At 41.6% G+C, this 121,896-nt stretch overlaps 2 protein-coding genes across 3 annotated transcripts; both read left to right on the top strand.

Moving 5' to 3' along the window:
* The first annotated feature begins 2,909 nt into the window (after positions 1–2,909).
* LOC106605273 (cysteine-rich venom protein ophanin) lies at positions 2,910–10,006 on the top strand. 2 transcript variants are annotated; one of them, XM_045718421.1, is made up of 8 exons: positions 2,910–3,022; positions 3,347–3,446; positions 4,951–5,051; positions 5,239–5,329; positions 5,658–5,800; positions 8,750–8,838; positions 8,962–9,044; positions 9,228–10,006. In XM_045718421.1, exons 2-8 carry the CDS (start codon positions 3,383–3,385, stop codon positions 9,353–9,355), a joined length of 699 nt encoding a protein of 232 aa, XP_045574377.1. In that variant the 5' UTR covers positions 2,910–3,022; positions 3,347–3,382; the 3' UTR covers positions 9,356–10,006. The 2 variants fall into 2 exon arrangements, with proteins under 2 accessions (XP_045574377.1, XP_014056205.1); XM_014200730.2 differs by having other exon boundaries at positions 3,347–3,606.
* Positions 10,007–19,676: 9,670 nt separating this feature from the next.
* plcl2 (phospholipase C like 2) lies at positions 19,677–80,878 on the top strand. The gene is made up of 7 exons (XM_014200729.2): positions 19,677–20,042; positions 20,666–21,116; positions 56,565–59,048; positions 62,834–63,037; positions 71,443–71,518; positions 76,320–76,429; positions 79,258–80,878. Exons 2-7 carry the CDS (start codon positions 20,868–20,870, stop codon positions 79,462–79,464), a joined length of 3,330 nt encoding a protein of 1,109 aa, XP_014056204.1. The 5' UTR covers positions 19,677–20,042; positions 20,666–20,867; the 3' UTR covers positions 79,465–80,878.
* The last annotated feature ends 41,018 nt before the right edge of the window (positions 80,879–121,896 follow it).

Below are 121,896 nucleotides of genomic sequence, written 5' to 3'. Positions count from 1 at the left end.
CGGCAGCAATTTCATGTTGCTATTAAAGCTTTTACTGCAGCAATTCTGTCACTTACTATTTTTTCTACTCTACGTTCTATAAAGTAAAGATGACTCATTCACTTTTAGATAGTATGTTGCCAAAAATGCACACATTGTCAAGACTTCCGCCGAAGTTGGCTCCTCTCCTTGTTCGGGCGGCGTTCGGCGGTCGACATCACCGGCCTTCTAGCCATCGCTGCTCCATTTGTCATTGTTCCATTTGTTTTGTCTTGTTCCCCGCACACCTGGTTTACATTCCCTAATCAACTGCATATTTAAATTCCTCTGTTCCCCCCATGTCTTTGTGTGGGATTGTTTTGTTACGTGTTTTGTATTGACGCGGCTAGCTGGTTTTTCCCCGGGTACTATGTGTCAACCCGGAGTATGTTTAATTATTAAACATTTTTGCTTATTTGCGACTTTGTCACGCTTTGCACTTTTGCCTGTGGCTTGAGGTTTGTTGGACACTGTTGCGTCCATCTGTTGTTTGCTTCTGCAGATTAAAGTGTGCGCCTGATCACAACTCTCTGCTCTCCTGCACCTGACTTCAACACCAGTAGCGCATACGCTGACACACATTCAACACTCAACCAAAAAATGTAGTGGTTTACAGTAAAAAGAAATTGAAATATAAAAAAATATGGATTGTCTATTGTATGCAGGTAGAACTAAAACATGAAAAGTACTGCAGTTTTTGTAATGCCATCAACTGTTAGTATTTTGAAAGTCGCTGTGCTGTGATTGCCTATATGTTCCTCTTGGATAGAAAACATGTGTAAGTGTTTTGACAATGATTAGATATTGAGTCGGGATTGCCGTGTTTTGATAGAGTTAGTGTATGTAGAGAAAGTTTTTTGTATTTTGAAATGTAGAGTTGGTGTTTAAGGAACAAAATGTGGTTTTGAGCATAACATTTACTATTTGGCTAATTGTGTGATGTTGCTGTGTTAAGACTTTAGAAAAAGTATCTTAAGTATAGGTAAACGCTTCTTAGCAATTGTAAAAAACTGTAAATATTATTTAAAAGTGGCAATCAGGGATTGGTACATCCATTTTAGGACATTTCAATTAATATACTGTATAGCCATTTAGTCTTGAAGAATATAACTTACAAAATGGATTGTGATTTTATTTCAACTGTCTTACCACATCAGGACCAAAAATATTACAATTTCCAGAAGCTGAAAATGACCCAGTTCTTCCATGGCCTGCATACTCATGGCCTGCATGTCACCCATTGAGCATGTTTGGGATGCTCTGAATCGACGCGTACGACAGCATGTTCCAGTTCCCGCCAATATCCAGCAACTTCGCACAACATTTGAAGAGGAGTGGGACAACAATCGACAGGCCACAATCAACAGCCTGGTCAACTCAAGGTGAAGGAGATGTCGTGCTGCACGAGGCAAATGGTTGTCACAACAGATACTGACTGGTTCTGATCCACGCCCTTACATTCTTTCAAAGGAATCTATTACCAACAGATGCATATCTGTATTCCCAGTCATGTGAAATCCATAGATTAGGGTCTAATGAATTTATTTCAATTGACTGATTTCCTGATATGAACTGTAACTCAGTAAAATCTCTGAAGTTCTTGCATTTATACTTTTATTCAGTATTTTCAGTTCAGACAGCATACATTGTATTTGCTGCATCCCAAAAATGTATAGTATGTAGAGAGGAACACCCAGTTAAATATACAAACATAACAAGTGACAGAGATGAATGAATGTTAAGGTGATATGACATTGAAAGACATGACGTGGGTGCTTGGTTTCAGCATATTCTCTCATTGCATTTTAGGTGTGTTGCAGATCAAAAAAATATTATTCTCATAAATCTACCTACCCCCTTTCTATGTGCCCTCTAGACATACTGTATTTCAGCCTTTTTAGGGATAGAGGGAATCCGTTTGAAAAATACTAATTACACCTTGATTATGACAGACATTTGTTTATTAGCAATGATACACAGTCCATTCAGTGATTTATTGGTTTATTAATAAAAGTTAATGAGATCTTGATTTAAAGTCAAGTCATAAGCATAATCAAATATTCTTATTGAGTGTGGCAGGTAGCCTAGTGGTTAGAGCATTGGGCCAGTAACTGAAAGGTTGCTGGATTGAGTCCCCGAGTTGACAAGGTAAAAATCTGTCGTCCTGAGCAAGGCAGTTAAACCACTGTTCCCTGGGTGCCGTGGGTGTTGATTAAGGCAGCCCCCCACACCTCTCTGCTGCAGAGGGGTTGATTTAAATGCGGAAGGCATTCAGTTGTACAACTGACTAGGTATCCACTTTATTTGTTAGGGGCCTTTCTGAACACGCCAAGTCACCTTGCATCATGATTAGGTGTACAAAATGATATCCAACTGTATTATGTCAGTTGCCAACAACTCATTTTTAAAGAAATGCCTCTGACCTCAGAGCAGTTATTATGCGAAGGATAAATGCTTCTATATTGACTGAATTTATACAACAGGATTTGGTCATACACACTAAACAGTCATTATTGTGGCCCAGACACATTGGCTAGACAGACCCCAAAGGCAAAGTCTTCAAAGGCTAGTTAATCTGACTGACAAAAGTGCAAGCTAGAACAAACTCAAGGAAGACTATTTGACATTGTGAGCTCCCTAATTGGTGTACCATTCCAAACAAAGAAATGCATCCACTCATATGCAGTCAACGCCATCCGTAATTGTTATTTTATTTACACTAGTATTTACAGAGCGCTTCTCCTTTCTTTGTGGAGGGCTGCAGAGTGGAGAAACTACACCCCCATTCACTTACAAATTCATATTTACTTCTGTCAGCTTCTCAATGCTGGTTTCTGGATGCATTGTTGTTCTGCATCTATTGTGTAATATTGACAGCCTCCGCATCATTAGTAGTGAAAAAAAAGGTGAGCCTACCACAGTCACGAATATAGCCCGGCGTTGCCTATAAAAGGAAAAAGAACAGCATCAAGCGACACTCAACCTCTTGAAGACCCATGATCAGGTAAGCCTCTTCGCTCTGCAAGAATTACAGATCTTTAGAGCATTAACTATTCGAGAACACGCATGCTAAAATATGAATTCATCAGTCTCCGTGATGTGCAAAGGCTAGTCTCTTGATTCTCAAAGGATTTCCTATTTTTATTGTTTAGTAACATTTTCGCTTATGGCTATCAATGTGAATAGGTTAGTGAGAAAAGACTAAAGTTGATGTTAAAATAAGGTAACAAAAATGCCATAGATGCTATCATACAGTTGTGCAAAGGTTCTGACAACAGGTCAACTAAGGCAAGGTACTCCATACTGATCATGTGGATTCTTATTCTAGATAGGTGCAGTCTCTCTCTCCCGGATTTCAGACACAATGTTTGCGATATTGGTTTGCATCCTGACACTGCATGACGTGTACTCTGCGTGCAATATGGTAAGTACTCCTACTAATTGCTGAAAAGAAAACCACATATGTAATCTGAAACAGTACATTAGATGTGAGGGCAATTACATGTTATAGTATTTATGAAAGATCTTATTCTGAAAGCTTTTCATTCTTTCCCTTGAGCCATCTCCTACTGCTGTGTCCACAGTCAAGTAAGTACAATGCCTTACGAACATTCTAACACAGTGCCCAGTGAAAGTCTACACACCCCTTGCACAGCCTCCGCATTTTGCTGCCTTAACATTTAAAAAGCGATTCATTTTCATATGTTCCCCAACCTACTCCAGATTGTAAAAGTGAAAGACTGTTATAGAACATTTTCCAAATCAATTCTAAATTAAATGAAAATGTCTTGATTGCATATGTCTTGACACCCCAGAGTTCATACTTGGTTGAAGCACCTTTGGCAGCCCTTAAAGCATTGAATCATTTTGAATTATCAATATTCAAACCTTTTTTAAGGAGATTTAGTTCAGGATTGAGACTGGACCATTGAGGGACAAGTAAACACCTCTTGGAAAGCCATTCAGGTATGTCTTTGGCATTAAAATAGTTATAATTTTCCTGAGAAAAAAAAAAACCTCCTGGTTGGTATTATGGTGGCAGCATCATGTTATATGTATTGCTTGTCATCGGCAGGGACTGGGGAGTTTGTCAATTTCAAAATAAATATGAAAGCCGCAAAGCCCAGGTAAATATTGACAAAACCCCCCCCTCCTCAGTCTTCTGAAAACCCTGGGATAGAGTTGTATTTTTCAGTGAGACAATTATACCTAATCTTATGTCAGACACACCCGAATGGATTTCCAAAAGGTGTTGTGTCGTCGAGTGGTCTGGACTCAGTCCTGACATAAATCTGCTTGAAAAGAGGTTTAAATATGCTTTCCATCAATGATACCCAACCAAATTTACTGCGCTTGAGCAATTTTGACAAAAAATAATTGGCATATGCTGCCCTAAGAGTTGTGCAAAGTCGGTAGAATGTTATTCTAAATTATTTACATCTGTAATGGCTGCTCCACCAAGTATTAACTCTGGGGTGTGAAGACATACGCAAAAACAAAACATCTTTGTTGTTGTTGTTGTTGTGTGTTTACATTTTCTATAACTTTATTTTACTTCAGAAAGGTGGAGTAGGTTGAGTAGATCTGTACTGTAGGAGAGAAAAAAAACACCGCATTTAATCCCTTTCAATTTCATGCAGCAAAACGTGAAGACTGCAAACGATGTGTACTTTCACTATCCTCTACCAACATGATTCTAAACTAATTCAACTGGATTTAGTCATTACACACAATGTTTAATTCATCATGTGCTGTTTTTCAAAAGAAAGTGGATTGATTTGGGACTCATAATCAAGATGTTGGAAAAGATATTAGGAGTAAATAGTTGCTTTGTATTATGGTTTAGTGAAGAATTTACCTGTGGGGTAAGTAATGTGCATATAATCCCACAATATAATGTGTGTGTGTGTGTGTGTGTGTGTGTGTGTATAGAAATTTGCCCAAACAACACAGTAGTTCAAGCTGAGATCCTTAACCAGCACAACGCCTTCCGGAGAGCGGTTACGCCAACTGCTAGAAACATGCTCAAGATGGTACGCTTTCATGATTCATATACTTTCCATCAGTAACAACCTCAGAATCAATGTTTCCATCGTAAAGGGTATAATCCCTGATATGTAATTCATAGAGCAGCCCTATGGTATACTCCTTGGACACTAGTATGTGGATGTCAGTCTTGTGGATGGCATTATTCTAGAGCTTTTTGTATCTGATCTTCAGAACTGGAGTGAGGAGGCAGCGGCCAGTGCTCAGGCTTGGGTTGACACCTGCTCCATGGATCATGGCCCACCCAGCAGTCGCATGCTTGGCGGTACGGTTTCCCCTTTGTCTCTCCTTGACATCTCTTGTCTTTCCTCTGATGTAGAGCAAACTAAGACAAATATATTTTATTGATTCATGCAACTCAAGACTTTCGCTGCAATGGTATCAATGTGAGCGCAATCTTAAGCTCAAATATATTTGGAATGTCATGATTTCTTATCACCAGTGACAATGGTAGCTTACCTGTTATCTTATATTTGTTCACATCTTAAATCCTGCATTCAAATACATTTTAGTCAACTGTTCCAGCTTGATTTCACTGTTACACACCTACAGTATGTAGTAAACTTTTCCATGCATGCTTTACTTTTGAACAGATTACGAAATGGGTGAGAACCTGTTCATGTCCTCCGCTTTTAGGAACTGGACTGCAGTAGTTACAGCCTGGAACAGTGAGGTCAAAGATTACTCCTATCCCAATGGATCTATCAATGGTAAACCCATCGGCCACTACACACAGGTAACATTCATCTTATGTGCAGATACATTATGACATGAAGAAAGTATTCAGACCCCTTGACTTTTTCCACATTTTGTTACGTTAGCCTTATTCTAAAATGGATTAAATAAAACAACTTCCTCCACATACAATACCCCATCATGACGAAGCAAAAACAGTTTTTTTTTTTAATTTTGCACATTTATTAAAAACAAAAAACAGAAATACCTTATTTAAATAGGTATTCAGACCCTTTGCTATGAGACTTGAAAACAGGATGCACCTGAGCTCAATTTCCATTGATCATCCTTGAGATGTTTCTACAACTTGATTGGAGTCCACCTGTGGTAAATTCATTGATTGGACATGATTTGGAAAGGCACACACCTGTCTATGTAAGGTCCCACAGTTGACAGTGCATGTCAGAGCAAAAACCAAGCCATGAGGTCGAAGGAATTGTCTGAGAGCTCCGAGACAGGATTGTGTGAAGGCACAGATCTTGGGAAGGGTACCAAAAAAATATCTGCAGGTCCCCAAGAACACAGTGGCCTCCATCATTCTTAAATGGAAGAAGTTTGGAACCAACAAGACTCTTCCTAGATCTGTCTGCCCGGCCAAACTGAGCAATCAGGGGAGAAGGGCCATGGTCAGAGAGGTGACCAAGAACCCGATGGTCACTCTGACAGAGCTCCAGAGTTCCTCTGTGGAGATGGGAGAACCTTCCAGAAGGACAACTATCTCTGCAGCACTCCACCAATTAGGCCTTTATGGTAGAGTGGCCAGACAGATGCCACTCCTCAATAAAAAGACACATGAAAGCCCACTATGAGTTTGCCAAAAGGCACTTAAAGGACTCTCAGACCATGAGAAACAAGATTCTCTGGTCTGATGAAACCAAGATTGAACTATTTGGCCTGAATGCCTAGCGTCACATCTGGAGGAAACCTGGCACAATCCATACAGTGAAGCATGGTGGTGGTGTCAGCATCATGCTGTGAGGATGTTATTCAGCGGCAGGGACTGGGAGACTAGTCAGGGTAGAGGCAAAGATGAACAGAGCAAAGTACAGAGAGAGATCCTTGATGAAAACCTGCTCCAGAGTGATCAGGATCTCAGACTGTGGCAAAGGTTCACCTTCCAACAGGACAACGACGCTAAGCACACAGCCAAGACAACGCAAGAGTGGCTTCGGGACAAGTCTCTGAATGTCCTTGAGTGGCCCAGCCAGAGCCCGGACTTGAACCCGATCAAACATCTCTGGAGAGACCTGAAAATAGCTGTGCAGCAACATTCCCCATCCAACCTGACAGAGCTTGAGAGGATCTTCAGAGAAGAATGGGAGAAACTCCCCAAATACAGGTGTGCCAATCTTGTAGCATCATACCCAAGAAGACTCGAGGCTGTAATCGCTGCCAAAGGTGCTTCAACAAAGTACTGAGTAAAGGGTCTGAATACTTATGTAAATGTGATATCAGTTTTTCTTATTTGATAACAGATATCAGTTTATCTTTTCGGATAACAAAAAACAGTTTTTGCTTTGTCATTATGGGATATTGTGTGTAGATTGATGACTCAAAAAAAACTATTTATCAATTTTAGAATAAGGCTGTAACCTAACAACAAAAAAGTAAAAGGGTCTGAATACTTTCCAAAGGCACTGTGCAACATCTGATCAAATCACAGGTTCTATAGGCCCATTTATAGAGAAACAGTCTGAGGCCGATATCAAAAAGAACAATAAGTTTAATGAATCAGGTATAAGTTTGCTTGTTTAAAAAATGTACAGTAAAACAATCCGAAAACACACCTCCGTTCCTTTCACTGGATGGCTCTATCAATTTCTAAATATCTACAGTGCTTCCACAGAGACAACTGACCACGTTCACAACGGACCAAAAACAGTGACAAACAACTTCTGCATGAAAGAAAACAGCAGTTAGCCACTGCATCTACACAAACACTAACTATTTTAGAAATACAAAATGGATTTACTTAAACAGTCAATATACTGCTTGGACCCCCATGAACATCTCTCCAAACACATCAAAGACAACTGCACCATAACTTTCAAAGTAATACATGTGCTGTCAAATTTGAATAAACAAACACAGATAGAGAAATAAACATACCTTGTGAACCGATTTGACCACACCCAAAACAGAGTGCACAGCAACAACACTATACAGTCATAACACTGGACCTTTAGGTACAAAAGGACCCGCAATGGACTATGGGGTATTTTTTATACATTTGACATGTCCACCACTAATTAGGGTCAGATAGGAAACACACACCAAAACTACAGTTTATATTCTGTCACGTATATTTTCAGGGATATTTAATCGCATATATCTGTTGACACCAAAGGAGTATACTTACAAAATAGATTACTAACTTATTGACATTTCTTTTGGTAGCAATTTCAGTCATTGTATTGTACATACACTGAGTATACCAAACATTAGGAACACCTTCCTAATATTGAGTTGCACCACCACAAACCGGTGCGCCTGGCACCTACTACCATACCCCGTTCAAAGACACTTAAATCGTTTGTCTTGCCCATTCACCCTCTGAATGGCACACATACACAATCCATGTCTAAATTGTCTCGAGGCTTAAAAATCTTTCTTTAATCCGTCTCCTCCCCTTCATCTACACTGATTGAAGTGGATTTAACAAGTGACATCAATAAGGGATCATAGCTTTCAGCTGGATTCACCTGGTCAGTCTGTCATGGAAAGAGCAGGTGTTCTTCGTTCTTAACATTTTGTATACTGTATATTGTTATGGACCATTGTGCTACACCTGCAATAACACCTGCTAAATATGTTTATGCGACCAAGAAAATGTGATTTGATTTGCTATGCTGTATGGTAGTCAGAGAGGTGTGTAGTTACCGACAAGTGTCATCATGGTTATTTGCCAATGAAACTCTGATAACACTAAACTGCATTTCCTTTCATATAGGTGGTTTGGAACAGTTCATACAAGGTTGGCTGTGGTGTGGCCCTGTGTCCTGGTTCAGTCTACTTCTATGGATGCCAATACTACAGAGCGTATGTTGCGCCAATCACACCCAAAATGCACCTAACACCTGTGTACAATTTCACCCTATTTGCTATAACTGGTAGTGGAAGGTAGGCATCATCCAGCAATCATTTCAATACTTTGGTTAACAGGGGAAACTACAAAGGAGTGGCTCCATACAAGGAAGGAGCTACATGTGCTGACTGCCCCAACTCCTGCGAAAATAAGCTTTGCAGTAAGTATCAGACGGGATGAAAACACATGCATGCCGTCTAAAATCTTACCAATATGACTCAGCAATGTTAGTGATGCCTTTTAAAAACATGTTCACACGGTTCAATGTACAATAATCACCAAATATAAACTGTCAACATACAATGAATTGACTGCCAATGTTTATTCTCATGTGTCATTTCAGCCAATCCCTGTCCTTACATAAACAAGTATTCCAACTGTGACGCCATGAAAAAACAGGCCGGGTGCACCAATCCTTTGGTGTACGCCTGGTGTCCTGCCCTCTGCCTGTGCACCTCCCAAATCTCATGAAACCACCAGACCTCTTCAAAATGGTCCACTGAAAGATAACTTTGAATGATTCCTCTGTTGTTTCCTTGTCTATGAGAAGATACACCTGGCTGATCTTTCTACTGTACTTCTGGTGAAGTCAGTTAATTTGAAAAATACTAACTATCACTAATAATATCTTAATTATCACTGTAGGTCTAAGGTACAGTTAAAACATTAAAACATTATTCTTATTCTGGGGGTAACATAAGGTGTCTAACCTATAGTAACTAATGTTAGTTGGAAGCGTAGCAATTTATTTTGTTCCCTTTTATTGATTTCAATGTCTTCATACCAATTTGACCCCCCAAAAAATCTGCATTTGATTTGCATGCAAGTTGAATAAGAATATCTTCTACATTTTGAGAAGGCAATATTTCCATCAGTTACTGTAACAGTGAACATTTTGATAATTCCATTTCTGCTAATAAACTACACAGTAATATGGTTATACAGAACTGTAATACCTCAACACATTGAACTTTAAGTTGATTCAGGGCATCATTTTATGTTTGATGAAATGCAAGGAATGCTGCTCATAATTTTCTCTATCAACATGAAATGTTTTCACGTGACAGAATTATATAACCCTTATTGTTTTCCTCAATCACATTAAATGATCATGAAGATTAATTCATGGAGTCTGTGTTAATGGTTTTACAACCCCCCAAAGCGCAACCTCTTCTTATGTTTTTAAATGGGCAACTGAGATGATGGAAATAGAACCAAAGGCCTCAGTAGTCACTCTCAGATAGTCAGCGTCACCACCAGATGCCTCTGTTGTACAACAGTACATTCTGTATCAGAATAACATGACTATCTGCAGGCTTGATATACACCGTCCCTTCTCGTGTCCCTTACAACATCCTGGAACTGATCAATAGGTCTTTTTAACAATTGGTTTATGTGAACTAATCCTTAATAAGAAAAAATTGCACATGACTTTAATAAGAACCCTGAGAAGGCAACACAAGGTGGAACTGGCACGCTGATATAGAGGTAAGGTAGTCTGCAGTATATTTAATGTCTGGAAATTGATGCAAAAAGGTTCAATTGAACTGTTTATGGTCATGTCTAATGTGTAGGCTGCATAAACTTCAGCAATGCATACCCTCCTGCACATAAACTCAGACATGGTTAACTTTGACTAAAATATTAGAATGTAAACTGTAAGGATCCTTTTTGAATAGCTAAAGTGAATAAGAGCTGCTACAAGCAAAACAATGAATTATACTGTTATCTGTTTCAATAACTCTATAGGCTATGCTATTGAAGGAACATATAGTCTTCTGTTGATAATTGACATAAATACAGCATATTGATAACGTCTCAGATTGACATTTTTCAGACCGTAAAATGCTATATTTTTACCCAGGAAATCATTTGGATTGACACAATCTGAATTAAATCCAAGATCTTAACATTTGCTGATTAACATACCAAGCGAAAAATGTGTAAGATTTTAATATATTACAAGTATACAAAAAATTAGAATATACATTGAATACGAGATGTATTTTTCTTGTATATCTTAAGTATACTATAACTATAATCTCATTACACTTATCATTACACACTTATTAAAAGTGTACTTTAAATTAATTGTTTTTAAGCTTTTAGTATACTATAAATATACTATCGTCAACCTTCAATACACTTATTAAAAATATAGTTTAAATTAATTGCTTTTCAATCTTTTAGTATACTATATGTTCACTATCTTTAAACTTAAACACACTCATTAAAACTGTACTTCAATTTGAAACGCTTTAATTGTCATTTTAGTATACTAATTCAAAATACACTTGGAGTTGTTTTTAAATTGAAACATTGATTTAAAAATATATATATATTATTTTTTACCCCTTTTTCTCCCCAATTTCGTGATATCCAATTGGTAGTTACTGTCAGAGTCTAGGTGATGTGGGTAGGCGGAGTCAGGCGCAGGACACAGAGATGAGTAATAATAGTAACTTCACTCAAAAATAATCCTCCAACAAGGAGAACGAAAATCCAGAATCACATAAACGAGACAACTGACAACAATAAACACGCACAAAGCCATGATGGCTCCAGAGGGTTAAATAGGGAAATAATTCAAATGAAATGGGAACCAGGTGTGTACAATACAGACAAAACAAATGGAAAAAGAAATGTAGATCGGTGGATAGCCTGTGACGTCGATCGCCGAACGCCACCCGAACAAGGAGAGGCACCAACTTCGGCGGAAGTCGTGACAGTTACAGTCTTGTCCCATCGCTGCAACTCCGGTACGGAGTACCTTGAGACAAGGGTTATGGTCCAAACACTTAAGACACACCCTCGTCCACTCACCCTCGCCATATGTCCTTGGGGGAATCCATCTTGGAGGGTGGTCCAAATGATTAGCCAAGCAAGGGAAGTTTGCAACGTAAGGCCCTCAGCCCTCGTTTTTAGTTGGCTTTGCGAGTGTATAATTATGTTCACTCCAGGGGCCTGAAACTCCCCATAATTCAATTTGCGACGATTGTACATCCGCTAAGAAAAGTCAGCGAAAACTTAAAAACAACATCAATGGAGAAGTCAACATACAAGTGTAAGTAAAAATGAATGCAAATACTGTAAGTTAGAAATTGTGCTACTAATGCACATGACGGCACGTCTTGTAAAAAGTAAATATGTTTTTGTTTGGTTATGTTTTTGAAATTGTAGAAATTAAACATTTTCCTTCTTCAGAATTTCCAGCTAGGCAGGCTAACGTTAGTTAGCTAATTAATTTGCTAATTGGTAGGTGTATATTAATAATTATATATTTAATATAAGTAGACATGCAATCATAATTGAATGTAGAGCATATAAAGCACCCACAAGTTACCGGTGGCTGAAAACACAATCATCGCTGGATGAATGAGTGACGAATTTCTGGCCAAGGGTGGTCCATTTAAAAAAACATTCCTTCCCTCGCCCCTTGCGTATACTCGTCAGACGTCATCAGAAGTGTCCACTTAATTTGAGGGCTGAGGGGATAGGGTGTGTCTTTTAAGTGTTTGGAATGCAGCCAAGGTACAGACTTGGGAGAGGCGAAGGTCGAGAGCCAAGCATCCTCTGAAACACAACCCTGCCAAGCGACACTGCTTCTTGACACACTGCTCGCTTAACCCGGAAGCCAGCCGCACCAATGTGTCGGAGGAAACACTGTACAGCTGGCGACCGAAGTCAGCGTGCATGCGCCCGGCCCAGGACAGGAGTCACTAGAGTGCGACGGGACAAGGACATCCCAGCCGGCCAAACCCTCCCCTAAGCCGGACGACGCTGGGCCAATTGTGTGCCGCCTCATGGGTCTCGAACCTGGATCTGTAGGGATGCCTCTAGCACTACGATGCAGTGCCTTAGACCACTGTGCCACTCGGGAGGCCCCGCATTGATAATAAAAAAACCATTAAACTCTGCTTGTGAGTGATCAAGTACATTATAAGTGCCTTGCAAAAGTATTCATACCCCTTGTATTTCGTCACATTTTATTGTGTTAAAAAGTGGGATTAAAATGTATTTAATTGTCGTGAGTTGTTAAAATACTCTAATGTCAAAATGATATGATGATATATGATTTTTTTTATGACTAACCCTTCCTCTGTCCCCCATACATACGACATCTGTAAGGTCCCTCAGTCATGTATTGAATATCAAGCACAGATTCAACTACAAAGACCAAGGATCTTTTTGAAAGAAGGGCAGTGATTGGTAGATGGGTAACAATCTCAAACCAGACATTGAATATCTCTTTAAGCATGGTCAAGTTATTAATTATGCTGTGGAATATGTATTAAACCACCCAGATACATTAAATATACAGTCGTCCTTCTGAACTGAGCTGCAGGACAGGAATGAAACTCTTCAGGGATGTTACCATGAGGCCATCGGTGATTGTAAAATACTTACTGAGTTTAATGGCTGTGACGGGAGAAAACTGAGGATGGATCAACAACATTGTCGTGACACAGACGGGCTTAAATACCCATCTAATAACTAAATAGAACACAGGTGCAACAAATAAAGGCAAAACCAACAGAAAAGGAAAAAGGGATCGGTGGCAGCTAGTAGGCCGGTGACGACGACCGCCGAGTGCCACCCGAACAGGGAGACACAGTGTCAATACATACTATAAACTCAGGGAGCTGAATACTTATGCAACGACTATATTTTTGTTGTTTAATTTCTATCAATCTTTCCAAAACAATAGATAGAAATCTTCCACTTTAACATTAGAGTACTTTGTGTAGATTGTTGACAATTAAATCCATTTGAATCCCACTTTGTAACAACAAAATGTGAATAAATCCAAGGGGTATGAATACTTTTGCAAGTGCCAATAATTTGTTTTGAAGTACTTTCTGAATTCCTGTTCAACTGCTTTATAAGGGCTCCCGAGTGGCGCAGTGGTCTTAGGCACTGCATCTCAGTGCAAGAGGCGTCACTACAGACCCTGGTTTGATTCCAGGCTGTATCACATCCGGACGTAATTGGGAGTCCCATAGGGCGGCGCACAATTGGCCCAGCGTCGTCTGGGTTTGGCCGTGGTAGGCCGTCATTGTAATAAGAATAAAGGTTCATTTTTTTTTTTAAATAGCTGAAAAGCTGCCATGGTCAATCAAGGTAACCTTTATATAGCTAATATGATTAATGAGCAGAAGTGTATTGAAAAACTATACTTGAAACATAAAAAATGTTTTGTAAAGAAAACACAGGAATTCTAATTCAAATACCCTTTTAGTATATTTCTAATTGTGAGAAATACTGTATACATAATATGTACTTAAGGTGTATTCAAAGTACATTTGTTATGCTCTTTATCTAATATACAAAGAATATACTTAATCACAAAAGTTTCCCCAATTTAGATCATTTTAAATGTAGTTAATAAACTAAACGCTAATAAAATTGACATTACATGCAATAAATATTTAACATTTCTCCAATTTAAATACACTTAAAATATGTTAATGTGGTATGATTTTAGTATATATATTTTTTTAATTCCCGCTTGGGATGTCTAGCATCACCGGTTTTCCTTGAATAATTCAAACATTCCTTTTTGATGTATAACATTCTACAACATATTTGATGATTTATAATTGATAGGAGATTCAGAGAAAACCTAGATCGTAACCTATATTGATTTGTCTAGTTACATTTGTGTCAATGGAGCTGTTACTTAGTGATGTTCCAGTTTCACAATGTGTTTTGATCAAATCAAATGTATTTATAAAGCCCTTCTTACATCAGCTGATGTCACAAAGTGCTGTACAGAAACCCAGCCTAAAACCCCAAACAGCAAGCAATGCAGGTGTAGAAGCACGGTGGATAGGAAAAACTCCCTAGAAAGGCCAGAACCTAGGAAGAAACCTAGAGAGGAACCAGGCTATGAGGCCAGTCCTCTTCTGGCTGTGCCGGGTGGAGATTATAACAGAACATGGCCAAGATGTTCAAATGTTCATAGATGACCAGCAGGGTCAAATAATAATAATCACAGTGGTTGTCGAGGGTGCAACAGGTCAGCACCTCAGGAGTAAATGTCAGTTGGCTTTTCATAGCCGATCATTCAGAGTATCTCTACCGCTCCTGCTATCTCTAGAGAGTTGAAAACAGCAGGTCTGGGACAGGTAGCACGTCCGGTGAACAGGTCAGGGTTCCATAGCCGCAGGCAGAGCAGTTGAAACTGGAGCAGCAGCACGGCCAGGTGGACTGGGGACAGCAAGGAGTCTTCAGGTCAGGTAGTCCTGAGGCATGGTCCTAGGGCTTAGGTCCTCCGAGAGAGAGAAAGAAAGAAAGAATTAGAAAGAGCATACTTAAATTCACACAGGACACCGTATAAGACACGAGAAACACTCCAGATATAACAGACTGACCCTAGCCCCCCGACACATAAACTATTGCAGCATAAATACTGGAGACTGAGACAGGAGGGGTCGGGAGACACTGTGACCCCGTCCGACAATACCCCCGGACAGGGCCAAACAGGCAGGATATAACCCCACCCACTTTGCCAAAGCACAACCCTCACACCACTAGAGGGATATCTCCAACCACCAACCTACCATCCTGAGATAAGGCTGAGTATATACCCAAACATACCCTTGTAAAACTGACCATCCTACCGATCCTCGACTTTGGCGATGTCATTTACAAAATAGCCTCCAATACCCTACTCAATAAATTGGATGCAGTCTATCACAGTGCCATCCGTTTTGTCACCAAAGCACCATATACTACCCACCAATGCGACCTGTACGCTCTCGTTGGCTGGCCCTCGCTTCATACTCGTCGCCAAACCCACTGGCTCCAGGTCATCTACAAGACCCTGCTAGGTAAAGTCCCCCCTTATCTCAGCTCGCTGGTCACCATAGCAGCACCCACCTGTAGCACGCGCTCCAGCAGGTATATCTCTCTGGGCACCCCCAAAGCCAATTCCTCCTTCGGCCGCCTCTCCTTCCAGTTCTCTGCTGCCAATGACTGGAACGAACTACAAAAATCTCTCAAACTGGAAACACTTATCTCCCTCACTAGCTTTAAGCACCAGCTGTCAGAGCAGCTCACAGATTACTACACCTGTACATAGCCCATCTATAATTTAGCCCAAACAACTACCACTTCCCCTACTGTATTTATTTATTTTGCTCCTGTGCACCCCATTATTTCTATTTCTACTTTGCACTTTCTGCAAATCTACCATTCCAGTGTTTTACTTGCTATATTGTATTTACTTCACCACCATGGCCTTTTTTTTGCCTTTACCTCCCTTATCTCACCTCATTTGCTCACATTGTATATAGACTTATTTTTCTACTATATTATTGACTGTGTTTGTTTTACTCCATGTGTAACTCTGTGTTGTTGTATGTGTCTGCTTTGCTTTATCTTGGCCAGGTCGCAATTGTAAATGAGAACTTGTTCTCAATGTGCCTACCTGAGGGGGGGGGTCAACCCAGACAGGAAGATCACGTCAGTGACTCAACCCACTCAAGTGTCGCACCCCTCCTAGGGATGGCATGGAAGGACACCAGTAAGCCAGTGACTCAGCCCCTGTAATAGGGTTAGAGGGAGAGAATCCCAGTGGAGAGAGGGGAACCTGCCAGGTACAGGCTGCAAGGGCGGTTCGTTGCTCCAGTGCCTTTCCGTTCACTTTCACACTCCTGGGCCAGACTACACTCAATCATAGGACCTACTGAAGAGATGAGTCTTCAGTAAAGACTTAAAGATTGAGACCGAGTCTGCATCTCTCACATGGGTAGGCAGACCATTCCATAAAAATGTAGCTGAAAGCCCTGCCTCCAGCTGTTTGCTTAGAAATTCTAGGGACAGTTAGGAGGCCTGCGTCTTGTGACCGTATTGTACGTGTAGGTATGTACGGCAGGACCAAATCGGAAAGATAAGCAGGAGCAAGCCCATGTAATGCTTTGTAGGTTAGCAGGAAAACCTTGAAATCACCCCTTGTCTTAACAGGAAGCCAGTGTAGAGAGGCTAGCACTGGAGTAATATGATCAAATTTTTTGGTTCTAGTCAAGATTCTAGCAGCCGTGTTTAGCACTAACTGAAGTTTATTTAGTGCTTTATCCGGGTAGCCAGAAAGTAGATCATTGCAGTAGTCTAACCTAGAAGTGACAAAAGCATGGATTCATTTTTCTGCATAATTTTTGGACAGAAAGTTTCCGATTTTTGCAATGTTACGTAGATGTAAAAAAAGCTGTCCTTGAAACAGTCTTGATATGTTCGTCAAAAGAAAGATCAGGGTCCAGAGTAACGCCGAGGTCATTCACAGTTTTATTTGAGACGACTGTACAACCATCAAGATTAATTGTCAGATTCAACAGAAGATCTCTTTGTTTCTTGGGACCTAGAACAAGCATCTCTGTTTTGTTCCGAGTTTAAAAGTCGAACATTTGCAGCCATCCACTTCCTTATGTCTGAAACACAGGCTTCCAGGGAGGGCAATTTTGGGGCTTCACCGTGTTTCATCAAAATGTACAGCTGTGTGTCATCTGCATAGCAGCAAAAGTTAACATTATGTTTCCGAATTACATCACCAAGAGGTAAAAATATATAGTGAAAACAATAGTGGTCTTAAAACGGAACCTTGAGGAACACCGAAATTTACAGTTGATTTGTCAGAGGACAAACCATCCACAGAGACAAACTGATATCTTTCCAACAGATAAGATCTAAACCAGGCCAGAACTTGTCCGTGTAGACCAATTTGGGTTTCCAATCTCTCCAAAAGAATGTGATGTTAGTGATGTTTCAGTTTCACGATGTGTTTTGATCAATGACGCACAATGCATTCGGAAAGTATTCAGACTCCTTGACTTTTCCACATGTTGTTACATTACAGCCTTGTTTAAAAATTGATTACACCGTTTTTTCCTTATCAATCTACCCACAATACCCCATAATGACAAACCAAAAATAGGTTGACATTTTTGAAAATGTATTAAAAATAAAAACTCAAGTATTCAGACCCTTTACTCAGTACTTAATAAAGCACCTTTGGCAGCGATTACAGCCTCAAGTCTTCTTGGGTATGACGCTACAAGCTTGGCACACCTGTATTTGGGGAGTTTCTCCTATTCTTCTCTGAAGATCCTCTCAAGCTCTGTCAGGTTGGATGGGGAGCATTACTGAACAGCTATTTTCAGGTCTCTCCAGAGATGTTCGATCGGGTTCAAGTTCAGGCTCTGGCTAGGCCACTCAAGGACATTCAGAGACTTGTCCTGAAGCCATTCCTGCGTTGTCTTTGCTGTGTGCTTAGGGTCATTGTCCTGTTGGAAGGTGAACCTTGAGCGCTCTAGAGCAGGTTTTCATCAAGGATCTCTCTGTACTTTGCAACGTTCATATTTCCCTAGATCCTGACTAGTCTCCCAGTCCCTCCTGCTGAAAAACATCCCCACAGCATGATGCTGCCACCACCATGCTTCACCGTAGGGATGGTGCCAGGTTTCCTCCAGACATGATGCTTGGCATTCCGGCCAAAGAGTTCCATCTTGGTTTCCTCAGACCAGAGAATGTTGTTTCTCATGGTCTGAGAGTCCTTTAGGGGCCTTTTGGCAAACTCCAAGCGGGCTGTCATGTGCCTTTTACTGAGCAGGGGCTTCTGTCTGGCCACTCTATCATAAAGGCCTGATTGGCGGAGTGCTGCAGAGATGGTTGTCCTGGAAGGTTCTCTCATCTCCACAGGAACTCTTGAGCTCTGTCAGAGTGACCATCAGGTTCTTGATCACCTCCCGTACCTAGGCCCTTCTCCCCTGATTGTTCAGTTTGGCCAGGCGGCTCTAGGAAGAGTCTTGCTGGTTCCAAACTTCTTCCATTTAAGAATGATGGAGGCCACTGTGTTCTTGGGGACCTTCAAAGCTGCAGACATGTTTTGGTACCCTTCCCCAGATATATGCCTCGACACAACCCTGTCTCTGAGCTCTACGGCCATTTCCTTTGTCCTCATGGTTTGGTTTTTGCTCTGAAATGCACTGTCAATTGTGGACCTTACATAGACAGTTGTGTGCCTTTCCAAATCATGTCCAATTAATTGAATTTACCACAGGTGGACTCCAATCAAGTTGTAGAAACATCTCAAGGATGATCAATGGAAATAGGATGCATCTGAGCTCAATTTCGAGTCTCATAGCAAAGGGTCTGAATACTTATGTAAATAAGGTATTCTTTGTTTTTTATTTTTAATAAATGTACACAAATTTCTACAAACATGTTTTAATTTGGTCATTATGGGGTGCTGTGTGTAGATTGATGAGGGAAAAAAATAATTTAATCAATATTAGAATAAGGCTGTAACGTAACAAAATATGGAAAAAGGGAAGTGGTCTGAATACTTTCTGAATGCACTGTATATAAACCCTGGATGGAAAATGCTATATATTGGGCAATGAGACTTTTGAAGCCACTGGTCGGCCATATTGGCACTCCACAGAAGGAATCCTCCAAAGGAATGAATGGATTTCTACAGTATTTCAGTTAAATGTATCAAGGACAGAATTACATGCATACGTATTTTGTTGTTGTAGTGGGGAAAGGAACATGAGTACTTTCAAAAATGATACTTTAAGGATATATCTTTTTTAATATATATAACGTATGTTTAACTCACATAATATAATTGTAAAGTATGCATTAAGATGTTTGTAATAGAATACACGTGGGAAAAAAGTGTTTAGACATTAATAAATGCATTTCTATAGCTTCCAAAATGTATTTTTTCTACTGTGGTGGGTGCGTGCCAAGATGTAGGCGCGGTGGCTTCAAAACTGTGCCCGGTGGGAGTCTTCTAGTGTAATTAAAAAGAACTGGATTTGATCGATGAAAGCAGTTCTCATGTATTTCAATAAGACATACCTTTTTCTATTAGCAAGGTTTGATTGACAGAAGGTTGTCGTTGCTGCCTGTTACAAGTAGTTCGTTCACCTTTCGACTTTAGCTTAACGGGTAGCTCGCTAGATAAATATTTAGATAGCAAATGTATTGACAGTTGGGTTTAGTCGGTGACTACTTGCTAACTAACGTTAGCAGCATTGCAAGCTAGCTAATGCAGCAACTGGTGGTGATGCATGGACTGAACAGTAGTCTCGTTGCAGCTGGATAGCACAACAGAATGGAACTTTGTTCTCTTGACAATAGTTTATCAAGCAAGGCAAGTGTGATAACATTAAATTATTTTGGCATGTGTGGCTGTAGAACAGATACACGAGAGGGTTAGTTAAAACAAATATTTAGCTGTAACGTTAGTTTGCCAGGTTAGTTAATGTTAGCTAACTATTGGCAAGTTGATTAAATGTGGGCTATTTTGTCAGTTAGTTAACGTAACATGACTGAGTAAGGACTAAGTTTGCTAACTATAACTAAATTAGCTCTAGTCTAGATATACAACACAGCAGCTAACAAACAAGCCACTATCCCAGACGATCGCAAATATGGCTAACTTGTTGACTAACGTTAACTAATTTACTAACGTTGCATAGTTAGGCAGCTAACTATCGAATGACTTGCCAGACAGAATTTCAAATGAGACGATGTAGCTAGCTAATGCATCCATTATGAAATCTAATTTTGCAACGTTATACCGACAGCTTTGCAAATTGAAAATGCCATTGAATGCAATTGCACTGTTTTAACGTAATTAACTAACGTTAGTCAGCTACTATTCAAAGTCACATTATTAGACATCTTGTGTGCATGCAATTTCAGATAATGTCTAGCATTGAACAGTTTAATCTATTGGTATTCAATGTATCTTGTTGATGTTTTGTTTTACAGAGCACAATCCATGGAGCACGCGACATTAAATACCAGTCAAATATGGACCGAATGATGATACGGAACGATTTTGTGCAGTTGTTATAACGAGGTAGCTAGCTAGCAAGCCAGAACATTGGATAAATACAACAGCGTTGCAAGTGAAACACCTACATAGCAGCTTGACAGCTACGCTTGGTCTGTCTGTGTGCGTGGAGTGCCTATGGCGGAGTTTGGAGAGAACGACGGCTCATCTCCATCGACTACTGGGGATTCGGTGGCTTTGCCCAGTGATAAAACAGACGGGAAGACGCAGTGCGAAGTATCGGTCTTCAATGGGGACTGTGGGATACCGGCAGACATGGTTGGATCAGAAACGTTACCTGACAGCCCAGGGCTTGAAACGGCTAACAACTCCTCTGTCGGGTTGGATTCCAAATCCGGAATACCACGCAGGAGCAGCATTATAAAGGTAAAGCATATTTGTATGCAGATTTACACAGATTTGAGAACACAAAAAGAGGTCCATGGTTGGCTAGATTGTTAGCTTAGTGGATGCATCCTTAGATTTGATCTTCCACTAAGTGTACATGTTATGCACATTGGTTCAGCAACCTCGACCAAATGAGCACTTGCAATCCAAAAACCACTGTTCACACATACATTAACAATGCAAACAGTCAGGTGAAAGTAGAGGTCTTGTCTGAATTTCATTGCAAGTGTCAATTCACCATTCAGAGAAAATTAAGTAACTTCTGTGTTGTCAGCTCATGGTAAATATCTACACTATTTGACTGAATTCTGGTTAGGCTACTACTAGGAGGGGATAAACCTACGTTATCAGATTGAGTGTTTTTCTTATAAAATAGCCTAGGCCAAGTCCTCACTGACTAATGAATGAAATTGAAGATGGGGGACTAATAAACACCTTAATATGAGGACATAGGGAATTAGTATGGGCCAACAATGTCTAGGCTACAGGCATTCTTACAAAGACGTTCTGTTCTGTTCTGTTCTTTTGGAAAGCATTGCTTGAGTGCTTTGCATAAACTGAATTTGGAGACCAAAGTGATCCGTTTGCGGCATCTTTCAAGCAACAATTTTGAGGGCTTGACGTTTACCATATGTTGCCATTCCAAATTTGGGAAAGTCGGGACCAATTCCTGTGGTTAAGAACAGTTTCCAAATTAAATTGGTGCCATTGTTGCTTCTGAACACATTGGTTTGGTAAGCAGTTCATCACATGAGACAAGGCTTTTCCTCATTAAGACCTCTCAGCTTTGAATTCCGTTGTCTTAATTTAGATAGTGTTGTCAGTTGACCTCAATATTAGCCAACAACAGATGGCCTCATGAAGGAAATTATGCATTCACCTATTTCTCATATTGACTGTGTTGCAAGGTTGTTTGACTTGTTTTCCCCGAAAGTGAAGGCTACAAATCCCTAAATAGGCCTACAAATTGCATTCAAGTGTAGCCTAGGTCTTTCAGACTGAGGCTATCACATTGCTAAACTCACAGCTTTTTTGTATTTCTCTTATTGCTGCTCACTAGGCAGGTTTCCATTGCTTTTGTTGAATAAACCTGGGTCAATGTCGCAAAAAAAACATGGCGACTTGTAATGGAAACGGCAGCTATCGAAGAAATGTTCTAAAGATCAACAACATTTTCTATCCATTCAACGGGTGGATTTGTCTTGTCAAACTTTCTTCATTGTAAGAAATGATGATGGAAACAGTTTTTCAGAATAAATGAATAATTGAAGGTACTCTGGGCACGTGAAGTCACACGTAACTATAAAGCTTCACTACACATTTTAATTCTAAATGTCTACTGCTTGCAAAATCATTTTTTCCCCCAACTATAAAATGTTTATTTGCAGAACAAGGATTGTCTTGACTTTCAAGAATGCCTGAATTGTTTTGCCTTGCTTTTCTGGTTGGCTGGATGCAAGTTTTACAATCCAATTATTTCAGCTCTACAGGAGTGCAAGTTTCACAATAGCACAGACCATGGCGATACATTGGCACGTGAGAATTATTAGAATATGGCAAAGATGAGTCAATTCTTGCATTTTATCCATGCTGGCTTTTGCGGGCTACCTGAGACATGAAACATACTGTAGGTGGGAAGGCATACAGACTGTCACATTTATTAATGCGCAAATTCCCTAAATGGATCATGGAAACAGTTCAACAACTTTTTTTTTATTTGGCACTCAAGGTTTTTGCGAACATTGTAATTTTTTGGTGGAGGGGGTTGACGTCATTACGTTTTTTTGTCACAAGACAGTTCAGTAGAAACAAAGGCAGTTGTTGCAATTTCTATGCAAACTTTATAAATGTCAACCAAAAATTGCTGGACAAGTTAATGGAAATGGCTTATGTAGGCCTAGGTCTATCCCATATTGCTATGGATCTTTTGATTTTTAAGCTGGTTATGGCTTACACTCTAGCCCAGGGATGAGCAACTCCAGTCCTGTGTGGCCTGATTGGTGTCACATTTTTGCCCCAGCTAACACACCTGGCTCCAATAATCAACTAATGATCTTTAGTTTAGAATGCAATTAGTTTAATCAGATGTGTTTGCTAGGGTTTGGGGGAAAAGTGTGACAACCTCTTTGGCCCCTGAGGACTGGAGTTGCCCATCCCTGCTCTAGCCTTCTTAGTGATAAATGTATCAGATCTGCAAGTCTACTGTGTAGCCTTATGAATGGATAGTCCACACTGTGACCAAAGTTGCATCAATATTTTTACACCAGCTAATTTCTGGACCAACTGTAGATGAGGCTCTCAATCAACTATGTTATTCATTGTGAGCCTTTTCATTGTGTTATTGTTGATTTGCCAGCAATGAACACGGTTCTTTCCAGTTAAGCTCTTTTCCAAGCCAGGTTTTGTGGGCAGCACTTTCTTGGCACATTGAAAGCGTTGAACTTTGATCCTCTCTCTGCCTGGAGATTGATGGAGGAAATATTGACATTTCTGCCATGTAAAGTTCCAAGTAATCTCTCGACCACACAAGGACCTGTCTCACTTCCCAGCTGTGAAAAACGATTTATTTTATCTGATGTCCACTCCTGTGACTCAATGTTCAATATCCTCTGTTTTAATAGGTCAATTATGTCTATTGAAATGTATTGGAGAGCAGAGAAATCTGTATTTACCCCCTCAAGATTTACTGCACATACTTTCACTCACCTAGCTCTTGGTTGGTCCAGGAAGCCCACATTTAGGAAACCTTTTGTGTCAACAAACCTCTCATTACTATTGAACAAAGCTTAATGCACTTGTCGTGCAAGAACTGACTGGTTCGAAGGTAGTCTACTGCCAAAGGATCCACTCAGCAAATGATCACATTTTAAAATGTATTTTATTTCACCTTTATTTAACCAGGTAGGTCAGTTGAGAACAAGTTCTCATTTACAACTGCGACCTGGCCAAGATAAAGCAAAGCAGTGTGACAAAAACAACAACACAGAGTTACACATGGTATAAACAAATGTACAGTCAACTATAGAAAAATATGTATACAGTGTGTGCAAATGAAGTAAGGAGGTAAGGCAATAAATAGGCCAATAGTGGTGAAGTAATTACAATTTAGCAATTTACGCTGGAGTGATATATGTGCAGATGAGGATGTGCAAGTAGAAATACTGGTGTGCAAAAGAGCAGAAACACAAATATGGGGATGAGGTAGGTAGGTAGTTGGTTGGATGGGCTATTTACAGATGGGCTGTGTACAGCTGCAGCGATCGGTAAGCTGCTCTGACAGCTGACGCTTAAAGTTAGTGAGGGCGATATATAAGTCTCCAACTTCAGTTTTTTATTTTTTATTTTTTTTGCAATTCATTCCAGTCATTGGCAGCAGAGAACTGGAAGGAAAGGCGGCCAAAGGAGGTGTTGGCTTTGGGGATGACCTGTGAAATATACCTGCTGGAGCGTGTGCTACGGTTGGGTGTTGCTATGGTGACCAGTGAGCTGAGATAAGGCGGAGCTTTACCTAGCAAAGACTTATAGATGACCTGGAGCCAGTGGGTTTGGCGACGAATATGTATCGAGGACCAGCCAACGAGAGCATACAGGTCGCAGTGGTGGGTAGTGTATGGGGCTTTGGTGACAAAACGGATGGCACTGTGATAGACTGCATCCAATTTGCTGAGTAGTGTTGGAGGGTAATTTGTAAATGACATCGCTGAAGTCAAGGATCCGTAGGATAGTCAGTTTTTCGAGGGTATGTTTGGTAGCATGAGTGAAGGAGGCTTTGTTGCGAAATAGGAAGCCGATTTCAAACTGTAACTTTGGATTGGAGATGCTTAATGTCAGTCTGGAAGGAGAGTTTACAGTCTAGCCAGACACCTAGAATTTGTGGACAACTATAAATACCTAAGTCAGAACCATCCAGAGTAGTGATGCTAGTCGGGCGGGCCGGTGCGGGCAGCGATCGGTTGAAGAGCATACATTTCGATTTACTAGCAGTTGGAGGCCACGGAAGTAGTGTTGTATGGCGTTGAAGCTCGTTTGGAGGTTTGTTAACACCGTGTCCAAAGAAGGGCCAGATGTATACAGAATGGTGTCGTCAGTGTAGAGGTGGATCAAAGTATCACCCGCAGCAAGCGCGACCTCATTGATATATAGATGGATGGATGGATGGATAGATGGATAAAAGAGTCGGCCCAAGAATTTAACCCTGTGGCACCCCCATAGAGACTGCCAGAGGTCCGGACAACAGGCCTTCCGATTTGACACACTGAACTCTATCTGAGAAGTAGTTAGTGAACCAGGCGAGGCAGTCATTAGAGAAACCAAGGCTTTTGAGTCTGCCGATAAGAATACGGTGATTGACAGAGTCGAAAGCCTTGGCCAGGTCGATGAAGACGGCTGCACATGTGGCTTACCACCAATGTCCCAAATGCAATAAGGGACTGTAAGACTACACAATGACAGCCTTCTCTGCCAGCCTTGACAAGTTGGTATAATACAACACTGGTCCATATGCAAATCAATATTGGGCAAATTTCCAGGCTAATCATGCTGGTCCTGTCAGACCAGAGTTAAAATGGACAACTCCCATTAGTAGCAGTGGGTTCTGCTACAGGTCTTGGACCTGTTCATAACTGTGTAGCCATATTACACGCTCACATCTCTCCATTCCACTTCCACCTTACACTGTAGCCTTGCAAATATGTCAGAGTGAATAGAAAGTGATACCACCATGCTTTTTAGAAATGACACTGAATAAAAATATAAACGCAACATGCAATAATTTCAAAGATTTTACTGAGTTACAGTTCATATAAGGAAATCAGTCAATTTAAATACATTCATTATGCCCTAATCTATGGATTTCACATGACTGGGAATACAGATATGCATCTGTTGGTCACCGATACAGTACCTTTAAAAAATAAAATAAAAAGATAGTGGTGTGGATCAGAAAAACAGTCAGTATCTGGTGTGATCACCATTTGCCTCATGCAGCGTGACACATCTTTCTCATATAGTTGATCAGGCTGTTGATTGTGGCCTGTGGATTGTGGCCACTTTCACTTTCTGTCCTCACACTCATAAAATGACTGCTGATTTTCAACTGTATTATGGAGCGCAAATCCCCATTTGCACAAGGTGAAAGTTTTCCTTCATTTTTTAACCTTTTGAAGTCAACATTGTTTTTACATTTAGATTATTTACTCAACAAATTTTCACTGAGAGAGCAGCTTGCTGTGGAACGGGTAAGATATTTGTTTACATGTTTGATTGGTCAGATAAGTGCAGGCTTGTGGTAATGGCTGGAGTAGAATAAGTGGAATGGTATCAAATACGTCAAACGCATCGTTTCCATGTGTTTGATGCTATTCCATTTGCTTCGTTCCGGCCATTATTATGCCTCCTGTGATGTGGGGAGAGAGCGGGGTGAGGATGGAGGCGGCTTGACATGAAGCACTGAACATCATGATGTGAATTGGAATGTGTTTAGGATATTACATGCATTATTACAGAATGATGCACCAGAAATGTGTAATATTTTTAGAACATGGAACAAGGAAAAACATTATTAACCGGTTCTTAAGATTTGAAAATAATGGTTCTGTCCCGAACACTAGATATCACTTTTGTTTCTGTTCTCAAAATGGTTTTGTTCTTTTTTTCTTTTCTTTTTTTTTTAAAAAAGGTTCCAATCCCTGACTAATATAATAACCTACTTCTCTACTAAAGCAGATTTAGTTTTTCTGCAGTGATGAGAGGATGTGGTCAGCAGTGGTGGAAGAAGTACCCAATTGTCATACTTATGTAAAAGTAAAGATGTCTTAAAAGAAAACTACTCAAGTGAATGTCACTTTAGCCTAATAGTTTAAAATTATCTGTTCAGTTTTGACCAACCTTTGGAAATGACTGATTTTGAATGAGTTGAATGAACCTATGGCTAAATCATTTTTTTCACAGTTAGTTCACTTAAGAAGGTCCCTCCATTGTTTGATGGCTATTAATTCTCTTCTATATCTTGTTGCCAAACCACAGCTCAGAGCATGTCCCTGATTAGTGATCATCCAAGCAAAATGTAGGCCTAGGATTTTTCCAACTGTCCACTGCAAATAAATCAGTCTTCTGATCTGGTCCAGGCAGAACAAAAGTAGCAATACATTCTCTTCCAATTCAGATGCTCCTTATTTCAAGGGGAGCCTTATACTGCTACTTAGTTAGCTTAGGAATACCTTGCAGCAATTAATTTTTCTCCCTTTTCTCAAGATCAGGGTTATTCGTCGATATTGAGTAGTTTACATGACACAATCCTACACCAGTTTATGATGCCTGATATTTCTTGCACCCTAGTGCTAACCAAACCCAGTTGAATGTGAAATGTCACTGGTCTCATAGACTAGACGTAACATGGTAAATGTAAATCCTGGACACTGAAATTGGAATGGTATGTTACATTTGCTTTGGTTACATAAGACGGAAGATTACTTGAGGCAAAAATGAAAGGAGGGTTTGTATGGTCGGGGTGGGTGTATAACGTGAATGTCTAGCAACCCAAAGGTTGTGTGTTCGAATCTCATAATTTATCATTTTAGCTAAATTTGAGATTTTGCTACTACTTACTACTTTTTAGCTACTTTGCAACTACTTAGCATGTTAGCTAACCTTTCTTCTAACCTTAACCCTTTTAGCTAGCCCTAACCTAACTCCTAACCTTGACCCCTAACATCTAGCAACCCAAAGGTTGTGTGCGAATCTCATCAAGGACAATTTTAGTTAATTAACAACATTGCATGTTAGCTAACGCTTTTCCTAACCTTAACCCTTTTAGCTAACCCTAACCTAACTCCTAGCCCTAACCTTGACCCCTAACTCTAGCCCCTAGCCACCTAACTAACGTTAGCCATAACAATTTGGAATTCGTAACATATCCTACATTTGGAAATATGTAAAATATTGTACGAATTGCAATTTGTAACATATACGAAATGGATGATGGACATCCACAAAATAATAAATGCCATACGAAACATTACATATCATACTAAATGCAGTGTCTCAGAATTGTATGCACAGAATAATACAAAATGCTCTGAGACTAGGTTGGAAATGTCTGGTGTGTGGCTGCTATTACGGATGGGCATTAGAAATAATTTCACTACTCAAATATCATGATTCTTTCCCCCCTCAAATATCATGATTCTTTCCCCTACATGTTTTTAATCTGAGCCTTGCGCGAGGGGGAGACGAAGAGGGTTCCACTATGATGATGCTGCTGCTACAGCAGTAGGCAGAGGAGGGTTCGGTTGTGTGAGTGTGAGATGGAGAGAGACAGACTAGAAAGTAGCCACGCTGGCTCATGCTAGTTAGTTAACCAGCAGCTAATTTTATGTTTATCTATCAGCCCATAACAGTGCCTGTCTTGACTCTAGGGCTGGGCGGTATACCGGTATTGATGCACGGACCAGTTTGGGTTTTTACGTTACCTTCTATAACGGTGTTTGAATGTTTGGTTTGTTAAATGTGATATAGTTTACAAAGCTACTTTAGTCATCTTTCTCAGCTCTCTCTCCATGTCGCTATCCACACAGACCTAGCCCCGCCCCCTGTCTCTCAAGGTGCAAATTTGTTGTTCCTCGACCACGAGACACTTGCGTTCAGTCTGCATGGTCAATGCAGAGCATGCAACAATGTTGATGACAATGATGCTGTTTTTGCTTTGCTTTTTAATATAAATCTATAATTACACTATTAGTTTGTGATTCTTACATCTACAAACAGCAAGTTTGGCCTAAATATTGTTAGCCACTAATGCAAATTGCTAGCTAGCTAATAAATATACTGAGTCAGAGAAAACGTAATTAGATATACAGCCTGATAATACCAGCGAACATTAAATGTAGCCAAAGACTATTGAGTCCCCTAGGAAACACTTCTCAACACTTTGGTTCCTACCCTGTCACAATAACTCCTCTCTGGCATTTTAATTTGTTGTCATGTCAAACACTGTATTTAAAGTGCCCACTATATTATATTCGAACTATAGAATTAGAATAATCATATTTCCATGATTCCAACAGTTCACCCAAGTGTTTTGCTCTAAATCGCTAGTGAAAATCGCAATTGCAACATTTGGTTAAAAATAAGGCCTAGATTGTTTGCCCATGTCGTGCAGCCCTACATGGCAGTGTGGACATGATCTCAAATGAGTGCAGGAAATGGATAAATGCGTAAAATCATTTTTGTTTGAAGTTTAATTGAACGGTATAAAACAGAATGGAGAAATACCCATTGCAATCACATAGAATGTATGTGTTGCCGCTATAGGGTCACACACTACTCATAAAGCAAATGTATAACTTGTATTATTCAAAAACATAAAATATTGTCATAACGTCCACTTTAAAAAAATAAATAATTAAATACCGTGTTATAATATTTTGGCCATATCACTCAGTCCTACTTGACTGCATCAAATCGATAGCTAGCTGCGCAAAGTTAGCCAGCTAGCTATCCAGGTAAATAAGGCTACAATATGCTGCGCTCCCTGTCCTTGTAAACAAATAACATCATAATTCAGATTAAACAGCCTACCTTGTTTGTTGTAGCCCACTCATTCTCATTTAGCTGACGTTTAATTACGTAATTTCTTTCCATTTTGCATTGATTAGAGATCTCTTGCTACACATGGAACCTTGGACTGTAGAGCAGTTTTGATTGGCTGACAAAATCAACAAGCTACATGTGTGTAGGTTACCGGCATAGATGGCTACCAGTATGCATGTCTTTTTAAAAAAACATTATGGGGCACACGTCATACACTACATTTTACTTCAAAAAAATAAATAAATTAGGAGTTTCAAATGTCATCCTTGTATGTAACAGTGTCATGTGGATAATTTACTTAAGACAAGGCATTTTCATTCCTAATTAAATTAGGCCTAAAAAAAATACACAAGTATTCAAATACTAACATCCGTTTCAGATATTCAAATATTTGAATAACTGTGCCCATCCCTAGCTACACTCTAAATTAAATCAATTAGCAACAGACTGGCTCATGATTAAAATGTGCAAAGTTATTAGGGCTGTCCTCGACTAAAAAAGATCTTGGTCGATCGAGAGTCGTCTGTTCTTTCGACCAATCAATTGGTAGAAATGTAAAACAGGGTGTGTCCATATATGGAAAAATACATATGTTTGAATACAGTCAACTATATGTAGGCTACTGAGCTTGTCTGATGCTTTAAGCACTGCGATTTAAAAATGAATACACAAATTACTGAAGAGAGAGCCAGAGATCAATATAGCCTAACCTGAAGAAAAAAAACCTGTTCCCGACACTCTTCCTCCCGCTGCTGCTGGCCTTTGCAGATTATGCCAGTTTATGCTCCTGAAGTTGTCGGTAAAGGGCTACACCAGCGGTCAGCAACTTTTTCCATATGGAGTGCAAAGTTATCATACTATTTCTACTGATCTGCATGCCAGTTATGATTTTCAAATTCACATTTTCATGGAACAGTTTTATATATCTCAATCATTTACATTTACATTTAAGTCATTTAGCAGACGCTCTTATCCAGAGCGACTTACAAATTGGTGCATTCACCTTATGATATCCAGTGGAAAAACCACTTTACAATAGTGCATCTAAATCTTTTAAGGGGGGTTAGAAGGATTACTTTAACCTATCCTAGGTATTCCTTAAAGAGGTGGGGTTTCAGGTGTCTCCGGAAGGTGGTGATTGACTCCGCTGTCCTGGCGTCGTGAGGGAGCTTGTTCCACCATTGGGGTGCCAGAGCAGCGAACAGTTTTGACTGGGCTGAGCGGGAACTGTGCTTCCTCAGAGGTAGGGAGGCGAGCAGGCCAGAGGTGGATGAACGCAGTGCCCTTGTTTGGGTGTAGGGCCTGATCAGAGCCTGAAGGTACGGAGGTGCCGTTCCCCTCACAGCTCCGTAGGCAAGCACCATGGTCTTGTAGCGGATGCGAGCTTCAACTGGAAGCCAGTGGAGAGAGCGGAGGAGCGGGGTGACGTGAGAGAACTTGGGAAGGTTGAACACCAGACGGGCTGCGGCGTTCTGGATGAGTTGTAGGGGTTTAATGGCACAGGCAGGGAGCCCAGCCAACAGCGAGTTGCAGTAATCCAGACGGGAGATGACAAGTGCCTGGATTAGGACCTGCGCCGCTTCCTGTGTGAGGCAGGGTCGTACTCTGCGAATGTTGTAGAGCATGAACCTACAGGATCGGGTCACCGCCTTGATGTTAGTGGAGAACGACAGGGTGTTGTCCAGGGTCACGCCAAGGTTCTTAGCACTCTGGGAGGAGGACACAAGGGAGTTGTCAACCGTGATGGCGAGATCATGGAACGGGCAGTCCTTCCCCGGGAGGAAGAGCAGCTCCGTCTTGCCGAGGTTCAGCTTGAGGTGGTGATCCGTCATCCACACTGATATGTCTGCCAGACATGCAGAGATGCGATTTGCCACCTGGTTATCGGAAGGGGGAAAGGAGAAGATTAATTGTGTGTCGTCTGCATAGCAATGATAGGAGAGACCATGTGAGGATATGACAGAGCCAAGTGACTTGGTGTATAGCGAGAATAGGAGAGGGCCTAAAACAGAGCCCTGGGGGACACCAGTGGTGAGAGCACGTGGTGCGGAGACAGATTCCCGCAATCCATTTGCTCCATGTTCCCTTCATAGCTCTTAGGGCTGACTCCATTAAGTCGACTGGTCGATTGTTTGGTCGATAGGCTGTTGGTCGACCAAGATTTTTTTTAGTCGAGCAGTGGCAAATATAATTTTTTTTTATGGCACACGAGGCACCCGTCTGATACACGCCTGTATGAGCGGAATGCATTAACAGAAATTACCTTAACCAAACAAACATTGTAGATTTTAGAAATAATGGGAATTAATTGGTAAATGTACTACTGGTGTGCCATCCCTGCGGCCTCTGCGATGGATTAGTCCGCACATACAGGCGTGAATCAGACGGGTGCCTCGTGTGCCATACATTTTTTTTATATTTGCCACTGCTCGACTAAAAAAAATCTTGGTCGACCAACAGCCTATCGACCAAACAATCGACCAGTCGACTTAATGGAGTCAGCCCTAAGAGCTATGAAGGGAACATGGAGCAAATGGATTGCGGGAGCAATACCTCATTGATCCTGTATTTACTTATCATTGGGTAGGCTATATTATGGTTGCTATTTCAGTAATCGGCCATCGGATGCATGTAGGCATACATAATTGTCACACATGCACTGTGCATCACTGTTCATCATATTTTTTGGAATTCATATTTCACCATGTTATATAAATGGCTGCAAGAATATTAGAAACTAAGCACTGCGTCAATATTCTGCCTCGGTTAAAAGGACAGAGCCTAGGCCTCTTAGCCTAGTATGCTGCGCAACATTTGCTGTCAGTGAAAAGCCGGAAAATATGTGTAGGACATAGAAAGTTCAAAAGCCAACCCATTTTCATGCTAAGCTACTTGGTCACAGGTCAGAGGAGCAGTAGTACGTTTTTAGGGAAGACCGCAGTAGTGGTGCGTGGGTAAAATCACAGGGGAAGCCAGGAAAAAAAGCAATATTACAACCTATGTGTTGTGATAATTGCATTGTTTGCTCTTTAACCTGTTACTTCATACGCCTTGCAACTGTGATATATATAGGCCTAAATGCAGAGACAATAAGAAGACCGTAGCAGAATAAATTCAACCACACCTTTGTTTCATCAAAACAACAGACAGCAACCTCTGTCCAGTGAAGTCCCCAAAGCATATTGCATATAACTGACAGTTACATGACCTACAGCATGGTCAAGCAAAGTAATGTTTCTGACATTTTCGGACCACTAAACAACTATTGATTTAGAACCATGGAGAGTTACCACGAGTCTCAAAGAAAACAGGAGCTGCCTCCACTATTCCAGCACCATTTCAACTTCATCATCATCAAATCACCTACAGTATGCTTAGTCTAATACAGTGACTACCAAAAAAGATTTGGTCCATTCAACGTAAGCTAATATGATGTGGCTGTCCATGGTTCTGATTTCTGTGTGCGTATGCGTTCGTGCAAGTAGAGAGAACATGTTGACTCGCCTTACTTGAAGAGAAAGGCCAATGCCATCCTTCTCATTCATGTTGATGAAACAGTCTATTACTCTGTCATACAGTACACTATTATTTTTTGTGGTCCTAGACTACCTGGATAAAATGCTTGTTCGCTAGCCTAACTTCCTTTCATGGGCAATGTTAGCCAATTAACATTAGCATTCTACATCTAGGTATATATTGAACTACCATCCTCTCAGGCCAGGGGCACAATGTATGAATTGATGGTTGGATCAGAATTGCCGTTATAAGCATTGACCAGTACAGAGAATTAAGTAAAAACACAAGTCCTAATCCCTATCTCCATGGCTAATTTAGGAAGGGGACAATTTTAGCTAGCTTGCCACCAGAGGACAACACAACGAGATGCAACAATTTAAGTTGTTTCTGTCAATGACATTTGCTCTCAATGCGATTTGATAGGAGTGACGCCAAACCCAAACTGGCTTCCATTGACACGTATTTTTTGTAATTTTTTTGGGGTGCGCCAGGACCAATTCACAGTTGAGCTGACGCTGATTAGCTATTATTTTATACTATTTTTATCAAGAGAAGCCAAATACTTGCTGGCTTCCCTTGCATTCAATGGTACGGGCTGCATCATACTCTTTCGGACAAGACCAATGGCCTACACATAGAGACAGAGGGGCGCTGTTTCGCTTGCTCAGATACTTTGTCAGATGAGATGCATTCAGCCTCTTGTGATTTGAAGGAAAATTATGAAAAACAAAGATATACATTTTTTTGGTATGTTTTCTTTCTTGGTAATTTTTGGGGGAAGTCTGGCTACCCTTCGCATCCATGAATACACACCACTGGAAGACTGTCCGTCCCCCATGTACCAGTATCATTTATTCATTCATCCACTCAGGCGTCACTCATTTACAGGGCTGGGGACTTGACGGAGAGCTACCGGCTATAACCTGTTATTTCATCGGGACCACAGATGATTTGGCAGTACTCAAGTGGCTTTACCAGGGTAATGTTTGTAGTAGACCACCATTAATTGAAGGGAAGTGCATAAGAGCGCCATAACGCAGGTATACACATTTCTGACACCTTCAATTATTAACAGATCTTAGCATCTGTTCACTTTAAACCCAAGTCCGTTTTTGAATTGTATAGTGGTAGGGAATAGGCAACTAGATTCAGCTGTGGTCTGATTTTTGTCAGAGCGGATGTTCGGGGGTCCAGAACATAATTATTTGTACACTGCAAAATTGAGTAGTAAGCCCAAAAATATATTGTATTTGAAAACAGTTTTGTACCTGATTTTTATATTGACCCGATCACATCTCTTTTTATTTGTGGGAATACTTGATATACATTTTAACTGAATTCCTGGTGATTTAAGTATGTTTTGCAGAAAAACTGAAATCCTTGGTGATATTAGTCTTGTTTGTTTTTTTTTTTTTACAAAAATCTTTGGGGGGGGGGGGGGGAAATCACTCACAGGCTGGTTTTGGCCCATGGGATGCCTGTCACCGACCCCTGCCATACATCTTCAAGAGTTTGCCCAGGATATGACAACTGTTCGATAGCGTACATTTTGCTCAGTCTGCAGTCACCGGCTGCAATGTAGGCTAGTCAATCTCAAACACGGCCGGCATCTTTTGATCTGTGATTGAATGCTAGAAAGGCAGTCACTGTCACGACGCATTGGCATTGTACTGTAGAACTTTAGTACAATTATTGATCTCACAAGATTTCTCTTCTCACATCCTAATTTGTTCATGATTGGCATATAGATTTCTTTGACCTGACCACATTTCCTCTGTCCCAGCACCATTCTCTTCTCCTGTTTGACCTTTGGTCTCTTCCAGCTATGCAGCCGATAAATCAGCAAAACCGTAATCACAAAGTTTATGCAGGCTTTGGGCATCTTGATACCCTTGGCAAAAACTAAACAGTAGGGCCTCATTTTATTCACAGTGCAGTACTGTGGTGTTAAGAAGCCTTCCAGCAGGATGAGTTAGGCTAGTCTCATTAAAGATGCTGAACTATATTGAAGCTGCTCACTCTCCTTCATGGATATATATTGTGTGACACGACACCTATGATTTATTGCTGCTTGCTTCTTTAAAGTGATATTTTGGTAAGAGTCCGATGAATTGTGGATACCATGTTTATGTCTGTCCAGTATGAAGGAAGTGGAGGCAGTTTTGTGAGCCAATGCTAACTAGTGTTAGCACAATGACGAAGTCTATGGGGGATCTGCTAGCATGGGTTTGGACCTATGCAATACGATGACTGCACATTTTGCCTTACTTCCTGGATCCAGTCCTATACTGTTTTTGAATGAGCTTTAAGATTATATAATCAAATTAATGAAAACACGGTCATTTGAGATGTTTATATGAATTTATATTTGTGGATTAATTTACTTCTACCTAATACATTTTATAAAGATTTTTGATTTCATATCTTATTTTTTTTTCTTTGCTTGAAGACCATTGAATAAACGGAAGTGGTCACACTTTCCCATCGTAAAGCGATGTTATCACTGATATTGCACATAGGTCTACCTTTCATTTACCATATTGGCTATTGTTTCTCAAATAACATTATAGTCTAATACAAATCTGGTTCAGGTCAGATTAAAGAAGGGTTCCTAATTAGGGCAGGGCTCAACATTAACGCTTGTCCTCTTGTCCAGGACAACTTGAATCTGAGCGGAGGCGGTCAGCATTTTAAAACTATTTAATCATAATTGTTTAAAATCTGGATGTTTTATGTCATTTTATGAAGCATGTATTACCTTTTTTCAAAGTAGCGTAGCTACAATTCAGCCTTTTTATAAATGTTGAGGGAATTATTTTATAAACACTTAACATGCTATTGAAACCAGCATTTTTCTCATGTTCTGTTTTTTTTTTAAATCTATTTTGTTTTATTGTCCAGCAGCCAAAGGCATAATCCTAGTCATAGTTTTTGAGAACGGCGTTTTCCCTCTAATTGCATTTTGGAACATTTGCGCGTCGCCTACAGCCATGTGTGCTTTGTTGAGCTTACAATATGAAAATATAAAACTAATCACATTTTTTTTGTAAGCTAAACGATCTGATCTGTCCTCCCAGAACTGTCCCCAGAGCCGGTTTTGAACCAAATACACATTTGTTTTATCACCTCCAATTTCGAGCCCTGGAGGAACTTATTTTATAAGGCATAAAAAGTATTTGATTGTAATGTTGCAATATTTTATAGGCTACCAAGAGTGGCCAACCATCCTTCAGGAGAGCGTTAAAGAGCCATCCTTCAGGAGAGCGTGTTCTATTTTGAGACAGGCTGGAATATGCAAAGAAGCCAATATGCAGACAGTAGCCTACATTTTTGTCTGACTAATGCATTTCATTTTGTAAAGTGGTTTCTTGCATCATACAGGGATGTAAAAATGGTGTTACAGTACTAAATCAGTAATCCAAAGGACAAGTATCTAAAATAGTTCATGTCAAGCCCTTATGTGGGTCTCACCCCCCCACAGGTGGTCGCCAAAGTTCCCTGGTGGGTCACAGGACCTTCTTTGATTTGGGGCGGGGGACATTTTTTCTAATGTGGAAAAATAAACCTGGATTTAAGGACTCAAGCCTCTTGCTAGACTAGCTGTGAAAGTGTCTGTGAAGTTGCTTAGCTTCCTCACACACTAGTGATGTATCCATTGATTGCATCACTCAAATCACACTCTGTGTGAGGAGTGCATCAGGGATTGACTGGAGCTAAATCAATCAATGTGGATTTGGGTAGCTTCAGGGGCTCTATCGACGTCCTGCAGCTGCAGCAGTTCTCTTCTGACTGTCTGTCTCTGTTTTGTCATGCCTGTCTGATTGGTAACCCAGCTTGGCCCTTTGTCATTCTGCTTTCCTAAAGCTCAGTATATGTTCACTCAAGGGGTGTATGTTCGTTATGAAATAAGAACTGATTGGTGTAGTGCAGTGTTTCCCAAACTCTCCACGGGACCCAAAGAGGTGCACATTTTGGTTTTTGCCCTAGCACTACACGGCTGATTCAAATAATCATCAAGCTTTGATTATTTGAATCAACTGTGTAGTGCTAGGGCAAAAAACTAAACGTACACCCCTTGGGGTCCCGAGGACAGAGTTTGGGAAACACTGGTGTAGTGGAAATGGCCCAATTCACTGGGGTTGGTAATTGCTTAGTCTTAGAACACTCTCCAGTCCACATGTGAATTTATGTATCGCTATAGTCAATGTTTTTGAAGTAGCTGTGAACTAATTGAAATGGGCAATCTGAATACTGCAGTAGAAAAGAACCAGGCCCAGATAATTACCACAACAGGTATGCTTTGTCGTGTGTGAGGCACCCAGTGAGGAAGCCACCAGGTGTTTTGGAGATGCTTGTGTGTTTACTGTTTTTGTTAGTTCACTTTTTGGATTGCAATTTCTTTCACCCAGGATGAGCTACTGAATATTAGGGACAAGTTACCAGGTGGTTTTTGTTCTGAGATTCTGTCCTCATCCGACGATATACTGCTGAAAACCCCAGACCACGAGTCAGATTTCTGAGGCTATGCGACTGTGCTTTGGAGAAAGAGGGGGAGATGCGCCAGGGTTGAAGGTGAGGTCTCCGTTTCCTGCTCCTAGGTCATTTCCTCTCCAATGTGCATTCACTCACCTCAAAATCGACATGCTACAACTTCTGATTAGAACAAAAAAGGACTTCTGTCACTTCTGCTTCACTGAATCTTGTCTAAATGACGACACACCTGAAGCTGCTGTGGATATACCAGGCTTCCAGCAATACTGGGCTGATGGTGTCCCAGATCTGTGCAAAAAATCCTAAGGTGGCGCTGTATGCTTTTACGTCAAACAACGTTGGTGCAATGATGTCACTTTACTGGCGAAATCTTTATATCCTGACTTGGAATGTATTTTCATCAACTGCCATCTGTTTTAGTCACCACGTCCCTCGCCCCCTGGTTTTGGGGTTCCGGGGTCCCCTCCAGATAATTATGTATAAGGACTTTTTATCAGGACATTCTATTTCAAAATGAATGAAAAATAAAATGATGCTGACACTTCTAAAATATAATGTCCTCCTCTAGAAATTATTCCAATTACATATTGGGTTTTTGTTACAATTATTTTAACATATTGGACCATACAAATAGCCTATGCATGGTCCATATTATCAGGTATGCTAATAGCAATAAGCATTAATACCTGTAGTTGGGGCTGTTGCGGTGACTGTATTACCGCCACACCGGTGGTCACGAGTCATGAAGGCAGTCAGAGTCTACGTGACCATTTAGTCACGGTAATTAGGCTTCTCCATGCTCTGATGCTGCTGATGGTCATTAGTAGCCTATCAAACTTGCTTAACTGCCTGGTACTCAGCACTCTTGTCCCTCTAATAACTCTGACATCAATGCAAATGTAATCGAAAATCTAATCAAACACTTCATGAGAGCCCATGAGCTCATGTTGTGCAATGTTTCTATAGGCTATGCAATTGCGTGAGAACAGAGTGATGGCCTCTACTAAAAAGAGGAGGATCCTATCAGCTTTCTATAGGCTAGGCCTACTATTTTTCTCAACTATTTTCTCAACTTTCCTAATATTAAGCACATTGCTTATCATTACAACATGAGTATAGCCTACCTGGCTGGCATGAAAATGACCCATGGGAAAAGCATTCTCTATTTGCTATTTAATAGATTGCATGTATTTTTTCCACTGCCCCTGTTTCGAGACAGGTGCATGATTTAATGGTTCATTCTAAATCCAAACAAATTTCACGCATATATTATTTATTATATGTAAAGACAAGATTAAATTAAGAATAGGCTAATATTGTCACCCATCAGACTATCATTTGTGAATTATATATTATCACTGAATGATGCCCAGCATAAGGCAAGAAACAATGCCTTTTATTATTTTGCGCCTTTTCGAATCATCTCGTAGTATAGGCCTATATGTTTTGAAGGTTTGTATCACAACTAAAGTGGGCAAATAACTTCTTAAAATGAAGCACATTAATCTGCTTTACAAAGGGTGTAGAGCCTAACTGGCATACATAACAGCATGTGAGTTTCAAGGTTGGGGAAGATAATTTTCACCATAAAAATGCACCTTTATAATAAAAGCATTACATGTATCATCGCATTTGCGGTGACTTTTGATAATGGGGTTTTCCCGCTAATGGAACATTTTGCACTTATATCATACTGCCATGTACACATCGCTGCGCTTATAATATGAAGAAATAAACTATAAAAATGTTAAGCTAAACGTTCTGATCTGTTGCATCAGCCACATTGTGCTAAACGTTTTTGGGATGCTAGTGGTTGTATTAATTTGGGATCCGAATTGGATAAGGAGGCGCGCAGTTGCATCCCCGATGTGTCTGTCTTCAGTTGTAACCTGTGAGAAAGACCTGATCACGTGATGGAGAGCCATATGAGTGAACGGTGCTTCAGAGCGCGCAACACTCAGGGAGAAGGGCACAACACAGCACTCCGAGCCAAGGGCACAACGGGTGCATTACGGCCACACAAAGGGGATGTCGCCGTGAAATTCGAGGCATTATCAAGTGCTTGTCAAATTGTGAATGAGAGACTGATGAAGTGTGTACAGCCTGTGCAAAAAAAAAGCAGAGCTCATACCTTTCAAGCGACTTTTTTCAAATCATCATACAATGTATTAAAAATCAAAACATATAACCCAATGTTTGTAGAACAACTAAAGTTACATTAACAACACTAAATGAATCACAGAGAAGTACCTATTTCTTTGTTCACCACCCAACACAGAATAGCCGCATGTGCGCACTCCCTCAAATTGTTTGGAGAAAATATCCTTTCAATTTTATTCAGCTTTGTTCAATTGTATTTTTCATACTATGAAATCATATAAAATAATGCCACGGAATTCTAAGCAAATCTTGTCTGCTATATGAACTAGTGTAGCCCACATCCATTTGGCGTAGCCATGTCAGGACCTAACTTGGTCTCACGGCACATGGGGTAACATGCCCCCTGCCTGTACTTCTCACAGAAACCACTTCATGTCACCATTTCCCCAACACTTTCCCTGGTTGCCACTACTCTTACTCAACCAAAAATTGTCTCACAATTTAAGTCACTACCCAAAAATGATTTTGAGGTAGGGTGGCGTTTTAGCCCAAGTTACCCTACAATTGCACCATGTTACATTTAGCCCCACTCCTCCCCTATGCACTCATAGTTAATTGCACAAGGCCATGACGCTGCTAAAATCTCCGGGTTTAAAATGGTGCAGTTTGCGCATATTTAGTACTTAAGAAACAAAGGCAATTAAAACGGCTGTTTCCCCTGCTATTGCAAGAATTGTTGTGCATTGACTGCTTGTCAGAATGCAGGTTTCCCTCCCTATGGCACTCATAACTTGAATGCGCCTTGAGAGGAATATTTATCTTGCATAGAATACACAACAACAAGCCGACTAGGTAAATCGATAGATATAAACTATTCTACTATGGGATTGTCTGGTTTTTCTATTCATTACTTATTTTGTTTGCAGAGGAAAAGTAAATGTGGACTGTTCTAGCATCTTCATATTTTTTTTATGTTTCATATTATTTTAGCGTGGCGGTAATGATTTTGCCACCAAAATGACTGCAGAGGAAACACTGTTGCTCCACCTCATCCCCTCATACAGACAGAAACTGAAACCTGCAAAACCTGTCAAACATACAGTGAGGCAATTGGGGAGTTAAAGGACTGCCTGGGCTCCACAGATTGGGACATTTTTCAAGGAAGACCATATCAACATGACAACACGGACAGGGTAGCATCTTACATCAGTGTCTGTGGAAAACTGCTTTCCAACCAGTACTTTTGTCACATTCAACAATGCCAAACGCTGGGTCAATCCAGAGCTAAGAGGCCTAAGCTCAGCCAAGGAAGAGGCACATAGGAGTGGCAACATGGACCATTACAGAGTGACCCTACCTCCCTACCCCTTGTCAACAGCATCACAAACGTCAGGAAAGCTGCAGGCCCAGACTGGGTTTTCCCTGCCACAGTAAAGCACTGCGCTGACCAGCTCTCCCCTGTATTCACGGACACCTTCAATCCATCACTTCAACTATGCATTGTTCCTGCCTGTCTTGAATCCTACATTGTTCCCGTTCCAAAGAAATAGAAATATCCTGCCTGAATTACTACAGACCTGTTGCACTCACATCAGTCATCATGAAGTCCTTCGAGTGCCTTGTCCTATCCCACCTCAAAACCATCACTGACGCCCTCCTTGACCCCCTGTAGTTCGCCTACAGAGCCAACAGGTCTGTGGATTACGCTGTCAACATTGGCCTCCACTGCATCCTTCAGCACCTCTACAACCCAAAGGACATACGTAAGGATAGTGTTTGTGGACACCATCATCCCAGATCTGCTGCAGGACAAAAGAAACTCACCCAACGGAACATATCCAATGGGGCAGTTTTAGAGGCCATCTTGGCTGCAGAGACAATGTTGCTGTTTTTAAAGCTAATTTCCTACGATTCTAATCAGTTTGCCATGGCAAAGTCAATGGGGGCCCCATGCCATACATTTTTTTTGAATTTTAGATTCTCTATCTAGTTTTTATTTTGGTGATTTAGTTTTCAAAAATGATCTTTATTTAAAAATGTATTGCTCCATTATATTTTCAAAATACTTTAAAACTGATTTTAGTTGTTAAATTTTACAATGAAAACATTTTACACTAAAAACATACCGCAGTAGCGGCCAGGATTTAGCAGCGGTCATGTGCCGTTGCTGAATGCATATAGGGGAAACACTGCTTATTCATCGGCCACCTGCTCCACATTGATCTTCCCACTCAGTCTATGCACCCTGCACTTTCATACTAGACTGCACATTGCTTTCTGCACTGGCTTAGGGCTCTGCTTCAGACTGACTCCCACATACTGTGCCTTCTGAAAGTGTTCGGACCCCTTGACTTTTTCCACAATTTGTTAGGTAACAGCCTTATTCTAAATTGATTATATACTTTTTCCTCATGAATCTACACACACTACCCTGTAATGACAGAGCAAAAACAGGTTTTTAGAAAATGATGCAAATTGAAATATCACATTTTACAGAAGTATTCAGACTCTTTACTCACTACTTCGTTGAAACACCTTTGGCAGCGATTACAGCCTCAAGTCTTCTTGGGTATGATGCTACAAGCTTGGCACATGTATTTGGGGAGTTTCTCCCATTCTTCTATGCAGATCCTCTCAAGCTTTGTCAGGTTGGATGGGGAGCGTCGCTGCACCGCTATTTTCAGGTCTCTCCAGAGATGTTCGATCGGGTTCACGTCCGGGCTCTGGCTGGGCCACTCAAGGACATTCAGAGACTTGTCCCGAAGCCACTTCTGCGTTGTGTTGGCTGTGTGCTTAGGGTCGTTGTCCTGTTGGAAGGTGAACCTTTGCCTCAGTCTGAGGTCCTGAGCGCTCTGAAGCAGGTTTTCGTTAAGGATCTCTCTGTATTTTGCTCCGTTCATTTTTGCCTCGATTCTGACTAGTCTCCCAGTCCCTACCACTGAAAACATCCTCACAGCATGATGCTGCCACCATGCTTCACCATAGGGATGGTGCTAAGTTTCCTCCACCCATTCCTCCAGAGTTCAATCTTGGTTTCATCAGACCAGAGAATATTGTTTCTCACGGTCTGAGAGTCTTTAGTTGCCTTTTGGCAAACTCATAGCAGGCTGTCATGTGCCTTTTTATGGAGGAGTGGCTTCCGTCTGGCCACTCTACCATTAAGGCCTGATTGGTGGAGTGCTGCAGAGATGGGTGTCCTTCTGGAAGGTTCTCTTATCTCCACAGAGGAACTCTGGAGTTCTGTCAGAGTGACCATCGGGTTCTTGGTCACCTCCCTGACCAAGGCCCTTCTCCCCTGATTGATCCGTTTGGCTGGGCGGCCAGCTCTAGGAAGATTCTTGGTGGTTCCAAACGTCTTCCTTTTTAAGAATGGTGGAGGCCACTGTGTTCTTGGGGACCTTCAATGCTGCAGAGATTTTGCTCTGACATCCACTGTCAACTGTGGGACCTAATATAGACAGGTGTGTGCCTTTCCAAATCATGTACAAATCAATTGAATTTATCACAGGTGGACTCCAATGAAGTTGTAGAAACATCAAGGATGATCAATGGAAACAGGATGCACCTGAGCTCAATGTTGAGTCTCATAGCAAAGGGTCTGAATACTTGTGTAAATAAATTATTTGTTTTTTATTTGTAATAAATTCGCAAAGATTTATTAACCTGTTTTCGCTTTGTCATTATGGGGTATTGTGTGTAGATTGCTGAGGATAAAAAAAAAAAAAAACACATTTTGAATAATTCTGTAACGTAGCAAAATGTGGAAAAAGTCAAGGGGTCTGAATACTTTTCGAATGCACAGTATAGAAACTCAAAAGAAACGTCCCTTTTTCAGGACCCTGTCTTTCAAAGATAATTCGTAAAAATCCAAATAACTTCACAGATATTCATTGTAAAGTGTTTAAACACTTTCCCATGCTTGTTCAATGAACCATAAACAATGAACATGCACCTGTGGAACGGTTGTTAAGACACTAACAGCTTACAGACGGTAGGCAATTAAGGTCACAGTTATGAAAACTTAGGACACTAAAGAGGCCTTCCTACTGACTCTGAAAAATACCAAAAGAAAGATGCCCAGGGTCATCTGCGTGAACGTGCCTTAGGCATGTTGCAAGGAGGCATGAGGACTGCACATGTGGTCAGGGCAATAAATTGCAATGTCCGTACTGTGAGACGCCTAAGACAGCGCTACAGCGAGACAGGACGGACAGCTGATTGTCCTCGCAGTGGCAGGCCACGTGTAACAACACCTGCACAGGATTGGTACATCCGAACATCACACCTGCGGGACAGGTACAGGATGGCAACAACAACTGCTCGAGTTACACCAGGAACGCACAATCCCTCCATCAGTGCTCTGACTGGCCGCAATAGGCTGAGAGAGGGGGTGCTGAGACTGTCCGCAATAGGCTGAGAGAGGCAGGTCCTCACCAGACATCACCGGCAACAACGTTGCCTATGGGCACAAATCCACCGTCGCTGGACCAGACAGGACTGGCAAAAAGTGCTCTTCACTGACGAGTCGTGGTTTTGTCTCACCAGGAGTGATGGTCGGATTCGCCTTTATCGTCAAAGAAATGAGCGTTACACCGAGGCCTGTACTCTGGAGCGGGATTGAGGTGGAGGGTCCGTCATGGTCTGGGGCGGTGTGTCACAGCATCATGGGACTGAGCTTGTTGTCATTTGCAGGCAATCTCAACGCTGTGCATTACAGGGAAGACATCCTCCTCCCTCATGTGGTACCCTCCCTGCAAGCTCATCCTGACATGACCCTCCAGCATGACAATGCCACCAGCCACAGCCATACTGCTCGTTCTGTGCGTGATTTCCTGCAAGACAGGAATGTCAGTGTTCCGCCATGGCCAGCGACGAGCCCGGATCTCAATCCCATTGAGCACATCTGGAACCTGTTGGCTCGGAGGGTGAGGGCTAGGGCCATTCCCCCCCAGAAATGTCCGGGAACTTGCAGGTACCTTGGTGGAAGAGTGGGGTAACATCTCACAGCAAGAACTGGCAAATCTGGTGCAATCCATGAGGAGGAGATGCACTGCAGTACTTAATGCAGCTGGTGGCCACACCAGATACTGACTGTTACTTTTGAACCCCCCTTTGTTCAGGGACACATTATTCCATTTCTGTTAGTCACGTCTGTGGAACTTGTTTTAGTTTATGTCTGTTGTTGAATGTTGTTATGTTCATACAAATATGTACACATGTTAAATTTGCTGAAAATAAACGCAGTTGACAGTGAGAGGATGTTTCTTTTTTTGCTGATTTTATTAACTAACTATTTTGCAGTCTTATGGTTTCGGGGTAGAAGCTATTCAGGGTCATGTTGGTTCCAGACTTGGTGCATTGGTACTGATTGCCATGCGGTAGCAGAGAGAACAGTTTATTACTTGGGTGGATGGAGTCTTTGACAATATTTAGGGCCTACTACACCAGCTTCAGAGCTGGTGTAGTAGGATTCGATTTTGGTTCTGTATTGACGCTTTGCCTGTTTGATTGTTCGTTGGAGGGCTTAGCACGATTTCTAATTAGCGTCCGGATTAGTGTCCCACTCCTTGAAAGCGTCCGGATTAGTGTCCCACTCCTTGAAAGCGGCAGCTCGAGCTTTTACCTCAGATGTTACCTGTAATCATGGCTTCTGGTTGGGATGTGTACATACAGTCAATGTGCTCCTACAAAAATTAAGGATTCTAGCTTTATTACCTCAAATGTTTTTGTCTGTCTGTAACTGTGCACAGCACCATTTCAGAGTCAAATTCCCGTACAATCAAATGTACATGGTGAATGAAGCTGATTCTGATTCATTTCACCCACAATTAACTTTGCTTAACACTAAAAGCATGTATTTTGCATGAACGCTTGCAAATGGGGTCTAGTTTCTTACAGGGAGAGCAGCAGAATGAGTTTTAACTAAGCCCTCAATTTTGAGAGAGACACCTGATCCTGGAGCTTAAGCAGACGTTGCAATATTCATTTCTGAAAGACCATGGCTTTAGCTTCAAAACAGGGTTTTTAAGCTAATTAATATCAGTTCAGGCACACACAATTCAGGAAATGTACTCTATAGCTCCCATGCTAGTTATTTAAATAAATAAATAAAGGTCAAATAAAAAATAAAATAAATACATGTATTTTATGGTTGATTTGACTCTTGAGGTCTGATACTGAATTACAGTGTGAACAGCTGGGCATTTGTCAGGTTCCTCAGTGGTATAACAGCTGTGGATTGAAAGTCTTGTATTTTAAGCATTGGCCCATATGTTCCACCTAAAACAGGCTTTTCCTCCATGTTCCTATATCCAACACCCACCATGTTCCTAAATATGAAATATTCTTGAAAGCACTGTTTGCCAATGTGATCAACCCTGGAAATAGCCTACCATGAACATATCTGATATTTGCTGTGACTCCTAGCCTATTAATGCATCTAAATCCCCCTTTTTATATAGTAAAACCTAAGCCAGCATGGCTGACTCCTAATGGCTGTTTTCAGATGTGCTCTTTAACATGTGACGATGGTCTCAATCTGCTCTGTGGATGTGAATGAACCCTGGTGTTTGGAGGTCAGAGTGGTAGATGAGGTTGTAGTCACAAAGTGGGGGCACGAGCCTTCTCCACATAGGGAGGCTTCTTCACGTTATAGTCGGGGGGGGAGTTCAGTCTGGTCCGCAGTCTGGGCTCAGATGTCAAAGCCAATGCTCTTTTCCATTTTGAGCATTTGATGTTATTGAGACGAGAGCCTGATAAGGGACAAAATGATGAGCAATATCCCCTTTATGCTATAATAAGATTTCAGGTTACACATTTAGCTGCCAACCTATCTGCGCTTCTGGAGTTTAGTGCTGATGAATGTCCCTTGGTAACATTATCATTTGAATGATTAAAGCGTTTTATAAAAGTCATATCGGTGTTGATGATTCAATAGTATTTAACCTAGCATAGATGTAGACTAATATCGATGATCACACTATGCAGCAGTTGTGGTTGGTCTCTTGTGTGATGCTCAAGACTGCTAGCTCTATTCAATGCTCTTGGTCTGGACTGTTAATGGGTCCCCGGTGATTACTTCAGATGTACAGACAGTCCTGAACTGCTCATTGAACCAGTAAAGGGGGTTTCAGTCTATTAAGGAATTCAGAATTCTATGGGGGTTTTTGGCAGCCGAACACACTCAAATGTAATGCGGGGAGACAAAAATACTCTCCAAATCTCCCCACGCCACTAAGCCCTGCACAGGTTTAGCTAGGCCTATGTTATTAAATGTATCGAACATCATGTCTCTGTGGTTTTACTTTTCCCAGAAATACCTACGTACAAAATGACTGGAACTCCAGGTGTAGACCTTTGCAGAATCTGACCTGCCTACGTATTAGGCCTATACATTTGCAAAGGAAATCAGGCTTTGCCAACGCAGGCCTATGCGTGATGATAATTGGGCCTGTGTCATTCTTAATTACGACAGCACCTCAGATCAGCAGACTCCTGGGATTGTCTGGATACAGCATCATCTTTCGAATAACAAAACACTGAGATTTTGTGTTACTTAAGAAATTGGGACATTTTATTATCCAGTTAAAATCTATTAATGAAATGGATTGTGTACCAGTATGCTGGTAATAAAGCAAAAAAAGTAAATATCTCTGCTGAGCAAGTAGGCTAAATTAAAACATTGGAGATTGTATGGTTGTGGTTATCGTCCCTAACAATTATGTTCTTGAGGATTCTGTTTCCTTTTAGTATCAAGAAATGTTTCTCTTTCAGGATAATTTTGAGCCTTAATGAAATCATGTGTAAGTAACTAAAAACACCCTCCTGACTTTGGCCATTACATAAGACACAGAATTGTATTTTCAGGAAATAAATAACCACAGTTCGGGGAGGGGGGGGGGGCGTTCTGTGGTATCGTTTTCTTGCTTGGGGAGCCGAAGCCAGTCCTCACTGAGTGCAAGAGGAAATCCTGATTAGTAGTCCTCGCCTGGAAGCCGTTGGCCATTCAACAGGAACACTACTACACTGTTGCAGGCAGCCACACCTAAAGGCCAACACGAATGAAAACTCCCAAAGACAAAGTCTAAATTCTTGTCCAGATCACATGGATTATCTTCAGTCATGCATTTTTGGATTTTTCTAAGCCTCAGGAAAGCTCCTCCAGTAGCGGTTCTGTCTGGAGTGATGTACTTATTTTGAACACTTTACTTTTAGATTAGATCCTTCCTCACAGCACAGAGATGTATGTGAAACTCTGGTTAGGTTCTGCAGGGGGTAGAAATGAAGTGGTGGGTCCCTGAGGTTGATTAGTACCCATTTAAAGTACATCCTGCCCTCCCTTCAATTACACCACAGAGCAAGGGCGACAAAGTGTTCGATCAACATGGCCAGAGTCCTGTCACCAGATGTGACGTGTTGATGCAAGAGATGAATGTGTCTCTGGAATGCCATGGCTTCAAGGAATACAGTTTTCATGGCTTCATGCCGCCAAACCCTGAAGAATGTCATGGTTGAGACTTTCACCTGCATTTGTAGACTAGGCTAAATCTAACTCATAAATTCCACACACTTTGCCAGCTGATAAGCTTGACTTTTAAGATTTTGCAGATGGCCCCAAGGTATCAAAGCTATAATGTTACTAACCGTTTATGGCAAAACCAGGCCAGCCGTGATGTACGAGTATGATCCAAGTTGCCAAGAGCAAAAACGACCACTTTTTTTTTTTTTTTTTACCTTTCCTTAAGATGTCTTGGGGCTACCAAGTGGCGCAGCGGTCTAAGGCACTGCATCTCAGGGCTAGAGGCTTCAGTACAGAACCTGGTTTGATTCCAGGCTGTATCACAACCGGCTATGATTGGGAGTCCCATAGGGCAGCGCACAATTGGCCAAGCGTCATTAGGGTTTGGCCGGGGTAGGCCATCATTGTAAGTAAGAATTTGTTCTTAACTGACTTGCTAGTTAAAGGCATTTCCTGAAAATGCCAAAAGAATTGAAGGCACGAGTAACATTTTAAAGAGTTTGTTCATGTAGAGACAATGTTTCTCCTAGCAAGGGCTGGGAATTTCCAGGGACCACATGATTATATATTATCACGATACTTAGGTGCCGATACGATATGTGTTGCGATTCTATGTATCACAATTCTGTGTTGCAATTCGATACTGTGTTTTTATTGTGATTTGTTGTTCCAAACACATTTTTCACTACATGTTTGCTGCAGAGGAACAAGAGAAAGCCATGAGAGGTAAAAGTACTCAAAACATGTTGGCTCACCATTTAAAACAATGAAAAAGATTGGTATTTATCGTCCTATAGCTAGTTCCCAGAGTTTTGGGGCAGGTACACTGACTAGTGATCGCTGACGTTACAAATCGATACTTGGAGTCACAGTATCAATATAAAATCGGCAAAGAAAATATCACGATAATCTACTGTATTAATGTTTTTTCCTTAACCACAACATACACTTGTGGATGAGTTTGTGTCTATCTAATGCAGTGTTGACCAATATTTTTATAGCGCGCTCCTCAATCTAGAATTTGGCGTTTTGAAACAAATAGTGATGCAACAGTCCTCCTTTTTTTTACGCACAAAGCCAAGCCTAATTTAGAATGACTGGTCAATTTAAAAAAAACTTTCAGCTAATTTCTCACTGACTGGCTTTGTTAAAACAGCTATGATGAGCTCTTATGCAATGTATAACGTGTAAAGATGTGCTAATGTATAGCTTGTAAAGATGTGCTAATTAGAGGTCGACCGATTTAATCGGAATGGCCGATTTTCAAGTTTTCATAACAATCGGAATTCAGTATTTTTGGTCACCGATTTAGCCGATTTAAAAAAAAAAAGAAATATATATATATATATATATATATTTTTGTAATTAATTTAACACCTTTATTTAACTAGGCAAGTCAGTTAAGGACACATTCTTATTTTCAATGGCGGCCTAGGAACGGTGGGTTAACTGCCTTGTTCAGGGGCAGAACGACTGATTTTTACCTTGTCAGCTCGGGGATTCAATCTTGCAACCTTACGGTTAACTAGTCCAACGCTCTAACCACCTGTCTTACATTGCACTTCAAGAGGAGCCTGCCTGTTACGCGAATGCCGTAAGAAGCCAAGGTAAGTTGCTAGCTAGCATTACATTTATCTTATAAAAAAACAATCAATCAATCATAATCACTGGTTAACTACACATGGTTGATGATATTACTAGTTTATCTAGCCTGTCCTGCATTGCATATAATCGATGCGGTGCGCATTCGCGAAAAAGGACTGTCGTTCCTCCAACGTGTACCTAACCATAAACGTCAATGCCTTTCTTAAAATCAATACACAAGTATATATTTTTAAACCTGCATATTTAGTTAATATTGCCTGCTAACATGAATTTCTTTTAACTAGGGAAAATGTGTCACTTCTCTTGCAACAGAGTCGGGGTATATGCAGCAGCAGTTTGGGCCGCCTGGCTCGTTGCGAACTGTGTGAAGACTATTTCCTCCTAACAAAGACAGCTGACTTCGCCGAACGGGGGATGATTTAACAAAAGCGCATTTGCGAAAAAAGCACAATCGTTGCACGACTGTACCTAACCATAAACACCAATGCCTTCCTTAAAATCAATACACCGAAGTATATATTTTTAAACCTGCATATTTAGCTAAAAGAAATCCAGGTTAGCAAGCAATATTAACCAGGTGAAATTGTCACTTCTCTTGCGTTCATTGCATGCAGAGTCAGGTTATATGCAACAGTTTGGGCCGCCTGGCTCATTGCGAACTAATTTGCCAGAATTTTACGTAATTATGACATAACATTGAAGGTTGTGCAATGTAACAGGAATATTTACACTTAGGGATGCCACCCGTTAGATAAAATACAGAACGGTTCCGTATTTCACTGAAAGAATAAACGTTTTGTTTTTGAGATGGTAGTTTCCGGATTTGACCATATTAATGACCTAAGGCTCGTATTTCTGTGTGTTTATTATATTATAATTAAGTCTATGATTTGATATTTGATAGAGTAGTCTGACTGAACAGTGGAGGCACCAGCAGGCTCGTAAGCATTCATTCAAACAGCACTTTCGAGCGTTTGCCAGCAGCTCTTCGCAATGCTTCAAGCATTGAGCTGTTTATGACTTCAAGCCTATCAACTCACAAGATTAGGCTGGTGTAACCGATGTGAAATGGCTAGCTAGTTAGCGGGGTGCGCGCTAATAGCGTTTCAAACGTCACTCGCTCTGAGACTTGGAGTAGTTGTTCCCCTTGCTCTGTATGGGTAACACTGCTTCGAGGGTGGTTGTTGTCGGTGTTCCTGGTTCGAGCCCAGGTAGGAGCGAGGAGAGGGACGGAAGCTATACTGTTACACTGGCAATACTAAAGTGCCTATAAGAACATCCAATAGTCAAAGGTATATGAAATACTAATCGTATAGAGAGAAATATTCCTATAATTCCTATAACTACTACAACCTAAAACTTCTTACCTGGGAATATTGAAGAGTCATGTTAAAAGGAACCACCAGCTTTCATATGTTCTCATGTTCTGAGCAAGGAACTTAAACGTTAGCTTTTTTTACATGGCACATATTGCACTTTTACTTTCTTCTCCAACACTTTGTTTTTGCATTATTTAAACCAAATTGAACATGTTTCATTATTTATTTGAGGCTAAATTGATTTTATTGATGTATTAAGTTAAAATAAGTGTTCATTCAGTATTGTTGTAATTGTCATCATTACAAATAAATAAAAAAAGAATCGTCCGATTAATCGGCACCGGCTTTTCTTGATCCTCCAATAATCGGTATCGGTGTTGAAAAATCATAATCGGTCGACCTCTAGTGCTAATGTGTAGCTTGTAAGGATGTGCTAACTGCTAATGTATAGGTTGTAAATGAAAGATGTGCTGATTTCTTGTTGGACAGTGTTTTGTCTGCAGTCATTTTTCTACAAGACTAGACAAGTGGGGGTTACAGTAAAGTTTAGACCTCTGCCAGTTATGGTGTTAAACAAAATAGCTCACCAGAAGTTCTTCATCACAATTGCCACTTATTCATATGAATACTGAAGCTTTCTCAAAGGTAGAAGATACATATGCTACAATCTGTGGACCATACCACCCAAACATTTTTGCGATGGTTTACGTTTTGGAATCCGGTCATACAATTGAGATGTAGACCTATAGAGTGTATTGGAGGATCTTTCATTTCTCTGTGATGTAGTCCTATATCTCTGAACATGTCGCCCAGCACTGTTTTGAACATGAAATCCTTTGAGTTGTACCTTTTGTTTAACCCTCTCAGTGTACACCTGCAGACTATAGAATGAAAGAAAAGCTCTAGCGCTGCCTGCAGAGGCTTGTCTGTCTTTTTCAAAGTCCAATCATGGCTTACTGTGGCCTTCCCTTTGTCTCATTTGAACCTCAAGCCTGAGAGCGAGGGACAGGAAGTAGCTGACTAGAATAGATAAAATGTCAGGATGCTTGTTGCTATTCTTTCACCAGGGCGGAGAACCACAGCATCAGACGGGTCAACACTTTCCTATACCGTACTAAATAAAATATGTGATCTTGCCTACTATTGTTTGTAGGCTATGAAGTCTGTAGTGTACTCACAGCCTGTGATTGTTATTTAGCTAAATCTTATAGCAAACTTCAAGTGTTACAACAAAATCAACTGAAACACTAGGCTATGCAACCGTTTGACAAAAATTAAATTTGAATTTTCTTCATCAGCAAAGCATGTTAGAATTTCTACTCAAACTATCTTGCCATTCAACAGGGTTGATAGGAATACACTGAAAAAAATATATATAAATGCAACATCCAACAATTTTTAAAGATTTTTATTGAGTTACATTTCATATAAGGAAATCAGTCATTTGAAATAAATTCATTAGACCCTAAACTATGTATTTCACATGACTGGGAATACAAATATGCATCTGTTGGTCGCAGACACCTTAAAGGTAGTCGTGGATCAGAAAACAAGTCGGTATCTGGTGTGGCCACCATTTGCCTCATACAACGTGACAAATCTCCTTCGCATAGAGTTGATCAGACTGTTGATTGTGGCCTGTGGAATCTTGTCCCACTCTTCTTCAATGGCTGTGCGAAGTTGCTGGAAATTGGCGGAAACTGGAACACGCTGTCGTACACGTCTATCCAGAGCATCCCTAACATGCTCAATTGTGACGTGTGGTGAGTATGCAGGCCATGGAAGAACTGGGACATTTCCAGCTTCCAGGAATTGTGTACAGATCCTTCCGACATAGGGCCGTGCATTATCATGCTGAAACATGAGGTGATGGTGGCGGATGAATGGCCAAACAATGGGCCTCAGGATCTCGTCATGGTATCTCTGTGCATTCAAATTGCCATTGATAAAATCCGTAGCTTATGCCTGCCCATACCATAACTCCACCGCCATCATGGGGCACTCTGTTCATAAAGTTGACATCAGCAAATCGCTCGCCACATGACGTCATACACGTGGTCTGCGGTTGTAAGACCGTTGGACGTACTGCCAAATTCTCTAAAACAACTTTGGAGGCAGTTTATGGTAGAGAAATGAACATTAAATTATCTGGCAACAGCTCTGGTGGACATTCCTGCAGTCAGCATTCCAATTCCACACTCCCTCAACTTGAGACGTCTGTGGCATTGTGTGACAAAACTGCACCTGTGTAATGATCATGCTGTTTAATCAGCTTCTTGATATGCCACACCTGGCAGGTGGATGGATTATCTTGGCAACGAGAAATGCTCACTAACAGGGATGTAAACAAATTTGTGCACAAAAGTTTTAGAGAAATAAGCCTGTGTATGGGACATTTCTGGGATCTTATTTTAGCTCATGAAACATATTTTTTGTTCTGTATATATTTGGCGTTGTTCATAGTCAATCATAGACATTAACTGCCGAATATTAAAGTTTGTCATTCAACTCTTCTATCTAAGAACAGGTTTGACAAAACTAGATACTCTACAAAAAGGGAAGTCGGATTCTTCTTGACCCGAAGATAATACATTTTCAATGGACTTTGCCCTGGGGGTGAAGCACAGACTTTCATGAGAGCCATTACTCTTAGTAAGTGCACACAAGCGTGAGCAAGCTCACATGGCAGGCCTTGGGACATTGAATGTCGCAGGCCATTAGATCAGGGATGGCAGTGCTTTGGTTGCAGGACGATGGACGCTAAAGGCTTCCCCACATCTAAAGTGCCATATGCATGCTGTTGATTTCAGTATAAACAACTTACATGAGAACTAGCCGCCCGCATGTCTTTTTCTGTTGAATGCCCATTTTCAACTTCCAGCTGGCCTTAAAAAAAGGCATCAATGTGTATTGGGTGAAAACAAATTGGAACCTCTTAGTAATATCATGAATCTTTTCATCACCAAATGGAATCTGTTCATTCATGTCAGGCACTTTCAGCGTGCATTGAAGACTTCATCTGATGCTAGTCAATTGATGCAGAATATATGTTTTATTTAGTTCAGCTTGAATCTGGATGAAGGTTGAAAATAAAGTGCTGGAACACAACAATGACACGGACTACTTGGGAAATGTCACGCACGTGACTACAGAGACTACTAGATCTGTGTGAGCTATATCCTTTTTAGGGGGGACTCATTGTGGTTCACCTATAATGCACTGTGACAGGCACCTTAAGTCGAGCAACACAATTGTTCAAGGAGTTCCTTCAAGGTAACGCCTCAGTTCTCAAGAAAAATAGAAGGGGTTGGGGGGCGTTAGGAAAGACGTATTCACAAAAGATATGTCAACAACCATTGTTCTTCACATCATGTGACGCACCATATATATGGTATGCTGCTCTCAACTTTACTTTGACCTCTGTGTTAGCATCTCATTAAATCAGTTTATTGGATGCGTACACAGTTTAGCAGATGTTATATTAAGTGCAGTGAAATGCTTATGTTACTAGCGCCTAACAATGCAGTAAAATGTCAAATAATCCCCCCCAAAATGTCGGAACGAACCCGAATAGCACTGTAACAGTAATCCAAATGCAATGTATACATATATACACTTGATGAATTTAAACAAGATATACTAAGAATATGTACAGCAGTAGATACTGTATATTAGAGTGAGACATGATGCATTAATTGACCCACAATAACAATTGTTTATGTTCCCTCTCAGCCGAGTTATTTTAAGCTCTCTACAGCCTATAGTTTCAGTATGAAGCATTTATCCAAGGTCAAATATTTATAGACATTAGAATAGTTCCTTAGAGGATGTAATTCATCTTAAAATGTTGTGCTGCCTGCTCCCCATAAAAAGACAGGTAGCCGACCGGTAGCCTTCAGGTGTCGTGTGTAGCTTGTTGTTTTATGTTGGCCAATCAAAGTGGCAACGAAGGCTCAATATGTAGCAAGTGGAGTGAGTGTCCACTAATTCAATGCAAGATGGAATACAATTATGGAATTAAAAGTTAGCAAAATGAGAAGTAGGCTACAACGAGCAACCAACAGGTAGGCTATTGTTTTATCTGAATGGGGTTGGGGAGAAAGCGCAGCATTTAGCCTAGCTAGCTATAGCTTCTCTAGGCTGCTCCAGTCAAGACAGGTACTGTTGTATGGGATGATGCATAACATTGTGGCTGCTACAAGTTAGCTAGTCTTGGCTATAGCCGAGATCTCTTTCTCTCTACTCTCCTGTCTCTAATATTCCAGTCTCTGACATTGCTCGTTCTGATATTTCTTTATTTTTCTGGATTGTCTTTTATTGCTAGGTATTACTGCACTGCTGGAGCTAGAAACACAAGCGTTTCCCTGCACCTACGATAACATCTGCAAATCTGTGTACACGACCAATAAAATGTTGTTTGAGCCTCTCTCCCTATTCGTATAGTGAAATGTATTTAAAATCCCCATCCCTACTGCCTTAGCCCAACTGATTGTATCCCATATACTGGCCTCTTCCTGTTTGATCTGAGTGTGACTTGCTTCCACAGAGTCAAGAATTTAACTGCACGCATTTCACAGAAATGTTGTAATTATTTTCTTTATTGAACCAAGTTTAGTTCGATAGTTCTCTCCCTCTGGGCTCTGAGAGGTAGGGCTGAAAAGGAAACATTGATGACCTCTAGACCATAAAGGCCTGCCATCACCAGCAGCAACATGGACAAAGAATTAGCAGGCTGCCATACTGCTGCATTATGCCCAATATTTGAACATTATGTTTTATACTTCACATGGCTATTTTAAGAAATTATATCAGTGTTCTTTTGGTCATCTGAAACTGTGCTTAATTAATGAATACATAGTTCCTCAGGGGTTAAGCCTGAGCGGTAAAATACTGTTTTATAGAGATTCATCTAGTAAATAGTTTTCTCTATGAAAAGCAATGCTCACGATAATGCAGTTAGAAGTCAAACACTGACATTAGGCAGCTCCAATCATCAAGGAATGCTAAGGAGTTAAATAGATTTCACCGCAAACGGCAGTGAAATAATCAACCCATTTCAATATCCAGACACATGAGCAAATGCTTAGTCATACAGAGTCGGGAATACCCCCACTCCCACGTTTTCAGTTGGCCTATAGTATATCTCAAATCAAATATTTTGCTTCCTGCTCAGAGAAGTGATTGAAAGAGTATTCAGCTCCTCTTTTTACCTCTAAATCTAAAGTGATATACTTATTTTCTACTGGTTTACAGATCAGGTATTCAGGTTTTTGCTTTTCTCTTCCTTAGGATGGCTCGAGGCAGCGCAAAGAGAGGAAGAAGACGGTTTCGTTCAGCAGCATGCCCACTGAGAAGAAGATCAGCAGTGCGAGCGACTGCATCAACGCCATGGTGGACGGCTCTGAACTGAAGAAGGTCCGCTCCAACTCCCGTGTTTACCACCGCTACTTCCTCCTGGATGCCGACATGCAGTCTCTAAGGTGGGAACCCTCCAAAAAAGAGTCAGAGAAAGCCAAAATTGATGTCAAGTCCATCAAAGAGGTGCGGACAGGGAAAAACACAGAAACTTTTAGGACCAACGGAATATATGATCAGATATCAGAGGACTGTGCCTTCTCAATCATCTATGGGGATAACTATGAGTCTTTGGACTTGATTGCAAACTCTGCCGATATGGCCAACATATGGGTGACCGGGCTTAGATACCTGATATCCTATGGGAAACACACCTTGAATATGATTGAAAGCAACCAGAACAACATGCGCTCCTCCTGGCTCGGTGACCTCTTTGAGGAGGCTGATGCCAACAACAGCAAGCACATCAGTCTATGTGCTGCTGTTCAGCTAATTAAAAACCTAAACCCTGGTCTCAAAAACATCAAGATTGAACTCAAGTTCAAGGAGTTTCACAAATCTAAAGATAAAGTGGGATGTGGTGTGACTAAGGAGGAGTTCATTGAAGTCTTTCATGACCTTTGCACAAGACCAGAAATGTATTTCCTTCTTGTCCAGTTCTCTAGCAACAAGGAATTTCTAGATACCAAGGACTTAACTATGTTTCTGGAGGCTGAGCAGGGTATGGCACAAGTAAGTGAAGACACCAGTCTGGAGGTCATTCAGAGCTATGAACCTTCCAAAGAGGGGCAGCTCAAGGGCTGGCTCTCCCTTGATGGGTTTACCAATTATCTCATGTCGCCAGAGTGCCACATCTTTGACCCTGAACAAAAAACAGTGTGTCAGGACATGAACCAGCCCTTGTCCCACTATTACATCAACGCTTCCCACAACACATACCTGATCGAGGATCAGTTTAGAGGCCCCTCTGACGTTACAGGCTACATCCGTGCCCTCAAGATGGGCTGTCGTAGTGTAGAACTAGATGTCTGGGATGGACCAGATAATGAACCTGTCATTTACACTGGCCACACAATGACCTCGCAGATAGTCTTCCGCAGTGTCTGTGACGTCATCAACAAATATGCCTTTGTTGCATCTGACTTTCCCGTGATATTGTGTCTGGAGAACCACTGCTCCTTAAAGCAGCAGAGGGTCATGTTTCAGCACTTGAAAAAGATTCTTGGTGATAAGATTCACATGGATCCACCCTCATCTGAGGACAGCTACCTGCCCTCACCCTTTGACCTCAAGTATAAAATCCTGCTGAAGGGGAAGAAGCTGGGCACGATCTGCATTAGCTCGGAGGGCGAAGTGACTGATGAGGATGAGGGGGCTGAGATGTCCCAAAGAATGAACATTGAAGCCGACGAACAACAGAGCATCCCACTGAAAAAGTTCCAGCTGTCCAAGGACCTCTCTGACCTGGTAACGTTGTGTAAATCGATTGCGTTCAAAGACTTCCCAACAGCTTTCCAAAGCCAGAGGCACTGGGAACTTTGCTCGTTCAATGAAGTTTTTGCCAGTCGCTGTGCCAGTGAATTCCCAGGTGACTTTGTTAACTACAACAAGAAATTATTGGCGAGAGTCTACCCCAGCCCAATGCGGATTGACTCCAGTAACATGAACCCTCAGGACTTCTGGAAGTGTGGTTGCCAGATCGTGGCAATGAACTACCAGACCCCCGGCCTGATGATGGACCTAAACATTGGCTGGTTCCGTCAGAATGGAAACTGTGGTTATGTGCTGCGACCAGCCATAATGAGGGAGCAGGTGTCATATTTCAGTGCCAACACTAAAGACTCAGTGCCTGGTGTGTCTCCTCAGCTCTTGCACATAAAGATCATAAGTGGACAAAACTTCCCCAAACCCAAAGGCTCAGGTGCCAAAGGAGATGTTGTTGACCCTTACGTCTATGTGGAGATCCATGGCATCCCTGCTGATTGTGCAGAGCAAAGGACTAAAACTGTCAATCAGAATGGGGAGAACCCACTGTTTGACGAAAGCTTTGAGTTTCAGATAAACCTACCTGAGCTGGCCATGGTGCGCTTCGTGGTGCTTGATGATGACTACATTGGCGACGAGTTCATCGGCCAGTACACAATCCCCTTCGAGTGTCTCCAGCCGGGATTCCGGCACACACCATTACAATCGCTAACGGGGGAAGTCCTTCCCCACGCCTGGCTGTTTGTCCATGTGGCCATCACCAACCGAAGGGGCGGGGGCAAGCCTCACAAGAGGGGACTGTCTGTGCGTAAGGGCAAGAGAAGTCGGGAGTACGCCACCATGAGGGTGCTGGTCATCAAGGCTGTGGACGACATCTTCAAGACAGCCATACTGCCACTGAGGGAAGCCACCGACCTCAGAGAAAACATGCAGGTAAGGGAGTGAACATTATTTGTAATAAGGGTTACATGGAGAAAATCGGACCTCTCTGAAATGAAACTGGATGGCCCTCCCTTAAGCAAAATATATTTTACCTAATCCCTCACTGAACATAAAAAAAATAGGAAAAAAAGTGACCATCCCCTATACCCAAAATAATAATTAAAACAACGTGGATAGCAGAGAACATGTCTGCCGTTTACCCTCACGTCTTGGACAGACCAGAGCATTACATGGCAACGCAGGAATTCTTTATAGTGCACAGGGCTGCGGGCCAGAAGGTTATGGGTTGGCAGATCACCATGGACAACAGTAGGGATAGAATGATCTCCTTCATAGTAAAATCATTGCGTGAATATATTATTGTATTTGCAGGTCTGAGGATTTATTTTTTATTTTTATAAAAATGTCATGCAATTCTACATAATCTTTTTTAATACCACACTAATTACCAAAATTACAGGCTAAGGATGGACTGAGCAATAGCTTATGTGTTCATCTTATCATATTTCTCCAATGCCAAATCAGTGTGTCTGGTTTGCAACGAAGCTGTCCGTGTTTGCAAATGATTAGGAATCTGAGCATGGGTTCTTTTAAAAGTTAGGCCTACCTTTCCACCCCAGACAGTAGGCCTACCGACTCATACAAATGTAAGCTTTATCTGCTGGCCACTTTTCTTCTGTGGTTTAACCCAACGAGAGATGGTGAGAAGTGTTTCCCTAAAAGCTGTCTGGGTTGAAACATCTTCTATTGTACACAGTGGACAGCTTAATCAACTGATAGTGACAGAATTAGATTACTTCCCAACCAAAGTCTGTTTTGTCTCATCGGCTATAGAAGGTTGTAGCTCAGCCTCTTAATGTCAAAGAAAGGATGCATCGGAGTCACGTCTTTCCTGGGTATTTTACAGCTTGTTTCTAGCATAAAACATTGCGGACCAAAGCGGCGTTATAGATCACTTTACATAATCGGATCCCATTTTATTTTCTTCAAAATCTTATGCCAACAAGGGGTAGCCCTGTGCTTTTTGCCATATTTAAATAGAAGATAGGCCTATGGCATACCCTCTCAACTTGAGTGTTGATTTTAACTTAACAGCCCTTCACTGACACGGGGTAGGATATTTAAAGGATGCATGATGGGTGGAGGAATTGACTGACAAATCTATGGCTATAGCAGCCTATAGCCTAATGTAGTCTGTCAAACAGGTGGGCCTGGGTAACTATTCTGTAAATTTCGATCCATCCCTAAGGATTGACTTGTAAAACATCACCAATTTATGCCCAGTTTCTATTGGCCAGGCTAGCCTACATGATGTCATATTTTGGGGGGAATGTGCATGCTTTAATAAAGTCGTGGATGAGTCGTTTGAATCAAGTTTATTTACTCACCCGCCTACATGGGAATGTTTTTGTTAGAATATGAACACTGACCCCTAGAGTCAAGCGGGGATCACAGCGAGATTTACTACAAAGGCTGTGTAGCATCTAAAAAAGAAAGCCCCTTTTGGCAAGAGAAAACAAAACCACCAAGCTTGATTTAATCAGATTTAATCTAATCCATGTGTATTGCACAACAGTCGAGGCAGACTCAAGGATACTTCGAAGCTCAGAGGCAGTCTGGTGACATCCCCACTGGAGCACTGAGGACTGGGGCTGATCTTCATATATCCAGGTAGTGGCTTATGAGCATACCTTCTAATATATAAAATGGAAAACGTGTTATGTAATACTGCGCTGTGGCGCTTATGGGCTTGTCAGTAATAATTCTAGAAGGAGATTACTGTATGCAGTCTAAAGGACAGATTACCACAAATTATGTTGAATTGGAGTGGAAACGAGACTAGTGCGTCACCTATTTTAAAAGGGCAAAAAACAGATATGGTGTTTTACTTCAAATTTGCACTCAGTAAGCTGTTAGGAGCAATGATCAATCTTTTATTGGTTGAAACAGGACATAACAGAAAGATATCGACCAAAAGATGAACAGTAGGCTATTGTTACCCAGGACCCACCTGACAATTTGCCTGTTCAGACTATCCATCTGCTTTTGTGCATTCCTGTGTGCTCACTAGCTTCCCACTAGGCCCCCCCATGAGCTAGCTACTTCAAACAGCTGGTCTTTTCTGATCTTCGCCATCTTTTTCCCACTGAAGCAATACCCAGCAATGTGTCAGAAGGAAGTCACATACTCGATTGTTCCCCCCTCTGTGGTTGTTTTTTTGTGGTGCATTGTGTATTAGGGTTTATTTTGGTCGCTCTGTTTACATTGCAGTCATTATGTGATAACAGGCCACTGGCAATGAGACTAACACATCTTGGGCGTTCTCTCTGTGGCTGTTTGTCCTCCCGGTTGTTTACACGCTGTTTAAATTGGGCCTTTCACAGGAAGGTTAGGATTTGTGTGTGTGTGTGTGTGTGTGTGTGTGTGTGTGTGTGTGTGTGTGTGTGTGTGTGTGTGATCGAATGACTAACAAAAACCAACAAAGGTTTTTGAAGGTAACATGTACTCTTAACTACTTCGTATCACAGGGTGTTTCACTGTACTTGTACTTCTAGCCTGTTAATTAGTAACTACATAGGCCACATTAACTTAGGTAACTTAACAGAGCTCAGTTGTTATTTTCTACGTTACATAATTGAAAACATTAGGAATCATCTAATCACTGATCTTCATTCATAATGAATTAAATGAACCAGCTGATTGAGATAATTACTCAAGTGAACTGTCACGGCAGTGAGCTTTATCTTAAATGACTAAAACCAAACTGAAATGAAAACAAACAGGAAGTCTGAACCGTAATAATTCACTTGTCAGTCATGCCCTAGTATCATTGAGGCTAATGCTGTTTTGCAACTTTGTCTGCAATAGGGGTGTGAACGTTTTAACGTTAAAGAAATTGGGATCCCTAACCGAATCCCTAACCAACATTTTTATTTGTATTTTTTTTAATGTAGATCTAGAAAGTAAACGGCGTGACGAACCCATGCATATGTGCAGATACTATGTGATAGTGACGTGTTCCATCTCTCTCATCTCTACAGCCTAGCTTATTCATTGATGATAGGCCCTGCTTTACTGAAGTTGCGAGATAGAAAAAGAACTTGCGAGAGAGCTTTTGATTGCCGATAGATAGCCTAGGCCTTGTGCACGGTTCTGACTGTTGTTCGACCTGCCTATACTGTGCCCCTCCTCTCTCTCTCTCCATCCCTCGCTAGCTCGCTATGAAAGATGCAAGTGTTTGATTAGTTGCCGTACTTCCAAAAACACAGTCTCCGCCGTTCTAAAAATACTAAATCTTAGGAGTCAATTCTTAGCGGAATCTAATCTTGACACTCAGAAATGGGAGTCGAGGAATCAATTATTTTGAAAAATGGCAGAGAAAGGCAAGCGACAGCAGCGAAGTCCTGTATGGCAATACTTTGAGAAGGAAATGCAAACATTGCAAGGTGGAATTGAGGTACATTAATGGCAGTACAGGTGCAATGCTTAACCATCACAGGGACGCACCGTGAGACCCAAACCGTTGCTGGCAGCATCGCATCTGCATTGTGAATTCACATGGAATTTGATGAATTTTTCTTATTGTTTTAACAAAATTGTTTAATTTGTCACATCCCTAGTCTGCAGTACAATATGCTGCATCTTGTCCATTATAGAAACCAACTCAAGCTTTCATCTTCCACTTTGTCCAGTGTTCTTTGTCTTCAATACAACAACATGCTTAGTCTTTAGTTCATCATCAGGACACCAACCCAAGCGTTCATGTTCCTTTGCAGAATGCCATAGTGCCCTTCAAGGAACTATGTGGCCTCTCGGCAGTGGCCAACCTGAAGCAGTGCATCCTGGCCCTGTCCTCCCGGCTGACAGGGGCTGACAACAACCCCCTCCTGGTGTTCAACCTCAAGGACCAGTACCCCACCATGGAGCCCCAGGGCCAGCTACCAGATGTCCTGAAGAAGGTGGTCACCACCTATGACATGGTGAGTACAGGAGGACTTTTGTTTGAACAGTATCATGTTTTTTTAAATGTATTTCCTTTGTTTTGTAAGGTTAGTTGATCGAGGACATTCTTTTTTAGGACCAGGACTTGAAATCGGGGATCTTACTGCATATTTTAATCTTAATAAAAGCCTTTCTCATTAAGACCACCACGAATGTGCTGATTGTAAAAACAACCTCAAAACACCTAGAACATTAGTTTGATTCTAATCAAGTCAAGAGGGGGGTTTAGTGGGATTTGAATGGTAGCATGGGGTTAAGAGGGTTAGGTAATAGGGCAGGGGAGAGTTGTTTTAATCAAGTAATTTAATCAATGTTGACAAAGGACTGAATTTATACCACACCCCCTCGGGCCTTAATTATATATGGCCAATATACCACGGCTAAGGGCTGTTTTTAAGCACGACACATCGCGGAGTGCCTGGATACAGCCATTAGCTGTGGTATATTGGCCATATACCACAAACCCCCGAGGTGCCTTATTGCTATTATAAACTGGTTACCAATGTAATTAGAGCAGTAAAAATACATGTTTTGTCATACCCATGGTATATGGTCTCGTATACCACGGCTGTCAGTCAATCAGCACTCAGGGCTGAACACCCAGTTTATAATGCGTCATTGAGGCTATTTCAATACAGACCTATTACGCCTTACACCTCACCGTAATCAATGTGCCTTAATAATACAAGAGTTTTATAGAATGCCCTTCGTCCCCCATTTTGAATATTTCATTACTACTGTATTTGCTACGATACAGAGCACAAGTTAACAACAACTTGAGAGCTCTACTATATTATCCAACGTGGCCATGGAAAAACACTTAAGGAACATCTGATATTTCATTCTCATCTGTAGCCTATTTGCTCTGAATATGTATTGAATACGCTTTAAAATATTCATTCTTTTGATATTTCTATTTGACACCAGCTGTTTTCGGTGTCAGACATGTTTGCCGTGTACAAAGCATAAATCCTGGAGAAGTATTAGTGAAGCTTATTATCCACTGTAGAAACACAGGTCAAAGGCTACAGACTGCATTAGTACACCATTAGCATAGCATTGCATGTCATTTACCTAATGTCTTTCTCTTGACTTTAGAACCCCCACACAGAGCATGAAGGTAATGTGCTAACTAACCTGACAACAAATGAGTCATGCGTAATTTTACTCAAAAGTGTCTCATTCATTGTGAGTTATGGACAGGCGTCAGTGAAGTTTGGATCATGAGTTAAGCGTTAGACTCGTGTGTCCTCAGCAAATTTGATGAAAATGTGAAGTGAACGAAGATCCAGTCGTGTCGTCGTCCCCTGGATACATTTTATGTAGAAGGACTGAGAAGCTCAGTTTGGGTGACATTTTAAAAGGACATTCTGCTCCAAAAGGAATGAATACAATTATGTTGACACGCCCCTTGCCTGTACTTCTCACAGAAACCACTTCATGTACCCCCCCCAACACTTTCCCTGGTTGCCACTACTCTTGCTCAACTAAATATGTAATCGGGCTCATCACTCCCAAAAATGATGAGGTAGGGAAGTGTTTTACCCCAAGTTACCCTACAATTGACCCGTGTTAAGTTTAGCTCCACTTTAGGTGAATTGCGGAGCGCTAACGTGCTCAACCATGCCGCTGCTAAAAACTCTGGGTTTAAAATAGTGCAGTTCAGTGTATTTAGGAGTTGAGAAATAAGTATGAATGGAAAGCCAGGATCCACCTCTTTATTTTTTTTTAACAAATGCTATTTAAAACTGTTATTTTCCCCCACGATTGAATTAAGAATTGTTGTGCATTGACTGCTTGTCAGAATGCAGGTTTCCCTCCCTATGGCACTCATAACTTGAATGCGCCTTGTGAGGAATATTTATCTTGCATAGAATACACAACAACAAGCCGACTAGGTAAATACCGTTGAAGTCGGAGGTTTACATACACTTAGGTTGGAGTCATTAAAACTTGTTTTTCAACCACTCCACAAATTTCTTGTTAACAAACTATAGTTTTGGCAAGTCGGTTAGGACATCTACTTTGTGCATGACACAAGTCAATTTTCCAACAATTGTTTACAGACAGATTATTTCACTTATAATTCAGTGTATCCCAATTAGAGGTCGACCGATTATGATTTTTCAACGCCGCTACCGATTATTGGAGGACCAAAAAAATCTGATACCGATTAATCACCCAATTTTATTATTTAAACAATAATCGGGTGATTAATCGGTATCAGATTTTTTTATTTTTATTATTATTCTTTTTTTGGTTGTTGTAATAATGACAATTACAACAATACTGAATGAACACTTATTTTCACTTAATATAATACATAAATAAAATCAATTTAGCCTCAAATAAATAATGGAACATGTTCAATTTGGTTTAAATAATGCAAAAACAAAGTGTTGGAGAAGAAAGTAAAAGTGCAATATGTGCCATGTAAAAAAGCTAACGTTTAAGTTCCTTGCTCAGAACATGAGAACATATGAAAGCTGGTGGTTCCTTTTAACATGAGTCTTCAATATTCCCAGGTAAGAAGTTTTAGGTTGTAGTTATTATAGGAATTATAGGACTATTTCTCTCTATACGATTTGTATTCCATATACCTTTGACTATTGGATGTTCTTATAGGCACTTTAGTATTGCCAGTGTAACAGTATAGCTTCCGTCCCTCTCCTCGCTCCTACCTGGGCTCGAACCAGGAGCACATCGACAACAACCACCCTCGTTACCCATGCAGAGCAAGAGAAACAACTACTCCAAGTCTCAGAGCGAGTGACGTTTGAAACAATATTAGCGCTCACCCCGCTAACTAGCTAGCTATTTCACATCGGTTACACCAGCCTAATCTTGGGAGTTGATAGGCTTGAAGTCATAAACAGCGCAATGCTTGAAGCACAGCGAAGAGCTGCTGGCAAAACGCACAAAAGTGCTGTTTGAATGAATGCTTACGAGCCTGCTGCTGCCTACCACCGCTCAGTCAGACTGCTCTATCAAATCATATACTTAATTATAATATAATAAACACACAGAAATACGAGCCTTTGGTCATTAATATGGTCGAATCCGGAAACTATCATCTCGAAAACAAAACGTTTTTCCTTTCAGTGAAATACGGACGCAAGAGAAGTGACACAATTTCACCTGGTTAATATTGCTTGCTAACCTGGATTTCTTTTAGCTAAATATGCAGATTTTACAAATATATACTTCTGTGTATTGATTTTAATAAAGGCATTGATGTTTATGGTTAGGTACAGTCGTGCAATGATTGTGCTTTTTTCGCAAATGCACTTTTGTTAAATCATCCCCCGTTTGGCAAAGTCGGCTGTCTTTGTTAGGAAGAAATAGTCATCACAGTTCGCAACGAGCCAGGCGGCCCAAACTGCTGCATATACCCTGACTCTGTTGCAAGAGAAGTGACACATTTTCTCTAGTTAAAAGAAATTCATGTTAGCAGGCAATATTAACTAAATATGCAGGTTTAAAAATATATACTTCTGTATTGATTTTAAGAAAGGCGTTGATGTTTATGGTTAGGTACACGTTGGAGCAACGTGTACCTAAGCGATTATATGCAACGCAGGACAGGCTAGATAAAGTAGTAATATCATCAACCATGTGTAGTTAACTAGTGATTATGATTGATTGATTGATTGTTTTTTACAAGATAAGTTTAATGCTAGCTAGCAACTTACCTTGGCTTCTTACTGCATTCGCGTAACAGGTAGGCTCCTCGTGGAGTGCAATGTAAAGCAGGTGGTTAGAGCGTTGGACTAGTTAACCGTAAGGTTGCAAGATTGAATCCCCGAGCTGACAAGGTAAAAATCTGTCGTTCTGCCCCTGAACAAGGCAGTTAACCCACCATTCCTAGGCCGTCATTGAAAATAAGAATGTGTTCTTAACTGACTTGCCTAGTTAAATAAAGGTGTAAAAAAAAAAAAATCTGCGTCCAAAAATACCGATTTCCGATTGTTATAAAAACTTGAAATCAGCCCTAATTAGTCGGCCATTCCGATTAATCGGTCTACCTGTAATCCCAATTCCAGTGGGTCAGAAGTTTACATACACTAAGTTGACTGTGCCTTTAAACAGCTTGGAAAATTCCAGAAAATGATGCCCCGGCTTTAGAAGCTTCTGATAGGCTAATTGACATCATTTGAGCCGTACCTGTGGATGCATTTCAAAGCCTACCTTGAAACTCAGTGCCTCTTTGCTTGACATCATGGAAAATCTAAATAAATCAGCCAAGACCTCAGAAAAGAAATTGTAGACCTCCACAAGTCTGGTTCATCCTTGGGAGCAATTTTCAAACACCTGAAGGTACCACGTTCATCTGTACAAACAGTAGTACGCAAGTATACACACCATGGGACCACGCAGCCATCATACCACTCAGGAAGGAGACACATTCTGTCTCCTAGAGATGAACGTACTTTGGTAAGGAAAACTGCAAATCACACCTACGAACAACAGCAAAGGACTTTGTGAATATGCTGTATGAAACAGTTCAAACGTATCAATATCCACAGTAAAACCAGTCCTGTATCGACATAACCTGAAAGTCCGCTCAGCAAGGAAGAAGCCACTGCTCCAAAACCGCCATAAAAAAGCCAGACTACGGTTTGCAACTGCACATGGGGACAAAGATAGTACTCTTTGGAGAAATGTCCTCTGGTCTGATAAAATATAACTGTTTGGCCATAATGACCATCGTTAGGGGGAGCCTTGCAAGCCGAAGAACACCATCCCAACTGTGAAGCACAGGGGTGGCAGCATCATGGTGTGGGGGTGCTTTTCTGCAGGAGGGACTGGTGCACTTCACAAAATAGATGGTATCATGAGTGAAATGATGTGTATATATTGAAGCAACATCTCAAGACTTCAGTCAGGAAGTTAAATCTTGGTCGCAAATGGGTCTTCCTAATGGACAAGGACACCAAGCATACTTGCAAGCAAAGTTGTGGCAAAATGGCTCAAGGACAACAAAGTCAACATATTGGAGTGGCCATCACAAAGCCCTGACCTGAATCCTATAGAAAAATTATGGGCAGAACTGAAAAAGCATGTGCGAGACAGGAGGCCTACAAACCTGACTCAGTTACACCAGCTCTGTTAGGAGGAATGGGCCAAAATTCACCCAACTTATTGTGGGAAGCTTGTGGAAGGCTACCCGAAACGTTTGACCCAAGTTACACAATTTAAAGGCAACGCTACCAAATACTAATTGAGTGTAAACTTCTGACCCACTGGGAATGTGATGAAAGAAATAAAAGCTGAAATAAATCATTCTCTCTCCTATTATTCTGACATTTCACATTCTTAAAATAAGGTGGTGATCCTAACTGACCTAAGACAGGGAATTTTTACTAGGATTAAATGTCAGGAATTGTGAAAACTGAGTTTAAGTGTATTTGGCTAAGGTGTATGTAAACTTCGGACTTCAACTGTAGAGATAAACTACTCTATTATGGGTTTGTCTGGTTTTGTTTGCAGATGAAAAGTATAAGTGGATTCTTCAAGTATCTTCAAAGTGCTCCTCTGCAGAAATTGTCTTAATTGAATGTGCTGTTCTTCGTGTTGTAAATGTATTGTGTAGATTTTTCTAGAATAAAAGGAAGGGAAGTACCAATGTGTTACAAAGTAGTAGATTGTTTATGATAACCATTACAATTTTGTAGCCTTGTAAAACACTCCCAGTAGCACCACAAAATACACAAATCAACATCGCTAGTATTTAGCGAGCAAAGCCAGCGTTCAGTTCAGCTGCTTACCTCTCAATCCACTATAAATACCTCCCTGTGTTGCTGTGTCTGTCACCAAGGCTGTAATTTCTTCACCCATTAGTAAAGTAATCAGTGTGCCTGACAGCCTCCAGCCCTGTTACTGCAGCTGTGGACTGTCACAAACAGCCTCCCCCCTCCTCCCTCAGCTTAGTCACGACGTGTTAATGTTACGCCCCTGAAAAAGGGGAGAAATAATCACGAGTGATACGGTATTATTTCCTCAGTGAGAACTTTTACTGTTATCATTTTACCAAAGTAACACATTTTACAAAAGTAACACATTTTACAAAACAACAGATCTACAGGAAAGAGCTAGTGTTGTAGGGTACAAGGCTTATTCAAGTCACAACAGTATACACTGTAATTCACTGAAACATACACTCATTTCAATATAACTGTCAAGCACAACGTTTTAACTCAGTAAACCATAACTTAATTTATCAACAGTCAATAAAGTGTTTGAAAAACCCTTACACAAATAACACCGCAAAATATCTTATTAGCAACGCACATGTTCATTCACGATCGACATAAAATGGCAGCTACTCTCAGTACGAAGCTAGCTTTAGCTGCAACCGAGCAGGGCTCATATTACTCTGCAAACTTAACTCTAACTTCCTCAAGATGTTACTAAGACACACCTTAAACACTCTTGACATGTTAGCGAATTATTACATTTAAATGACTCTGTTTTCATCAATAACGTACCTGAAAAAGGGGAGAAATAATCACGAGAGTGATACGTATTATTTCCTCAGTGAGAACTTTTACTGTAATGAGGAAAAGACCGCGATTTCCCCGCGAACTTGGGTGGACACCAGAGCAATCGATCTCAGGCTCATAGATTAAAGAGCATTTAGTAGATCACAGATTAACACTTTTCCCCTTCAGTTAGGCACCACAAAATAAAGTAATCAATATAACGTTTACACATTCCTTTTACAATTCTTACCTTTTGTACGCTTGATGGATTTGAACTTTAACACAATTATGAATGTTATCAATCTCTATCAACTAATACAGAATGCATGATCTTTTTAACCTTAGATGTTTTAAGATCCTCACATACTATGAACTTACTAATACTTTTTAATGTATAACAGGCTGAGTATTTCCTTTAACCTGTCACATTACACTCATCAGACTGTAGAAATGCTCTGGGTTGCCCTCGTAAAACTAAGTTTGATGCCCACCTCAATAAATATATAGGCCATATTATTAATTGTCAGTGCTTTCAAATAATTTTGTAAGTCAGTCCTAATTTTCAAATGATGTATCACCAAAGAACATTTTGTAATTGCTTTATTACCTAATATCCCCACTTGGGTGTAGAGGGCTGGAGTCTCTGTTTGAAACCTTCATCTCCATTTTCACTGCCTGAAGTGGAACGCCCAGCCCAGTAGTCCACCATGGACAGGCTGTCACAGACACACAGTCACAGTGCTGCTGATCCCCTTAGCTCCTGTCACATCGCTCCTAAGTAGGTACTCTCCTCTTTCTCACTGGCTGGAAAACTGGCACAGCAAAAGGATCGATCTCAGGGGCGGAGGGGGGCATGTTGGGTCACTGGCCGACCGTCAGAGATTGACTTGGCAACTGGAGCTCTGCTGAAACAGCTGCCCACCCCAAGCCCCCCGCCCGGTCTGCCTTGGCCATGGAACAAGACTGCCTGCTTTTATTATGTGACCTTGCAGTGCTCTTAAGTCACTGAGGGAATGTACAAGTCAATTACGCCAGAGCAGCGAACATAAAGCCCAGCACCCGTGGCACTAATTGAAACGGAAGGCTGCCGTAACTGTGTCATCTCGCCCCAGAATCACATTAAGAAGCCTATTCTAATTTTAGATGATACATCATTTCCTTTAGATGATCGTATTAATTGCACTCCGAGAGACAGTAAGAAGGGAGAAAGATCCAGATGGTCGTACCTGTGTGTACGTCTCCTGGGTCGTGCAGTGGGTATTTACCAGGATCCATGACAGTAAACACATGCATCATTAACCTCCCGAAATACCCCCGATTTACCAGTTAGGTATTTTGGGGTGTTTATTTTTTGGTCAGGCATTAGAAGTGCAAATGGGCCTCTCTGTGATCAGAGCCACAATGACAATTTCAACACAGTCATGGAGGTCAGAAGTGTGTGCACTCAATTAAGGCAGGGAGCTAAATGTAGCAGTCCGCTGCCCAGCTGTAATGCCACAGATAAGGCTGTGTTACGCCTCCGAACAAGGCCTCTCCTATTTACAACAGATTGCTGTAATAAACAATAATAACCTACTCTTGAAATCACATGTTTTCAGACCAACTCTGAAACAGGACTTTTATAACGGTAACACGCAATTACTGTAATACCCTAGTTGTCTTGCAACTTTCAATAACATGCTCTGATACACTCCCCTCCCTCCGTTTTTACCGTGCCTCAGCACAACTCCCGCTGCTTGGCCCTCTATCTCTGTAATAAGGGCTTAGGCTTTTTTCTCCCCCGTACTGGATACATACTCCACAAACAAAAAAATTAAGATTGCTCACCACCGCAGGATGCCAGGCTGCTGTAAAGGGAATAAAAAGGTTCAAATGGACTGTGTTTTCTCCTCTCCTGACAGATGATCCAGACCAGCAAGACTCTGCTGGAGAACTCTGAGGGAGTCTACGACCGAATACTGCTGACCCAGAAAGCAGGTAAGAAAGGGGATACCCAGTCAGTTGTCCAAATTAATGTATTCAACTGAAATGTGTCTTCCGCATTTAACTGAATCAGAGAGGTGCAGGGGGGCTGTCTTAATCGACATCCACGTCTTCGGCACCCTGGGAACAGTGGGTTAACTGCCTTGCTCAGGGGCAGAACGACACATTTTTTCCTTGTCAGCTCGGGGGATTCGATCCAGCAACCTTCCGGTTACTGGTCCAACACTCGCGAGGGATATAGCTGAATAAAGAGCAACGTTTAGCATGAAAAGCCCATTTCTCTGCAAAGATCCACTGTCCCTCAGATCTTCCCTTCTTCCTTTCATATACAATCATCCCCCCTCTCTGAAGTATGACATGGAGAGCGGCAGCTAACAAAAAAGATGGACTGATTATGCCGGCCCTGTTACATAAGAGTTATTAACATTTGATTCATGCTCATTTCTGTGACCCGGATGCTTTGAAACGCTGCTTTGGATGTGCCTGGTTTTTGATGATTCTCACGGCGTCGGCCTCGCTGCTCCTCTAATTAGGAGGGTTGCAGCTGAGGTGGTAAACACCCAGGTTCTGAACAGAACAACATCAAAGACTGGCAGGCGGCTGCGGTCTCTTTATGCCTGGTTTCCACCAGGAACCGCACCACTACAAGACGTGCAGAATGAGATCAATCTCATTTATAACAAATGAACGGGAATCATTTACCAGAATGGATGAAAATATTTTATAAAAAAAAAAAATGCATTTTGGCAATTGATTAGAAAATAATTGATCTCATTGTTGGGAGAATTCTGTGTTTGCACTTTGATATGAATATTGCAGCTTGTGTGCTCTTGCAATTGTATTATATCTGTGCTCTTAGTACTGTTTATCCCGCTCCTCTGGTGAGTCTCTGTGAGAATAGCCTTCTGGCCCTGCATAATGTGTTGACTTGACTTGGGCAGGGGCAGTGCTAATCCAGTCTGCTCTGGGGCGTGGGGGATCGGGAGGATCTTGGAGCCTTGATAGTGTGATTGGCAGCTCATCAATGGAAGACGCTGGCAGAGATCCCACCCCTCGCTCCAAGGTTGGGAGAGTCTTGGCTTGAGAAGCTGTCAGAATGTTCACTCTCTCTTCCTTCCCCCATTATGAGGGGAACACAACAAGGTGGATTTTTCCGGAAAGAGCTCTAGTGGTGCAAACTCTGCAAAACCAAATTGTGTGCTTTAAAAGCAGCATAGAATTGACCTGTAGATTTACTACAGTACAAATAAAATCATATTCAATGAGAGGATAATTTAGACGTCTGTGTCTTTTAATCTAATGCAGCGTATTTCAGCAACGTTTCCAATCTAAGCATTATAGATGTTTAATTTATCATGGAGTAACTTGCTTGGAGCGCCGAGTGAGGAAAAACAGGCCATCGTTCCGGGGGCTGGGATTTATTGGTTTCCAGATGGATGACATATAAAATATTCATAGTCTATTGTCTTGGCTCATCAAGGGGGCGGAGGAGTGTCTTTTTAACTGAGGTGTGCGTCGCAAATCAATGGCTTCTGGCCATCATCTCCTCTCTTAGTATTCATCACAACACTTACAGGACCTGCCTTCAAGCTGCTGCCCGAGACATTAGCCATTGGTAGTCTGAAAGTTAAGATGTGAACTGCCTGAACGAATGGTGCTGAAAGAGACAACAAAAACAACTCCTACTCTCGGCAGCAGGGTGATACGGAATTGTGCTCAGATGGTTCACTTTTTGGTGTTAGCTAGATCTATAGTATTACAGTATATTGTGTCCATAGTCTGAAAGCATTCCTCTTCAAAGTTGCTATGAAACCATCACATTTTTTCAATGTATGGATCTTTGAAATGTCTATAAAAAATGAACCTAAAAGTAACTAGGGATGGGCACACATACACAGTGCTCGATTTAAAGTTTGCATTTGTTTACTAATTACTTGCATACAAGTACTCGAAATTCACAAATGCAACTATTTAGTAGGTTACATTTATAAGCACTGACAATTTCAAACTCAGGTAAGGTGTGTGTGTGTACTCCACAAAGAATGTCAAGTGCAGTGAAAAATGTGTTAAGTTTGGTTTTCAGTTGCGTATCAGAACAACCAGCATAGCGCAAACTTTTTTGCCTTCAGCCCTGTTTCACACTAACATGTGAGTACTTAATTATTTCCATGAGTACTCAAACACAGAAATTCTTTCAAATTCCCATCCCTAAGATGTACCTAACTAGGCCACTCAGTTGAGCCAAAACGATAGGCTACTGAAGCTAGGAAATGCTTCATGTATTTGTGTTATTTCATTAGTTAATATGGGCACACAAGACAACTAAACAAGTTAAACATGGGCTTCCACATTAGCCGCCCAAGGCTTCTTTCTGGTCACTACCAGGCACCATATCAAATCTACTGGGCTGGATGTTGTAATTTCATCGATACGTATTGTCAGCTGTGAGTGGAAAATGGGTCAATACAAACTGTATTCCCTCCAGACAGTGAGCAGAACATTCCAGCAAAAAGCTACTGGAGTTCGGAGTAATCCATCATAACCGCTCAGAGAGAGCAAACCGCCTCAAAAGACCCTCTGGGTAACAATAAACAAAGATCAGTACTTATTTTTTGTATTTAACTAGGCAAGTCAGTTAAGAACAAAAGGACGGCCTAGGAACAGTGGGTTAACTGCCTTGTTCAGAGGCAGAACGACAGGTTTGTACCTTGTCAGCTCGGGGATTCGAACTTGCAACCTTTCGGTTACTAGCCCAACGCTCTAACCACTAGGCTACCCTGCCGCCCCTTTAGACTTACTGTCTAAAGCGCACAGATCAAATGCAATACTTGACACTCACACAGGTACCAAATAACATCTGGGACAATTCAATAGCTGAATCCCAAAGTACACCTAGTCTGGACAGAGTAACGCTAAGGTTAACTTTTACAAACTGCCTAAAAAAAAACAAGCTAAAGAGAAAATGTGGAAGATAAGATGAATGGAAAAACCCCATTACAGTAATGGTGATTATACTACAGGGTCAAATGCATAATCTATTCAGGAGGATTGGGGACACTCAATCAATGTGTTGCTTTTGCGATTCAATCCATTATTAATAAAGCTAGTAAACATTTTAGCCTAGGCTACAATACAGGTTGGGGAAACGGTTTCATTAAATATTTCCTATGACTGGGCACTCTGGTCCAAGTTCATTATGCTGAGTTATTGAGCTCCAGGCAGACGAGGGAGAAGATTACACCATATAAAGAAGCTAATCCCTGTTGTATTGTCATTGGCCACGGCAAGCCCCTTTCCTACCTGCCGCTCGGTTATGGACTGTCAAAGGTGACTGAGAACCTTTTGGTGGCTCTATACAGTCTCTGTCAGCGAGCATAAGCTTGCAGAGAATTGAGTTTGAAAGGGTTTGCTCAGAATGACAGAATTAGTCCCCCCCAACTCTACACTGCGTTGCTAAGCAACCCCTGCTGAGAGTTGGTGTGTGTGTGTCTTTCCAGCACAGTCATGCTTCATGAGTACAACAGTAGTGACTGTAGTTACAGCAGCACAGCACCTGAGGGTGGGGGATAATCATTCCGGAATCATTCAGATGTTTCACAGTGCACAACATAAAAAAGGCTGGGAGGAACAGATTATTAGCACTATGTATGGTAAAAAAAAAAAAAAAAGTATATGCCCTACACATTCTCTGTAAGAGAATACAACACTAGCCTCAACCAGGGCCTAATTTGTGAACATTTCTTTGGCCATTTTCTGTCTCAACTCTTCATCTAGGTCAGGTATGTGCTAACTGCTGGAGTGCCAATATCACAGACCTCCTCAGAATCTCCTCTCCTCAACATCCATCCATCCAACCCACACCCACCCCACTGTATATCTCAAATGTACGGTATTTGGTGTTGCCATGGAAACAACACCAACAGGGCTGGGAACCGACCCAGAGCTGATAGAGCACCGCGATAGATCTGAGCATGCTCAGTCCGACCGTTTCAGCTTGTGTTTGTGTGTGTGTGTGTGTGTGTGTGTGTGTGTGTGTCTGGTGAAGCTATTAGTAGTATACCAAGCTCCCGTTACAGAGCACCTTAACGGCCAGACCCTCAGCTGTTGCTCTGATGTTGTGGACTCCACTGCACCGTGACTCAAATCAAACACACGGCAATGTTCGTCTGTGTATCCTAACGGAGAGCAGCACGCAGTCCGAGAGAGAGGAGGAAAGAGGGGAAGGAGAGGAGGAAGGGAGCTCCTTGGGAGACAAGTCCCTCCTCTGCTCAGCGCCTTGATGCTAATCCACAGTGAGGCGATGTCGTGTCTGTCTGCCCTGCCCATGCTAGTCTTGCTCTCTCTTTCTCTCTCTCACGCTCTCAAGAGAAGATGTATCGCACTCCATCTTGACCTCACCAGCTTTGCTTCCTTCCTCATGTTGTCTGCTGGGCAGCTGTTTTCAGGCTGGTGTAGTTTCTATAGACAATGAAAACAAAAACTGAACCAGGTAGTTCTAGTACTGTATGTACACTGAGAGATGGTTGAATCCGAAATGAATACTTAACGTATGATCATCTAAAGTGTGTTGGTGTTTTATCATTGTCTCACACGTCAAGAATGAAACCAAATGTGTGAAGGCCTTAACTTAAGGCTTTTCCCATAGTGCTGACACTTGCCTAACCCCAATTTGGCATTTCATGAAAACCTAGCATATAAATGCATTGAGCATTGTACGTCAATGCTAGCCTCTGTGACAAATGTGTGTGAATACATAGCGTAAAACTCATGTGTCCCCTGACCCCTCTCTCCCCAGCGATGGAGTTCCATGAGAACCTCCATGACATGGCGGTAAAGGAGGGCCTGAAGGGCAGGAAGCTGGCCAAGGCTGTGGAGAGCTTCACATGGAACATAACTATCCTCAAGGTAAGGATAATGACCACCTAGTTTGAGTAATCATTTTTTTTTTTTGACAGTTTTTAGCTTTTGTTTAATCTATTTTAGCTACCAATAAACGGTTTTAAATCGATCTGTGGACACCATAGATCAAAATGGCTTGCATTGAGTGGTAGCCCTGATTCTCAGACACAGGAGTATGTCTCTTCTGCCTGTATGAAGCAGGATGTGAAATCTGACACCACTTGCAGCAGGGATGTCCCTCCTACCTTTAATTCGCTCTTCCGACTGTCTATCAACTCCTGTCTGAAGCCTAGAGTGCCCTCGGAAAGTATTCAGACCCCTTGACTTTTTTCACATTCAATCTACACACAATACCCCAATAATGACAAAGCGAAAACAGGTTTTTAGAAATGTTTTGAAAATGTGTTAATAACAAAAAACAGATACCTTATTTTTGTAAGTATTCAGACTCTTTGCTATGAGACTCAAAATTGAGCTCAGGTGCATCCTGTTTCCATTCATCATCCTTGAGATGTTTCTACACCTTGATTGGAGTCCACTTGTGGTAAATTCAATTGATTGGACATGATTTGGAAAGACACACCTGTCTATATAAGGTTCCACAGTTGACAGTGCATGTCAGAGCAAAAACCAAGCCATGAGGTCGAAGGAATTGTCCATGGAGCTCTGAGACAGGATTGTGTCGAGGCACAGATCTGGGGAAGGGTATTGAACGATTTCTGCAGCATTGAAGGTCCCCATGAACACAGTGGCCTCTATCATTCTTAAATGGAAGAAGTTTGGAACCACCAACCACCCGGCCAAACTGAGCAGGAACCGCCCAGCTAAACTGAGCAATCAGGGAAGGGCCTTGGTCAGGGAGATGACCAAGAACCTGATGGTCACTCTGACAGAGCTCTAGAGTTCGTCTGTGGAGACGGGAGAACCTTCCAGAAGGACAACCATCTCTGCAGCACTCCACCAATCAGGCCTTTATGGTAGAGTGGCCAGACGGAAGACACTCCTCAATAAAAGGCACATGACAGCCCGTTTGCCAAAAGGCCCTTTGAAGACTCTCAGACCATGAGAAACAAGATTCAATGGTCTGATGAAACCAAGATTGAACTCTTTGGCTTGAATGCCAAGGGTCACGTCCGAAGGAAACCTGGCACCATCCCTGCGGTGAAGTGTGGTGGCAGCATAATGCTGTGGGGATGTTTTTCAGCAACAAGGACTGGGAGACTAGTCAGGATCGAGGCAAAGATGAACGGAGCAAAGTACAGAGAGATCCTTAACGAAAACCTGCTCCAGAGCTCTGACTGGGGCGAAGGTTCACCTTCTAATAGGACAACAACCCTAAGCACACAGCCAAGACAACGCAGGAGTGGCTTCGGGACAGGTCTCTGAATGTCCTTGAGTGGCCCAGCCAGAGCCCTGACTTGAAGCCAATCTAACATCTCTGGAGAAACCTGAAAATTGCTGTGCAGCAACGCTGCCCATCCAACCTGACAGAGCTTGAGAGGATCTGCGGAGAAGAATGGGAGAAACTCCCAAATACAGGTGTGCCAAGCTTGTAGCGTCATACCCAAGAAGACGCCAAAGGTGCTTCAAGAAAGTACTGAGTAAAGGGTCTGAATACTTATGTAATATTTCTAAAATAATTAATAGATTAACAAAAAACACTTTGTTTGTCGTAGATGGAGAATATTAAAATGAGATGAAAGGCGAGTTCCTAACGAGTTCAGGAAGCCAAGCTAGCGCTCTGAGAGGCGTTCAAAGCGATGGGGCCGATGTTTTGATCGAGAGACCTTTAGAAACTTTGCACATTTTCTCTAACACTAAATATACAAATATGTTTTTTACAGTTATAAGGAAGGTGAAATCTTAATGGATTAGAAAAAAATGAAATTTCAAGCCTTATACATAGTTTTGTTGAATAGGAAATAATCAAAATATGATCTGTGTAATTAAGCTTGTGTCCTCAATAGTGACTACACCTCTGCAATTTATAACTATTTTTACTAGAAAAGTGAGAGTTTAACCTTGGAGTATGCCGCATTACTAGTTATTGTTTATCTCATGATAAATAATTACTTTTGGGGATTACGTAGATTACATTTTCGATTACATTTAGTTACATGTAAGAGGTTTAACTTAATGTTTGTTTTGAGGACAGACATAAGCAGTGAATTTATATTCAAGAAACAACTTCAGAGCGAACACTTTAGAGATTATGATTCCACAGTGCAGTTGAGCTTCACTAAATAAGGAAAAAACAATGTTTTTTGAGAGTTTGTTTACAGAAGGGACATAAGGTAGCTAGGTTTAAATTGACATTTGTTTTTCAGCTGCAGCGCGGTGGAATAAGAGCCTATGTCTGAGCTAGGTAGATTGCACACACTGTCTGATGTATTTGTCTTTATGCCGTTCATTTAATCCCTGTGTCAATGCAAGGGGTAATTATCGAGGAATGACCTTCCGCATATTTATTTGTGATATTTGCATGCGTTAATTGCATGCTCACCTCATGAGCGTTTGGGCTCATCATTTATACATGGTCCCCGGGAAATTGAGTTGGTGCCTGGTGAGTGTTTGTCTACGCTGCATAATTCATTATACACAGTAGCAGCGGTTACGCTCCGTGGGGATTGGGGAGATGTAGGACTCCAATGTCTGACCGCATACAACTAAGATTAAACAGTTAGTACCACACTACTCTCTCGCTTCGTGGCCTTTTTGAAGGTACAATTGGTTTCACCCTTTGTCTTTCTGTTTAAACTGGAGATTCAAGTTGTTGATACATGCTCCATTGTCTCTATATTGCCATTCCTGTCATGTCGCTGCCTCCCCTCCAGGGCCAGGCGGATCTGCTGAAGCACGCAAAGAGTGAGGTCCAGGAGAACCTGAAGCAGATCCACTATGCCGCCCTCACCTGTAACCTCAGTAAGGACGGGCCATCAGGGAGCACGGCAGGCTCCGAGTCCAGGACCCGACCACGCAGCCTGGACGCCATCCCCGAGAAAGCCACGGGGGAGGACGAGCTCTCTGAGGAGGACAACTGAAGGCTTACGCCCTAAACCCTTCATACCTCCAAGCCCCTTGCCCTACCCTGGTGGCACTCAACCCCCCCCCCAAGCCCCTTGCCCTACCCTAGTGGCATACATAAACCTCCTTACCGCAGTCCCACACAAACCTAACTACAGTATAACTGTTCTAGTGCCGTTGCCACACAACTTTTCTTATTCCAGTGCCGTATACAACCATTCCATTCCCACCCCAATCTCACTCAAACCTCCCTTTGCTTAACCAGGTACCACACAAAAAGCCCTTAACCCCTCCTGCCCACCTCAACGTCCAACAGCAAGATGTTGCGGGTCAACTAGGAGGGTCAAGTGAACTTGCAGCCACGGGACAGTCTTAAAGCAGTGACCTACTGTGGAGACAGTGCACTTATTTACAGGCAGACCCCAGGGTCTGACCCTAGGAGAGCTGCTCTAAACGGTCCAAGGATTTCTTAAGCACAATTTATGGGTTTCTTACCAACCAGAAATTAGAGCTGTGAATGTAATAGGAAACAGGAACATTGGAGAGAAGGAAAGAAGAAAAGGGAGGCGAGAGCTGTTTACAATAATGAACTTGTTCTTGTCTGCCAAAATAGTATGTGTATATATGGAGTTCTGTTACTTTTTTTGCAACGTGCTTCATTTTATTATTGTATTCTTGAGAAATAAGATTTATTTTGTAAAGGAAATGGCTCGTCCATGAAAAATAACTATTTTATTTGTCTGTACAGATGTGAAATTGTGGTGTCCTTTACACTTTCCCACCGGAGAGTTCCTTTGTCGAGACGAGGGACGGATAGAGACTTTAAACCTCAGTGTGTGGTCCAAGGGTGGCAGTTGAGTCTTAAACACAACCAGCAACTGCTTTGGGAAGGAACCATGGAGAAGAGTAACTCGTTAGGCCTACGTTTTGGTATCGTTTCACCATTCCACGTGAGAGGATAGAGTAAGGTGTACAAAGTAATAATGGCTTCTCAACCCATCCTGGTAACAAACTAGCACCCTATTCATGAATACTGTTTCATATATGACTGTGCCTCATTGCTACAAATCAGTCAACAAAGGGGATGGATGGTGAGGAAAGATACTCTTCCTCGCATCCATCCGTCTTAACCTGCTTTTCCCCACCAGTTGCTTCTAGTTTGTATTTTGTTCAGTCTCTCCACAGTGCTGAAACAGTGTTGCTCCTGGTCAACTTTAGCCACCCACCACCACCTCTGGATCTCACCACCAGTGTTTTAACTGGGCCCACACTGGGAAAAAAGTAATTCATGAACTTCAGTGCTGTGACAGTTGTTGTATTTATAACTGTTGTTAACCATTTTTACTGATGGAGAGAAAAAAAGAGAAAAAATACCGGTTTTGCTTTTTTGTTCATTCTCGAAACCTTCAGAATAAACCACGTCAAATCGTTTATGGTATCTGGTGTCAGATTCAATGACAGACCGTATGAACATTCAATAACATTCTACAGTGTGCTGTTTTCTGTTGTATTAATGCTATTACTGTTCAAGGGCAGACAGACACTGCAGGGTCTGGATATCCCAGCCATCGCATGGAGCTGCTAGAGGAACTGAAGGATCTCTATAGATTCGTTTACAGTGTGCTGATAGGAGTGGAAAGAGCCTAGGGATATCTAGCGAACCACAGACGTGTCTGGCACATGTTCACAGATACATACACACACACACAGACCTGCACGCACAGCTGATAACACATAAAAACAATCTCTTTTTTTTTTTTGTCACTCAGTTTGTTTCCAATTTATTTCCCTGATAGACCACTGCATTGTGGTCACTTGTCGGCACAGAAAAACAAGCACCCCAACACATCACAGGACAAAGGCCCCAGGACATGTTCTTAGAAAAGCAGAAAGAGTGTCCCCTGTAAGTCAAACCAGAGTACAGCACTACAAAATAGCATTTAGAATAGATCAAAGCAAAGTTTATTGGTCGCATACAGATTTGCAGATGTGCAGTAATACCTTGCAATAAAAAAAACACTAGAACAAATAATTAAAAAGACATTCTATAGGATAAGCCATGACTAGAATACTGTGTGTGTGTGTGTGTGTGTGTGTGTGTGTGTGTGTGTGTGTGTGTGTGTGTGTGTGTGTGTGTGTGTGTGTGTGTGTGTGTGTGTGTGTGTGTGTAAAACAGTATAAACATTATTCAAGTGACCAGTGTTTAATGACTACAGTATGTACATAGGGCAGCAATCTCTAAGGTGCAGGGTAGAGTACGGGGTGGTACCCGGTTAGAACCATGACTAAGGTTCAGGGCATGGTAATGGGCGGAGGCCAGCTAGTGGTGACCGTTTAACCGTCTGATGGCCTGGAGATAGAAGCTGTTTCTCAGTCTCTGTCCCAGCTTCGATGCACCTGTACTGTCTCCACCTTCTAGATAGTAGTGGGGTGAACATGCTGTGGCTCAGTGGCTGAGGTCCTTGATGATCTTCTTGGCCTTCCTGTGACACCGGGTGCTGTAGGTGTCCTGGAGGCCAGGTAGTGTGCCCCCGGTGATGTTGAGGATGAACCTTTTGAACAGTATTGTTGTCATACTTTTTATAAATTAAACATATAGTCCTCATAATGAGAGTTGGGATTCATGTCAGTTCAGCTGCACCATCTATAGCAATGATTCAAATCAGGGTATAATGTATTTTTTTTAATGACTACACCTGAAAACAAGGCAACCTGTGTATAAACTAATACAACATTTACTGTTAAACAATCTCAAAGAAGAGAGGGGAATGGATTCCATTCGAATGCCATTCTGGATGCCCGTGACAAACAGTGTCTGGTTAGCATCAGTCGCACCACAGACAAGACAGGGCCTCGCAGATCACGTCAACAACCAGTGAGGACACATTCTCCATAAATAAATCTGAATGTTTGGAATAGATCTGCTTTGTAACATTGTGAAAGGTCTAAATGTAGATATTTAGTGGGTGATGCGTTGGCTAATAAATGAACTATCCAATGTTTGCTTTAGGACAGACAGCCACTCATGCTGTATGTGTTTGTTTTGTTTATGCAGTTGTGCTTGCAAGGCACTGTAGACTAGAGATCGACCGATTATGATTTTTCAACGCCAATACCGATTATTGGAGGACCAAAAAAGCCGATACCGGTTAATCGGCCGATTTGTTTTATTTTATTTATTTATTTGTAATAATGACAATTACAACAATACTGAATGAACACTTATTTTAACTTAATATAATACATCAATAAAATCAATTTAGCCTCAAATAAATAATGAAACATGTTCAATTTGGTTTAAATAATGCAAAAACAAAGTGTTGGAGAAGAAAGTAAAAGTGCAATATGTGCCATGTAAAAAAGCTAACGTTTAATAAGTTCCTTGCTCAGAACATGAGAACATATGAAAGCTGGTGGTTCCTTTTAACATGAGTCTTCAATATTCCCAGGTAAGTTGTTTTAGGTTGTAATTATTATAGGAATTATAGGACTATTTCTCTATATACGATTTGTATTTCATATACCTTTGACTATTGGATGTTCTTATAGGCACTTTAGTATTGGCAGTGTAACAGTATAGCTTCTGTCCCTCTCCTCGCTCCTACCTGGGCTCGAGCCAGGAACACATCGACAACAGCCACCCTCGAAGCATCGTTACCCATGCAGAGCAAGGGGAACAACTACTCCAAGTCTCAGAGCGAGTGACGTTTGAAACTCAAATGCTTACGAGCCTGCTGCTGCCTACCACCGCTCAGTCAGACTGCTCTATCAAATCATAGACTTAATTATAACATAATAACACAGAAATACGAGCCTTTGGTCATTAATATGGTCGAATCCGGAAACTATCGTCTCGAAAACAAAATGTTTTTCCTTTCAGTGAAATACGGAACCGTTCCGTATTTTATCTAACGGGTGACATCCCTAAGTCTAAATATTCCTGTTACATTGCACAACCTTCAATGTTATGTCATAATTACGTAAAATTCAGGCAAATTAGTTCGCAATGAGCCAGGCGGCCCAAACTGTTGCATATACCCTGACTCTGTGTGCAATGAACGCAAGAGAAATGACACAATTTCACCTGGTTAATATTGCTTGCTAACCTGGATTTCTTTTAGCTAAATATGCAGGTTTAAAAATATATACTTCGGTGTATTGATTTTAAGAAAGGCATTGGTGTTTATGGTTAGGTACAGTCGTGCAACGATTGTGCTTTTTTCGCAAATGCGCTTTTGTTAAATCATCCTCCGTTTGGCGAAGTCGGCTGTCTTTGTTAGGAAGAAATAGTCTTCACAGTTCGCAACGAGCCAGGCGACCCAAACTGCTGCATATACCCTGACTCTGTTGCAAGAGAAGTGACACATTTTCCCTATTTAAAATAAATTCATGTTAGCAGGCAATATTAACTAAATATGCAGGTTTAAAAATATATACTTGTGTATTGATTTTAAGAAAGGCATTGATGTTTATGGTTGGAGCAACGTGTACCTAAGCGATTATATGCAACGCAGGACAGGCTAGATAAACTAGTTGTCACGGTTATCCTTGGTAGCAGGAAAGGGGCAGAGTCAAGTGCAGGAGACTGAGGTCCGGTAACACAGATGTTTATTAGACACTGTTTGAATAAGGTAGCCGCAAGGCAGGGTGCGCACAACACCCGACAGGAGAACAGCTCCAAAAACGAAAACGCACGGGGCGCAGCCCGGCAATACAAATGTCTGATCAAAAGTATGCTGTGACTAAAAGGCAGCGCAAAATACCAACAGCCCTCATACATGACATGAAAATAATCCCGCTTGAATCCCCGAACAAAAAGGACAAACTAAATACCCCCCCCCCACTAATGACAAACACGGAACAGGTGCGGACCTAGACAGACAAAACCAAAAGGCACAGAAACATAGATCGGTGGCAGCTAGTAGGCCGGCGACGACGACCGCCGAGCACCGCCCGACCGGGGAGGGGCGCCACCTTCTGTGGATACTGTGACACTAGTAATATCATCAACCATGTGTGGTTAACTAGTGATTATGATTGATAGATTGTTTTTTATAAGATAAGTTTAATGCTAGCTAGCAACTTACCTTGGCTTCTTACTGCATTTGTGTAACAGGCAGGCTCCTCGTGGAGTGCAATGTAAAGCAGGTGGTTAGAGCGTTGGACTAGTTAACCGTAAAGTTGCAAGATTGAATCCCCGAGCTGACAAGGTAAAAATCTGTCGTTCTGCCCCTGAACAAGGCAGTTAACCCACCGTTCCTAAGCCGTCATTGAAAATAAGAATGTGTTCTTAACTGACTTGTCTAGTTAAATAAAGGTCTAAAAAAAATACAAATATTTTTTTTTTTAAATCGGCGTCCAAAAATACCGATTTCCGATTGTTATGAAAATGTGAAATCGGCCCTAATTAATCGGCCATTCCGATTAATCGGTCGACCTCTACTGTAGACTTGTGAGTGAGATGGCCGGAGATGTACATGTACGTGCAATCCTCTGGTCGCTGGTCTGGCCTGAGAAGCGAGTCTCCCTGTGGTCTTCGTGATGAAGCAGTGGAGGCCATTAGTCTAGCTGTGGAACAGGCCTCATTCTCGGGAGCTACATCCGGCCGGCATGCCATGGCGTGATGGCCTGGAGATGCCTTGGACTGAGCTAAGGCTATAGAGCCAAAGTCAGCCAGTACCTTCTCTCAGCTCTGCTCTGCTCCCATCGGTCCACATTCATCGATTTTCAATGCTCACTCAAAACTCCTATTCTGCCACTGTTATGAGCAAGAGAAATTACGTTTCTTAACCCACAGAGAAAAGAGACCTTTGAGCCATAACTGATTTATGGGTCAGGCTTCTGTGCAACGTTCTCTAGGAATAACCAGAGGCAGCTGAACAAACAGTAACCCTGTATTAGAAAGATACTATCTTTTCACGGTGAATAATTCATGCTCTGCCAGTCACTAAACTGCACGTCCCAGAGCGTATTGCTCTCGCTCGACGGTCCCCTTTGTAGAAAGCCCGTGTTGCTCATCCAGAGCACTTAGTGCTATGCGCCTCTGTAGACTAAGCACCGCAATCATGACCGAGGGCATAAGCCTCAAGACTAGAAAGAGTATTCAGAGAAAAAGGCCCACAGATAAATAGAGCACTCCCAGAGCTAATGCTAACACCGAGAGTCTTTTTCTGCCTCCACATAAAGAGATGTGTAGATAGCTAGCTGCTTATCAGTTTAGCTAGCGGCTGGCATGTCCAGGGAATTGCTCGTCTGCTGCTAACAACGTAGTGAACAATACCCAGTTTTTTTCCCCCTCAACTATAAGCTATACAGGAGAAATTGTGTGCTTATCTCAAGAGAAGCTTAATGGAACACATGTATACAAGCCAGGTCTGCAGGGCACTCTGTTATGTAATTCTTTAACAAGTTGTCTAGTTAAACTGTAAAGTGGAAATGTTCCATATCAAGAGTTTCAAGTTTTGCATTGTCAAAATGACATTGAACAGCTCTCCTTGTTAGCTTGACCACCCAATGTTCTCACGCTGTCTGTCTCACAGATGAAGTTGTCTCGTCACGTCGACCAATGTGTACCATGCACACTGATCATAAAACAGTCAAGTATTTACATTTCAACATACAATCGAGATACCTGGGAAGTGGCGATGCCATGTCAGACTACCAATCCAAGCTACCATCTTGACCCTAAAATGTGTTAGAGGAATACTGTGCATCTTTTTGGTAACTAACCTAGCAGAACCTTGACAAGGAACCCAGCGTTGACTGGTCTTCCATTCCTTTCACTGTCACACTGCTGCACAAACTCAGTTTTATCATGGCACAACACAATAACTACTTATTCTTGCCAATTAACATCGTGCCTCTGTGTGGGCTGGTGGCTGGTGCAGTGCTGTTAGCCCTGGCTTCCTTTCCCTGCTCCCTAACAAACTGCAACTGTGTTCTGTTTTTGACTTCCACCTAACGCCACATTCTTAGAGGACAATGCAAACGTACAGGACATAGCTTGACAACAGTTGATGTAATGGTTTGATGGTGTGGTGAAGTCATTCATCCTTCTGCCTTAGGCAAAAGCAGTAACCCGGGATTTGAACCGGGACGTGATGAACCACCTGATCCTCCTCACGTAACTTCTGTAACAGCTAGACTTGTTCATCACAGAGATGAAGAACAATGTATTATACAGAAATAAAGTGCTATGAAAATGTCACAACACTTTATTTCTGTATAGTACATTGTTCTTCCGTTCTCAATCAAACCAGAGGGAAATGAGCTACAGTATCAGTTACCGTTTCTGATAGTCTTGTTCCCTCTTACTCGATTAGAATGGTGGGTGAACCAATAAGCGTGAGGAAGAATATTAACGCAATTGCTGAAGCAGCTGGTCCCTGTCTGGTTTATGATCTATTGTTGTTTCAATAGGACACATTTGGGGCGGCAGCGTAGCCTAGTGGTTAGAACGTTGGACTAGTAACCGAAAGGTTGCCAGATCGAATCCCTGAGCTGACAGGGTACAAAACTGTTGTTCTGCCCCTGAACAAGGCAGTTAACCCACTGTTCCTAGGCCGTCATTGAAAATAAGAATTTGTTCTTAACTGACTTGCCTAGTAAAATAAAACATTTACCAATTCCATCCCACTGCTGGATTACCTCTGAAGCTAAGCAGGGTTGGTCCTGATCAGTCCCTGGATGGAAGACGAGATGCTGCTGGAAGTGGTGTTGGAGGGCCAGCAGGGGCACTCTTCCCTCTGGTCTAAGGAGATCCAAATGCCCCAGGGTAGTGAAGGGGACATTGCCCTGCGTAGGGTGCAGTCTTTCGGATGGGACTCTGTGGTCATTAAAAATTCCAATGGCACTAATCGTAAGAGTATTAACGCTGGGGTCACAGCTAAATTCCCAACCTGGCCTCTTTCCATCATGGCCACCTAATCATCCTCCTCATTCCTAATTGGCATATGTCATTCCTCTCCAGCTGCTGTGTGGTGAGCATTAAGGCACATTGGTGGTGGAGTTTCTCTCTTACTATGTAAAGCCCTTTGAGTACCTCAGTTGGTAGAAAAGTGCTATATACATCTAATCAATTATTTATTATAATATAGTCTGGAATCTAAATTGTTGAAGTGAAACAATGGTGAAACAGAGTATTCCAGTTTGTATTCCAGGCTAGACAGAGTGGGGGTTGAAAACACACCAATTCTTCTACTTTCTTTCATAAACATCATTACTATCTCTCCTTGACTGGATCTCTGAGTGACTCATTACTGAAAACTGTGAGAGTGTCATCCTCAGACATGAGCGACTCTCTTCCTCTAGGCCTCAGATCGTTAAATGATTAGTCTCAAAGTGACTTTGCTTGAGTCAAAAACATACATTTTAAAGGACTTGTGAAAGCTTTTGAGTGATCAAAAAGAAATTCACTGGATATAGATTTCTTATGTGGCCTACCCTTTAATGCTTTTACAAATGTGAAAAGGAGTGTGGGTCAGGGTGTTTAGGGGAAGGATCAAAGTTACTTTGAGAGAAAAGGCCTAGATCACATTAGGCTATTACAACCCACCCATGGCATATAAAATGAGTGTACAAAACATTAGGAACACTGCTATTTCCATGACAGACTGACCAGGTGAATCCAGGTGAAAGCTACAATCCCTGATTGATGTCACCTGTTAAATCCACTTCAATTAATGTAGATGAAGAGAAGGTGACAGGTTAAAGAAGGATTTTTAAGCCTTGAGACAACTGAGACATGGATTACTTGTGTGCTATTCAAAGGGTGAATGGGCAAGACAAAATATTTAAGTGCCTTTGAACTGGGTATGGTAGTAGGTGCCAGGTGCACTGATTTGAGTCTGGTTAGAACTGCAAAGCTGCTGTTTTTTTTTTCACGCTCAACAGTTTCCTGTGTGTATAAAGAATGATCCACCACCCAAAGGTGGTGCAACTCAATATTAGGAAGGTGTTCCTAATGTTTTGTACATTCAGTGTATAGTAGCCTACCAAAACAAACATATGAAAATGTGGGACACAACTAAACAATTAAAACAGCTGTACTTTCCAAACTAGAACATGTTTGGTAGTACCAAATCCTTGTCATGTGCCTGTGATGTTTAAGGTAATAATCAATGCTCTCCACATTCCTCGTAAAAACGTTTCAATAAGAGGTGTTATATTGACCCTCAGTGGCCGTAGGCGGTACTGCATGCATAATGTTGTCACAAGGGAATATCAGAAACTGAAGGTTAAGACATCCATACAGGGGGACAGTTGTATACTGACTGGGATGTCAGTTATGGATGTGTGGGTTATATGTTCACATGTTGTTCCTCTATAAAGAGCACATAAGGCATCTTATATTGTTTGGGTGCTATCTCAGTGAAAGACAATCTAAAAGAAACATGATTTGCCCTGCAGATAATTATTTCTCTGCCTGCATACACAACAGGTCAACTTGTAATTCAAATTCTCACAACTCATCTGTATCTGTTATAGTGTATAACAAGTATGCAGGATTGAGCCTGTCTATTAGCCCACTTTGGCCCCCTAACAAGACACAGTCATGCATAATTAACCTGCTCCATTGAACTCAGATCCCCAACAATTACACAGCATGTGTTCCACATAAATAATACATTCCTTTTAATGAAAAAAAATCAAGAACACCTCACCAACAAAGCCTTTCCAAAGGACAAACAAATGGTTTCAGTTACTCAAAACGGCCAGACTAATATCTAGTGCACAAGACTTGAGATACTAGCTTTCATATACTGTATGCACTGGTTAAAACATAAAAGCCTGAGCTACAACAATCTCTCTCACAAAAGCTCCTCTCCTCCACTAGTTGGCAGGTGGAGCTAAATCAAGCGCTGTAGCATCCCTACACAGAAGGTGCTCATGAGTTCTGCCTTCCAATTATGGGTTATTCTACAGGGACCTGGCTCTGAGAGCCGCCTCCCGGAGTCTCACACCTGCCTGCTTCCCTCTTCAACTAACCAAAAGCAGCATCCCACAATGCACCACCTTTCCCTTCAGTGAGGACGCGACTGCTTGCACCGTATGCACATATGCCTCATGTTCAAAAACCAACCATGCTTCATCGACTAACCTTTATCATGGTACCCCTATAGGGTTACACTACTGGGGGAGGGGGGGGTAGTGTAAACCTATAGGGGTGCCAAATGATCAGCAGATGCTTATGCACCTTAAGGATCACTGATATTTTGGCATTATTTGTAAGGCCACAAAACCTAATGTATTGATATTTGTGCCTATAAATCTCTGACGCAAACGTCCAAGGTGCTATTAGGCCACATAGAACCTAGAAACACAAGCATTCCGCTGCACCTGCGATAACATCTGCAAAACTGTGTACGCGACCAATCAACTTTGATTTTATTTAGCAACAGGAACCAAACTAAAACAGCTCATACTATTGCCTACTCTCTCTATCGACAAATCCCTGAGATGCTATTGCCTAGAATTACATAAAGAAGGATGGGACAATTATCTAATGTATGTCATTATACTGTTGGACATAACCCTACAATCAAATGAATGAGCAGGATAGACCTTTCTGTGTACTGCAGTGTCTCTTGTATGCCAGTAGAATTGTTTCATCCTTCCTTACTTATCTAATTTTAGGCCATTGTTTACAGAGAGCCGCAGAGAAACACTGCATTGTTTGCCGGGGGGAGGAGGGGGGGCATGATGGAATCACTGCTCAAAGTACATTAAAATGGAAGGCAGCGTCGAGGTGACTTTAGCTCCTAATTAAAAACAGATGTGTCCATTTAATAGTCTTAATACTTTGAGGGAGAGAGACAATCACTGCAGAAATATCTATTTGCCTCATTAAATCGAGAGGCTTGATCATGATGGGGAGGAGAATAATGAATTAAGACAGACATGTTTACCAGGTTGTTTAAATAGTATTTGCCAGAAGAAAGAGAAGATCTAAATAGGCTGTTGTTGTGTTGCACAGATTATTGGCTATTTAAGTGATGAAGTGACATGATGAATGGCAAGGAGTAAACTAGGAGCAGAATGGCAGTGAAACGTTATTATGGACAAATTCTATATCAATCACAGTATAGATAGCTTGAACGTCTGTTAAAAGAAACAACAGTAACACTTTATTTGGATAGTCTCAAGTAGATGGTTTGTAGATGTTCAGTAGATGTTCAATAACTGTCAACAACATTTCAACCAACTGTCCACGAACGCTAGCCCTAACCTTAACCCTTATCCTAACCCTAAACTTAACCCTTAGTCTAACCCTAGCCCTAACTTGAACCCTTACCCCTATTCTAACCCTAACACGAACCGTAACCTTAGCGAGAATTTGCTTATAAACAGATAGTTTGTTGATAGTGTGACCATCTGTAGATCTACGTGGCATATTCTATATGGGACTATCCAAATAAAGTGACTGAAACAACTTAAAATTCAGTTTACTGTGGAATCCTCCCCTTATCATTAGAAAAAGACCAATGTGATAGTCTTTAGCTTTGTCTTGACACTATGTTTGAAAAGGTTCTCCACTACAGTATGTAATGGTGTTATATCCAAACATAAACATTTCCCTGGTAGTACAGTAGCTGTTTGTGTCTATCCACACCACACATAGGTGTGAGAAGAATGTTACGGAAATCATATCACAGACTGTTTTGTCATGTACTGCCAGGTCACCTCATTGAGAGTTTGAGTATGACATGCGTGACATATTAGATTAGATTTAAGTTGTATAGACATGCAGTAGATAACTTAAATCTACTCGACACATCAGTCTGTGTGATGGGGACAAAGATGTGTCTGGACACTTCAGCCTTGTTCAGGGATCTACTGTCATATTCAATCAGATCTGTGCACCGTACCAGCCTCCACTGACGCCTGTCCAAGCCTCCAGGAGGGATCAAAGAGTGAGCGGCATCGTGGCACTCCAGGAAAACCTCTCAGAGATCTATGGTACTGTTCTATTGTTAACACCTATCACAGCTTTAACAGTATGGGCTTATTTGAAGTACAGTAAAGGTTGTTCCTTTGTCACAGATATTCATTGTTTTACTGAAAGGAGTTGGCACTGGCACTTTATTATATTTTTCATAAGCTGAAATAAAAGATCCCAGACATTTTCCATACGCAAAAAAAACTGTATTTCTCTCAAATCTTGTGCACAAATTAGTTCACATCCCTTTCAGTGAGCATTTCTCCTTTGCCAAGATAATCTATCCACCTGGTAGTTGTGGCATATCAAGAACCTGATTAAACAGCATGATCATTACACAGGTGCACCTTGTGCTGGGAACAATAAAAGGGCACTCTAAAATGTGCAGTTCTGTCACACAACACAATGCCAGAGATGTCTCACGTTTTGAGGGATCGAGCAATTGGCATGCTGACTGCAGGAATGTCCACCAGAGCTGTTGCCTAAGAACTGAATGTTAATTTCTCAACCATAAGCTGCTTCCAATATAGTTTTAGAGAATTTGGCTAATTGGCTTCACAACTGCAGACCATGTGTAACCACGCCAGCCCAGTACCTCCACATCCGGCTTCTTCCCCTGCGGGATGGTCTGAGGCGAGACACCTGGATAGCTGATGAAACTGTGGGTTTGTCAGAAACCGTCTCAGGGAAGCTCATCTGTGTGCTCGTCGTCCTCACCAGGGTCTTGACCTGACTGCAGTTCGGCATCGTAACCAACTTCAGTGGGCAAATACTCACCTTTGATGGCCACTGGCATGCTGGAGAAGTGTCCTCTTCACGGATTAATCCTGGTTTCAACTGTACCAGGCAGATGGCAGACATGTGAGTGAGCGGTTTGCTGATGTCAATGTTGTGAACAGAGTGCCCCATGGAGGCAGTGTGGTTGTGGTATGGGCAGGCATAAGCTACGGACAACGAACTCAATAGCATTTTATCGATGGCAACTTGAATGCAGAGATACCGTGACGAGATCCTGAGGCCCATTGTCGTGCCATTCATCTGCCGCCATCACCTCATGTTTCAGCATGATAATGCACAGCCCCATGTCGTAAGGATCTGAACACAATTCCTGGAAGCTGAAAATGTCCCAGTTCTTCTCTGGCAGGCATACTCACCAGACACGTCACTCAATGAGCATGTTTGGGATGCTCTGAATTGACGTGTACGATAGAATGCTCCAGTTCCCGCCAATATCCAGAAACTTCGCACAGCCATTGAAGAGGAGTGGGACAACATTCCGCAGGCCACAATCAACAGCCTGATCATCTCTATGCGAAGGAGATGTGTCGCGCTGCATCGGGCAAATGGTGGTCACACTAGATACTGACTGGTTTAATGATCAACTTCCCTACCTTTTTTTTAAGGTATCTGTGACCAACAGATGTATATCTGTATTCCCAGTCATGCGGAATCGATAGATTAGGGCCTAATTAATTCATTTCAATTGACTGTAACTCAGTAAAATCTTTGAAATTGTTGCATGTTTCAGTGTATGTAAATTCAATTGTTGCATAAGATGTTTAATCAGAACACTTGATGTCGGCCTCAAAAGCTTGGTTAAACACTTTTCGGCTTGGGCAATATAACAAGATGTTTGAAAGTGTCCATTGAGCATTTTTAATTAAAAGTAAACACGAGGTAAGTAAGCAATAAAAAATGCTATTTACATTCCTATGGAAATATAACACTAAATCATATATCTTACAAAGAATTTGCAGTGGCAAGAAAGAAGGCCACACTGCTGAGGCTGATGATGAATTTGTTGGTGGAAATGATGAGATAATTGGCAATGGATGGATCTGCTGTGTGAACAGGAAAATAAAAAGACCCAAAGGGGTAGAGTGATCTCACAACAAAGGAGGTGGGGGGGGGTCTCCCTGGAGTCACTCTCACAAGGGGAGCGAGGGAGAAATGGAGGGAGTGTCTACTACAGAGACAAAGTCAAGAGTAACCTACTCAGGTGACATCAAAGGAAGACCAACAAGCATAGATTGCAAGAAAGGGAGGGGGGGTGAGGAAGAGTCAATCTAACAAAGCAGGAGGGGATCAGGGGATGAGGGGTTGGCGCTATTGTGCATTGTGTGGACGAGACATGCCGTTCCCTGGGGAAGGGCCTATTGGCGCACAGGACCTTGACTGAGACACTTCGTTAGCGGGACTATGTACGTAGGGACTGGGATAGTGCCTGGGGGGGTCATTATTATTATTAACGCAATGTGCCCCGATAGTCCCCATTCCCCAATAGCACAGAACAGACACACATAGGGGTCCAATGAGAGTGTCCCATAAGGGCAGCAGGTGGGCCGGCGAGGCGCTAATATCTGGACTAATACTGGCTGTAAAGTGTGGCTAATGGCAGTGGTGGGGGACACAGAGGTGACACTGGGGGGACGTCTCAGACTCAGGTCGTGTGGGGACAGGGCTTCAGGTTGTAATTAGTAGCCGGTGAAAACACAGCTCACCAGAGGAGCAGGGAGAGGTAAACGGGGACACCTGGTTCTCAGCAACAATAATAATTATCAATCACCAAAACAATCAACCCAGGATATTCTATTAGACAAACTATCACTGCCACCACTGACCCTCTTATTCAGCCATGTGGTTAGGCCAGGGCCTCAGGGCTAAAGCCAGTTGCATCCAGGAAGATAATTTTTTGCCATGCCGATTTATTTACTATTTTAAAACAGTTTGGGACATCGTAGGAACATCAGGGAACACAATTTGTATAATGTCAGGGAACTAACCATGAAAACTCATACATTTTATTGTCCTCAACGCACATTTTATGTTCTGCAGTGAAATGATATTTCACAGCCTTGCCGATATCATTTAGATGAATGCTGAACAAAACAGGCCCTAAATTGAAGCCTTGGGGAACCCCCTTTCTAATATTCATTTGAAACCCTCACATCGTATGTACATTAGAACTCTCTTTCTTGTGATGTGAAAGGTAAAGAGAACAGGATTTATCTCCATAGTAAATATTTCTGATTGTGCGCGACAAAATACTGTTTTATTCGGGATTCATTGAAGCAAGTAACTATGGACCACTATGTACCATTGAGTACAGCTGGTTGCTGTTGCATTCTTTGAATAAGTATAAGTATCAGCAGAAAAGGGAAAGAGAGCATTGTCAATGTGAAGTATTCAGTTAGAGTATGAAAATGAGACCACACCCAAGATGTCAAAACAAAGGAACAACATTGAAATATTCAGAAGGCCTCTCTGCCCTTACCTTAAGAACCAATATGCTTCCATGAACCATAGTTCAAATGTTATTATGTATATATTACTTTACTCAACAACAAAAAATAGATTGAGTCTATATGTGAAAAGGGAACTGACAAACAAAATAATACAGGAAACCACATCCCACTGCGACCTCATGTACGGCTGTTACAGAGTATCTAAAGTCAACCTCTCGCTGCATGGAGCCCAGGGCAGGGGCTGATGGCAGATCTCGGGGGAGCCATTAGCGCGTGGATCGGCGGTGGAGCGCGGGGGGAGATAGCACAAGTCATGGGAGAGCGCCGGAAAACTCACAACACACTAACAACACCTGTCACCCCTGCACCTAATGAGAAACACAATTAGCAATTAACGGTGCGATCTGTCAGTGCTAATACCTGCCTCCCAGTACTCACACACACTGAGCTGTATCCCCTTCATCAGCACAGACATACATACAGGTAGGGAATGAACCCAAACCAGCAGACCCATTATAACAGGTAAGGTGACGTAATGCGGGCTGTATTACCTCTGTCTCAGGTGTCAGGTGGTCTGGGGCGGCTCGTATTAGCTCAATACCAGGCACATGCACAGATAGGACTCAGTCAGTGCTCTTTGGCCCTTTTACGAAAAAGTGCCCTCGCAGCTCGGTGGATTTTATTTGATCAATTACCTTTTCATTTTATTTTGAGTCTCCTAAATGTTTTTATTTTAAAGGTAACGACTTGCACATTAAACTAGCTAATTTCATAAGCTTCTGAATCTTTGAAAATTCCCCATCCCTGCCCTCCGGCCCCAAGAGTGCACTCGTCTGACGTGCATGCAGTGGCCACTGGTTGTGGGCGCTGGGCGGGGAGACTTGAATACCGGTAGGAGGCTACTTTTGAGATGGATCTGTCATGTGTGTCTTTCCCTGTTGGGACAAAGAATGTGGCAATTCGACTGCTTGTTAGTAATTGGCAGATCTCACAAGCAGAACAAACTCATATCAAGTAAAAACTAGTTTGTTTCAAGCTAGCATATTTATATTGAACAAAAATATTAACTCAACAATTTCAAAGATTTTACTGAGTTACAGTTCATATAAGGAAATTAGTCAGTTTAAATAAATGAATTAGGCCCTAATCCATTGATTTTACATGATTGGGCAGGGGCGCAGCCATAGGTGGGCCTGGGAGAGGGCATAGGCTGGGAGGGCATTGGCAGAATTAGTTTTTCCCCACAAAAGGGCTTTATTACAGACAGAAATACTCAGTTTCAGCTGTTCGAGTGGATCAGCTTTAATATTGCAGATAGATTGTGACGTCCATCAATGTAATCGTCTGCATCCTTTCCAATCCCCCATATATATTTTTTAGTATATACAGTTGAAGTCCGAAGTTTACATACACCTTAGCCAAATACATTTAAACTCAGTTTTTTTTTAAATTCCTGACATTTAATCAGAGTAAAAATTCCCTGTCTTACTTAGGTCAGTTATGATCACCACTTTATTTTAAGAATGTGAAATGTCAGAATAATATCAAATCAAATGTATTTATATAGCCCTTCTTACATCAGCTGATATCTCAAAGTGCTGTACAGAAACCCAGCCTAAAACCCCAAACAGCAAGCAATGCAGGTGTAGAAGCACGGTGGCTAGGAAAAACTCCATAGAAAGGCTAAAACCTAGGAAGAAACCTAGAGAGGAACCAGGCTATGAGGGGTGGCCAGTCCTCTTCTGGCTGTGCCGGGTGGAGATTATAACAGCACATGTCCTAGATGTTCAAATGTTCATAAATGACCAGCATGGTCAAATAATAATAATCAGAGTAGTTGTCGAGGGTGCAACAAGTCAGTAACACAAGAGTAAGTGTCAGTTGGCTTTTTCATAGCCGATCTTTGAGAGTATCTCTACCGCTCCTGCTGTCTCTAGAGAGTTGAAAACAGCAGGTCTGGGACAGGTAGCACGTCCGGTGAATAGGTCAGGGTTCCAGCAGGTCTGGGACAGCAGTTCTGGGACAGGTAGCACGTCCGGTGAACAGGTCAGGGTTCCATAGCTGCAGGCAGAACAGTTGGAACTGGAGTAGCAGCACGGCCAGGTGAACTGGGGACAGCAAGGAGTCATCGTGCCAGGTAGTCCTGAGGCATGGTCCTAGGGCTCAGGTCCTCCGAGAGAGAGAAAGAAAGAAAGAGAGAAAGAAAGAAAGAAAGAGAGAATTAGAAAGAGCATATTTAAATTCACACAGGACACCGGAAAAGACAAGAGAAATACTCCAGATGTGACAGACTGACCCTAGCCCCCGACACATAAACTACTGCAGCATAAATACTGGAGGCTGAGACAGGAGGGGTCAGGAGACACTGTGGCCCCATCCGATGAAACCCCCGGACAGGGCCAAACAGGTAGGATATAACCCCACCCACTTTGCCAAAGCACAGCCTCCACACCACTGGAGGGATATCTCCAACCACCAACATACCATCCCAGACAAGGCCGAATATAGCCCACAAAGATCTCCGCCACGGCACAGCCCAAGGGGGGGCGCCAACCCAGACAGGAAGACCACGTCAGTGACTCAACCCACTCAAGTGACGCACCCCTCCCAGGGACGGCATGGAAGAACACCAGTAAGCCAGTGACTCAGCCCCCGTAATAGGGGTAGAGGCAGAGAATCCCAGTGGAAAGAGGGGAAACCGGCCAGGCAGAGACAGCAAGGGCGGTTCGTTGCTCCAGCCTTTCCGTTAACCTTCACACCCCTGGGCCAGACTACACTTAATCATAGGACCTACTGAAGAGATGTGTCTTCAGTAAAGACTTAAAGGTTGAGACTGAGTCTGCGTCTCTCACATGGGTAGGCAGACTATTCCATAAAAATGGAGCTCTATAGGAGAAAGCCATGCCTCCAGCTGTTTGCTTACAAATTCTAGTAACAATTAGGAGGCCCGCGTCTTGTGACCGTAGCGTACGTGTAGGTAGGTACGACAGGACTAAATCGGAAAGATAGGTAGGAGCAAGCCCATGTAATGCTTTGTAGGTTAGCAGTAAAACCTTGAAATCAGCCCTTGCCTTAACAGGAAGCCAGTGTAGGGAGGCTAGCACTGGAATAATACGATCAAATTTTTTGGTTCTAGTCAGGATTCTAGCAGCCGTATTTAGCACTAACTGAAGTTTATTTAGTGCTTTATCCGGGTAGCCGGAAAGTAGAGCATTGCAGTAGTCCAACCTAGAAGTAACAAAGGCATGGATTAATTTTTCTGCCTCATTTTTGGACAGAAAGTTTCTGATTTTTGCAATGTTACGTAGGCTGGAAAAAAGCTGTCCTTGAAACAGTCTTGATATGTTCTTCAAAAGAGAGATCAGGGTCCAGAGTAACGCCGAGGTCCTTCACAGTTTTATTTGAGACGACTGTGCAACCATCCAGATTAATTGTCAGATTCAACAGAAGATCTCTTTGTTTCTTGGGACCTAGAACAAGCATCTCTGTTTTGTCCGAGTTTAAGAGTAGAAAGTTTGCAGCCATCCACTTCCTTATGTCTGAGACACAGGCTTCTAGCGAGGGCAATTTTGGGGCTTCACCGTGTTTCATTGAAATGTACAGCTGTGTGTCATCTGCATAGCAGTGAAATTTAACATTATGTTTTTGAATGACATCCCCAAGAGGTAAAATATATAGTGAAAACAATAGTGGTCCTAAAACGGAACCTTGAGGAACACCGACATTTACAGTTGATTTGTCAGAGGACAAACCATTCACAGAGACAAACTGATATCTTTCCGACAGATAAGACCTAATCCAGGCCAGAACTTGTCCATGTAGACCAATTTGGGTTTCCAATCTCTCCAAAAGAATGTGGTGATCGATGGTATCAAAAACAGCACTAAGATCTAGGAGCAAGAGGACAGACACAGAGCCTCAGTCTGACGTCATTAAAAGGTCATTTACCACCTTCACAAGTGCAGTCTCGGTGCTATGATGGGGTCTAAAACCAGACTGAAGCGTTTCGTATACATTGTTTGTCTTCAGGAAGGCAGTGAGTTGCTGCGCAACAGCTTTTTCAATTTTTTTTGAGAGGAATGGAAGATTCGATATAGGCCGATAGTTTTTTTTATAATTTCTGGATCAAGACTTGGCTTTTTCAAGAGAGGCTTTATTATTGCCACTTTTAGTGAGTTTGGTACACATCCAGTGGATAGAGAGCCGTTTATTATGTTTAACATAGGAGGGCCAAGCACAGAAAGCAGCTCTTTCAGTAGTTTAGTTGGAATAGGGTCCAGTATGCAGCTTGAAGGTTTAGAGGCCATGATTATTTTCATCATTGTGTCAAGAGATATAGTACTAAAACACTTTAGTGTCTCCCTTGATCCTAGGTCCTGGCAGGGTTGAGCAGAGTCAGGACAACGGAGCTTTGGAGGAATACGCAGATTTAAAGAGGAGTCCGTAATTTGCTTTCTAATGATCATGATCTTTTCCTCAAAGAAGTTCATGAATTCATTACTGCTGAAGTGAGAGCCATCCTCTCTTGGGGAATGCTTCTTTTTAGTTAACTTTGCAACAGTATCAAAAAGAAATTTCGGATTGTTCTTATTTTCCTCAATTAAGTTGGAAAAATAGGATGATCGAGCAGCAGTGAGGGTTCTTCGATACTGCACGGTATTGTCTTTCCAAGCTAGTCGGAAGACTTCCAGTTTGGTGTGGCGCCATTTCCGTTGCAATTTTCTGGAAGGTTGCTTCAGAGCTCGTGTATTTTCTGTATACCAGGGAGCTAGTTTCTTATGACAAATGTTTTTAGTTTTTAGGGGTGCAACTGCATCTAGGGTATTGCGCAAGGTTAAATTGAGTTCCTCGGTTAGGTGGTTAACTGATTTTTGTCCTCTGACATCCTTGGGTAGGCAGAGCGAGTCTGGAAGGGCATCAAGGAGTCTTTGGGTTGTCTGAGAATTTATAGCACAACTTTTAATGCTTCTTGGTTGGGGTCTGAGCAGATTATTTGTTGTGATTGCGAACGTAATAAAATGGTGGTTCGATAGTCCAGGATTATGAGGAAAAACATTAAGATCCACAACATTTATTCCATGAGACAAAACTAGGTCCAGAGTATGACTGTGGCAGTGAGTAGGTCCAGAGACATGTTGGACAAAACCCACTGAGTCGATGATGGCTCCGAAAGCCTTTTGGAGTGGGTTTGTGGACTTTTCCATGTGAATATTAAAGTCACCAAAAATTAGAATATTATCTGCGATGACTACAAGGTCCGATAGGAATTCAGGGAACTCAGTGAGGAACGCTGCATATGGCCCAGGAGGCTTGTAAACAGTAGCTATAAAAAGTGATTGAGAGTAGGCTGCATAGATTTCATGACTAGAAGCTCAAAAGACGAAAACGTCGTTGTTGTTTTTTTTGTTGGTAAATTTAAATTTGCTATTATAAATGTTAGCAACACCTCCGCCTTTGCGGGATGCGCGGGGGATATGGTCACTAGTGTAACCAGGGGGTGAGGCCTCATTTAACACAGTAAATTCATCAGGCTTAAGCCATGTTTCAGTCAGGCCAATCACATCAAGATTATGATCAGTGATCAGTGATCATTGACTATAACTGCCTTTGAAGTGAGGGACCTAACATGAAGTAGTCCTATTTTGAGATGTGAGGTATCACAATCTCTTTCAATAATGGCAGGGATGGAGGAGGTCTTTATACTAGTGAGATTGCTAAAGCGAACACCGCCATCTTTAATTTTGCCCAACCTAGGTCTAGGCACAGACACAGTCTCAATGGGGATAGCTGAGCTGACTACACTGACTGTGCTAGTGGCAGACTCCACTAAGCTAACAGCCTGCTGCCTGGCCTGCACCCTATTTCATTGTGGAGCTAGAGGAGGTAGAGCCCTGTCTATGTTCGTAGATAAGATGAGAGCACCCCTCCAGCTAGGATGGAGTCCGTCACTCCTCAACAGGCCAGGCTTGGTCCTGTTTGTGGGTGAGTCCCAGAAAGAGGGCCAATTATCTACAAATTCTATCTTTTGGGAGGGGCAGAAAACAGTTTTCAACCAGCGATTGAGTTGTGAGACTGCTGTAGAGCTCATCACTCCCCCTAACTGGGAGGGGGCCAGAGACAATTAATCGATGCCGACACATCTTTCTAGCTGATTTACACGCTGAAACTATGTTGCGCTTGGTGACCTCTGACTGTTTCATCCTAACATCGTTGGTGCCGTTATATCGACATAACCTGAAAGGCCTCTCAGCAAGGAAGAAGCCTCTGCTCCAAAACCGCCATAAAAAAGCCAGACTACGGTTTGCAACTGCACATGGGGACAAAGATCGTACTTTTTGGAGAAATGTCCTCTGGTCTGATGAAACAAAAATAGAACTGTTTGGCCATAATGACCATTGTTATGTTTGGAGGAAAAAGGGGGAGGCTTGCAAGCCTAAGAACACCATCCCAACCGTGAAACACGGGGGTGGCAGCATTATGTTGTGGGTGTGCTTATCTGCAGGAGAGACTGGTGCACTTCACAAAATAGATGGCATCATGAAGAGGGAAATTATGTGGATATATTGAAGCAACATCTCAAGGCATCAGTCAGGAAGTTAAAGCTTGGTCGCAAATGGGTCTTCCAAACGGACAATGACCCCAAGCATACTTCCAAAGTTGTGGCAAAATGGCTTAAGGACAACAAAGTCAAGGTATTGGAGTGGCCATCACAAAGCCCTGACCTCAATCCTATAGAAAATTTGTGGGCAGAACTGAAAAAGCATGTGCGAGACAGGAAGCCTACAAACCTGACTCAGTTACACCAGCTCTGTCAGGAGGAATGGGCCAAAATTCACCCAATTTATTGTGGGAAGCTTGTGGAAGGCTACCCGAAACGTTTTACACAAGTTAAACAATTTAAAGGCAATGCTACCGAATACAAATTGAGTGTATGTAAACTTCTGACCCACTGGGAATGTGATGAAAGAAATAAAAGCTGAAATAAATCATTCTCTCTACTATTATTCTGACATTTCACATTCTTAATATAAAATGGTGATCCTAACTGACCTAAGACAGGGAATTTTTACTAGGATTAAATGTCAGGAATTGTGAAAAACTGAGTTTAAATGTATTTGGCTAAGGTGTATGTAAACTTCTGACTTCAACTGTGTGTGTATATATATATATATATATATATATATATATATATACTGCTAAAAAAATAAAGGGAACACTTAAACAACACATCCTAGATCTGAATGAAAGAAATAATCTTATTAAAAACTTTTTTCTTTACATAGTTGAATGTGCTGACAACAAAATCACAAAAAAATAATCAATGGAAATCCAATTTATCAACCCATGGAGGTCTGGATTTGGAGTCACACTCAACATTAAAGTGGAAAACCACACTACAGGCTGATCCAACTTTGATGTAATGTCCTTAAAACAAGTCAAAATGAGGCTCAGTAGTGTGTGTGGCCTCCACGTGCCTGTATGACCTCCCTACAACGCCTGGGCATGCTCCTGATGAGGTGGCGGATGGTCTCCTGAGGGATCTCCTCCCAGACCTGGACTAAAGCATGCTCTGGACACTACACAGCAAACCTTCTTGCCACAGCTTGCATTGATGTGCCATCCTGGATGAGCTGCACTACCTGAGCCACTTGTGTGGGTTGTAGACTCCGTCTCATGCTACCACTAGAGTGAAAGCTCCGCCAGCATTCAAAAGTGACCAAAACATCAGCCAGGAAGCATAGGAACTGAGAAGTGGTCTGTGGTCACCACCTGCAGAACCACTCCTTTATTGGGGGTGTCTTGCTAATTGCCTATAAATTCCACCTGTTGTCTATTCCATTTGTACAACAGCATGTGAAATTTATTGTCAATCAGTGTTGCTTCCTAAGTGGACAGTTTGATTTCACAGAAGTGTGACTTGACTTGGAGTTACATTGTGTTGTTTAAGTGTTCCCTTTATTTTTTTGAGCAGTGTATATGGCTTTAACTGTCCAATGTGACTTTAAATTCACAGTCACTATCACATGATCAAAACGCCACCAATAGTGCACCGTTCTGGTTCCAGGCACATTTGGTTTCACCTCTTTGCTGTCACAAACAGACTCCGTCATTCGCAACTCACAAAAGACAGGGGGGATTAACACAAATTCTTCCTTCAGATGTGACATCAAAAGATAATTGTACCCTTCAATTATTTGGTCATTGAACCACTTGTTGTCATTGCTTAATATGGTATAATCCTCTTTAGTAAGTGGAGATGGAAGAGTTTTGGTTGTCTTTGGAATTAGAAGTTTAGACACAGATGAGTAATTCTTTGTGCATTTGTCAGAGCACAGATGACTTTTGTCTTTCTAATGAAAATGTAGTACCTTTTCACTGTGTTTCTTTTCGTATGACACCAGATAGAACACAGCTTGCTTCAGGAATTCTTGGGCCTTCTCTAGGGTAAAGCACACACTTAATTCTGATACTTGAGTGCAGTCGATATATACCAGAGCTTGCCATGTAGTGTGTACGATTTCCCAAATGGGTAATTATCTGAAAATGCTATAATTCTAGATAATTCAGAGAGGTGCATGTTATATGTGCAGGATAGAATGAAGCTTTTGGGTAAACAGCTCTCTGCTTGCCTGTCTATCTTCACAGGGAATGTCTTTGGAACATGAATGACATTAAAGCTTGACCGCTGAAAGTTGTTAGCAGTATTACATGTTTTACAAATCTTGTTTTCTTAGGATGCTTGCAGTGAAAGGAATTCTTTGATGCCTCTTTCTGGTTGAACTATTTGCTTTTTACCCTGGCTATTCATGGCTTCCTTGAACTGACTGCAATTTTGAGAGCCTAAACTGTGAATGTGGAGGATATCATTGGCTAAGAAATTTGCAGGTAGCATTTCATTCACAAAATATTTTAGAATGTCACACATTTAAGCAATGGTGGTGTAGTCTGTCCAGTTTTCACTGCAACTGTGCAATGACTTTCCTGAATTGCTGATTTGGACTCATACTGTTTGTTTTAAGTCATCTTTTGTGGCATTTTTTTAAAGCAAATGTTTTCCTCAGAAATGTCACAACAGGAAAGGCTTTACCCTCAAGATGATTGGGGAAATAATTATAGTACCAGTCAAAAGTGTCTTTATTTTGACTTTTCTACATTGTAGAATAATAGTGAAGACATAAACTATGAAATAACACATTTGAAATCATGTAGTAACCAAAAAAACGAATCAAAATATATTTTATATATAAGTAGCCACCCATTGCCTTGATGACAGCTTTGCACACTCTTGGTATTCTCTCAAACAGCTTCATAAGGTAGTCACCTGGAATGCATTTCAATTAACAGGTGTGCCTTGTTAAAAGTCTATTTGTATAATTAATTTCCTTCTTAATGCGTTTGAGCGAATCAGTTGTGACAAGGTAGAGTGTTATACAGAAGATAGCCCTATTTGGTAAAAGACCAAGTCCATATTATGGCAAGAACAGCTCAAATAAGCAAAGAGAAATGACACTCAATCATTACTTTAAGACATGAAGGTCAGTCAATGCGGAAAATTTCAAGAACTTTGAAAGCTACTTCAAGTGCAATCGCAAAAACCATCAAGTGCTATGATGAATCTGGCTCTCATGAGGACCACCACAGGAAAGGAAGACCCAGAGTTACCTCTGCTGCAGAGGATAAGCTCATTAGTTAACTGCACCTCAGATTGCAGCCCAAATAAATGCTTCAGAGTTCAATTAACAGTCACATCTCAACATCAACTGTTCAGAGACTGCGTGAATCAGGCCTTCATGGTCGAATTGGAGTAAACTAATGGACAACATTTGGCTTCTACTTCCAGCTTATACTGTACATACTATATACATTTTACCGAGACAGTATATTTTAAAATAGTTGTCTTTTGTTTGTTTTTTGTACCATCCCATCTATCTCTGAAGACCATCCAGTTTTTCTATTTCCAACTCTGCTGTGATGTTTCACAAAGGTTCTGAACCTTTCTATTCTCATAGTTCCTACAAATTGTAAATTAAAGATAAACATTTTAAGTATATTATTGATCGATTGACTGCAGCTTTTCAAATCACCCAGCAGTGCTATTTGCAGAGTTAGCTCCAGGTAAATGTTGCAATTCTTCAGCTATTCCTCAACATGTGACAAAAAAAACAAGCTAAATATGAACAGTACCTGTCACGTATACTCCCTCTCCGGTCTCTAGGTCATCAGGCTGCTGATTATCCCGCACACCTGTCACCATCGTCTCGCGCACCTGTGCCTCATGACACTCACCTGGACTCCATCACCTCCTTGATTATCTTCCCTATATCTGTCACTCTCCTTGGTTCTTTCCTCAAGTGTTATTGACTCTGTTTTCTTGTCGGTGCATTGTTTGTGTTTTGTGTTCATTGTTTCTTTTATTTATTAAAACATTCACTCCCTGAATTTGCTTCCCGACTCTCAGCGCACTCGTTACAGTACCAACACAAATGATCTAATGAGTCTGTATCATCGCAGCAAAATCTGCAGAGCTGGGATGGTTGTATCCCCATATATAATATTTTATTGGTTGTAAAATTTTGTATAATAATTTAAAGTTTTGAATCCGGAGTCGTTTTGTGTATAAATTCATAAAGCATGTACCATGGAATGGGTACATCGCAAATCTCTTCCCTACTATTTTGCAATATACACTGCTCAAAAAAATAAAGGGAACACTAAAATAACACATCCTAGAATGAAATAATCTTATTAAATACTTTTTTCTTTACATAGTTGAATGTGCTGACAACATCACACAAAAATAATCAATGGAAATCCAATTTATCAACCCATGGAGGTCTGGATTTGGAGTCACACTCAAAATTAATGTGGAAAACCACACTACAGGCTGATCCAACTTTGATGTAATGTCCTTAAAACAAGTCAAAATGAGGCTCAGTAGTGTGTGTGGCCTCCACGTGCCTGTATGACCTCCCTACAACGCCTGGGCATGCTCCTGATGAGGTGGCGGATGGTCTCCTGAGGGATCTCCTCCCAGACCTGGACTAAAGCATGCTCTGGACACTACACAGCAAACCTTCTTGCCACAGCTTGCATTGATGTGCCATCCTGGATGAGCTGCACTACCTGAGCCACTTGTGTGGGTTGTAGACTCCGTCTCATGCTACCACTAGAGTGAAAGCTCCGCCAGCATTCAAAAGTGACCAAAACATCAGCCAGGAAGCATAGGAACCCAGAAGTGGTCTGTGGTCACCACCTGCAGAACCACTCCTTTATTGGGGGTGTCTTGCTAATTGCCTATAATTTCCACCTGTTGTCTATTCCATTTGTACAACAGCATGTGAAATTTATTGTCAATCAGTGTTGCTTCCTAAGTGGACAGTTTGATTTCACAGAAGTGTGATTGACTTGGAGTTACATTGTGTTGTTTAAGTGTTCCCTTTATTTTTTTGAGCAGTGTATAAATAGGCTCATTTAATTTTGTCTGGCTTGCCACTCCAAATAAAATTGAATAATAGGTGTAGGCAAGGCCATACACAAATAGGTAAACTGGGATATGACTAAAGAGTTAATCAGGGTGATTTTTCCACAAATAGACAGGTATTTTCCTTTCCATAGTTATCAGACCTCAGGATAAGACCCAGATGCAGACAGTTCGAATCACAGATGTTTATTAACAAAACAGGGGGCAGGCAGACAACAGGTCAAGGGCAGGCAGAGGTCGGGTAATCCAGGGCAGAGTCAGAAAGGTGCAGAACGGCAGGCAGGCTCAGGGTCAGAGCAGGCAGAGGTCAGTAATCCAGGGCAGTGTCAGACCGGTACAGAATGGCAGAGAGGGCTCGAGAGAAATAGGAGTATGGGAAAATTACCCTGGTAGGCTTGACGAGACAAGACGAACTGGCAACAAACAAACAGAAAACACAGGTATAACTGCACAGGTGGCCTCCCGAGTGGCGCAGTGGTCTAAGACACTGCATCGCAGTGCTAGCTGTGCCACTAGAGATCCTGGTTCTAGTCCAGGCTCTGTTGCAGCTGGCTGCAACCTGGAGACCCATAGGGCAGCGCACAATTGGCCCAGCATCGTGAGGGTTTGGCTGGCCGGGAATTCCTTGTCCCATCGCGCTCCAGCAACTCCTGTGGTGGGCCGGGCGCTGACACGGTCACCAGGTGTACGGTGTTTCCTCCAACACATTGGTGCTTCCGGGTTAAGCGGGCTTGGCTTCCGGGTCAAGAAGCAGTGCGGCTTGGCTAGATCGTGTTTCAGAGGACACATGCCTCTCCCGAGTCGATATGGGAGTTGCAGCGATGGGACAAGACTGTAACTACCAATTGGATACCATGAAATTGGGGGTAAAAAAAAAAAACATAAATGCATGGGGAAAATGAGCAACACCTGGAGGGAGGTGGAGACAAGCACAAGACAGGTGAAACAGATCAGGGTGTGTCAATAGTAGCAAGATGTTATCTATTTTTGCTAACTTTCTATTAAAATGTATTGTAGTGAGATATTTTTTTATTTCGGGATATGAGTATGTCCACTTCACCGTCAGACCATTTTAATGAGTAGGTGTGTCCAAACGTTTGACTGGTACTGTAGGTACATGCGTTGTGCAAACACTTGGTGAGACTGTCCACAACATGTGATGTTTATGGTTCCCTCTGTTCCATGATAGAATCACGTGTAACAGGAGCTAGACAGAGATAAATGGATGAGATATAGCACATATCTCCATCTACTGCCCATCTACTGCCCGTCTACGGCCCTGTAGACACATGGCACTCATTCTTGCCTTGGTTCTGTTTATGAAGTAGATGTACTGTACATTGATCATTTAAAGTAATTAATTCTTATCAGCGAGAAATTGCTAAAGTTCCCTTGCATGGGGAAACCAAAGTGCCACAGTATAGAAGATTAAGAACAGAATAGATACGAATGAAAGAGAGGGGGAGAGACAGAGAAAGAGAGAGAGAGAGAGAGAGAGAAAGAGAGAGAGAGAGAGAGAGATGGGAAAATAAAGAAAGACGAGGGATGGCTCACTTGGAGAGTGATTTGACCAGTCCACAACTGGAACGATTAGTACCAGTACCAGACTCTCCCTCTCTCTTAATCACACACACAAATGCACGCACGCACGCGCACACACACACGCACGCACGCACGCACGCACGCACACACACACACACACACACACACACACACACACACACACACACACACACACACACACACACACACACACACACACACACAGAGTGGTTGTGTTCTAATTGGATTAGGCCTGTGTGTGTGTGGCATCTCCAGGATGGTAATTGTGTCAGCCGTGCTGGTCAACGGGGAATTCAAGTGTTAAATCCAATTTCGAATTTGTGTCTCTCGTTCAGGGGGGGGATGTACAAGAGTACCAACCATATGTCACCATCCCCAATTCCAAGGGATGAATATGGATGAGCGCAATGTTAGGCTCCCGTGTAGCCCTACGAGGAGCTGGCTACGTCTGTGACAATGTGTAGTATTTGTTATGGCTGAGGACGTGCGGTACTGCAAGACATCACCAAAACTAAGTGTGGAAGACAAGATATTTCCAATGTGTCCCTTTTCTAATCAAATTAAACCGCAGGCTCTGAGTTAAATACTGTGAGATTTTACCGTGTACATAATACGGAATTTTAGTGGTAGGCCTAAATTATGGCTCTTACATCTTACATGTCAAATTGCATCTACACTAAGCTAAGAAAGTGTAAAGCACTATAATAACTGGAATGTACTGTACACTAATGTGTTAGTTAATGAGTGTGGGTGGTTGTGTACATCAGAACTAATATAGGTGGTACAGCTCAAGCACACAGTCTGTCCAACATTAGCAGCTTGCTAATTACCCATGTCAATTACGTCGAGTTTTGATGAGTTACAAAACAAGCACAACATTCTGAAATTAGATTATTAACAAGTGCATGTGTCTATAACAGTTCTGCAATCTTTTGGAGACTTGATCACATCAATTACTGTCAAAGTCAGCACAAAAGTGGCTTCCACACACACGCACGCACACACCATACACGTGTGTAAGCTCTCAACGCATGTGCACAGGTGCGCACGCACGCAGGCACATAGGGCGGCAGGTAGCCCAGCAGTTAAAGCTTGGGCCAGTAACCGAAAGGTTGCTGGTTCGAATCCCCAAGCCGACAGGATGAAAAAAATCTGTCGATGTGTCCTTGAGCCTGATTGCTCCAGTGTGGCTGTTGATAATGGCAGACCCTGGCTGTGACCTCACTCTCCGTTGATAATGGCAGACCCTGGCTGTGACCTCACTCTCCGTTGATAATGGCAGACCCTGGCCGTGACCCCACTCTCTGAGGGTGTCTCAGGGAGAGTTGGGATATGCAAAAAAACACATTTTCAATTCACACATGCATATTAATGTACACTTGTACATGTGTGAAATTGGACAAATATAAGCACACTCCAAAGTATTATTATCACACACACACACACACACACACACACACACAAACATTCCAGAGAAGGCCTGCCTACTAATTAATCAACAAGCGGTTGCTTTTCATAACTCATAACTAGCATTATGCCTGTACTTCTGTGGAAACCCAGTGGCTCCATGTGAGGGGAAAGTTTGGTTTTGTAATTGTCCCTGCACACAGACTGTTTGACAGCGGCAAACAGAGGTGCAGCTCTATCCTTGATGTGTCTGCGACTCAGAGTGCCAGCCGGTCCCCAGAGGGCCAACTATACTAAAAAGACTATTCACAGTTAGGATGAAGTGCAGAAAGAGAGAAGAGAAGAAGAGAGAGAGAGAGAGAGAGAGAGAGTAGCACTGTAGCCTGCAGGTGCACAATAACATCTGGTGAGACAGGAAGCCTAGGACACCCAAGATTTCTTCAAATGACAGCTTTTAATTGGGCTGTGAATGTTAGTGTGTGTGTGTGTGTGTGTGTGTGTGTGTGTGTGTGCGTGCGTGCGTGCGTGTGTTTGAGAGATAGAGACAGAGAGAGACCCATATTATGCAAGGACAATTGTAAACGCCACAGTTATATGCATTGTAAAATGTAATTTTTCAGTTGTACGAACTTTGAGAAGCAGAATGTTGGGTATTTCGTGGAAGTTGCAGCAATGTCGTAGCAAATGGTGCTTTTAAGTCAACTTGGAACTCGGGAAAAGTTAGCTCAAATCATGACGTCAGTGATCTTCAGGTCAGAAAGTCAAAGCTCTAGAAAGATGTTTCTGATTTGGAATTCCGAGTTGGATGACCATTCAAAAACAAAATCCCAGTCGGAGCTCGTTTTTTCCCCAAGTTCCCTGCTGTTTTGAACCCAGGATCAGTTGACTTCAAATCACTCTTCTTCCTCTATCATCCTTACCTCAGTTCAACCCTGTTTAGAGAAACCAAGGCATCACTGACGAGACAGTGAACGCACCTTTCTATCTGCATGGCACGCTCTAGCCTGGAGAAGACTGGTGATAAATCTCTGTGTAGCTAATGAACTGCATTTAACAATAAAATGCACTGGAAATGGAACATTTCATTTACAACTAGATCAATGGCACTGACAAACTCCCTTTTCCCAGAGTTAGCGAGATGATGTTCCGCAGGCAATCCAATCAATCACTGAGCACCAACGCCAAGATCAATCAATGCTCAGGCTTTAAAAAAGCAGAGGAGGAAGGAAAAGGAGGGGAAAAGACATGAAGTGTTTCTCTCCCCTCTTCGTTGAGAAGGGCCTTGTTAGGCTCACTAATCACTCGTTTGAAAGGTCCTCCTCCTTATCGCCCTGCTCGCTTGTATTCCGGGATGATTCTTTTTGTGTTTCAGAGGGGGGAAACATGCACAAGTCGAGGGCTTGTGAGTGAGCGATCACGATCATCATTGTACGCTCCATCTGCGACACAAACAAATTCATAATGCCAGGCATCTGCTTTCATTTATAAAGGGCTCACTTAGCCAGCATTGCTCTCCTTCACTCCGCCTCTCTCTCTCGTTCTCTCTAGCCACATCAGGCTCCATGAGAGCGCCACTTGCCCTCTTCCTCACCTAATCCTCCCCCTCTCTTTCTCTCACTCTCCATGCGTCCTTTGTTTATTTCCCCCCCTCGTATCCCACTCTTCTCTCCCTCTCCCGTTGTCTAATCATCCAAGTCTGACTCAGGTGATTAGAACACCACTGATAGAATGCACAAGCACACATACCGGCGTAGGAGTTTGATGAAGACCTGTGAAGAGTGTTCTTTGTCAAAGTCCTTGAACTACTTACTCAAAAGGTGTGAAGTTGGAGGTTTTATTACTCAGACCCAATACCTTCCTGTACAGAACAGTTGTTTCCTCTGATTCAGCTTTAATCCAATTTCAAAATTAGCAAAATGCTTAATAATTTGATTTAATAACATTAATTGAACACATTGATTTAATCACATATTTTCTTGATTTGTGTCAAAGAACATGTTAATCATGAACACCAGTGGGATAGGCCTATCAAATTCAACATCACCTGATAACCGTTTCATTTGCAGTATCAACATTCCAGATGGCATGATGACAGTTCACATAGTAGGCAAACTAGGCATACAGTCACACAGCTCATTCAAACTTTGTTTTGATCGATTTCATTTCAAATCAGGGCCATCAATATAAGCAAAGTCTTGGTATTGACAGAAAAAAGTTAAGTGCAATTTACCACCAGTAGGTGGGGTACTTTGCTCGCGATACTTGAAGACCCTCACACCCGCACGCACACAAAATAAGGTACAATACCCATTATGAAGTAAATTTTAAAAAATGGGTTTTTATCATGAAAAATAAAATGCAACATCTGTTGTAAATATATTTGGATACATTAGTTTGTCCTTTGGGATCTGCATGAAGCACATAGCCCGTGGTGATGGCTGGCAGTGTGTGGGCACTGATGCAGTCCACAGACTCCAATGTCCACACTCTTTCAAGCAAAATACAGAGTGGGCTAAGATGGAATACTACTGGAAAGAGGATATTTTTGTTCAGATGGCTTTTTGCCCTTTGTCACAGAGTAACTTTATTTTCCAAGTAAGAAGGTAACCGGCCCACAGAACTAAACAGGGTATAGTGCAGGTGGTTGTGGATGCAGAGCTGAATCCTGGGTAAGCATGCTATTTATTTTAGCCAGCAACATTGCACAACGCACATATTGATGTCACTCCATATTGCACTGCCCTTAAAAAGGCACAAATATAACATTCTATGATGACAATTGCTTAACCTGAAAATATTCAAATGCAATTTGAAATCCTACAAGTGTCTATGAAGTGCATCAAGCACGCCTCAAATTACCCCCGTTAAAGTTATTCAAGTAAACTCAAAACAATAACTAAAAACGAATATCCATTATTTTCCCAAACAACCGTACCATTTCTCTATATGAAAAACACTACCATTGCCAGAGTGGTCATTTATCCCAGCTAAATGTCCCTCCGTGGCAGCCTATAGTCCCAGGGAGAACACCCTCTCATGTTGTCCTCCAGCTGGCTGGCGGTAACCGTAATGGCAGTCCCCAGTAGGAGTGAGCAGAGCAGGTCGTGGCTGTCTTTACCGTCATCATTAAGCACCATTGGTTTAATGAACACAGCATTTAGCAGTGCTTGGACCTTCATGCTCCGCTGCCTCATTAAGTGGAAAGCAAACTAATATGGGGAGGCACCTAGAGCTCAGCTCTATAGAGAAGAGTTGCTATCTGTATGGTGAACACACAGGCCTATCTCCCAGAGCTGACACTCAACAGCAGACGGAAAGCCTTCCCATGTACTCTCAGAGCTACAACTCACTGTCCAGCCTTGAATGTGTGAATAACCCTATTGGTTAAAGCTTTTACAGTGAGATTATTCAAGATATTTTAACCTATGCGTTTTGATATGCTGTTAATGGATAAACATTCAATCTTACCAAACTACAGAACATGTAACAAAATATGTTTCATACAAAAATGCAAGCATCACAGATTAAAGTTTACATTTAAAATGGTTAAGGTAAGGGTTAAGGTTAGGGTTAGGTAAGGGTTATGGTTAGGGTAGTGGTTAAGGTAGGGATGTACCAAGGATCCCAGATAGCACTAACCCTCTCCCAGGGGAGGTCTTTGTTGGGGATCTTTCCCGCTCTACAGAGAAATAAATAAGGGCCCAGCTCTCTGGTTTATGGTCAGAGAAGCAGCTGCTTTGACATTTACAGTCTGATACAACAGTGAGGGGAGAGAAGAGTAGCACTGGCCCCTCCCTCCAGCTGTGTGTTACACCCTCTTTCTGCATATTCTGCATAATCCACACCTCCGTTAGTCAACCATAAACAGATCATGTCACCGACAAACTGCAGTGAGTTTTTCCCCTTCAGACGACGGGAGAAAAAAATAGCAGGGCTTTGGCAGCATGGATTGAAGTGTTGATAAGAGATATTGAGCAAGATGTGAATGGTGTTAACAAGAGGCCTTGGGGATGGGACTCGTTTAAATGAAGAGTCAAGTCATTAACGAGGCCTCAAGTGATTAGAGACAACAGTGAATGTGGAGCCAAAACTACTTTTTCAGTCAAACGTAATCCTAAATCAGTGCCTTGCAGGATGAGTTTAAAAAGAGTGGCTTCAGAGGGTTAACTCTCTTACTTCACATTTCATTTTGGAGAGTAGATAAGCACAAATGGAAAACATACTGTACACTCATTTATTGCTCTCATCCGAGTATCAAACTATGTGATTTGGTAATAACTTTGACAACAAACAATGGTTAAATCATTTCCTCATAATGTATCCACTGTAGACAGCAGTACTGTATTCTCAATCTCTGCCTGACCTCTCCTACAGAACATTATAATGGCAGATGCTCTCTATCTTCCTGTGGCTTATTGCTCCTTTTACCCATGACTTCACTCTTCTGTAACGGTCTCTCTCTCTCTCTCTCTCTCTCGTAGCTCTTCTATCTCTCCCTCCCCCTCTCTCTCTGTTGATCTTTTTCTATCTATCCTAACCCTCCTCTCATTATTTCCAGACATAGGTCGTGCAGGTCAAGGGAAGATGTCTTCATTATGAGTGAATGGAAAAAGTTGGATCTCTCTCCGGTTATTTTGGCAGAAGTAGCCATCAAGGATGGGAATAAAGCTGTAACGCTACAGATGTCCTATTGATTGACTCACTGTCAGAATCAATAAAGTTAGCCATTTAAATGGCCGTTTGAGTAGCAGAGACGTTGAGGCTGCTCCTACACAAACATTGATAGATTTACAGTGACATTACCTCAAGGATCTGAATGTTTCTTTGCACTATTAATCATGGCCTATATACGGCCAGTCTGAGATACTAATGTCTGAAGAATGTCCACTGAGATTCACAGGCCTTTTAATACCATCACAAACATACAGGGCACATACTGAACCAATGTGACAGCAGTGTACTGGACCAGAAAGGGTTAAAAGTATCTCCTCCATTGTCTATATGTGGGACATGTGGCCTCATTCAACTACCGGAGATGCCCGCACCACAGCTCACAGCTAGCAGCAAGTTAGCAGCCAAGGTCCTCCTGACAGGCAAGGAACTGTATTCATTAATTACTCCCTCCATTCCTCACAGCAAAACTGTAAACAACACGGGGATATGGGGAACTAGAGAGCGATTAGTAAGATAAAAGAGGAGGAAGTGGAGGAAGGGAGGAGATGGAAAGAGAGTAGGAAGGAAGGATAGAGGTAGGTGGAATAGAGGAGGGAAAGACAATAAGATGATGAAGGGGGAGGGAAATAAGAAGGGCCAAGGGAAGACAAGGTGAAGGGGAAGAGGAAAAGTGACATAATGTATTTTGCAGGTCTGTTTTTGGCGAGCAGGGGACATTGTCGCAGAGGCATCCCAGTGCCTTCTCCCTCTCTAATTATTCCAATTATCATGGCACGCTATGAAAACGTGATTAATAACACAGAAGATATTGTTGTGGCAATTAGCCATATGGTGGTGGGACTCTGCTCTGTCACGATTTTGCCATTAGCATCTACTTATGTTTGTCAGGAGCGTGGAGCCATGACAAGCTCAAGTTCTGCTCACCTTGCACTCCCCACAGAGAGACACACACTGGGGGGACTGGGTATTCCTCCTGGCTCCTTGCTTGACTGCATTTTTCATGCAGCATCCAGTTCAGAGTGGGGACAAAATGTCAACTAGCGCCTGGGACGACTCATCAAACTCTGGTGCTCTTGGGGAGGAAGAGGGAAGGAGGAAGAGGGGTACTTAGTGGATTATCTGCTGTGGTGTGACATTCAAACACACATCGTTTCTCTCTCTCTGTGAGATTATTAGGAGATTCAAGTTATTTTAACCTATGCTTTTTATTCTCTCTCTCTCATACAGGATATTGGCCAGGCAGTTTTTACAGTGAGTCCTCTTGTTAAGACCTGTTGGAATTTTCCAGATGGCAATAAAAATGCATGAGGTCTCCTGGAACCGTGGAGAGCTCCGCCACTTAAGAGAGAAAAACAAAAACACCCAGAGAAAAGGAAGCAGGTAGCTAGTTTCTGCTTGGAATCTGATACCCCAAGGACCAGGAGGAGAGATCTTCACAGGAGAGTATTGCACTGCTTGGTGAACTGAGGGAGGCAGTTCATTTTGTTATGCCAACAAACACTCATAAACCCGTTGACAGACAAGAGAGTCCAAATGCTGTTTCAAAAATGCTAGAAATGTTTTACACAAGTGAGGAGAGATATAACTTGTCTTTAGCCTTCAAAACCATGTTTTTAACCTTCAAAATTATTTACAAAATCATATCATTTACACTTAAAGCAAGAAAAAAGGGAAGGCCTATAGAGGTCTATTCATGTTACATACGGTTGAACAGAACCTGCAACAAAGCAACTGCACTGATTTACCATTAATATAATTTATAACAGATAAAAATGACTTTATTGTCATTAACCCGTGTAAGACCGGTATCATTTCTTTAAAGCTGCAATATGTAACCTTTTGGGTGACCCGACCAAATTCGCATACTGTAGAAATGTGACTTATATATCTGTTTCATTCTCATTGAAAGCAAGTCTAAGAAGCAGTAGATCTGTTCAACTGTATGTGCAATATTTCGATGTATTCCATTCTTACATTTCCTTTTTGTGTCTGTTACTTTCAATGTTGTACACCAGCTTCAAACAGCTAAAAATACAATATTTTTGGTTATTGAAAATATATTTCACAGCGGTTCGGATGGTACAATGATTCTCTACACTATACTTTGCTTGTTATGAAAATTAGGTGAACTACTAGAATTTTAGCAACCAGGAAATGGGGGATTGATTTCTGCACCTTTAATAGTTTTATTCCAAATCCTCCAACCTTAGTCGACTCACTTCTGAGCAACATAGAAGCACCTGATAACAACATTGCCATGCCATCAGGGGCATTAATACGGGCTGAAGAGAGGAGTCGAAGAGGAGGGATATGGGCTTTTCATAGGATCATTAAAACAGCAAGATGGATTCAGTAATTGAATGAAAAAGCAGGATCTGAACAACATCTGTGCCATCCACATAAATCATTTCAATGAGAGGCTCAAACTACAATAAAACCCTCAGCCTTGGAGTCAGAGAAGCTGTCAAATACATCTTAGGGACGCACGGATGACAAGATAACAGTCCACAGACGCAGCAATTCAACTCACTATTCAAAATAAAGTGGTGGAATGAAAAAGAGGCGTACATGACAGGAATGTTACTCAGTCACTTCTTCTCCTCTTTCTTACTCCCTGTGGAGCATAAGGCCCCATGACAGGAATATAACACAGCCCCTACACAAGCTAAAGGACAAACGCGTTTACCAAAATAACTCGTAACGCCCGTCAAATGAATTCTTCCACATGCCATTGTGAACTTGTTATTGAGTTGTTTCATTAGTTCTTATATGTAATACTTATTCTTCAGCTTCCACACCATCATCTGGAGTCGACAGGATCTGGAGATGACAATTTTTCTGCTAATACAAAATAATGTTTGAAAGATAAATGGAATCCAACAGAAATGTCCACCTAAACCAGGGACAGTATTCTGTAATGTGATTCAGTTTCACTCTGGATGTCACCTGTACCTGCCTTGTTTTTGCAGACGTGGCCGACGTACAAATCTAAAAGGTCCATTTACTTCCTGTCAAAATGCATCTTTTTTTGCATTAACAGTTAAAGTGCAATATGAGGGGGGTCTTCGAAGCTCAAGCCCTCAAAAAATGTGACATTCTTGAGAAGTTGGGAGGGTGCAAATGTCTACCAATATCTCACTGGTGTAAACCACAAACTGTAAAATCTACTCACAACTGACAAACTACTCATGATAGGATTTTGGCAAAATGCATGCTGACATCCACTTGACAGAAGTTTTCTACATAAAATACCATTTAGTTCATTCTACCTTGATGGTGTGGCAGTGGGTGGTTTTAACGATAGTTCCTTACCGTTTCAGGCTGAATTTAACCTGAAACAAAGTGCAGAGTTCATTAATAAAATATCCTTCACTGCCCAGAACAGTATGAGTCATACTGTAGCTAAGAACTCATTTAGAGTCGTCCTTCAGTCCAGTAAAGAGAATGTTCTGTCTGAAAGCTACATTAGTGTATTGATACTATGTGATATAGCAATCAAACATGGTCTAGAAAGCCTGGTTCAATCCAATTTATCAATTTGGTTGACAAACAATCAGACGTGTATGAATGATTGTTAACATTCTATCTAATCTATTTTTATGCTTGTCACATGAATATTCCCACTGGCTTTGACCTCTGTCAAAACAGCTAAGACAGTGGAAATGCATGCTTTGTGTAGTCATGATCAACCCACTAATTATTCAATAATCTAATAACACAATTGGTCATGGTGAATGACTAAGGCATTGACACCAGATGGTGGCTTTGTCGATAAAACCCCACACACACCCTGTGTGTATTTCTCAGCCAAGAAGGCGGTCGGTCAACTGTAACTTTTGGATCTTAGAAATGATCTATGGCTCTGTATTGGAAGGATGTCTGAGACAGCTACCTGCGGAGTGCTGGAGGGAATGACGATATGATGTCAGCAAGGGTTTGTGCATTATTGTGTGTGTGTGTGTGTGTGTGCATTATTGTGTGTGTGTGTGTGTGTGTGCGTGCGTGCGTGCTTGCATGCATGTGTGTGCGTGCAGCTCATCATTTGTGATGTCCAGTTCAGTATTTGTATAGTCAACAAACAATATTTCCAGTGTCATTCACTCAAGGATATACTGAACACCACACATTAATGTTTTCTCTTCAGATTGAGAGGGTCTCTTGAGGCTGCTTCATGGTGCAGGTAGCCTAGTGGTTAGAGCGTTGGGCCAGTAACCGAAAGGTTGCTGGATCAAATCCCTGAGCTGACATGGTAAAAATCTGTCGTTCTGTCCCTGAGCAAGGCAGTTAACCCACTGTTCCCTGGGTGCTGATGTTGTGGATGTCAATTAAGGCAGCCCCCCGCACCTCTCTGATTCAGAGGGGTTGGGTTAAATGCAGAAGATGCATTTCAGTTGAAGGCATTCAGTTGTACAACTGACTAGGCATCTCCATTTCCTTACTGGTCCTCAGTGTGCACCTGTCATTGTGCAGCCTTCTTTCATGACCTTTTGTTTAGCTATGCAGATATGCCTCATCATCAACGTCAATTTAATAGTGAAAGACTGGCAAAACGCTGAACTTTGATGTAGTAAACAACAAAATAAATGGATGTTGGATGAAATTCGGAGTATCAGAATAAAGACAGTTGCACACTCCATATATAAACTCCCAGTGATGTATTGAGTATTTACCAACGTTTCGGCATCACTGTGCCTTAGATATACATCCTATATCTGGTTAATTGTTAATTGTACATTTTCCACGTAAATGACAACTCGAGAGGCCATTAAGTGTGTGACTTATCCTGATGTCCGTATAACAGATGTTAATAATTCTTCTATAATTGAGGACGGATAGAGTGGAAGAATTTTGTTCAACTTGATAAAAAAATGTCAGAAAATAGCGCGCATAAACAGATTGACATGCTTGTGGATATGAAGACAGCTATGCTTTATAAAACATTTTTTTTACCTAAGTAGATAGCCAACAAGTAAATAACGGTTTAAAAATGAATTACTACAATGCATCATTGACATGTTTATATGTATTTGTATAGTTGCTAATTTAATTGCATTTCATCTACATGGCAAGGTATAGACTTGTACAACCTATTTTGACATGTCATTAGTTAATGGGGAGGTGGAGGAAGCCATCTTGTTTTGCTTGAGTTTGTACCAGAGAGTGACTGAATGGCACTTTGTAAGGTGGTGGATAAGGTAGGTATTTACACCTCTAAACAGGATTAGACACAACACAGAAGATTAACACTTCCTCTATCTGCACATCTTTGTTCTCCTTCATTTGTCTGCTGGTTGTTGTTGTTGATTTGCGATCCTAATGGCAGATATACATGTTGAATTCCCATGTTACGTTGTGTCTGATTATCCCTCTAATGTGACTTCTTTATTTGGAAAGAATTGGTTCCACTGGCAGTGAAAATCAGTGAGATTGTTGTATTCGATCTGTATCCTGCATCTGCCAAAGATTACATTAATGTCGACTTCACTTCATTTTAAGGGTTAAATAAATGATGACTCCAGCCTGCATTACAATCTTATCAGTGAACATGTAAAATAATGACTACCCCTTTCACACCAAAAAATTGCACTGTCCCCGAAATGTTCCATACGCACAAAAGGCGTTAGTGAGCATTTCTTCTTTGCCAAGATAATCCATCCACCTGACAGGTGTGGCATATCAAGATGCTCATTAAACAGCATGATCATTACACAAGTGCACCTTTTGCGAGGGACAATAAAAGGCCACTCTAAAATGTGCCGTATTGTCACACAATACAATACTACAGATGTCTCAAGTTTTGAGGGAGTATATCATTGACATGCTGACTGCAGGAATGTCCACCAGAGCTGTTGCCAGGGGTGATGGTCCTGGCTCCCAAGTGGGTAGGCCTATGCCCTCATAGGCCCACCCATTGCTGCACCCCTGCCCAGTCATGTAAATTCCATAGATTAGGGCCTAATTTATTTATTTCAACTGACTGATTTCCTTATATGAACTGTAACTCAGTAAGATCTTTGGAATTGTTGCATGTTGCGTTTATATTTTTGTTCAGTATATATTTCTAATTGTCTTAATCTTACTCATCAAATTTTTTCACGTGTTGACATGTACACTGGTTAAAGAAAGTGGCACCAGAGAAATTAAACAATATCCCGTGTATTTTCCCAAATTTGAATTTCCATCATAATTAGTTACATCAAAACTTCTGACCATTTTCTATAATAATCTGTGATATCTACCGGTAAATTTAAAAACGACTTTAAAGGCCTCGTTCCATCTGTGTTCATCATTACAATATTGCTTACTTTATGTGAAGTTTTGTTTATATTACATTTTCTTCTGATCTTTTATGATTGGAGTTGCAATTAGAGTGTAGATTGCAGTGGCGGGTTATGGGATGCACTGCTTTATGGCCTACTATAAATCAAGTTTATTTATGTCGCTGTAATGAATTTTAAAAAAAAACATACCTTTATTGGCAGAAAGCAGAGTGAAACTTTCTTTCAAGCATTTAGAAAGTAAGCTAGGGTAAATAGAAAATGTAGTGAAATGTTAAAATATGCCAAAAAGTAAAAGGTATCTGATATTGTAGTGAATCCTTTGTCCTGTCATAAGAATGTCCTTGTCTTGCAGACTAACAGTAACAATCAGTTGAGGGCTATTTAACGTCTTCATTCCACTTTACTAATTCCGGTATTAGGCCAGTAATGTTAAGTGTCACTCATTTCCTTCTTACTCAACTTGCAATACAAACTAAGGTCATGGACTTACATAGAACAGCTTCACTGAAAAGATTAGCAATTAAACCAAATTCACAAAGCGTAAAACAACCTTGACATTTTCCCTGTCTCTGTTCAAAGACTAGACAAAACAATTCTATAACAATCAAAACTGTCCAAACATATGTGCTTTGATTTTCTCTGCCTCCATGCTTTGTTTAGTCTATTGAAGCTCTGCCAAGACAACCACTGATGTTCCAAACTGTGACATTTCCCACTATAAAGTGATTATCCGTTTTGATTCATTAGCTTGTAGGATGCTGCACATGAAGAGAAAGTTCACCTGCACATTGAAGTATGCTCATTTTGAGGAACAATTTCACAAAACTGCAGCTAGTTGAACAGAAGTGATGAAAGTCACGCAGAAGAAAAGGAATTCCATGGCCCTCATTTTCAAACAGGTAGTCACTTTAACAACAACTTACAGAGACAACACTTACAGGGAGAACATTTCTGGTTGTAGAATTTTGAGGAAGCCTCCATTGGTTCATAATCATGATCTGGTTGACTGTCACAGTCAACAAACAGACAATAAATACTGTACACATTACGGATAAGTAAAGAAAATGAGTGCTGAAAGATAAGCTGGATGTTAATATGCTTCACAAAAATTACATGGTCGCTGTGGTAGAACCTTTATTTTGACTGCCGATTTTCTGCATTTATCAAAGTCCCATCAGGCAGCCTGATTTCAGATGTGTTCATGTAAATAGGATTACTAGGGAAATCGTTCCTCTTGCAAAGCATGTAAATGTTTAAATCAAATTTATATTAATCTGACTATTCACAAATCGTATTGTGTGCATGTAACAGTACTCACTGTCTGAATCACACACCATCTGTGAGCGCACCTCTTCTTCTGGCATCAGCATGACTTTTCATTCCCTGTACTTCTAAATGCCTTACAGTACAGAGCTGAGAGACATTTCGAAAAACAGGTCTTAGCGAGCTCTTGTATCATGTGGATTAGCAGTGATCTTCAACTTCAACAACTTAAAGGACAATCCCAGCACTTTATAACCAATTATTATGCTGTTAGTATTGTTGCGACCCTAGTTTATAAGCAAGGATATCGACTCTGCCACTTGAGCATGCTTTTGTGGCACAGTCGATGGCGCGATGGCCTTCAGGCCAGAAGGTTAAGGGTTCGAGCCGTGCTCCCTGTCTGTTTCATTACATTGGTGTCAGAAGTGATTGTACCTCGCATCCACGGTCGTGTGTGTCCTTGGCTGGTGAGAGTGTTCCTGTAAGACGGCGTCCTGTGAGGTCTTGTGCGAGGATGCGCTCTTTGAAAGGAGGGAGTTGTGTAGCAACCCTGGTTTATAAGTGCATGTGTCAACTCTGCCACTCGAGCATGCTTT

This window comes from Salmo salar, chromosome ssa05 (assembly GCF_905237065.1).
Source record: "Salmo salar chromosome ssa05, Ssal_v3.1, whole genome shotgun sequence".
NCBI classification, from domain to species: Eukaryota; Metazoa; Chordata; class Actinopteri; order Salmoniformes; family Salmonidae; genus Salmo; species Salmo salar.
The sequence above is the reverse complement of the archived record's forward strand: the minus strand, read 5'-3'. Positions and strand labels throughout refer to the sequence as shown.

What these genes read in the sequence shown, in the direction of transcription:
- LOC106605273 (XM_045718421.1), top strand. Translation starts at nt 3,383, where the DNA reads ATGTTTGCGATATTGGTTTGCATCCTGACACTGCATGACGTGTACTCT. An exon ending in CTCTGCGTGCAATATGGTAA is followed by an intron (nt 3,447 to 4,950) that starts GTACTCCTACTA and finishes GTGTGTGTATAG; the next exon opens with AAATTTGCCCAAACAACACA. An exon ending in GGATGCCAATACTACAGAGC is followed by an intron (nt 8,839 to 8,961) that starts GTATGTTGCGCC and finishes TTTGGTTAACAG; the next exon opens with GGGAAACTACAAAGGAGTGG.
- plcl2 (XM_014200729.2), top strand. Translation starts at nt 20,868, where the DNA reads ATGGCGGAGTTTGGAGAGAACGACGGCTCATCTCCATCGACTACTGGG. An exon ending in TGGTCACCACCTATGACATG is followed by an intron (nt 63,038 to 71,442) that starts GTGAGTACAGGA and finishes CTCTCCTGACAG; the next exon opens with ATGATCCAGACCAGCAAGAC. An exon ending in ACTGCTGACCCAGAAAGCAG is followed by an intron (nt 71,519 to 76,319) that starts GTAAGAAAGGGG and finishes CTCTCTCCCCAG; the next exon opens with CGATGGAGTTCCATGAGAAC.